The following is a 144179-nucleotide window of genomic DNA, read 5'->3' as shown; positions in this document are numbered from 1 at the left end:
TAGGCCTAGTGTACAGAACATCTTGCCTATTGATTCATTATTATTATTATTATTATTATTATTATTATTATTGACTCCGTTGAATACTGTCTTACAACATTTTTATGCAAGGTCGTGTTGTACTGGTAACCTTAAGCTGTGTGCTAACATCTGCTCTTTATATTGTGATTTATTTTATTTGGTTATTTAATGACGCTGTATCAACTATTAGATTATGCAGAATCGATGGTATTGATGATAGCGAGATGATATTTGGCGAGACGAGGCCAAGGATCCGCCATAGATTACCAGACATTCACCTTACGGTGGGGAAATACGAAAAACCCAACCATGAAATCAGCGGGAATCGAACCCGCGACCGAACGCGACTCCGGAACGACAGTCCATAGCCCACTGAGCTACGTTAGTAGATCTTTATATACTTTTATGGTCAGTTTAACAAGTTTAAAATATGATTCTCGGGAGGAATCTGGGATCCATTTTCTAAAATATGTTCCTATAAGTGCAGAAAGATTGTACAAGTGTTCTACTTCTAGAGCACATTGTTTTCACACGATGTAAGAGTGGGTGGTAATATGCCATTCAACTGTCAGCATCTGTATAATCGCTCTTTCACTTAAGCGGCATATTTCTATAATCTCAGATGATGGTATGACAAGACTCCCATTATTCTTTCGTTAAAAAATAAAAGAGATTTTACTTATTGCTGGTAGGCTACGTACCATAAATTGAGTCTTTAGATTTATTTGGCCTACACCATATTTTTCTTAATGATTTACCAACTAAGCTAGCAATGAATACAATCACATTTTGGCAATATTGTGTCATTGAGAATGATGTAAGAATGAGGGAATTGCTATCAATGTCTGCAGTAGAAGAGTCATATCGCCTCTGATTCTCAAAGCACTGAGGATTATTATTACAGTGCGTTAGGTGTTTGGAAAATACCATTGGGTATATAGATATTTTTAGCGGACATCCCTCTCTTTGCTATACAATTTAAATAAATTATTTACGTATTTTCTAACGTATATAAAATAACATAAGTAAAAATATTCCATGTATTCGGTCATAGGAAATAGAAACAAAACTAATAAGTCTATTTATGAGCAATATAAGGCGTTTATATTTAAAATAATTCTTAGTTACAATATTTAGATTTACTTCTGTTATTTTACATTATACGTTAGAAAATACGTAAATAAGTTTAGTTATATTACAGTGAAGGAGGACATCCAATAAGAAAACGCCTATATACTCAATGGTATTTTCTAAACTCGGAATGATTATAGAAAAATCATTCGTGCTCCCCAAACATGGCGTCGCGCGAACCTGCGCGAGAGGTTTCAAATTTGTACACGACACCAGCGCCAATTGTGTCTAGATATATAACTACAACGTCTTTGGTCAAATAGTATACTATAAGCTGGGGCAGAATGAACTCATGATTTTGATTTACGTAGCCTAATAACCATCCGATAGTTAGGGTGGATTGAAGCTAGGCATGGCATAACATTGGTCCAGGTATGCAATTTAAGGTTAGAGTATCAATTGCTTAGGTTTACATGGCAACGATTTCTGTTTTGTTACTGAAATCAACACATCTGAACATGCCCCGATGGTCAGCAGAACATCGGGCATTCATTATTGAAACATTTTTAAAAGCGAAGACTCAGTGATAACAACACAGCGATTATTCAGACGGCATTTCAACGTTCCAAGACATGGAAGAGTTCCGGATCGCAACACAATAACTGGATTGAGAAATTACGAACGACAGCTGCTGCAAGAGACGACAAACCTGCAGGAAGAGCTCCAACTGTGCGTACACCGGAGAACATCCCGCACCAAACTGTCACCTTCTGGCTATGAAGTGGTTTCATATGCAGTTCACGAGAATTCTGAGCTCTCCAGTATCGCATGTTGCGTTTATTTACACTACCAGACAATTCAAAGTGGGTTTCGTCTGACATTATTAAGTGGCGAATAATCCCTGTATCTTCGTTCAATAAATTAATAAATTCATTGCAAAATTTCATTCTTGAGATGAAGTCACGGTCCGACAACTTTTGAATTTTGTACGGATGGTAATTTAAGTCTATGTGCAATATCCGACGAAGACAATTCAGATTTGTTGATTTCAGTAACAAAGCATAAATCGTTGCCATGTAAACCTATACAATTAATACTCTAATCTTTAATGGATCATTTAATTCTGTAGTCACAGTTTCAATAATTTGCGTCAAAATAATGGAGTCTGGTGATGAAAATAAAACAAACGAATTTATAATTAACTTAATATATATAGATTTCGAGAAGGCATTCGATAAAGTAAATAGAAACAAATTATGGAATATTATGAAACAGAAGGATGTACCCCAACACTTGATAACTGCAATAAGAAGTTTATATGATAGAAACTGCAAACAAAAAGGCAACTATAAACAGAATAGTAAGACAAGGGTGTCCACTTTCACCGTTATATTGACGATGCTATATCCAATTGATAGACCAAATTAGATTCACATTTTGTAATTAGAAATAGACATCTAGATAATTTACGTTTTTTTCAGATGATCAAGTTCTCATATCTAGCTCAGAAGATGGATTATAAAAAGCTCTGTATATATTAAATAATACTGTTCATCAATATAACTTAACAATATCTATAAGCAAAACTAAAATATTAGCTTTCAACGGATCAAATACCATGAGCCAAAATCATCATGGAAGGAAAAACCGTTGAATAAGTCAATTGCTTTAATTATCTTGGTTGCAATATCTCTTATTTTAAAAATGAAGACATTTTAAATAAAATTAATAAATTTAACTATGTTTGTGATACTATAAAGAGATCTCTAAAAATACGAGACGAGAAACTAAATTAAAGTTTTATAAAGTGATGGCAGTTCTATACTATTATATGGCTGTGAATTTTGGACTTTAACTAAAAAAAGAACAAATGATTGGAACAGCTGAAATGAAATTTTTAAGGAATATTGCTGGATATAACCTACTAGATAAAAAAAGAATTGAAGATATTCGAAATGAATTGAATATCTTAAGTTAACAGACAAAATAAAACAATATAGAAACAACTGGAAAGAACATGTCGACAGAATGAATGATTCCCACATTCCAAAATTAGTTTTAAATTACAAACCGTCAGGTATAAGAAATATTGGCAGACCAAGAAAAAAATGGATACAGCTTTTTGACTAAAACCTATGAGACCGGAACGAGCCTTGATGGCTTAAACCGTGAAATGATTAATGATGATAATGATAATGATGATAATGATAATGATGATGAACTTTATCAACTCAAAAATTGAATGTCCAGCTCTAGATTTGAATCCTCGAACTTCGAATCCAATGGCAGACATGGTGAGAACTCGACCATCTTTAAACTGAGGCATTCCCTGGAATAAAAACTTTACTCGTTTTTCCGTTTCCAGCATATACTGAATCCTTAATACCATCATCTCCCTCATGACTAAATATTACGTTCCTACAACAAACATAGCGCTCGTCCTTTACAGAAATCTGAATGTCGTTATGCGGAGATGCTGTTATACCACATCTAAAATGTTTGATGCTCTCATCTCAAATTCAAGATTCTGGTTCCAAAGAAAGTCTCGATTACTGCAGAGTAATATTTCGCCTTAATTTAAGAACATCTAGGTTATGACAAATTACTACTATCAATCATTTAGTAGGATTTCAGGAAAAATGGGATATGAACTATACATTACAAAATCACTTTTTAAACTACAATCAATATACACCAAAACTTCACAGTGTCATTAACATAACTACAGGCTCAGTTCCATGTCTTCACGGCCATTTCAGTAATTCAGTCACGTATACCTTTCCTACCAATCTACATACTCAAGACACCATTTACCTTAAGGCTACATTTTTGGGATCTTTTTCTATCAACCTACACTAGATACATACACGCTGAAACAACTATGCCATGCCATGACTCCACTTATCATAAGAAAGCGCATCACATTGGCAACAGACAAATATAATAATAATAATAATAATAATAATAATGATTTATTTAACCTGGCAGAGTTAAGGGCATACGGCCTTCTCTAACACTCAACCAGGAGTAAAGACTGCGTTACAAAAACACTACAAATTTACAAATTACACTACAATTTTACACACAAAACTGAATAAGATAGTAATAATAATAAAAAATAAACAACAAATAAGAAGAAATCGGACATAATATATAACATACAGAAAGAAAGAAAAAAGCATAATAATATGTGAACAGCAGGTCAAAATAAATGAGGCATACAAAAAAAGACAATTATTCATAATAATAATAATAATAATAATAATAATAATAATAATAATAATAATAATAATAAATAAGAATAGTAATAATGATAATAATAATAATAATAATAATAATAATAATAGTAATAAAATAGTGCAGTACAAAGTATACAGTGAATACAATATTTCTAAGTACACACAATAAGGAAAATTAAGATTATATATTGCTCAACTTATCACATTAGAGATATAACATTATCGGAAAATATGAAAACAAAAATATAAAATAAGTTGAATATCATTAGAACATAAAAAAAATGTGAATACGTGGAAACATGCAATACAACACTTGTCATAATAGTAAGTTAGTTTGGCAACTCGTCATAAGATAATTTTCTAACTTGGATTTGAAAGAATTCAATGTTCGGCAGCCCTTGACTTCAGGCGGCAGAGAGTTCCAGTGACGAGCGGTAGCAACAGTGAAGGATGAGGAATACAGAGACGATGCGTGAAGTGGAATTTCTAGCGTGTTATCGCGTTGTGATCGAGTATTAATATTATGATAGCGAGAGAGAGTATGAAATCGAGCGAATAAATAATAGGGGGATGAAGAGTGCATAATTCGATATAAGAGAGAAAGTGAGTGCAGATTTCTCCTCTCATGTAACCTAAGCCATGATAACTTCTTGAAAGAAGGTGAGATATGATCATAGTATCGAACATTACAAATGAAGCGGACGCACGCGTTATGAACACGCTGTAGTTTCTGAGCGGAATCAATCCTGAGATCACTGAACAAAACGTCGCAATAATCGAAGTGAGGTAGAATGAGTGTCTGTACCAGCGTCTGTTTTAATTTAGATGGATAATGATACAATCTTTTTAGTGAATGGAGAATACAGAATGCCTTCTTACATGTATATTTAATATGCGTATACGTGCCAAAGAAGGAATTCGAGTGCATGATGGTGGCTTCCGTCTAAACCGTTGTGTAAACAGCGGTCGTCAGACTGATTCTGAAAATTTCGTATTCACTACTATGGTGACAAGGGTGAAGACCTCTCAGACAGTAATTACGAGAGGTATGCAACTCTTCATATCAACTTCTGGTTGTCCCGTTCGGTGCCTCTTCCCCACATTAGGACCAACTCGAAGAGAAGGCTACTCTCTAAAAACAAAGAAACCCTTGAAGTCAATTCTTTTTCATTAACCCATAGCTCTAAACCAAAATTCAAGACACTGGAAAGGGAAACTTTCGCCCAAATATTGAACTATAACACAAGAAAAAAATACAGTATTATTAGGGAACTTGGTTGCTGGATTAACGTTGAATAGCGTTCAATATTCGGTTTTGTATTAAAACAAATTTACCTTAGCATTAAAACTATTTGTATACTGACTTACGTATTAGAAATTAGTCTTCGTTTGGATACATTACTAGGCTGGGAATTATTTTTCTTCACGTTTTCTTTTCCTATACGTCTCATATGCTCTACGCAAATGTTTCCTGTAGACATATTTATCTATGCGAGACGTCACAAGTTTGCAGTTGTTCAGGTTATTGCGTCATGGTCTCAGCATAGCAGTTGCATAAACCAAAAAAAGTTCTGACTTCTCAGCCGTAAGAGATGGATCAAAACGATTTTCTTTTTTCCAAAAGGTCGCATTTATTAACGTATTTCACTTGTAATATCTCCAGATCCATTACTTTATGGTTTAGTCGTAGCTAGCACTTGAAAATCTGAAAAAATTAGAAGTATTACACGTTTTTGAGTTATTGTTTACACAATGTACAATTTTAATTTAGGAATAAAATGAACATTATTTTTGAACACCGTATATCAGTCTTAATTTCTTCATTTACATATGACATGTTCCTATAAAAACGTCCTAGGTATTAAATTAACATCCTAAGACGGAGCTGCGTCAGTGTTAAGCGAAAATCTGTCGGTTTTATCCTAGTGATCCTACGGTATTACTCGACCAAGGCGAGTGGAGCCGCGGGCGTAATATGAACTATCGCGATGCGGTATTACGAACGCAGGAGCAATAGCGCCACGACTCCGAGTTGCAGGACTCCACTGGCATTGGTCGAGTAATAATAACTAGGGACCGTATTCTGTCCCAGGGCGTAAGGAGATAAAGTTAGATGTTCATAGACTATATTGACGTGACGTCATGTCTGGTGCGCGGCACAGGTACTATCGGGGAACACTTGCATCTTGTTTGTGCTGCAGTTGACGTATTATTCATTATTCAGAACTAGACCTCGAAAACTGTTGAAAATGAATTCTAATGATAAAGATTGATACTACGGTGACGTTTACTACAATTTAAATTGTTTCTTCATTTATTTGACTTCTGGTACTGCCAGATTTAAGGCCATAAGGTCTTTTCTTCCACTCAGCAGTATAAAAATACATAGCAAATATAAATAACATCAATATAGAAAATAATAATAATAATAATAATAATAACAACAACAGTAAGAGCAAAATGTAGAGGTGTTTGTTACATGTAACTCTAACAGTCAAACAATTACAATTTAATTCTAAATAAGACAATTTGGATCGAAAGAATGATTAGCATAATGAATAGTTATTTATGCAACACGTGGATAATCTTGATGATTATGGCATGAGTGAATGTTTGTCGCACGAAAAGTAGTGAGTGCGACAATTTTTACGAGTGTCATAATAAGATTATCCATTGTAGGAAACAAATTATGAAATAATTCGGCATCCATAGCTGACAAAGTCTTCATATGTTCTTATCTATTAGATGTGCCTGGCTTTGACACTCAATAAAGAGAAATGGATGACCTTGCAGGTATTACAAACTTTAGTTATACCTTAGGTATCAAATTTTATGTTACACATGTTCCTTTATTTTGTTAATATAGTTTCTATGAATCACAGAACTGTTTTATATGATATTACAAAAGTGATACAAAATTGCTGAAGATTGAAAATAAATGATACGTTACCTTCCGTCCTGCATTTCATTTCTTGTTACATGGTGGTAAGCAAAATAGCCAGACGAGTTGCATGAATCCCCACCCAAGCGTTCCGGTATTACGACATAGCGAATACGTCATTGCTATTACTGGCACACTTGCCATAATATGTAAGCCGATTACGCACGATATTGGATCTAGTAACAACACGTTTATAAGGCCTCCCCAAAGGTCTTTTTCACTCCGGCCTCCCAACTAACACTCTATATGCATTTCTGGATTCGCCCATACGTGCTACATGCCCTGCCAATCTCAAACTTCTGGATTTAATGTTCCTAATTATGTCAGGTGAAAAATGCAATACGTGCAGTTCTGTGTTATGTAACTTCTCCGTTCTCCTGTAACTTCATCCCTCTTAGCCCCAAATATTTTCCTAAACACTTTATTCTCAAACACCCTTAACCTATGTTCCTCTCCCTTATTCCTTTGCTGTGGTCGTGCCAGTGAATCAGTCCCATTCCGAGGCTTATTTTAAGGTTTCGTAACAAGCTGTTTTTTACGGTGATGGGTTGTTAGCCCTTCGCCCAACCCCCAAGCTGGAGGACCACCCCTCATCGGCTGTCGACTGCTTATTCAATATATTCACAGCTACCCTCCATATCTGGAGGCCGTCTCCTCGATCCGCAACCTGAGGACGCGCCATGCCGTGGTGATAGGGACCCACAATACATGGGTGCATAACCTTAATAGTGTAAATATTATTTGATCAATGTAGATCTATATTCTTTATCATAGTGTAAACATTAGTGTAATTGTTAAAGTGGTCCCTATTTTTTTTATCCCCTCTTTACGAAACAAGGTCGCGTGAGCCGTCAGTCAAGTACAGTAGAGGAGGCAAGACCTGTCCTATCATGTGCCCTGGCTATATCATCAAAGAGTATGGAGGAGGAAGATAGGTTTTAGTCTGAGATGAACTTCCGTGTCGGTAGATTCGTATAATATTAACCATCATGAAATCAACTCTCTTTCCCATATCTTATTCTTTCCCCTATCCCACAGTTTACATGCCAGGAGCCTCGCCTCCTGACTTACACATCGCTTGCCAGAAGCACGTGCATCTTCTACTTAACTCCAGTAATACTTAATCTTGTAGCATCCAGGGACAAAGTACGGTCCCTAGTAATACGTTAATCCAACGTTAGAACTTGTATAAGGGATTATTAAATACAATCTCATACTCTTTTTCACAATGTAAATTGCAGTTAGTAAAAAAAAAAAAAAAAAAAAAAAATAGGTCTCAAGCTCTTACTACGTTATCTGTAGATAGAAATATGAAATACGTGAGCATTCACGTTATCATAAAAGCATATTAATTATTATTTGTTGCAAACAGCAAATGCGTTTCTTATCTGTTCACTAAAACCATTTACACACAACACTCATAATCTCCAATCTGAATCTTTATTTTCGAAAGGACCGAATATATTAAAGTCACACAGCTGTAAGTTTGGGATGCACTGCGAATGCTGCAAAACTTCTCAGAGACTCCGTAAGTCATTCGCGATATACTGATGCAACAAAGAAAGTAACATTTGCAGTTAGTTTTCTTGATACAGTACTTGTTTTTGTTGCTATATGAAGACAGTGTTTCACTTATTAATCTGGCAATCTGCAGCAATGAGAAATTGAATTGCGACTTGTTTCCGATGGACTTTTCATCAAACTTGCCACCTTCGAAAGCGATTTACATGAAATTTATCATACTACACGTCCAAGTGTATTAGAATGCATAATAAAAGTATCTACTGAAATACATAGGCCCAGTTAATATCGATATAAATGCAAGCTGAAACAAAAATTCATTTTTATTTTATCACATCTTACATATAAATTATCTTATTTTACAGTAATTTACACATTTCACGGTCACATACAAAATCTGCACAACAATTACATGAAAATTATGACTTCTGTAAAAATTCTATGGAGGTTTTCATTAACTTCCTTATGTAACTATACGTAACCCCTCCAATTTCAATTTTAAAAATATACTAAAAAAAGATAAACCCTCAGCGCAAAGCCCATTAAGAGCCGGCCTGCCGACTCCTGGCCTGACGTCCACATGCTTCCTCAGAGGTGAACGATCATCCAACCAGAACAGAGGTATATTGTGGTTAGCACGATAATCCTTCCAGCTATTGTAGTTGGTGATCGTAACCGGATTTCGTTACCTATCGTAGCTCCATAAATGCATTACGATGGGAGGTGGGTACCGGTCCCACACATTGTTCGAAATTTCATAAGAAAATATCTTCCCCGTAGGGACTCGAACCAGCGTGTATTCCGTAACGCGAATACTAGACATGATGCCTTAGGGCAGTGGTTGCCAAACACCACGAAAGTGTGACGTAATAGAAATGCAACCCGCACACCACTATCGCAGGGAGAGGGGCGGAGTGGTTATCTCCTCAGGTAATGCAGCGAATAACAGTGCAGAGACGAACTGTGACCAGAAAACAAAAACAATATAATATTCTTCTACTTATTAACTACACACATCTTTTCCCGTGTTAACTTTCATCCTCCTATTCATTATTTTTGTATTATTAATAAAATAAAATATATTTTCTTATTTACCATAAAAAGAACGTGTACTCTACATCAGCAGATATTTGAAATTAGAAAAACGTACCAGACTGGTCACGAAATTGTAAATTACGCTACATACTTAAAAGAAACGTCGAAGTATTTTACTCCGATTAAGACATAGAAGCCGATAATTTTTATTTTTCGTTTATTAATGAAATATTCAAGTTACAGGTAAGGGCTTGGTAGTCTTTATATCAAGAAGAATAATGACAACGTACATTGTTCTTTTATACATCATTTAAAATTTCACAACAAATTAACTATCTCATAGTCATATTTTTGCCATCTGCACAAAAGAAATACTTTTGCTCCTATGTTCCTTAAAATTAAGTTTTTACATATTATCTGTTTTCTGTTTTGGAAAAGACATCGAAACATAGTACCTTACACACTTGTAACATTACATGCGTACGTCCGCTGCTGATAAATGTCTTGTCTTATATCGAAGTGAAGACTGTAAACAGAGGGTGGGGGGTATGATGCCATGGTTACGCTTGAGTGGAGGCAGGGGCATGTGTCGCGACATAGCTTTTGGCAATCACTGCCTTAGGGCTTAGACCACGACGCCTAAGAGCGGACTTCAAAATATGCTATAAAACGAAAATCTTGATATATGTAACTACCAACATTATTTCATAACTTTATAGGAACATAAAACAAAAACTTTGGACTGTTTGCAGCTTTTTAATTTCTCCAGATAATGTCACGAAGCCTTTAAGAGCTTGTCTCTCGGAAACAAATGTATTCAAAACAAGATAATGCCGGTCCCGTTTTTAAACGCTTCTGTGTAATTCTGTACAAAAATGAAAAGGTTCAGTACTCGTATTTCACTGAAATTTGTTTACGAACTATATGCCCATTTTAATTTCAAAATTTCTTATGAATAACTGTATTTTATGAGGAGTTCGTAAAAACAGCACAGAAATGTCAATTTATTTTAAATTCCTTTCTGCAAATTTGTTTACAATACAATATTCTGTTTAATACTCTGGAGATTTGTCACTTAAACTTTAATTCAGATAGATCTATTGTTACTTTAGCTAGAATGGAAGCTATCAAGCGTGGAAATTATATCAGATGACAAACCATAAAAAAATATTATAAGGTATATCAAACAAAGGAAGTGGGAGTCGCCCCAAGATGGTAAAGAACAGTTTTCCGTAACCTAAGAACAAGTTATTGCGACTAAAAAGAACCGTTTTTCGTAACTTAGGCACAAGTTATTGCGACTAAAAGAACAGTTTTACGTAACCTAGGAACAAGTTATTGATACTAAAAAGAAGTTTTTCGTAACCTAGGAACAAGTTATTGAGACTAAAAAAACAGTTTCCGTAACCTACGAACAAGTTATTGAGACTAAAAAAACAGTTTCCGTAACCTACGAACAAGTTATTGCGACTAAAAAGAACAGTTTTCCGTAACCTAGAAACAAGTTATTGCGACTAAGTCCTATACTGTGCAAATATAATATAATTTTCATAGAATTTTTTGTTCACATGAAAAGTTGCATAGCTTAAACCCATCTGTATATTTTATGAACTTACTTCATAAGAGAAAAGAGAGAATATTATGAGAAGAAAAAAATATGGTGCTAGAGAACAAAATCAGCTTCCAAGAAAGGTTATAGGACAGAGGTAAGAAGCGGCGGACAAGAAGAAAATGACGGCATTTCGCTTATTTTAAATTTCTAAGGTGTAATTTTTTACAAAACATTTGTGACTAAAATTTGTGGGTCTAACCTGACGATATTTAATCTGTTTAGAGCCCCTTCACACGAGGCCATTTTTAGAAGCGCCGCCGCTTGTGAATAATTGATATAGGCCTAAAAGAGGGTTTTAGCCACAGACACAGAATAGTGGCGCTGCTGACGGTCTGAGTGGTTGGCTTCGCCTCTAGTGGAGGCCACTAAAAGTGGCGCTTCCCGTCGCGATACATGGAATTGAACTGTAGGTTTCAGACGGAGTCACAGCAACATCACTATTTTAGTAGCGCGTCTGTGGCGCTGCTAACAGAAGACTGTTGGGCCATCAATTCTTTGCACCACCAAAACAGTATACAGCCTATTGTGCCAAGGTGTCTTTTTTTTTTATTGGTAATTCCTACTAGAAGCTCTTGATAGTCTTAAACATGCGGGGGGGGGGGGGGAAGAAACTTTTTATAGTCCTGATGTAAATCATCAGATAAAGTATGAAATAGTTCTCGATTCTGTCTTCCCAAAATCAATGGACGGACCCAGACACTTCTTCAATTTTTACGTTTATTCTTTCTCCGTATGAGCAAAGTTGCCAGAAGTATGATTATTTCCCTTTATATCTATGTTCACTGGAGGACTGAAGAATTCTCTACAAAAATGTAGTGTATTAAGCAGTGCTTGAAACAGGCATTTGCAGCGCCACTAACGAACCACTAGTGGCGCTGCTAAGTGGCACTTAATTTTAATGATATGAGTTCCTTTCAAAAATAGTTTTCATAACTGTTTCACCTACTGACTTAAAATTTAAAAATTTGTCCACATAGCTATCGCTACAAGAATATTACATTTCTTGTTAATAGCTAATGCTAAAACATTCCAACATTCTTTCCATCACTTTCTCATAATCTCAGTATGTTAACAACAAACAGCATAAGCAACGGAAAGCGCTTCTGAATAGGAAGGTTGTCTTAAATGGACTTCGGTTATAGTGCTTTCCTCCAGGTAAAGCATCTCGAATTCAATTTTTTTCGAAGAAGTTATCAAACATAGTGTTTCCTTCGGTACGAAAATAAAGCTGGGTCGTGGGCTAGCCTCTTGGTTTAGTGGTTAGCAACACTGCCGCCTAACCAGAAGGTTTCCGGTGCAATTCCAAACTATGTCAAGAGTTTCCCTAGGTTAGGAATTATTCCTTGGTATGTATGGCCTGGGTGTTTGTATTGTCCTTAGGTTTAAGTTAGGTTTAGACAGATAAAAGTGTTAGGAGGGGACTGGTGCACCCTACCAAAAATCAGCTGTGAATGTCTCTTTAAGGATACGGCCAGACGAAATAGATTTCTGCGACAAATGTAGCTGGAATTATAGATCATGGGCGACCCTCTGCGCTTTTATCAATCATTTTCCATAACACATTAATTTTGTGGTATGCAAAAAGAACCTTACACTATTCGAGGGATTAAAGTGAAATCAAATAATTTCAAATGCTTCCTTCTTTCTAGTGAATATGATTCTGTCGGTTAATCAATGGTGATATTCTACGCTACCTAACAGTGTAAGTGACACAAAAATATTCCTTAAATGACACTACAATATTACAGCCCACAGACCTCTCACTGAATTCGTGTTATAAATTAACCTAATATAAATACTTAATATACCATGAATAAAAAGGATGAAATTACGAGTAAATTAATAAATTGCAACGCCCGCCGTCATATTTTAATTTACGATTTCTTTATATTTTATGTAATTAGATAAGATGCTAACAGATAATATAAGACCTAAGATATTAAACATGAAATGCCATTATCAAATGCTGACGAAACTACATAGAGAAAAAAATATGAGACAAACTGCGAAGAAACGTGAGAAACAACTTTTGCTATTAAATAAAGACAAGTTTCAACAATGCACGCAGTGAGAGTAAAGCTTGTTGCTTATTGTCTTGAATAGTAGATTAAATTGATTAATCTTAAAAGTATTTATTTCATTCGCTGACTTCACAGCATATGTTTAAGGTGCTACACCTTTACATTACTTATTGAATTCAATTACTTCCAGATTGGAGGAACAGCATTACCGACAAAATCAAATATACATCATTAATCAACATCAAACAACCCAACGTATAATACATTGGCATTTATAATAAAACCATATAAACTTGAAAAATATTCAAATAATTACGTGACACAAACCATGATACATACATTTCTGAATGGTGGAAATATATATATTATTGTGAAACAGAAATAAGAATATAATAAATGTAATTACTGTAATTTTGCAACTCTTCACATTCATAATACTTTTTATCTTAGTTTTATATTTTATTATTTTTATCACTTTTAAATCATGTCATTTTATTATCTCATATGTGAAGACTTGCATTTATATATATATATATATATATATATGTGTGTGTGTGTGTGTGTGTGTGTGTGTGTGTGTGTGTGTGTGTGTGTGTAAATCAATATTTTTTGTAATCTATACGTGTATTTTAAGTGACAATCAAGGTAGTCATATAAAATGTCAATGTGTATCACAGCAATATTGGTTTTTAATATGTCTCATTTTGCATGCCACTAAATATGTTTTGTATTTGTAGATATTATGTAGAGAGCACTGATATTGCTGAAATGTACTTCGTATCTGATGTTGATGGCGTAGACCAACGAAAACGTTCATACTTCTTTTAAATATGTAATGTAAAGGTGTAGCACCTTAAACATATGCTGTGAAGTCAGTGACTGAAATAAATACTTTTAAGATACAATATAGACTTCTCTGAAAATTAAAAATGAATTGCAAAATAAATTGATTAACCCTAAACGTAAGCATTTCAAAAGAAAAAAAAAAACAAATTTCAGTATTCATTAATTTATTTTCCAACTTTTAATACGACACGTAACAGTAAACGTAAACCTCTACATACTGTTGCTAGAATATACTTTCAAAGTAATCAATGTCAATAAAATTGAAAAATGTTATACGTCACTCCTCGATACAATTTATACGAAGGGAAAGAGTAAAAGGGATACTTCTCACTGCCAAAAACTTTCCCCTCTGCTCATACACTGTTTATCCCACTCAGGGATCACAATTCTGCCCCCTGTCAATTTTCTTAAAAATGAATACGTATGTATGCATGCAAGTGTGTATATTATTACTGCTGCTACTACTACTACTACTACTACTACTACTACTACTACTACTACAATACTATTCAATAAGTTCCACGTTGTAGCTGCGTGGTCTAAGGCGTCATGTCTTGGACTAGGGTTACGGAATGGGTGCTGCTTCGAATCCTTATAGAAAAAGAAATTTTATGAAATTTCGGCCAGTGTATGGGACCGGTGCTCATTCAGCACAGTGATAAATTTGCATCGCTACATTGAGTAGTGAAATCCGATTTACATTACAGGCCTACTGAAACTGAATGTATAGAATGTAACGGTAGCAAAAACAAATTAAAATTAAGCTTTGAATCTTATAATTTTGTAGCATTATAAAAGCACAAGGAGCTAAGAATTTGTAATCTATTTCTTACGTCCTTGACATAACCTAATGAAGAAGGAAAGGGAGAAATGAAAGGAAATAAAGAGAAATAAAAAAAATAAAGAAGACTGTGGGTACTCACCGCTGTCTGGGAAAATAAATAGTATACTCCTCCACATGACAAACAAACAATTCCTTAAATTGTTACATTTCTATATAATATGGTCACTATGGACAAGAACTTCCTACATAAAAAACATAGTTACTCTTTCTTGATATTAAATTAGAGATAAAACCTGTTTGGACCACGTGCCAAATCATAAATAGCGAAAGTCAGGTTTTTAAGTTTATTTACATATCTCAGAATCAACGTCTGGAGCTCGGTCAAGTGACACACAAGAATGTCCAATTAGTCGAAGACTGATGACATAATGTGTTTAGAATAGCCAAATAATGAAGTACACTTTCATCACAAACTTGATCCAGAGAAATAAAATTTAAGATATTGGCTGGTTGTTGAAATCATATTAGAATTCATTAAGCTGAAGGATCAGACGTCGTCGGGCAACCATCGAAACTATGGAAACGAGAAAGTTAAAAAACTCTTGCAAGAGAATGGATGTACAGTAGAACATACAATAGCCGTACACCTTTCGGGACTTAGTGTTACACCCCACATTGTAAGAAAAAAATAATAAATTATGTAATTGAGACGTTCTCTGGGAATAAGAACTTAGCTAGAAAATCTTGAATTTGTGATACAAAGCATCAAACATTTCTGAAAATTTCTGAGCACAACTCCTCTAATGCCAATGTTTTCCAATTTTGAAAGAAGAATATCATGATTAATTGTATCAAACGCTTTTTTAAATAAAGGAATATTCCTAAATATTTATTTCAAATAATCAAATTTTATTATAATAGTCCATGTAACAGCTAGAATAACATGGTTTGTCCCTTTAGATCAGCGGTCATCAGCACAGTGCACCCTTCGGGCTAGCGTCTTTTACCCGCGGATAAAACATTGCACTGGCGTGCACCGTGGCTGCAGCGGATATGCTCTCTCCCTCTTCCTGCTGCACGACGGGTCATATTACGAAGCACTGCTTACTTACCCTTTACCCATTTCAGCGAGTGTTGACGACCACCGCTTTAGATGTACGGAATCCAAATTGAAATTCGCTCGAAATGTTTTTTTCTAGATAGTTTACTAATCTTTTTTAACACATCTTTTTACTAGTTTAGCAAGAGAAATAGGTCTATAATTGTTTAAATTAGTTCGATCATCTGACTTATATAAGGGAAGACAATAGCAGTTTTCAGTTTTGTAGGAAAAACACCCTGTATGCAACACAAATTAATTATATATAAAAGTGGTTTTAATGCATAATTTTTAATTTTCTGTAAGACAGAACTGGCTATACCATCATTACCAGGAGAAACATTAGTTTTTAATTTATAAATTTTAGTACGAGTAGATTCTAAGTTACATGTAGGCCTAATTAGAGTATCTCAAAATTCGTACTAAATTCCAAGATATATTTCTAGTTTCCAGTAAGTATCAAGTGAAGGCTATTAAGAAATTAGGTTAACAAAAATTCCACGGAATATAGGTAGAGCCACTAGGTTCATTCACAGGAAATGTAGGAATGTTTTAAGTCAACAGACCTTGAAACATTCCTATCAGATTAGAGAGATAAGCACGTCAATACGGGAGCATGAGATAGGCCTACGTATGAAGTAGAGGTGTAAGGGTCATTCAAAACTGCACTACAAGTGAGTTTCATTACTACAACAGGCGCATCTGTACGAGCTTCGCTCAGGGATGAACAAGTTACATAAGACCTTCCACTACCTACAGAGCCAACCATAAAAGTTTTCGAAAGTACTAAGCCAACTATAAAAGTTTTCTCAACCTCCAGAGTCGAACAAAAGTTTTCCCAGAGTCCTGAGCCAACTGCAAAACCTTTCTCAAGCTTTACTGCCTTCTGTGCTAAGTTTTTCCGACCACCTTAACCAGCTATGAAAATGATCCCATTCTCCTGAACACGTTACTAGTTTTCTTAACATTTTAAGCAACATACAGAAGTTTTCCTAAGCTTCTCACTTGAAAGTCATATAAGAATAACTAAAGAATACGCTATATTTCTACATTTCACAATTTGAACTTCACCGTTAACATCGTCAATAAAGTTTAAGAATAAGATTTGTGTGTGAAAAGTTGTAATTAATTAATACAAACACAAATATATGAACAACTTTTGATATAATCGGTAAAACATCAATCACACGCACTGTAGGTCGTGGTCTAAGACATCATGCCTAGGACTCGCGTTACGGAACGCGCGCTGTTTCGAATCCTCATGGGGAAGGAATCTTCTCACGAAATTTCGGCCAGTATATGGGACCGGTGCCCACCCAGCATCCCGAAGAACTTGGAAAGCTCAGCTGAGGCATGTGAACGTGAGGTCAGCAGCCGACTGGTCGGCCTTCGCCCTTCATGGGCTGTTTTCATCACAGACGGATAAAAACAAGAATGCAGAACGAAAAGGAAATTTAAGAGCTGACTGTTAACATCAAAATCTACAATGAATAATATAAAAAAGAGAAAATTGAAACTGTTGCTAACTAGAAATAATAATAAGTAATAATTATTTATTTTATCTGGCAGACTTAAGTTCGTAAGGCCGTCTCTTCCACTCATCCAGCAAATGTATACTCATATATAGACTATGAACAAATTAAACAGAGTTACAAAAATTGGTCTCGATGAAAATTATATATACTCATACATGATTTATGAGTTTGAGGCGAGATAAAACCATAGCAAGGAAAAATCGTGAACATATATTATAGGCTAATAAAACATTCTTAGCGACGTTTCTTAACTAATATTCCTATAACTTTATTTCTTCCCTTGTATCACTTAGCAAAACGGTGATCATGGATTGATTACATTATCTGAAATTCATGTAGGCATACATTAGATGTTCCACGTTTTCTTGCAAAATATAAAATTCGTACCATGTTAACTTATAAATGACAATATTCGTTAAAGGCAAACAAAAAATTCAGCTGTCTTACGATCTGATTATTTTTCATGGCAATTTTTTGTTCATGTAATTTCTCTATAACAAACTACAAGCAAGTAACTACGAGTACATAACTTTTCAGAAATTAAAATACAATAGATACAAGCCTACATATACCTTAATCATTTCTAATATTAAGCCGTCTCATAAATATAACCATGCCTTTATGAGCTTTGTTAAGTAATGTTCTAATTGTTCCAATTAATTGTATAAATTTGTTTAATATGTTTTCTATATCGCTCAAAACGGTATAGAAAGTTATACATACAGTATATAACAGTCTTGTTCGTACAGCCCTTATTTTTGTGACAATGTACGTTTTAACTGTCAATTAAGATAAAAATGTTGTTTTCTTCTTCACGTATATAATTGTGTCCAGTTTATGCATAATATTCGCTATTAGATTTAATTATAAAGTATCTTTAAAACATTTGTTGTTATTTTAAAAAGAAATCTCCATTATTCGTTGTGTTCGATATGCAACTTTTCTGTTTGTACACTTACAAGTCTTGCCCTATTTCACTGTTTCAAAATACGCTAACCGGTTCGTGCTTGCTACTGCTGAGTGGTGGCTTCCCTTGTTTACATTTTTACCTTGCAAGCATGACAATAGTGTACGAGATGGCGAAGCGAAAGCAACTTTCAGAAGATCTGGAGAAAGATATTGTTCAATTTGTCCTTAAGCGCAAATCTTTAAGGGAAAAAAGTAAAATTGTTGTACATACACATTCAACAGTTCAGCATATTGTACACAAATTTAATTATGAAGGTTCTTGTAAGAATTTTAGGCGAAAATCAAAAGAAAGAATATTAAATGAAAGGGATGAAAGATACATTGTACAACAAATTCGTCGTTACCCTAGGTCAAGTGTTGAAAAACTGAGTTCACAAGTACAAGACACTATAGGAAAAGGAATATCTAATCAGACCATTCGTCGTGTACTGTAAAAACACGGATATCATGGCAGGGTTCCACGTAAGAAACCTTTTATTAGTGAGTCAAATAGAATAAAAAGACTTCTATTTGCAAACGAACACGTTTCTAAAGAGGAGGACTATTGGGATCGTGTAATATGGTCCGACGAGACGAAGATAAATCTTTGCGGTTCAAATGGTTGCAACAGAGTGTGGAGGAAGGCAAACTCTGTCTTCAGGAAAGAAAATACTATTCCTATTGTAAAAGACGGAGATGGTTCCATCATGATATTGGCCTGTATGTCTTCCTCTGGAGTCCGAAACGTACACTTCATTGATGGAATTATAGATAAAATGATGTACAAGAGTATTCTTGTGACAAATTTGAAAGAAAGTGCTAAAAAAATCGGCTTCCATGATGATTATATATTTCAACATGATAACGACCTTAAACACACCGCCGAAATCGTCAAGACCTGGCTCATTTGGAACGTTCTCCATCAACTCAAAATGCCACTTCAATCAGGGGATTTAAATTCTATCGAACATTTGTGACCAATTTTGAAAAGGAGGATACGAAATAGCAAGGTAACATCCATTCCGGAGCTCAAAAGAATAGTGGCAGAAGAATGGCAGAATATCACCCCAGAGGTTTGCAAGAAACTTGTCTCTTCAATGAAAAGAAGATGTGAGGAGATTATTAAAGCCAAAGGATATGTTAAAAGATATTAATTTTGTGTAATAGTTGGCAATTAAGACTTTGAAAAGTACAAAATGATTAGATGTACGAAGAGAAAAGTTGCATAAAATGTGCATATTTTTTTGATTTTGTATGTTTATTTATACTGATTTGAAAAATTAGATGAAGCTTATTTCATATCCTGAAAAGAAGATATTGTTTTTTCATATTTTAATTTAACCCATTAAAATAGATTATATTTTCGATAACAAAATTATATATTTTTAATAAGAATATTACTGTACGAACAAGATTGTTACATACTGTACATCCCAAAATAGTTGCAACTGGAAATTCGTTCTATAATGATACTATCTTTCGTTTTCTCTCTAAATGAGGATTTTCCTTCAAATTTAAATACTTTTTTTTTTTGTAGAGATATTTAGATTATAGTTCTTGCTATTTTATTTAATTGGAGTACTGCTTATAATAGAGCACTACGTTCATCTGCATCTAATTTGGTGGTAAATGGAGAATTTGCACAATTATGTCAAAGGAAATGACAGTGTCTTAGGAAAACTTCCCACAAACACACAAAGTCCACAGATTCCACTGTGACTCATTGGAATTTACATTCGGGTCTCCATGATGAAAATTTTACATTCTGACAATTTACCCAACATTTTACCACATGAGGATAAATATAATATATAAGCATTTGGATTATACGAAAACTCAAATGTGTTAACTTGGAATTAAATTACAAGGGAACCAAATGGCCAGCCACTAAAAGGGCTTGATATGGCATTTATATTAAGTCATAATTTCATCCGTTAAGAGCCAAGATATTAAATTAACCTTTCGTCAAAGAGATGTAATTTATTTCTTTCAGCCTTTAGGCTGAAGCAACTGTGTGTATTTAATGCAACCCTTCACCTTTAATGACTTAGTGGCTTGTTGGTATATTGGATGTTGGTAGTTAAAGCAAAATGAACCACGCTTTGATCTAAATTAGTACATCAAAGGAAACACGCTACATTGCAATGGATTGAAACTACAACCAAGTAAGACATGGGCATAGTACCGGTGTAAGGGAGTATCAAACAGATTTCAAATATAAAAAGATATACTGTTGTTTCAGTGAGAAGAATAAGGAAGTGTCCACTAACAAAAAAGTGACGAGTAATTGAAGTTACAAAATGTAACGAAGAGAATACTGAACTGTAAAAGTAAACTAAATAAAGCAAAAATTGTTGGCTTAGATCTTTCTGCATTATATGAGTACAATCAGCATCACCATAAAGATGTAATCAACAGCCCGTACTTAATTTGCAAATTGTTGATGCTGCAGAAACAGCAATAAATTTCACCTCTCACCGTGAATATTTCTTTCTTGCTCTGTTTAATCTTCCTTTTTATCGGACTTGCACACTACTGCGGGTAGGGGAGGGAGATTTATCTGATCGTACGCTAGATATCTATCTTACAAATGCTGGCCTCGCTGGTCGTGGAATTGGCATGATGCAAGCCACCGCATAAACATTAGGCCTACAGGACAATCACAAGACAACACGCATAACGCCCAGTTCCGTGGACATCGGGAATCGAGGCTCGGACCGTTTGGTGAGAAGCGCACGCGCTATCCATATAGCCACAACGGCGGACTACGAAAATTTTAAAGCGTGTTTAATTCTGATTTGTGTCATTTTTACTTAATTATTATGGCCTATACAATTTCACTACATTATGGTTCTAAACCACATTTATTTCTAACTGAAAAAATATAGATGTTTTAAATAAAATACATGAATCCTGAAGACGCCTTTATGATAAAAATTGTGTATCTGCAGCTTTTACAAATTCCTATCCTCATTTCAGAGAACATAGCTCAACTGAAGTGCATCATATAGAAAGTGTAGTACTTTACAAAAGGTATAAATAATAAAAAAAACAGACAAACCATCAAGAAAGATCAAAATCCCATAAATTAATTCAATGTCTATACTGTTTAAATTGCATAAAAATGGAAATGCTAAATCATACATGACATTAAAACAGGTATTTTAAATTTTTAACAAGTACATTTTTAACAATACGTAATTACTCACAAGGAAATTATAATTTATATCAACAGTTTCCATTGACTTGTCATGAAAGATGCATAAAACAAGCCCTTTAATTTTTCAACACAGTCTGAAATGTTAGTCTTTTATCACATATTGAAACGCAGGTACTCGCATAAATCCATACATTTAACAATTCACTATGTACTAAAAGAGGCATTTTCATTACGGTGGTATTATAAATCAATTAGCAATCCGATATAACAGACGAATTTTTTAACTTCAAACTCCCGTTAAATAAAGCAATCTCTATCAATGTAAAAATGAACAGCACAATGGCAATAAATTACATAATTAAATTCCGTAAAACACGCATCGAAATGGTTTTTTATTTTCCTCATAAATTTCAATAAATTTTATGATGGGACATAAACGTAATTTCTTCTTAATATTATTCCTCCCGTAAACTTCTGAAACTGAGTAAGAATCTTCAAAGTACCGCCCGTATTACTCGTACTTCCATTAGATATTTATGTATCAGTGAAACATGTTTTAGCTACCGTCGTAGCTCAGTCGGCTAACAAGCAAACATTCTGATGGGGGCAGATAAAAAAAAAATATTTTTTTTTCTTCCATCGTGTTAATAATGTCAAAAGAAGTACTTCTACAAATTTTGGCCTCTCGACCGCAATTACGAGGCCGTCCAGAAAGTGATTTTCCATGTGGTCGTTTACAGAAAAAATCATAATTGCATGGAATGATTCATTGGAACAGATAGCCTACAGCAATTCTTGAGCTATTTGTCAACATATTCCCCACTGGAATTGAAATATCTGTCATACCATGGGATGAATTTTTTTGGATCCTTGTGTCGTATAAGTCAGTCGCCTAGGATCGGAACCAGCATATGACAGCCGTTTGCACCTTTCTGTCGATCCCATCATATGACAAATGTCTCAATTCCCGTGGAAAATATATTGAAAAGTAGCTCAGTCTGTTCCAATAAATTTTTCCAATGAAATTGTGTTTTCTTTCTGTTATCGGGTCCTGGAAAACTTATTTTTTTACGGCCCTCGTAATTGCGGTCGAGTGGCCAAAATTTGTATAAGCACTTCTTTTGACATTAAAACATGGTGAAAAGAAAAAAATTTTACTTTTTTATCTGCCCCCATCAGATGTTTGCGTGTAAGGCGCTTGTCTGCCGAGCTGGAGTTGCGTTCGGGCGCGGGTTAGATTCCCGCTTGGGATGGTTACTTGATTGGGTTTTTTCTGAGGTTTTTCTCAACCGTACGGCAAATGTTAGGTAATCTATGGCGAATCCTCAGGCTCATCTCGCTATTACCAATCTCATCGACGATAAATAATCTCGTAGTTGACACAGCGTCCTTAAGTAACCAAGCAAAAAAAAATATTTTAAAAGACCGCTGTTATTTTTTCTTTCGATTTCAAAACAATTAAGCTGAGTTTTGCCACATTCAAATTTTTCCAGTAATTTTTTTTTAGATAAACCACTTTCACTTTCGTGAATCACTTCGACTCACTCATTTTACTAAAAATGTTATTATTCGTAACAACTTTACACAATGCCAGAAGAAATAAAACTGTTAAACAAAGGAGCAAATACCGTACAGATAATCTGTGGTCAGACGCTGAAGGCAATGGGCAGAGGTCACAACCCTTAACAACAATCTTTTTCTATCTAGAAATTCCCACATTCCTTTAAGCTGGATCTTAATGGGAGAATAACATTTCCGACACTAAATCTCAGACACCTAGTTTCCGTATTAAGACGGTCAGTAGACCAGTGTCGCTACATCAGCAAGAGAATTGCGCGAGAGCAATGTATGTGCAAGTTGTCCCCACGTCAAGACATGTCTTCGATAATGTCTCACACTACTCTATGAATTTCCGGAATGTTGGAAGTAAGTGTCGGACACTCGTATAGACCAAGTAGTAGAGATGGAAGTAGAGGATTTATGACAAGTTTATACTATTGTACTAAAATATATTTTGTTATTTTAGTTATCATTTATTTCATGTTTTTATTTATTTGCATATCTTAATTATTACAAACAGCTGTCAAAAATAGTTCTAATTGTAGCCAATAAAATCTGTCGATTTCTCCCTAATTAAAAATCCGAAAGGATTATTTTGAAGGTGTACATACCTATATGTTGTTGGTATCTAATGCAAAATGCTTACAACGTATATTGTCAACAGCTGGAAGAACATTGAGACATCTTCCATAAATGAATTCAGAAAAGGAAACGTGTACACTTACATCAAACCTAGACGTGCCGGTACTGACAGGGAGTTCCTCCAGCAGGATTCATGAAGTATGTTTTCAGCTCTTCTCGTACCTGACTTTAAGAGGTCGCAGTGTCTGTACAGGTAGCACGTAATGTTGTGCTAAAGGTACTACTAGTTCAATGAGATTAATTTTTCAGTTGTTATTCATCTAGTAAAGAAACTGAGTTAACTTTCAAATAAAATAACCATGTTTATTTACAGATGAATTTGGCTGTAGCGACAACGGTTGCTGCGACACCTCGGCAACAGCAACAGAAATACAGTTTTCATCTGTAGTAAAGACATATGACTCATTATTTTTATAACGACACATTTTGAATAAGAAACTCGTTTATAGCAACATTTAACACCTGTGTAAATATTTTTGTAAAGATTAATTTTTTTTTTTTGGTCCTACAAAATACATGTTATGATAACAATTGATATTACAGGAGAAAAATTCGCTCCGGCGCCGGGGATCGAACCGGGTCCTTGGTTCTATGTACCAAGCGCTCTAACCATTGAGCTACGCCGAAGTTCAATCTACAGCACCAGATCGAATCCCTCTCCTCCAGTGTTTTTCCCTTTGTGGCCTGACTCCAAGTTCGACAGTCATATTAAGTCAACTGCCATTATGCAACGAGCGCACTCGGTTGAGTGACTTGGTGGCCGGGATTCCACAGTAATATGCATAGTAATCTGTACATTAATATGCACTGTTGCTCGAAGAATCTAAGTAAAGATTAATTTTTTGGTCCTACAGAATAGGACGAATTTTTCTCCTCTAAAATCAATTGCCATAACAGATGTATTCTGTAGGACCAAAACAAATTAATCTTGACGTAGATTCTTCGAGCAACAGTGCATATTACTGTGAAATACCAGCCACCAAGTTACTGAACTGAATGCGCTCCTTGTATAACGACAGTTGACTTAATATAACTGTCAACATACATGTTGAACTTGGAGTCAGGTCACAAAGGGAAAAACACTGGAGGAGAGGGATTCGATCCGGTGCTGTAGATTGAACTTTGGCGTAGCTCAATGGTTAGAACGCTGGTACGTAGAACCAAGGACTCGATCCCCGGCACCGGAGCGAATTTTTCTCCTCTAATATCAACCAGTGTACATTCTTTAAAAATGCATGTTCTTCGTACATTAAGCAGAGACTGATGAGTGGAATTCGCAGGTCATGTCATTAGCGACAAATAATGTAGTACGGTGACAAAAGGATTTTACGGGTCAAGAACTTTTTTTAATACTTTAATATCGGACTCAAGGAATTAAGATTATGAATTACTTCATCTTCGTACTCCATTTGAAGCATAACTCTGAGTTAAGATAACCCTGTATGGGTCCAGATAAATCATTTCGTACTTCTCCAGAATATTCAACAGAGCATACACTCTCTCGTAGTGAACTTTCTGTAGAATATGCCATTAGGAAAGGTCAAGAGAAAATGTGAAAGATAAAGTTATCCCTAGTGACTAAATACAATGCTGCAGACATACAAAGAGCTCTGTGGAGTTGAGTAGTCAACTTTAAAGCTCTGGTCACTCCTTGCCTCCAGGGAAGGGACATCCATTACCAATTTTGCAGGAGAATGGAAAATGGAGTGAGTTGGAACCGTTCTTCTCCATATGGGAACTGAATGGAGTTGTCCAGTTCATATTCAGTCATTCTGAACAATTTGAGTAGACATATTTCACAAAAATAAGAGAGAAATACGTAACCTTTAGGAATAAACTTGCCAGTGCGGTAGAGTTGTTTATAACAACAAATTTTCATGTTCCCTCTATACAGAACTCATACAAAAGGCAAGTGTGATTACAAAATCAGTGTTATGATTAGTCACAAATATAAAACATTATTCTTACATTACGTTTTCCACGTTTCGTAAAAATGCAGTTTTCTATCATGTACTAATTACACTCCTGTTGCAGTATATTTTCTTGAATTGCCATTCAAATGGCATAATAAAAACATTTATAATCTTACTCAAATCATAAGATAACTTTTGGCTTCCATACTGAACATGTACTGTATTTTCTACAATCCCATAAAATAAAACATCTAGCTCCATTTATAAATTATACAGTTTAAGCAACTACATCAATTATTATTACTGTCAACAACATAACTGAAATGAGCAGCCATATCAATGTGGGATTCTTCAATCTTTTCAGCAGGTACTACAAGTCTTATCTTAGCAGGAGAGTGCGGAGTGTGAATATACGACTTGAGCGGACTCTGATGAGACTTGGGACTTCACACATTGACTTCATAGATGTTAAATCCTATAAGAAGGTATGAATATATATCACAGGGATTGTATCTGAATGGTAGAGGCAGGGAGCACCTTTCGGTTCTTATTGCTAACAGTATCAGAGGTAACCATGTTAAAAAGCAGAGTTTGTGTTACTTAAAGCTAGGGATTTCTTTTTAGGTTAAACCTCCCACCAGTATGTGTTTAAAACAAGTTTAATTAAATAATGAATATTCCGATGTTTCTAGTGACGAATATTCTAAACACAGTAACATTACTATTTTTCATCAAAATACAGGGAGGCGCAAGGAAACGGGAAATTTTGAATTAACGTAAATGGCGCGAATAAACACAGCACAAACATTATTTATTGATGGAAGTGCATGTACATAATACGCCACTTATGTTGTAATTATTACACAATGTCACTTGTCATCTTGTTATGCTTCTTTGCACCGAGACTGCACGATCTTAACATAAAAAACATGTGGTTTCAGCAGGACGGAGCCACGTCACATACTGTTTGACAATCGATGGAAGCCGTTCGCCAATTGTTTAGAAAGCGCGTCATGTCACGTAATGGTGACATTCCATGGCCTGCGAGATCTCCTGATCTCAGTGTTTGCGATTTCTTCCTGTGAGGATATCTTAAAAGCAAAGTGTACCACACGTCTTGCAACCATCGCTGAACTAAAACAGAGGATTGAAGACGAAATCACTGGCATTCCTCAGACATGATACATCGAGCATTCCAAAGTTTCCACACCACGCTATCAGAATGTGTACGTCGAAATGGAGCACATCTTTCCGATGTTGATACGCGATCATGCCTCCGATATGATAATGGAAACTTCTGTCGCTATGGAATTTTGTTCCTCTTCAGAAGATATCTGAATTTGCCACCCACATCCTACTTTTAGCGAATCTTTTAAAGAAGCTGTCTTCTTGAGTTTTCAAAAAATTAAGTAATCTTCAAGAAGTAACGTGACAAGTGACATTGCGTAATAATGGCAACATAAATGGCATATTATGTACATGCACTTTCATCAATAAATAATGTTTGTACAGTGTTTATCCGTGCCATTTAAGTTAATTCAAAATTTTTCGTTTCCCTGCGCCACCATGCACTAGGGGATTAAAACAAAACATTGATGTATACGCTGTTGAATTGTATATCCTGTACATTGAATAGTAGTCTGTCTAGCTCAACTGATGAATTGAAGAATGTGATCCCAAAACGCGTTCAGTCCATATTTATGAAAGGACTGGGCTAGTTTTTGTATCCACCATTCTACGAACTGAGCGAGTTTTGAAGTGACATGCGCAGTACTTAGAGAAGGTTTTCCGTTGTTTTGGAAGAAAATATGTTTAAAATATAATGATAGAGGGCTCAAATAATCATATGTATGCATAAATAATTAAAATGATCAAACGGATTGAGCGAGTTATGGGATCACACTCTTCAATTGCTTGTAAATCGAATTAATCTACTTGATATGAATCGTACAATTTTGTATAGCTCAACTAAAATATGCTTGTAAATTGAATTAATCTTTTAATTTTGTACAGCTTGGTGATGAATTGTATGTTGTAAATTGAATAGTAATCTGTTTAGCTCAACTGATGAATTGGTTATGCTTGTGAATCGACATAATTTGCATGATACGAGTATGTAGCTATTATCAATTTTTGTATATCTGAACTGACTTAATTGTTTATACTTTTAAATTTAATTAATTTACTTGCTAAGTATTACATTTTATACCTCAAAATTGTTTAGGCTTATAAATCGAATCATCTGCTTGCTATGTACTGTATATTTTTTTCAGAGCCACCAACGTAGGTCAGTCGGCGGGCTTGCTAGCCTGCTGATCCGGAGCTGAGCTCGGGCTTAGGTTGAATCCCCGTTTGGGCTGAAAGGTTTTGTGTTGCGTAGTATGGACAGACTGATAAAACAGGCCGAAGGGAAGTCAATGTTAGAGCATTAACATACAGAGTGTAATCGATATAAACTGGAAAAAAAAAAAAAAAAAAAAAAAACTGGTCATAGAGCATAAATAATTGAAAGAAAAGTCTCACAATGTTTTTCTATAACTGTTAAGGTCCCCCCCCCCAAAAAAATGTGTTCGTTTACTAAGACGTAATAACAGAAAATCATCTTTGCTTATATTCCAGAATATTTCATGTAACATGCATTTTGGATATAAACATAAATTATATCAATTAGATATATGCTCTGAACTAAAGTTGTTATTATTAAAGTGATAAAAACTAAAATTATAGAATAGCCACCTCAATCCCTGAAAGACGTGTCCTATGAAATTTACATAAATGAACATACTCGTACAACAGATAACATGAATAGGTATCAATATCTAACTGCAGCCAGAAAATAACTATCCACGGTCACACTGCCATCCAATACCCGGTATCTGGGAGTGTGAATGCATAAATATTCAGGACACTCTATCTCTGAAAATTCGTAACTATAATAAGCTCGTCCTCAACGCTGAGAGATTTTCTGTAATGCTGACATCTATTCTGTACAATATTCGTAATTTGCTTCAATCGCATGCAACTCTCGAGTAACAAACCGGCAGGAATAATGATAGAAGATTCAATCTAATATAAAGTACAGACTTCCAAACGAATTATAAATTACAAATCAACAAGTATGTAAACACCAGCGAAACCAAAAACGTTATGTTTTCATTTAAAAGCTAACAATCTGTTGGAGCTAAGTCGTAATTTATTATTATTATTATTATTATTATTATTATTATTATTATTATCATTATCATTATTATTATTATACGGGAGGAGTGACAGTAGGAAGAAGAAGAATAAAGTGTATAAGATTTGTTGTTGCTATGGCGTTGTTAGCAGAAGAGGAGATGATATTAAGGGATATACTGCTGGAGCTAAATGACAGCTGTGAGCAGTATGAAATGAAGATAAATGTCAACAAGACGAAGACCATGGTCATAGGAAGAAAAATAAAGAAAGTAAACTTGAGAATTCTAAATGAGGCAGTAGAGCAAGTGGACAGCTTCAAATACATGGGGTGTACTATAAGCAGTAACATGAGATGCTGCCAAGAAGTCAAAAGGAGAACAGCAATAGCAAAGGAAGCTTTTAATAGAAAAAGGAGCATCTTCAGCGGACTTCCGGAGAAAGAACTAAGAGAGAGATTAGTGAAATGCTTTGTGTGGAGTGTAGCATTGTATGGGGCAGAAACATGGACATTACGACGACATGAAGAGAAACGACTAGAAGCATTTGCAATGTGGATATGGAGAAGGATGGAGCGTGTGAAGTGGACAGACAGAATAAGAAACGTAGGTAGCTATGCTGAAAAGAGTGGATGAAGAAAGAATGATGCTGAAACTGATCAGAAAGGGGAAAAGGAATTGGCTGGGTCACTGGTTGAGAATAAATTGTCTTCTGAAGGATGTACTGGAAGGAATGCTGAACGGAGCAAGAGTTCGGCGCAGAAAATAGAAAAGACTGGATAATGCTGGGTTTGCAGTGAAAGACCTGCCCTTGGGCAGAACACTATGAATGAATTATTATTATTATTATTATTATCCTTACTACTACTACTACTACTACTACTACTACTACTACTACTACTTCTTCTTCTTCTTCTTACAAAATTAGGTTTAGCCTACACTTCACAACACATACAATATCAGAGTAGATACCATGCTATCTGTAGGCCTTAAGTCTGGGGTCGACCAAGGGCAGTTATCTTTACCTTTCAAATTCCTACTTCTTTGCCTTTTAATACCACTGATGCTGAATTATCATTGGGGCCCGGATGTAAGGCATTTACAATACTTAAAAGAGGCAAGCAAAAAGGGCAATAAATTGGAAAGATGAAAAAGGCACTATACATTTTAAAAGGCACAATAGGTAGCCAAATAAAAGGCATTTAAAACATGAAAAAGGCACTGTACGTTTAAAAAATGGATAGAACATGTTATATTCATGCAACACTTGTTCTTGGTAGCACATTACCACAAGTAGCATGTTTAGATTTCTTGTAATGTTAAACTCTGCCTTCTACAGGACAGAACAATTATTTTAACACGGAAAAAAAAAATGATTCTACACCAAATGACATAACTGGAGCATGTTTGGAGCAAGCTAGTGTAGATGGATTTGTAATACAACTGTAGTACGCCTAACACCTTTCATTACTTGGAAGTATTGAGAGCAATTACATGTTGAAACTTTTGATTAATTTCACTCTCCTTTTCACCAAGAACAGCTTCAAGAGCTATGAAAGACAAGCTATTGAGAAAGTTGTCGGTACAGTACACAGCAGCAGAAATACCAAATAAATAAACTCTTAATTTATTTTTAAAATGCAATTATTCTTAAATTAGGCAGCAAGAGCTTGAGTAGGCAAAATAAGAATTGGCCCTATTACTGCTAAATATGCTAAAACGTATTTAAATCCATGTAACTTCGACATATGTCAACCCAGTAATAAAAAGCATTTAGTCAAACATCCCAGCTCTGTTCATCATCTGCTTCCAGAGTCTATACCGTAGTGCATCCATTTACTTACGGCTTTTAAGGAACCCGGAGGTTCATTGCCGCCCTCACATAAGCCCATCTCAAACGCCTGCATTTAATGTTCCTAATTATGTCAGGTGAAGAATACAATACGTGCAGTTCTGCGTTGTGTAATTTTCTCCGTTCTCCTATAACTTCAACCCTCTTAACCCTAAATATTTTCCTAAGCATCTTATTCTCAAACATCCTTAACCTCTATTCCTCTCCCAAATTGAGAGTCCATGTTTCACAACCATAGCCTACAGAACAACCGGTAATATAACTGTTTTATAAATTATAATTTTCAGCATTTTCGAGAGCAGAGTGGATGATAAAAGCTTCTCAACCGAATAATAACACACATTTCCCAAATTTATTCTGGGTTTAATTTCTTTCCGAGTATCATTTATGTTTGTTATTGTTGCTCCAAGATATTTGAATTTTTCCACCTCTTCGAAGGATAAATTTTCAATGTTTATATTTCCATTTCGTGCAATATTCTGATCACGAGACATAATCATATACTTTGTCTTTTCGGGATTTACTTGCAAACGTATCTCTTTACTTGTTTCAAGTAAAATTCCCATTACTGTACAAAAATTTGATCAACAGCGTACAGTAATTGAGAGAGCAAGGAAAGATATTTAATGTTGTAACCCAAACTGGCTTTGTTACAACAAATATGTTTTCTGTTTACATTTAACTTCTATTTCACTACGTATACACGTACAACCAAGACTGTGTAACCCAATATAGACACAGCTCTACATGTAAGAATGTAAGAAATGTTTATTGTTTTGAACATGCCTGTGTCACAGCTGTCAATCATCTGCATCTTATCTTAGATTACGCTAGGTTACAGCTTAACTGAGTATTTTTAACGTTATTTATTATGAAGGGAAAACTTTTGCAGTGTGTAAAATTAAGTAGGACGGCTTACATTATATCAGATTAGATTAGGTTAGACTTAGGTCAGTGTTTTAGCTTGTATTTATTACTGTAAGTTTCACTGTCTGAATATGTACTCATTTATTACAAAACTTGATTTTCTTGTCACTTGTCTTCTGGAAATTACCATTAAAGGGTTAAAACGTGAATCTTTCACTGCAAACCCATCATTCTCCAATCTTCTCTATTTTTCGCCTGCCCTTCAGTCTCCGCATACAATCCATGTATCTTACTTAATGTTGTCTATCATCTGATATATATTTTCTGCTCTGAACTTTTCTACCGTTTACCGTATTCTCCATATAATTCTCACGATTTACAGATCTTTCCTCCTTTCTTTCCACTTTCCATTTTCTTTTGGACTTTGTATAACATTAATAGCCTTTTAGGAATAATACAATATTACCATACTTTTCACATATTGCAGTCATTTAATTACATTATTCTTATTTCAGATTTAACATTTCAGGCACGTTCCTATTCTGTTTTCACAGCGTAATTTTGATCGTCTCTATTTTTGTTAGTAGTTCACGTACCTTTTTCCTACAGCCTTGTAGTGGAACACCAGTTTCGATAGGTTCTTACTTTTATCTGCTTTATTCAGTACTTCGATAATAGTTTATTTTTTAATTAATTTCACTTCTCATTCTTTCACAGTGTTCTGCCCAAAGGCAGACCTCTCACTGCAAACCCATCATTCTCAATCTTCCTAATTTCCGCCTTCCTTTTAGACTCCGCATATGATCCATGTATCTTAATGTTGTCTATCATCTGATATCTCTTTTCTGCCCCGAACTTTTCTTCCGTTCATTCCAATACATCTTTCAGTAGGTGGTTTTTTCTTAGTCAGTGACCCAGCCAATTCATTTTTCTCTTCTTAATCATTTTCAGCATTATTCGTTCTTCACCCACTCTTCCCAACAGCTTTATTTCTTATTCTGTCTGTCCATTTCACACACTCCATTCTTCTCCATATCCACATTTCAAATGCTTCTAGTCGTTTCTCTTCACTTCGTCGTAATGTCCATACAATTCCACACTCCATACAATGCACTTCACTAGTCTCTTCCTTAGTTCTTTTTCCAGAGGTCTACAGAAGATGCTCCTTTTTCTATTAAAAGCTTCCTTTGCCATTGCTATCTTCCCGACAGCAGCTCATGTTACTACTTATTGTGCATCCCAAGTATTTCAAGCTATCCACTTGTTCTACTGCCTCATTTCGAATTCGCATTACTTTCCATACATATTCATTTATTTGTCAGACTCTTCGCTAACACTCATCGTTATCCTAACAAATTAATATTTAATTTATGTACTTGATATTGATACATTTAGGCTAATTTTAGTCAGAAGGTATTTGTTATTAAATTCTAATGTAAATTTTAACTTCAGATTGCATCAATTTTTAAAAGTTCCTATTCGTAAGTCCCTCCCTTCCTCCCTCCACTTTTTCTTACGGTCATCCAGCTTCTGCATCCATATCGAAACGTGGAAATTATCACTTCCTAGTAAAATTTTAACACTGTGTCCTATCTTGTTTCAAAAGCGATCCTATGACAGTGCTGTAGTTGCTGTTAAAAAGAGCCGTGGAATGTAACTTAAATTTTTACTTTTACATCACGGATATAACCTACTGTTGTCACGCCAGGAGAAGACGCCTGAAGTACTTAGACGGGGCGGAGGGGAAACAGTCGCGCATGCGCACCGCACTGTTCACTGCAATATTCCTGTTTCACAAACATCTACTGCACGTGTCTATGAGTCTTTGCGACTTTGTGAAAATAATAGTGGGGTTTTTATTGTAGTGTTTTATTAGTTTCAACAAGACAATTGTTTTCAGTATACCGCAAATCTTTGTATTGCTTTAGTTATCCTTTGCTTTTCGTGTTAATAGTGTTGATAATAATATAGTTAATAGAATTTATGTTATTGTATACTGTTATTTAGGTTTATAGCAGTTTTTTGTTTATTGTAAATATGTCGACAAAGAGGAAACAAGGATTGGCAATCTATAGCGAAGAAAGGAATATTATTAGAAGTGCAAAATAATTCTGTGATGAAGAAAAAGAACAACAGGGCCTTTGCATTCCTCTTACGAAACCTACAACAAAGGTAGAAAAAGTACTCTAATCTATCCACAAGAACAATACAGCGTGTAAGGAATGAAATGAAAGACTGCACAGAAGAAAGTGCGTTGTCGACACCTGAGGGAGATAAAAAAAACGGAAACGTCCAGACTACCGAAACGCAAATGTAGAGGACTTCGACGGGAGATTGACAAAAAAAAAAAGGTATAACTGAGAATTTTTATTTGAAAAAGAAAGAGGGCCACCGGCGTAGCTCAGGAGGTAGCGCGTTTGCCTGCTGATCTGCAGTTGCGCTCGGGAGTGAGTCCGATTCCCGCTTGCGCTGACTACCTGGTTGGGTTTTTTCCGAGGTTTTTCCAAGCGGAAGGCGAATGTCAGGTAATCTATGGCGAATCCTTGGTTTCATTTCGCCAAATACCATCTCGCCATCATCAATTCAATCGACACTGAAGTAGATAGTAGTTATTACAGTGTCGTTAAATAACAAGTAAAAAAATAATACCAAGCTACAACAAACTTCTACCCTTTTACAAGAGAAAATTGATTTGAAATGAAAGACAATATTAAGACGAATACTGAAGAAAGAGGATTTCAGGGGTGGAAGAAGTGAGCAAAAAAAAAAAAAAAAAAAAGAGGAAAACACTGTAAATTAGAATACGTGAAGATATCTACAACAAATAAGAAAGCTTAGGAAAGTGGAAAAACCGATTTTGTATCTGGACGAGATGCGGATAGATAAGCCTACCAATTTAACGTTTCCCAAGTGCTGGCACGATAAAAATGTTACGGGAGTTTTGACTACCATAAATGTGTCCAGAACACTCATTGTTGTCCATGAGGATGGGAGCGGTGGGGCTAATGGCTTTGTTGAGAGATTCGAATTAATATACACGGCTGGAACATAAACAGACTATTATCATGGACAGATCATAATCCAGCAATTTTGAAAAATGTGATAATGATAGTCATAGCGACAACACCGAAGATGCGGAATCTTTTATGCCTGACTCCGTTCCCTTGTAGCCAAGTAAGTGGACTGAAGTTTTCAGGTCAGAGTGTAGCGTAAAGTTCCCCCGTCCCGCCTATCTACTCCCCGCGCCAACTCGTAGCGCGAAGACAGTACTGTATGTTCTTCAGAGAACAAATGTCACCTTTATCTCTAGTTTCTAGACATTATACTATGACTGGTCAGTAATGTGGTGTGACAATTTGGTATTAACAGAATTACACACCTAAAATATTAGCTGGGGCAGAAAATATTTTCTAAAAATATATAAGTCTAAATGTACATTAAGTTTCATTAATAAACATGTTTTTTTCTTTTCTCTAATATCGGGTAACTTGACTGTCTGTCATTCTCTCATTCTCCCATATGAAGCCAGTTGTGTAGACCAATTTACCGACAAGTCATTGCCCAGGGTGCGCCATAGGTGGCTGGTCTACGCTACACCCGCGATGAGATGAAATGATGGAGATTTGTTGGAATTCCACAGGGGGAACCGGAGCTCCAAAAGGCAGTGAGGGAAGTGAGACGGTATGGAATACCACCACTGGTTTCTTGGCCAGAAAACATACCGTTAGTGAAAAATGACATACCGTCACTGAAAAAATGTGATCGTAAAAATTTGTTTATACATTTCTTCACAGCAAAGAATGTTATCTGTCTGCTTCGTAAATCTAAACCACAGCATTCTGGAACTGTATTCAACGTGTATTTAGACACGTTTATTTGATAAGCTCAACCCCTGGAATGGTTACAACCGTAGCATTTCAAGTAGGCCTATAGAAGACTGTGGTCTGTAGCATGTGGTGGCCATTGTTGCCAATTTAGTGACTCATTTTTTGTTGCACTTTTTATTAATCTATACTAATAAATCTGTAACCGAAATTTTTCTGGTAATTTTCGCTTTTCCAAAAATGATTGGTGTTAACACGTATAATTAATCATCCTGAAACCGAAAATAGCTTTTTTGAAATTTTTGTTTGTATGTTTGTCTGAATATTTGTTACCTTTTCACGCGATAATGGCTGAATATATTTATATAAAAATTGGAATATAAATTGAGTTCGTTGTAACTTAGATTTTAGGCTATATGTCATTCAAAATACTTTATTTAAAAGGGGGATTATAAAGGGGCCTTAATTAAATAAATCGAAATATCTAGCTTATTATTGGTTTTTGTGAAAAATATTACATAACAAAAGTTTCTTTAAAAACGATTTCCGTTAAGTTTTATTCTATGCAAAATTTTGATAGGACTGGTATTACTATAATGTACCGAAGTACATAATGATATTTCCGTGCAGGAATTCTGCATTACCTTATGACGAGATATATCTGTTTTAAAATAACAATGATCATGGCCAAGTCAGATTAATATACGAGTAATAAAGATAAAACAAATGACTCTGGATTTATTTAAGGCGGCCTTGGAGTCCTTGGACAACAATCAGATTAATATACGGATGATATGATAGGCCTACATGTTTATAATACAGTTCACTAAATCTATATATATATATATATATATATATATATATATATATATATATAATCTGAACTGGTAATGGAAATTACGGGAAAACGGCTGAACGGATTTTAATGAGTGACCCCTCATTTTCATGCCTGGTATCCAAAGTTTTTCGGAAAAATAGTAGTTTTCAGTGAAATGTCAATTTTCCTACATAATTTTCCTATTTTCAAAAATCCATCTGTTGTCAGTTTTGAAAACTAATATTATAGAATCACGGCCGACTTGATTGAATTTCAGAACAAAACACACACTACAAAAGACAATAGGCTATTACACGAAGGTCATGACCTGCAGGATTGCCGACATATTTAGAGCTCAATTCAATTTGTTATTGAAAACTGATTCTACAGTGTATAATTTTCTGAGTACAGCTGTGTATTGGATATTCAAATCTACGAAACTTGAGGTAGTTTGATGACATTATTACCATTAGAAATTAAATATTATTATAGTTAATATCATGATGTGTCTATTCTTCATTAATTGTACATAATATTGATACTATATTGATGACATGAAAGTGAAACGTTTTGAGGTTATGTAAGTAAATGTAGAGAATATCTTAATTTAGATCTTCATTTCTATAATTTACTGAGTGACTGCTATATATAACTACAAAACTTAAGTAAGATAATAATATTGTTATTAAAAATCAAATATTTTTATACTTATTAAACCAGTGCGGTTGGGTCTTTTTCATATACTTAATGGCGGTGTAGCTCAGGATAGGGACCAATGGCGGGCTTATGTGAGGGCGGCAATGAACCTCCGGGTTCCTTAAAAGCCAGTAAGTAAGTAAGTAAGTAAGTAAGTAATGGCGGTGTAGTGTAGATATTGATATGTGTCATTGCCTTCAGTATTGGCTCGAGAGAGCGCAAAAATTACAGTTCCTAAGAAAAGATGAAAAGGTATTACTTAATGATACAATAAGAGGCCTAAAAAAAATTTGTAGTCTCCAGATCATTTCAGCAAGATCTCTTAGTAAGATAAAATGATTTTACGCTCTACATTTCAAGTTCTACATGCAGCAGCTATACGAAAATGCTATTGTTCGAAAGCTTAGCAAACCTGACTTTTTTTAACTTTTGCCTACAATCCACAATGACCTGAAATAGCTACTGCTATCGTCCTGACATTGATACTTGCGTTTTCGCGTTGAAACTCAAAAACTGAAGTTGGATAGGTTCAAGAAAAAGTATTTGGCCTAAAAAATCCATTCAGAGGGAGTATGTTTCATTATTATGGAAGCAAATAATTATCAAAAAGACAAGTATTCTTCATTGAAAATAAATCTGAAAAAATTGTATTTGAACGTCTAACGAACTTAGTTTGCAGCAGCATTTGCTGCACAAGCCACTAGTATTATTATATTATAAAGAGAGAGTATTTGTGTGTTTGTATGAGGCAATCTCAGGAAACTATTTAATAGATCTGAATAATTCTTTCATCACTGGAAAGTGTAGTTCCTTTAGATGGACGTAGGCTTTATGTCATGAGTGAATCGAGAACTGGGCGCAAATGCATATAAAGTAGGACTAAACAGAACCTTACGTACAGAAAACTTTATATACTGTCGAAACTAATAATTAGCTATATGTAACTGCAGTTAAATTTAATGCTATTTGGTGGTACCGTACTGAAATTTGATGTGTGATTTGTCTTGCGTTTTTTTTATGAAAGAATGAAAGCCAGAGATGGAATAATTATTTTACAAATATATACGCGGCACATATTAAGTATTAATTATTCAGTAAGATAACAGTACATATTGCTTAATTACGTATTTAGGTAAGCTACGGTAATGTATACTTAATAGGTAATAGTTGTATGTAGTGCACAATACTCCATAATGAATAATTAACAAACCAACATCTTTAACATGACTTGTGGTTTGTAGGCCATCTCAAATCCCAAACTCCACCCCTCTGAGCGCGAGATCTTATATACTCGGTCAGTTATGGCCGAATGTTACAATAAAAACAATTAACAACATAGATATTTCAGTCATAACGTCATACAATACCAGATGAAACTATTAAGTAATTACATAATTGAAATACGAAATATTATTTGGTCTAGGGAGCATCCGTTTTCGTTGTAAGAATAATTCGTTTAAGATGTTTGTAAATTAGTCTTGCATACGTTGCAGTGCTGGAAAAGTTTTTCTTCCTGAGATTCAAGAGCCCTCACAACGAATTAAAATCTTAGGTAAGTACTTATAGTAGTACATCCGTTATCAACACACGTTTTAAATAATAAATGGTATCGTTTGGAGACAAAACCTTCTTCCAGCTGAGAGTAACGACCTTCAGTTCTTACAAATATATTCTATTTCAGACGCTGTTAGGTCTAACATAATACTGTACCAAGTTTAAAAGTAGAATTAATCGAACAACTCCAGAACCTACTGAATGGTAATAACAGTTACATTCATAGTTCTAAATACAACTTTGAAAGTAATTCAGGAGCAAACGATTTATAATTGATAATAAATCAATTATTAACTAACAATAACAAATCTGTATTTGGAAATATAACAGATTTAAGTCAATGATATTTATATATAACAAATGCAGCGAAGCGCGCGGGTACGGCTAGTAATTAAATAAGGCACTTTGAAGTTTTAACATTATTTTAAATGATAAGTCTCAAAGGACATTGTAAAATGATCTAGTAAATAACTGAAGTAACTTGAAATTATTTTATTAAGAAATGTAATGTATTGCGTAAGCTTCAAAGATCCGCGTTACTGACTGCACGAAACAATTTATTGTATACGTCATTTATGTCTATGTTGAAAGGGAAGGGGTATGCCTTTTTTTAAAATCGAGGTAGGCCAGAGGAAAATCTTGGGGTAGCATACCGCCTCTGGTTTTTTTCCCACTTTCCTCACTGCCAAAAGAAAACCCTGTATTACCTGGACTACGGGCTTGTCCAACACCTGAGTCACAGGATTATAAGACAACGCCCCAACCGCTAGGCTACTGTGGCGCTTACAAACAAAAATATAAACAGTGTTAAATTAATTATATATTGCAAAACCAAATAGTTTAATTAAAGCAAAAAATAATGGGTTTTCCATTGAGAATTGGCCCTGCTACGTTCGGATATGGGTCATTTATTGTTGAGTGTGTGGTCAGATCCCAGTAAGAACATTAACCATTCAAGATTAAGAATAATATTCAGAAGAATAATCTAAACTTCTATATTCACAAAATATTATTTGCGCGCGCTTATGAGTAAGTTTTCTTATATATGACATAATATTATTTTAATTGGTAACTTACTTATCGTGTATAGTGTGGGCGGGAAATAACTGGGCATTATTAAATGGCTGTAGAATTTTTAATATCGATGGAATCATAATGAAAATAGTGTGTACATATAGGCCATTAAATAGAATTTAAACTTTCGCGCGTCGGAAGTACAGACAGTAGCCGTGGGAGGAAGTAAGCGCAACAATAGCAAAGATGGCCGATCGCCTGTCGTTCGCGAGGAGCGCAGATTGCTGCACGCTATGAAGTGTGGAATTCCGTTGTTCTTGTACAGAGATAAGTGGCGTACGGTGAAGGGAAGGAATGCTACAATTCGTCCAGACAATAAAGAATTGTCATAGGAAGCTAATGACTATAGGTTCGGTTAAGGATGCAGGAAGAACCTGTAGTCCATCCATGTCTCGGTCTGAGGAGAATGTGGCGACTGTGCGGGAAATGTTCAATCGTAGCCCGGCTAAATCAACACGTCAGGCAGCTCGCGAGCGGACTCACAAGGTACGTGGTACGTCAGGTGTTGCAGAAAGAATTGAATTACCGCCCATGGAAACCCCATTACGTGCAGCAGCTGACACCAGAACACTGCGATCGCAAAATGGAGTATGGGGAGTTGATGTTGGTTGGCACGGGGATCGGCCTCAAGTGTTTCAAAACATCCTCTGGAGTGACAAGGCCGTATTTCATGTGGGAGGTTTCGTCAAGATAGTTAGTGGCGTTTAATAAGGGCGCAGCAGTTACTCTGGCTATTTACGCTTTTATCTAAAATTCTTCGAAAAACAAAAACACACACAATACAATACGAAAACTGCTATCACGAAACTAAAACACGTTGTCACAGAAAAAACGAGGTACACAAATGCAATATCCACAAGGTGATTCGTAAAAAAATCATAAAAATGAACAATTCTCAGACCCTAGGTAGTATTTAAAAAGAAACAATAAAATAATCAAACAAACACCACCAGAGATAAATTATATGACGCATTTCAAAACAATAAAATGTTATAAAATATTCGGATGTAAAAGGTCCGAAATGCCAAGTAGGCCTATGTTAAAAAAACAAATATAAAACAACAAATGTAGCCTCCGGATGTAAAGAGACCTGAGGATAAGGTTTCGTCAATTATTGGGCAGCACAAGATCCCATATGACGGTGAAGATGCACTTTCGTCCAAAAGTGACCGTTTGGTGTGGAATGACGACCACCAATGTCCCACATCTCCTGCATGACACCATAAACGCGTAACGCTACCATGAGATGCTTGAAGATTACGTGTGGCCCACGGTATCTGGATGGGGAAATATCAATAACATTATCTTCATGCAGGACGGTGCACCAACTTTGCAAATGCCGTGTACTTGGTTGGATGAGAAGTTACCGGAACTTCGGGGCGACGTGGGCTCACAAATGGCCTAAAGAAGTCCTGACCTCACACCGTGAGACTTTTTGGGGCTGGGCAAAAGATGAGATGCACCGGACGAAAACTCGCACACTGGAAGAATTGGAAGCACGGATTCGGGGCGTTATCACCAATGTTCAACTCAACTTCCTTCAGAAGACCCTGGCTTTCATTCCCGGCCGCTTAAGGAATTTGGTCGACGCCACAGGTGTCTACGTTCAATTTTGAGATACGCATCCGTATTCCCATTTAATAATGTACACATCAAATTAATTTAAATAAATTAGAGTCGTAATGTAAATTTTATACGAATTTTTTAATACCTAGTTACTTCCCGCCAACTCTGTAGACGACATATCATCCACATTATGTCTCCATAATAAAGCTAAGTATTTATTTGGGATTTTTTTTCTTCATATCAAACATATAAGTTTTCTTACGAAAAGTCTAAGACATGTCCCAAATCGTCTAATTTTAATAAAGGCTGTTCGTATACAATTACTGATTATGATGAAAAACTAAAAATACTACTTAACAAGCAATCTGAAACAATTCAAAAGTAGTGACTGGCAATTTGGATAAAAGAAAGTCTTTGGATTGTTATTAATAGCCATCCAAAGTCTAAAATAGACATTAAACTTGACCTTGGACCTGGAAGAAAAACAAAATCTTATTTCCTCATTATTACAAGACTGTAATATTACGTAAGAATATGTTCCGTTTTCATCACAACTAAAGAATAAATTAATCATTTCAACGTGAAAGCAAAATCGCTCAAATGGCATGCTCTCAAATATATTTTCTTAAGGGTTTTCGTGGTCTAAAAGAGAGCAAAAAAAGTACCGGTATTAGTCTAGTGAATTTGTGTCACACGCGAAGTGAATTTTAACTTCAGAAATTAGAGCGGATATTCGAAGAAGAAGAAGAAGAAGAAGAAGAGAATAGAAAATCGGTGAAAATAAAAGAAGAAAATTAGAATTCGAAGGAGAAAGAAAGACTGAGAAAAAGAATAAAATGAAAAAATGCAAAATAACAAGAACAGTATATGAAAATTTCATGAATGTTTGCTTAAAGCGAAATATTTCAATTCATTAACTACTATAACTAGCATCAGCAACATAACACAAAAATAGTCTGGACGCATTATAAGTACAGTATCATTTTAAAAATATCTTGTACGCAATAATATTTGGAATTTGATTTGGGATTCCAAGTTTTTCGACATTCAGGACATACGAGGTGTAATCATTAAATTCCGAGACCTATCCCATAAATAAAAATAAAATTACTTAATTTAAATTTGGCTACCATCCCCTTCAAAGTAGTACCCTTGGGCAGCTATACACTGATCCCAAAGTGCCTGCCATTTCTGGAATGCCTCCTGTAAGTCGCGTTGGATTTCCTCCACCGTGCCAAAACGGCGACCCTTTAGCTTAAATTTCATCTTCGGAAACAAAAAAAAAAAAGTCGCAGGGGGCTAAATCTGGTGAATACGGGGATGAACGACGACTATCTTGTTACGGGTGCAAAACTTGTGTGTTGCGAAAGCTCTGTGACCTGGAGCATTGTCGTCATGGAGCATCCATTTGTTCTCTGTCCAGAGTTGTGGTCGTTCATGTTTCAAATGGATATGAGGATCATTATGCACAATTTGTCGAATTTTTTCGACATTTTTGGCATGCACGTGTGTGGTCAACCTGGCCTCTCGTCGTCCTCCAGCGATGTTCTGTCATTTCTGAAAAGCGAATGCTATTCTAAACACCTTGCCCGACTCATTGCTTCATTCCCGTGGGCTTGCTTCAACATTCCATGGGTTTCGGTTGCCGATTTCTCGAAGAATTTGACGTTGGCTCTCTACTCCAGTTTCGAGTCCATCTTGATTTCCCAAATACGCGGATGCACGTGCTAACAAACTCTTGTGTAACACAGGTATCAATGAAGATAGCGCTTTGAAACTTTGTGTCGCGTCTCTTCAAGGTCGTCTAGTCCTAATGTCACTGCTGCGCGAGCGTGTCAATCACATGATCCCTTCGCCCACAGGAGACAGTCTCGGTATTTAATGATCACACCTCGTAAAAGTGGAATGCTTATATTCATATTTTATGTTTCATTTAGTTGCTACAAAATAGTTATTTACAGGACCCCCCCTAACACGAGCTTGCTCAAACAGGTGTGAGCTACGTCCTTAATATGTATTTATTTTATAATGTATGTAGCGGTAAATACTAATAATAATTGCATACCTAAAAGGATATTATTGGTAGATAGAAAGAGAAAATACAGTTAACCATGACTTCTACAATTATTCATTTCTGAAAGTTAACCATGACTTCTACCATTATTCATTCCTAAATGTAAGAGATTACAAGTGTCATTTAATGAGTTTCGTGTTCTTTCTTATTACCATATGAATTAAACGGCCTGCAATTGAATGACAACTGCACATTATGCCAATCGAAGTTAAAACTGTTTATGATGTACTTCAACTTATACGGTCTAGATTTTATTATCAGAAGTGGTAACACAGCTCTCACCGTCAACAAACTAGCAAGACAAACATGTACAATCGGGTGATAACCAAACTTGTCTTTGTAACTTAGAATAAGAAACAAAATAGACAAATAATATTCTATAAAAATGACAATTAGAATCTTCGTAATTTTCAATATAAAATTATTTACCCATACATATAAGAATAACAAACAAAATACATAATCATATGTATTTAGTCTTGTTACAATTAATAATAATGTACATTTTCAGTTTATCAAAAGAGATCTCTTCTATATTTCGAAAAAAAAATGTATGTTTCTTCTACATTACAAGGCGTAACTGGAGAAAATCTGAAATATGATACAGTATCTCTTACTGTATCAGCAAGTGAATCTTACAGAGCATTTCGTATATGGCACATCACATTAAACACATAATTCTTTTCAAAAATACTTTTAATTTCTGCTTCAATGACTATTGGAACTTCTGCGGATATTTGAACAGTAATTATTCCTTTACATCATCTAGTCATTTTTATGATTCTGGAATGCAGCAGAGTGATTGCAATTGTTAGAAGGGATGTTAAAACATACCAACATTAAACATAGGTCGAGAAAGAATACAATTATGTCTAATTGAGACAGATTTTGAAGTGAAATGTGTCTCTCTGTATTTTCCATTCAAAGAAAGATATTCCATTCCATTCCATTCCATTCCACAAACACACACACATACAGGGTGATTCACGAGGATTTGCCGTCCCTTACGGAGCTTATTTCCTAAGATATTCTGAGCAAAAAAAGTCATATAAACGTTTGTCCTAATCTCAATATTTTCAGAATTACACTAATTTGAAGTTGCAAATCAAGCTTTCAGGTATAACTCCCTGTAAAGTTGATTCGAATAATACAAGTCACTTACGTTAACAGAAAACCACAATTTAAGTCACACAGAGTTAGTGTGCACTCAATGTTGGTTGCTGGACGGTTGTCAGCCCACTTTGAGGTCTGTGGATATAGAGGGAAAAATTGGTTCGATCCCCGGCCCCGGAACAATTTTTCCCTCGAAATTATTCTAATTTGAAGTTATTCTTGAGTTTCAAGTATAAAAAGAATATTACACATAAAGAATGAACTATTCAGAAGTATCACTTCTTTAATTAGCTAGTATTCTGAAGCTAAAAATGTGTTGTGAATCCCATAGTTGCTTGGAATTTTTTATTTTTATTTTTAACTACAAAATTACAATTTCTTACGCATTTTCACAACAACTGTTACAAATCACGCCACTCTAGTAAATTCTTTAAAAATGTACATTAGGATGCATAATTAAACTGTAAAGAATCAAGTTCCTAAAGTCGTATGATTTGTAACAATTTTTGTGATAAGTCCATAAGAATGTATTTTTATTTAAAAATTGAAAAATGTACAGAGCAATTAGCAACACATTTTTAACTTCAGAACATTAGCCAATTAAAGAAATGATACTTCTGAATAGCTCAATCTCTATTTGTAATATTTTTTTACCCGTAAAACTAAAGAAAAAGGTATTTTGCTAACAACTTCAAATTAATGTAACTTTGAAAATATTGTGATTAGGACAAATATTTATACGACTTTTTTCCTCAGAATGCCTTCCTAATTAAGCTCTGTAAGTGACGGTAAATCCTCGTGAATCACTCTGTATATATACCTATTTACAGCAATTTCGTAGCAGTGTCCCCGAACTAATCTTCGTTTTGTAGATTGCATTTCCACATTACATAATTTCCCAGTTTTTTTTTTTTTTTCATATAGCCTATATGATTATCAGTAAACCTTTAAGTATTGCATTCAACTTCGTGTGACTGGACAATTTAAGTTCTCCTATGTTAAAAACTACTAAATTACACAACTCTACTGCGAACACTAGCACGTAATGAAACTGCTTCTCTACTGTGCATATTGCTATATAATGTAGTTACGAAAGTCATCCATCCACACTTACGGACATACTTTTGAGTTATTTGTGTGAAGAGAGTATACAGAAGACAGCTAATGTAATAGACCGGCGCGATGTATATGCGTGGCTGCAGGCAGCCTGAAAACTATGTTTTGGTACGAAATTCAGTCCTATTTATTACACTATCAAACAGTATGATACTACTAACTAACGTATGTATGGTTATTCTATCGAACAAAATATTAACTTGGGTGTTTATGTATTCATAACAGGTTACATAACCTTAAGTCCAATGTTCATCACAACTTCTTATGTAAATAATAAAAAAAAAAACAAGTCAAAAGTTAAAATAATTAAATTTACTAGAAGGAAAAATAAAAGTCCTTTTTCAAGAAGTGGAACGATAAAGGAAATTATGGTTAATTTATTTAATTAGTCTAAAGAAGAGAAAACACGATCGGTATTTTAAACTCCCAGACAAAAGAAAACAAAAAATGAGAGCTTTTTTGTAACGAAAATATGAAGTCCACTAGCGCTTGAAGCGGGTTTCATAATACGAAATCCCTACTACAGATGAAAAGTTTCCAATACTAAGATGCAGGATTTTTTGTAACGAAAATATGAAGTCCACTAACGTTTCGAGCGGGTTTCACAATACGAAATCCCTGCTGAGATGAAAAGTTTCCACTACTAAGATGGAGGGTTTTTTGTAACGAAAATATAAAGTCCACTAATGTTTCAAGCGGGTTTCACAATATGAAATCTCTGCTACAGATGAAAAGTTTCCAATATTAATATGCACGATTTTTGTAACGAAAATATGAAGTCCACTAACGCTTCAAGCGGGGTTCACAATACGAAGTCACTGTTACAGATGAAAAGTTTCCAATACTAAGATGTAGGATTTTTGTAACGAAAATATGAAGTCCACTAACGTTTCAAGCGGTTTTCACAATACGAAATCCCTGCTGAGATGAAAAGTTTCCACTACTAAAATGGAGGATTTTTTGTAACGAAAATATAAAGTCCACTAACGTTTCAAGCGGGTTTCACAATACGAAATCCCTGCTGAGATGAAAAGTTTCTACTACTAAGATGGAGGATTTTTTGTAACGAAAATATAAAGTCCACTAACGTTTCAAGCGGGTTTCACAATATGAAATCTCTGCTACAGATGAAAAGTTTCCAATACTAAGATGCAGGATTTTTTGTAACGAAAATATAAAGTCCACTAACGTTTCAAGCGGGGTTCACAATAAGAAATCTCTGCTACAGATGAAAAGTTTCCAATACTAAGATGCAGGATTTTTTGTAACGAAAATATAAAGTCTACTAACGTTTCAAGCGGGTTTCACAATATGAAATCTCTGCTACAGATGAAAGGTTTCCAATATTAAGATGCACGATTTTTTGTAACGAAAATATGAAGTCCACTAACGTTTCAAGCGGGTTTCACAATACGAAATCCCTGCTACAGATGAAAAGTTTCCAATACTAAGATGCAGGATTTGCTCATGAATGATCTCGAAATTTGTCAAAATAGTGGTAGGTGTTTGGGAAAGAGCTCACTTTTTTTTTTCTAGGAATCTACATTAGTGTAATTCACACTTATCCCAAATTTTATTGCTGGAGCAATAACTGAATGACAGCTATAACGAAAACAATGAACCAGTGGTGATGGTGGTGGTAATGGAGACAATGATATGATGATAATGATGATGACGAGGGCAGTAATAATACGACACCAAGAAAAAATCATTGCACTTTCAATGCTAATAGGAGTTCAATGAAAAATGCCTACAAATGTAGTTTAAAAAACAAAGAATCAAGTCATAATTCTACATTAACGTACAAGAAATGTAAGTTACTAGAGAAACAGCCCAAATGATATAGGCTTCCTTATTTTTCTAATAGCATTAATAACTTCTGTACTACGTAAATGAGACCAATATGATTGCAATGGACTCATATACAGTAAAACCTGTGAAGTTGACCACCTCTGTAACACGATCAGTCTTAACTGACCACAATTTTATGAAATCGGCAAATTTCTAATTGTTTATATGAGTAACACATTGGCAAAAGTCGTTATATCCACTTGAAATCTTTTTTTTGGTTAGAGCGAAAAAAAACTTATATCATTTTTGTCATTCAAGGTATCAAAATAATTAAAAAAAAAAAAACGACATTTTTTTTTTTTTTTTTTTTTTTTTAAGTTATCAAAACCTATGTAATATGGAATGAGAAATACAATTTATATTTAATACAATAAAATACACTTCAATGGTTTTGCGGCTGGACAAACAATTTGGCTGATTTTGGAAATGAAGTGTCTGCAATTTTCTGTACAGTTACAACTGAGGATCGTTTTTGCAAAACTTGCTAAAAAAAAAAAAAAAACTAAATTTTACAGGAGAGACAAAAAACTGAATGAAGACAAATAGGTTATAGGTGCAATCATCACACTCTGACACGCTATAATGAAGAGTAGGTTATTTTACGACGCTTTATCAACAGCTTCGGTTATTTAGCGTCTGAATGAGATGAAGGTGATAATGCCGGTGAAATGAGTCCGGGGTCCAACACCGAAAGTTACCCAGCATTTGCTCATATAGGATTGAGGGAAAACCCCGGAAAAAACCTCAACCAGGTAACTTGTCCCGACCGGGAATCGAACCCGGGCCACCTGATTTCGCGGCTAGACGTGCTAGCCGTTACTCCACAGGCGTGGACTATAATGAAGAGAAATAATTCAATTTTAATAACTTTAACATCGTGTGGAGGCCTGCTTTATGTTAACGAATCCACCAAAATCTCAATTTTGCAAATTTTGCAGTTAAGTTAGCAAGTTTTGCAAAAACGGTCCTCAATTGCATTTAAATCTTTGATTAGGCTAATGAATTATAGGGTATATAAAATTATAGTTTGAACAATTTTATTCCCTTATTAATAGGATCTATACACAAAATTGCATACTACTGTATATTACAAAACACTTTCAGTTATTTACCGAAAAATATACAATTTCTTCTTATCTATTAATTAGTCAGGTGTTTCTAGTTTAATTAAATGGAAAAAAGTTCAAAGAATATTGTAGGGGGAGTCTCAACTATATTACTTAAACCCTCTATCATCACTTTAATATCCTCATCCACCATTATTCTGATTCTGAAAGTAAAACTGATAAATTAGGGAAGTATATAATATTCAGAAAAGCAACAGTTAATCTTTGAAAAAGCAGATACAATAAATTAATAAACTCGAACTTGATACAAAACTACTATATTAATAATATACAGCTGTTTTCCAGTGTTGTTAACATATTATTATTTTCTCCTACTCCCGTATTTATAAATTCCACATGATTTTATTACAAATTAAATTAAATTTCCCTGATGGTTATACAAAAAGGATGTAGCTAGCTACTTTTACAACTTGAAGTTTGAGGTTGCCACTTTGTCATAAGAATTTATCTGTTTTTGCAATTGTAAATCTGATGGATATAACTTCAATTGCAATTGACCACAGTAGGGATTTAACTTCTCTTGCAACTTGATCCACTTTTCTTCCTCGATTTCATGTGGTTTCTAAGAGTTGTTTCATATGAAGGGTTTGCGGGAAAAACGATGAATGTCACATTTCTGTTAAAGATTAGATAATTATCTAATTGAGTCCATAATTGCAAAATGTATTGCCGTTTCTATAGAAAATAAAGGAAAGGATTACTGTATTCATGGTGGTAATTCTTCTTTTCACCCGTTTTCGTAAGAACAACACTAAATTTCGTAGTGATCCATTGAATTAGATAATGCCATCAACCATAACAGAATTGTGACATTCATCGTTTTTCCCGCAAACCCTTCATATGTTTAAAATGTTCAATTCGTAACCAAGGAGGAAAGGAATCCAGGAGTACCAAAATCTCATTATTTTTAATACACACACACATAAGCGTTCTGCCCAAGGGCAGGTCTTTCACCGCAAACCCAGCATTCTCCACCTTTCCTATTTTATGCCTTCCCACATATATAGTCCACACCTGTGGTCAGAGCGTCTGGCCGCGAAACCAGGTGGCCCGGGTTCGAATCCCGGTCGGGGCAAATTACCTGGTTGAGGTTTTTCCGGGGTTTTCCCTCAACTCAATACGAGCAAATGCTGGGCAACTATCGGTGCTGAACCCCGGACTCATTTCACTGGCATTATCACCTTCATATCATTCAGACGCTAAATAATCTGAAATGTTGATACAGCGTCGTAAAATCTATACTAATAACAAATCTGTAGCCGAAATTTTTCTGGTAATTTTCGATTTTCCAAAAATAATTGGTCCTAACATATATAATTAACCACCCTGAAACCGAAAATCGCTTTTTTCAAATTTTTGTTTGTATGTCTGTCTGTCTGTCTGTCTGTATGTATGTTTGTTACCTTTTCACGCGATAATGGCTGAGCCGATTTCGATGAAAATTGGAATATAAATTAAATTCGTTGTAACTTAGATTTTAAACTATATGGCATTCAAAATACATTATTTAAAAGGGGGGTTATAAGGGGGTCTGAATTAAATAAATCGAAATATCTCGCTTATTATTGATTTTTGTGAAAAATGTTACATAACAAAAATTTCTTTAAAAATCATTTCCGATAAGTTTTATTCTTTGAAAAATTTTGATAGGACTGATATTTAATGAGATAAATGAGTTTCAAAATTAAAATAACTGCCATCTAAGGCGTGTAATGAAATAAATGAATTCGTCTATAAGGGGCCTTGGTCATCAACAATCGAAAGCTATGAATCATAGCCTACAGAGAATGTTTCTGTGTTTGTATGAAGTAATATCGGAAGCTAAATTAACCGATTTGTCTAATTAATTATTATTTTACCATTGGAAAGTGTAGTTTCTCTATATGGACATAATGCTATAATGTTATTACAGTAACTTCGGAGTGAATTGAGGACAGGTAAGATTAAAATAGCTTCTTATGCACAAACAACTTGATAGGCTATTCTGTGTATTCGTTTCCTATATTTCTTAAAATAATGTTTATCTCAGAGAATTAACGAACCACAAGAGCGTATTGATTTAGTATGCAGTAATAATATGTTAGCTTAGCATTCCATTATTTTATAATCCAAATTTTAACTATGCTCAATTGAATCGTGTTAAAATACATAAAACACATATGCATTAAATGCAATGCAAAAAAATTGGGTAATGAGCCAAGCAGATTATGTTGCGCTGTTGTAAAATAAAATTTGTTCCTCCTGAGATTCAAGAGCCCCCATAACAAATTAAAAACTTGCTTATCAGTGTACATCCGCTATCAACACATTTTTATATAATATAATATAATATAATATAATTTAAGTTATTTGAAGGGTTCAGAACCATAGTGGCCCAAGCGCCATTTACTGAATACGTAGAAAACAAAGGTTAAAATTAAGTTATTATCATAATTCAATGGAAACATATAGCAAGTAAAATAAAGTATACACATTAAATCTAAATGATATGTCAGTCTTCATTAAAGTATGGATGCATGTAATAAAAATTAAGAAACATGTTAAAGGAATTGTCATTGCACCAAATGAGTGCTCTCTGGACCAAATTGATTGCATTTTAATTACTTAAATACAATTTAAATTAAGTAACATATTAAACGATTTATCCTTCTATCAAACAGGAATCTTTCCTGGATCAAATGTCCTATTTTAATTATGTAATTACTTTATATTTATTTCTAACGGGTGCAGCGGAGCGCACGGGTACGGCTAGTAACCCAATAAATATATATACATAGCCTATATAATTTACTATGTAAGTTGACTACCTGATTAACCTGAATCTTGGTCACAGTTTGGTAGACTTAATATTTTATGCAATTTCCATCTATGTGTAACTTGATGATTATAACATTTACTGTTGAAGATTCTGTGCACAGGAATTTCTCATAATAATATCAAGGTCAACTTCAAAGCATCTTTAAAACTTTCATCCACCCTTTCCTTGTGTAAAAGAACATTAAATATAATTTTGACGGTCTTTACACGACGAATTTATAATTCATGAAGAAGTGCCCTCAACCTATGAAGAAAGGGTGGAAGAAATTTTCAATGCAAAAGAGAAAGAAGAATGTAGTGCTGACAATGAAATCCTGCAACAGGAAAAGAAATAAAGAGGATCCGGTTTCAACATAAAGCGAAGTTCTAAATGTGTCGACCAATTTATTAAATAATGCAATGCCAATAATTCGAGTGCTGTAAAAGGCCTGTTTCATACAGACAATGAAATAAGGATGCTTAAAACTTCGAGGACCGTGAAACAAACACATATTAAGGTGTTTTTTCTTTTTGTAATACGTACTGTAGGCCTACTGTAGTGTAATTTCACAAATCTTAAAATGGAAATTTTGAATATCTAAGTTCTATTCATCAGGTAGACCTGCATAAATTTTCACAGGTCATTGTAAAACTCTGCAACAGGACCAACTTTATAGAATTATGAAAATAGTTCTTTTGGCAAATCTGCACATGTGTCTAATGTGAAATACAATTCCTAAGATTACCGTACCTACAGTAATTATACAATTTTTTTCCAAGTATTTAAAAGCTATATATTCTGAAACCTAAAGGCAAAGTAAGCCTTATTCCACAGTCTAGTTTATACAGTCACGAAGTTCAATACATAGTAAATATGCATCCATAGATAGTTGCTAACCACTAGGATCGCTACTATCGCCTCATTACAGACAATATGAAATAACACCTGCACAGTCTATTGTTCCTAGTACCCTCATAAACTCAAGCTTCGTGACTGTATATAGGTCTAATAGACTGTGCTTATTCTCTAGTTTCTTGAAAATAATGTTCTCCTTGGTGTGAGTGCAATATAATAATAATAATAATAATAATAATAATAATAATAATAATAATAATAATAATAATAATAATAATAATAATAATAACTAATACCCTACAGCTCACTGCCTTAACTCTGCCACAAAAAATAAAGCATTATTATTATTATTATTATTATTATTACTATTATTATTACTATTACTATTATTATTATTATGATTATGATTATTATTATTATTATTTATGACTTATACGAAGTTAGTTCAAATACTGCACTTTATGAACGTAAAATCTACCGTATGGTGAAGTTAGATATCGAAATGGCTAATTTCGAAACAAGCAATAAATGTAATCTCTGCCAACTTTATTTTAATAGTCTGTTATTTCATACAGTAATTCGGCTAAAGGCCTACAATAAAAAAACTTGATTATATGAAATTGCTATGATAAAAATAAAGCGAGAAATTTCCAGACACTTTATTCCTCAGTACACATGATAAGCACTCTATCGCCCCTTCCCTCACTCCCTTTCCGCAGTGTAGTTATGTTTCAGAAAAGCATTACACAATAAATGTCACTCTACAAAGAAAACATGTCGATGCAGGCCTACTAGGTGTGTTCAATTTTATTAGGCCTACTATGTATTTTTGAATTTAGATTGAACATAGTCCGTTATTGACAGAATCAAGTAATAATTTGTTCCAAACCATCTGTAATAAAAATCATGAAATAATTTCAGGAAACAAGTTAGGGACTTACTCTGAAACTCTTGACATACAATGTTGAGCTTTGGTATAAACATGGCCTAATATTGGATTACGCAATAATGAATGTTTTGTCTCACCTTGACATATGACATAGTTTGTTCGCATGACCTCTGGAAGCTAATGCTATCACTCAGTTTTGCATAATGCCTTAACGTAAGATGTGTGGGCGTAACCAGACATTAAGATCCAACTAATCCCTATCTCGTGACATCGAATATAAAACAGATGACCACAGCATAAATTCGAGCTTATGAAACTTCGATCAGTCGTTCATAATGTTATTCCTGTTGTATAGCCATAAATTTCACTTCAGTAAATCAAGCTTGTGTACGTATGCCTATTACAATTTTATAAAATATAATTTCAGAAGTTTTTTCAAACAACAAAAATTGTGATTTTACTCGTAGTAGATTTTTTATGGGCACTGAAATGACGAAATGTAATTCATACTTCCAGACACACAAAATCAACACTAATGTATGTTGCATAATTAGCCTATATTGGGAAGGAAAAAAGGTACTTCTATAAATTAAAGAATAGGCCTATATGAAATTATTGAAGCTAAAAAGAGTTAAATAGGTTAATCCATGAACGCAGCACAAGAGCTCGTTATGATGGTTACATCTTTACTTCAAAATATTGTCCTACAACTCAATGTCCAGAAATCGGCGTTAATTAATATTCATAAAGGAAAGCTACTTGACTCGTATATAAAGGCCATTGGACCAGAAGACACAATAAAATATTTAGGAATAACTTTCAATGATGAACTGCAGTTTAATTCCGAAGAATTGATAGTTTCCCTTCGTCGGAATCTTGAACTTTTACATAATTTTTTTTAATTATAGTTTATTTTTACTGTATAGGTTATTTCATTAATTTGTAAAAGTAGATTTTTATTGTACCTTGTGTATCAGGGTTTATTAAATTGTATTATAGATTTTTAGTTTCCCGATTTTGAAGGATCTAATTAATTATTTTAGTTATTGTTTTATGATTATTAATAATAATTAATTAGTAGTGAAATGTTATTCGGCTTCAATGGTTTCTGGTGAGCTCAAATTCCATTTTTTTCATGACACCTATGTTGCGGCCTGATCAAAAACTTAATATTGTTAATATATCTGGCCCAAGCTCATATATCCCCTGCAATGGCGCCCTTACATAAATTATCTTGAAGTTTTTTGGAAGATGTTGATAAGATCCTTCGAAGCTCTGTTAAAGAAATGCTTTTCCTCCCGGCTGATATTCCAAATAGCATGATGTACGCTAGTAAAAAGTTAAAAGGGCTTCAGTTAATACGCGCTTCTTGGGAAGCTTTTCTTCAACATTGTAACATTTATCATTAATCAGAGGAGATAATACGCATGTTAACATGATGAGACAGATGTCGAACTCAAATCGTCGTGTGATTCCCTCTGCCTTTCTTTCCCCGAAGACTTTACTAAAGCTATAATTCGAAATTTTCGAAAAGAATTGCGAGGTCGTGAATATGAATCATGGAAGACCCTTTCAGGACGGGGAAAAGGTGTTGAGATGTATAGCGAAGTAACAGCCGCCAACAGTTGGACTGCAAACAAGAAAGGACTTTCGACTAGTGAATGGATATCTAGCCTGAAAATGACAGTAAATTTAGCAGCTGTTCGTTCCGTTCCCGGCAGATCCCTCGACGGTACCCGGTGCAGACATGGCTGCCCGGAGATTGAAACTTTAGCTCACGTCTTGGGATTCTGTGAACAGGGATTGCTCCTGAGGAACTCTAGACATCACCTTATAAGATCCAAAATTGCTGCCGCATTAAGAAATAAGGGCTGGATAGTAGAAGAAGAAATCTCCTGTCTAGCTGAAAATGGGTCAACGAGACGAGTAGATATTTTAGCGTACAATGCTGACAAGCATTCAAGCTGAAATATGCCTTAATTCATGTTGAGGTATTCGGCTTGCTCATAGGTGCTCGAGGGACTACACCAGCTTTTTTCGAAGAATTTCGACGGCAGTTTGCTCTGCCAACATCTCTGAGGGATGACATTGTGATAATTGTGTTAAAAAAATCCTGCCAAATCTTAATTAATCACATGGTGCCACATTAATAGCAATTGTAATATTTCACGCCCTTTTCCCTTCTTTAAAATTTAATATCTATGTTTACATATGTATATTAATTTTTTTTGAGGATATACTGAGTCCGTAAGGGCTACCCTCAATGGGGGACAGTTCAATATTATTATTATTAGTAGTAGTAGTAGTAGTAGTAGTAGTAGTAGTAGTAGTAGTAGTAGTAGTAGTAGGCCTAACTTATATAACAAAATAATAAGAGCATAAACATGTAGGTCGACATGCATTTAGTTCAAGCTATTATAAAAATGAAGAAATTAGTGTGAATTGAGACAGTAGTTAGCTATATACAAAGAAAATGATATAGGCTAGGCTGTTTATTCATTGCGTTTTCACTTTTATAACTGATAAAATATTTTACATATTGCAATATGTAAATTCAATGAAGTGCTTTACTAATCAGTGAAACTATAAACTGATAAGTTATTTTTCATATAACAGGCCTACTAGAAACTTCCAATCAATGCTAATTTTAAAAATTTATAACTTATACAGACTAGTAGCTACTTTTTTCTGATTTCATGACAGTTATTTACCTCAAACTTCGTGAATTAAAAGCAGTAAAAGCAGTCAAATCGAATGATTGTAACTGGTAGTAAAGAGTTTACAACAGCCTATTAAAAACGGGCAGATAAGCTATATTTTTGAGAACATCACGTTTGTTTAATAATTCTAATATGAGTAGCTAGTTCAACTGTTGTAAAATTACATAAATGTAGGTAAACAGGACTACTAAACGTAGGCCTACATCATTAAGTTCTGGTCATACTATTGGTGGAAAAAATTAGCATATAACTTAGGCCTAGGTAACTTTGTAATTTTCTAAAAATTAATAAAGAAATAAAAGAAACCATGTATACGAATACAATTTTGATATTAAAACAAACGATAGGCCTACTACTGTAGTCTCAACTTTGCTTTACGGTAAGTCACAAGTGGGTTATGAAACGGAAATAATAATAATAATAATAATAATAATAATAATAATAATAATAATAATAATAATAATAATAATAATAATAATAATAATAATTCAACCAGATCTACAATATAAATAATAAGTATAATAATAATAATAATAATAATAATAATAATAATAATAATAATAATAATATGAAATACTATTATTGAAACTTATCTAAGTTATCAGTTAATCTGAAGACATTAGAAATTACAGTACATTAAATTACATTTATGTAAAGATAATTACTTAGGTCTATCATTTATATAGTAAAAATACAAAAGGAGCTAATATGTACATTACAAAAGAGATTAAAATTAACTTTCTGATAAGTACAGCGAAACAAACAGAAGTAGCATCAATGAAGGTATTTTAATTGAATAAAACAATAACAAAATAGGCTACTGCAAGAATAACTAAAACTTCACCTCGAGAAGGAATGCTGGCAAAATTTTGGAAATAAAACCAACACAGTATGGATGAAAGACACGTAGAAATAAGTGTTATCCGTCGAAAAGACTATATTATTTTTCAGGTGCAACAGGCAAAAAGTCTATTCCGAATTATATATTATATTTTTGTAACCTATAGGCCTAGCTATTAATAGTTTTAGCACAGACTTCTCAACATCCCAAGGACTACTTTCAGACTTACAGTAGCCCTAAATAATAATAATAATAATAATAATAATAATAATAATAATAATAATAATAATAATAATAGGCTAATAATAATACTAATAATAATTTATTATTATTATTATTATTATTGTTATTATTACTTTACTTACTACATAAATACAAGAAGACATTTCGGGAAGCAAATGTTAAAAGAAACTCAAGTCAGATTACACTACATTGCAGCAAAGCAAATGCTAAAATTTGGCAGTGAAACATGGGTCATAAAGCAGAGAGAGAAATCTAGAATACAGGCAGCTCAAATGAAATTTCTAATATCAATTTTAGAATTTACAAGATTAGACCACCAGAGGAATGAAGATATTAGAGCAAAATTAAAAGTTAAAAATATAATAACGGAAATAGTAGAATGCAGAGAGAAATGGAAATAACATGTTGAAAGAATGCAGAATTCCGTTATCCAAAGGCAGCTCTTTCGTACAGACCATTAGAACGAAGAGATCAGGGAAGACTACAAACAAGGTGATTAGAACAGTGAACGGAAACAGATAAAAGTGCCTAAACCAGATGATAATAATAATAATAATAATAATAATAATAATAATAATAATAATAATAATAATAATAATAATAATCACCATCAGCACGCCAGTTACTTGTACAGGCTTGAATGTACGGTAATTAAAATTCCCTAGGACAACTTACATGTATGATAATAATAATAATAATAATAATAATAATAATAATAATAATAACAATAATAATAATATTTCCTTTCTACGGTAGGAGTACGCAATAAAGCCTATATTTAAACTCATTTTGTGTACCACTCATGCATACGATCTGAGAAAATTTCCTACATTTAGGCCTAGTCTATAATGGCCACGTGCTACGCTAAATTATTATTTGTGTTCAATAGACAAACAGATAATTATACGGCTATTTTCGTGACATTACTTGAAATGTAGAGCATATAAAAGAAATGTTCAGGATTTCACAAGCTTTTAAACAATAAATGCTCTAAATTAGGCTATGTACTTAGCAGGTAGTCTTTAGACATTATAATAACAGTTTATCATAATGTTTTTGAAAATAAATGCTCAAAATTATGTATCTAGTCGGCGATATATGTAATGAAGGGGGAAAGGAACTGGCCACCCTACCCCATTATCTCCTGACTTAGTTGCATCACAACTGGTGACTTCTTGTTATCACTTGTGAGGTTCAGATCTGTCTTCGGAGAGTTGACTGAACAACAACAATAATAGTCTATCACAATGGTTTTGAAAATAAGTTCTCTAAATTATGTACTTCACAGATAGTTTTTAGATAATATGTAACAGTTTATCACAATGTTTTTGAAAATAAATGCTCTAAATTTGTACTTCACAGATAGTTTTTAGATATGTACAGTCTATCACAATGTTTTTCAAAATTAATGCTCTAAATTATGTACCTAAGTTAGTAGGTAGTTTTTAGACGTTATAACTTAGTAAACCTATCACATTATTTTTTTAAATTAAGCATCTATTAAAATACATCAACAGGATTATGATCCCTTTGCCTTACATCCAAAATTTCATATTTTCATTGAATGACATTTCAGTAATTCCAGAGACAGTAATGGTCCTGAGAATTGATAAAATGATCACGACCAATAGCCTACAGCATTAAGAAGGCTAGCTACTAAAAAAAAAAAAGTCAACATTCGGCACCTGAGGCCAAGAAAAAACCTCCAGGATATCTGAATGAGAATTATCAATAAGAAATCATCAAATTCTAGAATTATGTTCTTATCCGAGTAGCTCTACGCCAACTTTGAGACAGAGTAATGTGTTAAATTCTTCTAGCTCATTTGTGTAACAGTAGCTTAGCCAAGCAAAATGTCTTAGATCATATCGAGAAATATAGGCCCACTAATTTATTTTACGATCAAGCTGTATAAGATTACCACTTTAAAAAGTGATAATTAAAAATGTCCTAATAGACTATTAAACACAAATCCATACATTGATTTTGTATGCTTGCATAGGCCTATAAATTAAAGTATACATGCTGTAAAGGTGTACATTTTTATAAACAATTATGAATTCTATTCATATGGAACGTAAAAGCGATTCCTAGGTCAAATGCTCTTATGTCAACTTCAGGCCCTAATTATTTATGGGCTATTCAAAGCCAAACATAGGTCCTGGTATAAATTTAAAAGTCAGTTATATTATGACAGCAAAATTAAAAAGTTATACTTTCACAGTGTCAGTCTGTCTAGGTGTTCAATTTTAATCCTGTATCCGAAGATACTTCATGGATGCAGGCCTAACTGGTTTTATCTCAAAAGGTGCAGGTTCAAATCAAACCCTGAAGTGAAATTATCCTTGTACATAGGCCTAATCTGTTTCAACTTAAGCACACTCACATTCATGCGACAACAAATGACAGTTGGACAATTAAAAATTACCAAGCATAACAAAACTAACCTACAAAGTAGCTACTAATAAAATATCATTACACTGACCATTAGATGACTTGAGATCTCGATGGATGAGTGAAATTGGAGCTCCATTGTGCAGATAGTTCATACCCCTGGCGATCTGAATGGCCCAATCAACTAAGACATCGGGTCGAATCTTTCGTCCAGCTAAAACACGGTTGAGGGAGCCTCCGCGAGCATACTCCATCACCAGGCACAGGTTGGGCATCTGGAGGCACACGCCCTCCAGAGACACAATATTCTCATGCTTAAGTAACCAGAAGAGCTTGGCCTCTTGACGCACATTTTCCAGAGTCACACTTATGTCTTCATCAGGGTCCTGACGAGCGGCCTTCACAGCCACCTCCTGATTATTCCAGAACCCACGATACACTTTCCCAAAACCCCCCACCCCAATCACTTCTTCCAGGGCAAGTTCTGAAAAATCTATTTCAACTGGATTAACATTTCCTATCACGCTTGACACATGGTCGATGACATCTTCAGTCACAAAATTGGCTGGAAAAATTCCAACCTTATCACCGATCTTACCAGTCCACCAACCCTCGTCCCCTGAAATTTTGGAATCTTTAGATAGGACCTCGACGATTTCCCCTCTTCGTAAGCTGAGTTCATCCTCCCCCTGCGCCTCATAATCGTAGAGGGCGGTCGAGAGAGGACCGCTACTTCCCTTTTTGCTGTCATTCTTTGTGTTGAATGGGCCCGACTTATGTTTGACAGGACTGCTACTGTTGCTCGTCTGCTGAGCGGTGCTGATGGTATTCGTGGTACGGCTGCTGCTGACTTCGTCTCGGCCATTGCTGTTCCCGTAAGCCGACTTGCTGAGTTCCATGGACGTCAATAATGGAGGCATTCGTTGCTTCTGGGATGGATTCGGGATCCTCCCACTGAAATCCAACACTCTGGCGACGTTATTTCTCCGATAGTCGGAAATGTAGCTTCATGAATAGCCAGGTGTTTGCTATTATGACACTTGTCCTTCTCTGGGCGCACCGAAACAATCAAACTAGAAGTTGGTCCACTTCTCATGGCCTATATTCGTTCAAAGTTAATAACCACAAAGAAAACATATGTTAAAATTGCACATTACACTTAATTGCACTTATTCCGTAATACCTAATACTTTATTTTCCAGTATCCTTCCTTGAATTTGAAACACAGAACAGAGCTCATATTAACTTCACATTCCCTTCCACCATGTTTACGATATTTGGTTATAAATATTGACCGGCAGAGTGCAGCATAATATTGAAAAAGATATTAGCGCTATCTGTAGGCACACTCGTATTCACGATTCCAAATAGTTAACAAAGATATCCGCTAGAGGCAGCACAAAACAGTCGAATGTACGAACAAATACAATAGCTACCGGCTGCGATCATTGCGACATCTGTGAGAGCATCTAGGGAAACAAGTGACACACAAAAACTTATCTTAATTTTAATATCAAAATCTTTCTTAATTAGGAGAGTTTGGCAAAGGCAAAAAATGTTAAACAGTAACATTTAAATATCTCACAATAAAATTGTTTACGTAAATTGAAATTTACAGAAAAACAAAGCACAACAAAGAGAATTGGGAATACCATAAAATAATAAATATGGTACCTACTTTTTTTACTGTTATTTCCCTGTCACATTTTCAACTCTACTGGTATCGTTATTTTACTCTCCTTTCTCACAATCAATTTTATTATGCGTAGAAGAAGAAATGACTGAAGATCATCTACCAACCTGTGAAGTACTACCCGATGGAGAAATATTGGAGAGCAAGAACGCTCTTCGTTGCCAAAGCCCGGCATTAGATAACAACAACAACAACATTTTATTATGCGTTACATCACAGAAATAAAACTTAACGCCTTACTGCATAGGACAGTTTTGCACACACGGGTTTAATATTCAAATAACTTAAGTAATTCTCTCTTTCTCAAATGATGTCACATATGGTCAAATTCAATTATTGACAGTGCGCCATATCTGTCCCAGTGTGCAGTTTGAAATATTATATGCTTATATTATAAGTTAGTCTAAGCTGTTTTAAAAAAGGAGTTCGCTATTCATGTATAACAGTCTTCAATGCACTGCCTAATTATCTCAAGGATAAATATTAGGTCCCCTACTTTTTCTAGTGTTTATAAATGATCTTGCCCCCCCTATAAAAGATGTAGGTCATCCCATATTATTTGCAGATGACACAAGTATAGTAATTACAGCCAATAACTCCAACACATTCCAATCTTCAACAGAGGAAATTCTCTTCAAAATATGTGACTGGTTCTCAGTCAATAAATTAGTATTAAATTGTAACAAAACTAACATAATTCAATTTAAATCCTGTCCAAATTCAACGTCGCAAATTTCTAGTGCAATAATTAACAATAGATCCCTATTAGAAACAACAACAGCCAAATTTCTTGGCTTAAAAATCGATAATGTGTTAAATTGGAAAAATCATATTAAAGAAATTACCCCCAAACTAAATTCAGCTTGTTTTGCTATTAGATCTATGCAAAAGATAGTAAATATCAATACCTTAAAAACAATATACTTTGCATACTTCCACTCGGTAATGAGTTTTGGAATAATATTCTGGGGAAATTCCACAGATAGTAACAATATATTTCTATTACAAAAAAGAGTAATTAGAATAATAGTAGGTGCCAAATCTAGGGAATCGTGTAGGACTATTTTCAAAAAACTACAAATAATGCCCATGGCTTGTCAGTATATCTTTTCATTAATAGTCTTCCTCGTATGTAATCGTGACAACTTTGTAACTAATTCAACAGTTCATAGCATAAATACACGTCAAAAAAATGACTTTCATACTCCATCGGCAAGTCTATCGTGCTATCAAAAAGGAGTGCGTTATATGGCAGTAAAAATTTTTAATAGCCTCCCTATTGATATAAAAAATGAAACTCAAAACATAAAATTATTTAGGGCCAAATTAAAGAAGTACCTAATTTCTCACGCCTTCTATTCTGTAGGTGAATTCATGACATTCAATAACACTTCATGAAATTGATACTAAAACTATGTGTTATACTAGTAGACTATATTGTAAATCTTGTCTGTATATATTTCATCTAGACTGTGACTATAAATTAAGATTTTATAATAGTATTAAGTTTTTTGACTTGTTCCATATTCTAGCTGTAAGCATGTATGAATGCCATGGAATGTTAATAAATACAATACAATACAATACAATCTTAAAGATTTGAAGAACCACGGGAAAAGGTTCAGAAAAGAATTAACCAAATTTCTACATACTCGTACCTTCTACACAATTGATGAATTGTTTATGCTTGTGAATTGAATTATTCTACTTAAATGACATGTACAATTTTATATAGCTCAACTAAAATATGTTTTTATATTGACTTAATCTGTTTACTATGCATTGTATATTTTTGTTTAGCATTGAATGGTAATCTGTATTTAATGGTAGTCTGTATAGTTCAATTGATGAATTGTATATGCTGTAAATTGTATAGTAGTTTGTATAGCTCAACTGATGAATTGTTTATGATTATAAATTGAATTAATCTACTTGATATTAATTGCACAAATTTGTATAGCTTAATGAAAGTATGCTACTATGTATTGTATATATTTCTATAGTTTTGGCCGATGAATTGTATATGCTTTAAATTGAATAGTAATCTATATAGCTCTATTTATAAATTGTTTGTGTTTGTAATTTGAAGTAGTTTGCATGATATGTGTTATCAATTTCTGTATATCACAATTGGTTGAATTGCTTATGCCTTAAATTTAATTAACTTACTTGTTTTGTATTATACATATAGCTCAACTGATGAATGATCGTTTGCGTTTGTAAATTTAATAATCTGATTGGCTATGTATTGTATACTTTTAGTAGAGCCATCGATGTAGCTCAGTCGGCAGACTCGCTGGGCTGCTGATCCGGAGCTGTGTTCGGGCTTGGATTGGATCCCCCTTTGGTCTTCGGTTTTCCACAGCCATGGGACTGAAGCCGGATGGTCTATGGCGAGTCTATGGCGAGTCCTTGGCATCAACCCCTTTGATTTGATTACCTGGTTGGGGTTTTCCGAGGTTTTCCCCAATCAAAAGGCAAATGCCGGGTAATATTTTGGCGAATCCTCGGACCTCACCTCATCTCACTACATCTCGCCAAAATGTAAAAAATTGCACAAAATTGTAAAAATTGTAGAAAATTACTAAATTGTACAACTATAAAAATTTGTAAAAATTGTAATTGTAATATTGTAAAATTTTGACTTGTTCCACATCTTAAAGCTTCATTGCTCATGTAAGATTTATGCGGAAAGGGGTTAAGTCTAAAGCCTGCTTTACATGTAAAATAAAATTTCATAACTTTACATTTTTGACACAGAAAATAAGCAGTAGTATCATACTGGTACTTAGAATATTTTTTTCTACATTACAAGTGAATAAATTAAAAGAGAAAGTATAGTGTATTTGTGCTGGTAACATTAATTCCAATAAAATTATGAACATGCAACAACAAAATCTGAAAGTGGTGTTTACAGCAAACTTAACAAATGTTTAGAGAGAGAAAAGACAAAGGCTCCTTATGTCAGATTGTTCAATATATATAAGGGTGTCGTAGATACATAACCTTTTGACAATGAATTTGTAATATTGAAAGTGTAGGAGTGTTTCCTATTGAGAATTTTATGAATTTGTTAATTTCGAAAATTCTAGGATAAGAAGTAAAACTATTTGTTGGCCCTTATGCGTCTGTTAACAGGATTATCAAGATATGTCAACAAAATCTTATTTTTTTAACACAAGTGTTATATTGAAAAAAATAATTTTCGTTTAATTCGGCCATAAAGATTGGCATAATTTTATTAATTCAGAGCCTATATCAAAATGTAATTTTGTGAATTGAAAGGCAGTCTGTTCCTATGGTACAAGTTCGAACATCAATATCTGTTTTAAAACACAAGTTCGAAGAGATACCAGTAAAGGCTCATTCACAATGAAAATTAAACATAACGTAAAATTAACATAAGCACATAAACATATGCCACAAACTTAAGTAGCCAAGGCCCATTCACAATGAAAATTAAACATAACGTAAACATAACACGTGTGTGGAAACAAACATACCGAATCAACAAAACTACAGAATTTATTACATAAAAATGGAGAATTGCACAATGACTGACGAGGGTAGCTATTCAATTTATGTTTCTAATAACTACAATGGCATCAGTATATGGCTTTCAATACTTGAAATCAAAGAAACGGAGATGTAAAATAATCAACTTTTCGTCATATGATTCCATGTTATGCGCCTAGCTATCATCACGGCCAATAGATCAAAATATTGCCTGTAGGCAAAGCCCATGAGATGTTAAACAAAAAGTGAAAACACGCTTTCCGCTTGTGTACTGTTTCCAAATCGCATAAACATAAGCATGAAAGTTTGGAGTTTGGAAACTTTCATGTTAACGTCTTATGATTAAGATTAAGTTTATGCTTATGTAATTCATTGTGATTGCTTTCATTAAATAACATGGACACAAGGTTTTATGCTTACGTTATGTTTATGTTTAATTTTCATTGTGAATGGGCCTTAACTCTTTCATTCAATTTAAACACAATAGAAGAAAATCTGAATATTGATGGCTCTCAAAGATCTTCCAAACTTGGGTTGTCCACCAATAAACTTGAGTTTCTTGCAGAATGAATAAACATTCTTTACTAAATAAACATATTTTTAGCTATCATTGTCAATAGTTAACAGTTCTCATTACTGATATTGATTAATTTAATGAAATTAGAACTTCTACACTGAAAGCACATTACCTTATTGAAATAAATTCATCTGAGGAATGTAGTTTCTTCAGCAACATTTTCTCAGTGCAATATTTTAGGATATTCTCCCATGTTAAAGGAATATTTCTTTTTGTTCGCAACTATAATCTCATTTTATTTACTTGCAGTTGTGTTTTGTCACTTTTCCGCAAGTTATATGTACTTTTGGGGAGGCCAAGGCGTAAATGGGAGGATAATATTAAAATAGATTTGAGGGAAGTGGGATATGATGGTAGGGACAGGATTAATCTTGTTCAGAATAGGGACCGATGGCGGGCTTATGTGAGGACGGCAATGAACCTCCGAGTTCCTTAAAGGCCATTTGCAAGTAAGTAATTTAATAGTTCATCAGTAATAAATTATCTTAAATTTTTTTTAGCACATTTTTGGTTAACACACACAAATAAGCACCTAGAAAGACATTCACTGTCAATTCTCTATGAATTTAGCTGCATTATAGTTCACTTGTTTAAATATTTAAGACTAGTAGCAAAGAGATCTTATGCAATGGAGTCCCTCGTGACAAGGGACTCTATTTTGCAAGGTCTTTGAGAGCCATCTCTATTCAGATTTTCCTCTATTGTGTTTAAATTGAAAGAAAGAGTCATGGGTACAGGTATCTTTTCGAACTTGTGTTTTAAAACAGATATTGCTGTTCGAACTTGCAGCATAGGAACAGACTGCTCGTCAGCACAAAACAGAGAGATAATCACAAGGAGCAGCTACATAAGGTCTACCAGCGAATAGGGATTATAAAGAATGGCCACTGAGCGAATTTTCTTGTTTTGTTTCTCTGTGCGCTGGCGTTTAGTTCCACTTTCAAGTGCTAGAGGTTAGTGTCATCAAGCATATGCTAAGATAATAATTGAATATAAGAGTTGAGACACAGGATCCAAACATAGCCCACCTTACTGCATAATCCAGTAACGTTTTGCTTCATATAAATTCAAGTTAACAGCTTTTCCTTATTTCTCAGAGACAAACTAGTTGTAATAATTTTTTTATGAATTCATTAATATGTCACATCAACGGACGTGTATATGTCACCAAACATCGTAAGATGAATATTAAATTTTTTCATGTTTTATATATAATAAATTACGTTATAAAATAACATAAAATAACAAAATACATTATAAAATTATGTATCAAATTCGTTTAATATTTGTATACAATATAATATAGGTAATGCGGTTTTACTTCTCATAGGAGTTTTGTTTTTCCATTTTCAGCGCTATCAAATCATTACATATTTTAATTGTTGATGGGGTTAACATCTCAACTCTCGTTATAAAGGAACTCTAGACATTACAGTTAATGGCGGATTTATTATTTCATTGGTCCAATTTATTTTATTTGAGTACATAATGTACCATAATGTACTATGTGTTATATTTTCGCTGTGTCGACTGCTAACTGGTGTGATGTCAGTGCCAACTCCTGGGAGAAAGCATAATCTCACGCTCAAACTGGTTTCAAGGTCATTGAAATTAGTCCTGTTACATCAAAGGTACCGACGCCAGGGGTGGCATGTTATAGTGAACAAAGAAATAAAGGTTCTCGGTTTCAGCACTCATTCTAGCACGTTTTGTGCTCTTCATGGAGGTATCTGAGCCCACGAGTCGTTCCACATCAGTACTGTGAGGCTTGGTTAGCCACAAGGTTACGAGCAAAAAGAGTCACTAGATTTTTGTAATTCGCTGAGGAGATCTTTTAATCTCTAAAATATGTGTCTCTGAGAATATTATTATGTTAAATAATGACTTACCGCGAAATTATACAATATATGTATATGTTATAAAAATAACATAATTAATATGCCCTGAACGCCACTAGTGTGGAGTAACAGTTAGCATGCCTGACCATGAAACGATCGGATTCGGGTTCAAATCGTGGTTGGGACAAGTTACCTGATAGAGGTTTTTTCCGAGATTTTCTGACGCTATATAACCATAGTAGTTGATAAAGCGTTGTAAAATAAACATTTAAAAATGTGTTCTGAATTTTTTTGGATATGTATAATTTCTCAAGTCACATTAAAAAAGGGGGGGGGGATGAAGTAAGCGAGCGTACAGCGGTCAAGAGGTAAAAATTTTCCCAATATAAATTAAATCATATAGGTCTACGTATACCTATATATGATCCTTTGGTACGACCGATACAGAGAGAAAGTTTGGCTCACAATAACACCACAATTGGTTCACACTGGAAACAAGGGAATTCCTTATTTATCGTCAACTGTCTCTGAAATTGAAGTGAAAGCACATATAGACATAAAATTACGTGAAATTTATGTCAACACAGCTTCAAATCAATTTACAGATCTTATAATTATCTTATATCTGTCTCTGTATTACATCACATTTGTGGTGGGGAGGAATGGAGACGGCAGAAAGGTTGTAATGCTTTTCAATACACTGACGCACACAAATAAGATAAGCCACTTGTAATTTAATGATCACTGCGACTGCGGGGATCAAGAATAAATATTGATAATGATTATACGAAGGAGATTAGGGATACTAGAAAGAAATTAATACTGATACTAAAAGAGGCGAGGAAAAAAGGTTTGAGAGCGGTAATGATAAAAGATAAATTGAGGATAAATGGGAACATATTTGATATGGAATTCTTCAAGCGGCACAGCGTAGAAGATATAATGAAAGAAAATAATGAACATGGTCGAAATAAAAATATGACATATAGAAACAGATCTGCATCACCTCAACGAACATGGAGGAGTAGAAGTATATCAAATGGCAGAAAATCTATAAGTTTGGAAAGGAGCGAGCAAGCAGGGGATTCTACACGCAGGAGTGAGCTGGCGGAAAACAACGGTAGAAGATTATCTGGGCCATCCAAAGATGGGGATATTAGAGCCTTCTTTAGTAAGGCGGACATCGAGAACAACACTACTCATGAGGGAAGATATATTAACGAAGGGGGAAGACATCACGTGGAAACAGCTGACAAGCCAAGAGAACACGAAGGAGCCAGTGCTGAGGGGCAAATGGAGGGGAGCAGCATGATTGGAGATATGAGGCGATCAAGAGGACAGGTGGAGTCTACTATGGGGAGATCCAGAAGTGTGTCGGCAGCTGAGGAGAGTGCTAGTAATGGGGATGTCTTAAGAGGTAAATTTGCAAATAGAGAAATTCTTAGAGCTAAAACAGATCAATCAAAAACCAAGGCTATGCTAAATACAGATCATAATTATCAATTAAGGGGAAGGCATCAATATCAATTAAACTTCCCACCAATCAGAAAGAATAATATCTAGCTAGATGTGGGTAGTCATACGTTGAGAATATTGTTCAACAATGTAGAAGGCTTAAGAAATAAAATTGAAGGAAAAGAATTGGTTAATATATTAGGTAATAATGACTTGATATTACTAGTGGAAACGTGGCTTCCCAATAAATTTGTATTAAATATAAATGGTTACTGTTGCTGGTTGGTGGAAGGTTGTAGAAACCATAAATTTGGAAGGGAGCAAGGAGGAATAGCAGTAATTATTAAGGAGGAATGGAAAAATATTGTTACTATAAAAAAATCAAAGATAAAGAATGTCGTATGGTTACAGATTGATTTGTGTAAGAACGATCTAAAAATTATGATAGGAGTGGTTTATAACCCTCCACATAATTCAAAATATCATAATAATGAGATTTTCGTTAAGTTAAGTCAGGAAATGGAATCGTTTGCGGGAAATGTAGGAAACATTAAGTATATAATTTTTGGGGATTTTAACGCGCGCATAGGAGAATTAAACAGTAATTATCATAATCCACTAGAAAATATACTTGATAACATTAATATAGAAAGAAGAAGTATGGATAAACATATAAATAATGAAGGTAGGAAATTAATGAAAATAATTTATATATCCTTAATGGAAATTTCGGCTGCGGTAGATCTGATAACTTCACATATATTTCTAAAAATGGAAGCAGTGTAATTGACTTAGGTCTATGTTCATATGATATACTAGAATTAATAGAAAGCTTTAAGTTAGATATGACTAGCTATAGTCACCATCTTAGTCTTATTATCAATATGCAATTTGAAATTTTAAATGAAGTAAATATTAGCAAAATGAAAAATAATCTCTTGGAGAAGATAAATATAAATAATACTAAAAAACGACAGTATATATGGGAAAATTATAAGGAAAAAAAAATTTTATTAGGTTAAATAGCAAAATATGTGAAATATTAAGTGTGGGTTTTGAGTTTTTTTGTGATAAAAATAAGATAAAAAATGCCATGGAGTTATTATATAAAATTGTAAAAAACGCGGGCATCGACATGATTCGAGACGAAACAAAGTATGTGCATGCAAAAATTAAAACATGGTTTGATGACGAATGTAAGGAGGAAAGAACTAATTTATTTAAAAAATTTAATCGTTGGAAAAAGACACAAAGAGAAGAGGAGAAACAGGACTATATAGACAAAAGAAAAAATTATAAAGACTTGATAATTAACAAAAAACAAAGTTTCCTTATGAATGAATCCAAAAAATTAAATAATTGGATAAATAACAATAACATAAATGAAGTTTGGAAATATCTAAAAAGCACTAAATTAAATGCTAGCTCAAACAAAAAAATTGATAAGATTAAATGGAGGGAATATTTCTATAATATATATAATAAAGGGGATATAAATAGAGAATTAAGCTTTATAGGACCAATGAATAAATATAACAATGACTTAGATTGTGATTTTAAAATTAAAGAACTACAAGTAGTAATAAAAAAAGCAAAGAACAATGGGGCGGGTAGCGATGAAATACCAACAATTTTCTGGAAGAAAATGATGACAAAAAACAAATATCAACAAATGATATTAAAACTATTTAATAAAATAAAAAATTCTAACTATTATCCAGCAAATTGGGCTTGTGCAAAAATAATTACAATTTATAAAGGAACAGGCGATAGGAATAACCCTGGAAACTATCGAGGTATCTCTATATTATCCAGCCTTAGTAAACTATATATAAGCCTGATTGCACAGAGACTTGCAAATTGGCTGGTTAAACATAATATTATTAACAACTTACAATTCGGATATAAAAAAGGAACATCGACTGTAGATAGCTTAATATTAGTTAATGAATTAATAAACAAATACACTAAATACAAGAGAGGGAAATTATATTGCTGCCTTGTTGACATATCAAAGGCTTTTGATTTTATAAATAGAAATAAACTGTTTTTTAAATTGGCGAAGATCGGTCTGAGTAGTAGTTTCATTAAAAATATAAAGGCGATGTATGAAAATGCTTGCATTATAATAAATGAGGTAACGGGGGCAGACAGCGAATGTGAAATTCCCATGACTAATAGAATAAATCAAGGATCAGCACTCAGCGGTTTACTGTATATATGTTACGTAAATGATTTAGCTGACGGCATAGAGAATAACTGTGGGCACTGGCCTACTCTTGGGAATGTGCAAGCACCTGCATTGCAATTTGTTGACGATACACTTCTATTGTCAACAACGGAAACAGGTATGAGGAAATTATTAAACACTATGGAAAATTATTGCTTAAACTGGGACCTGAAGTTAAACAAAGATAAAACAAAACTGTTAATATGTAAACAGGGGTGTAAACGATCAATGTCTGAAAATATACTTATCAATGAATTTAACTTAAAAACGACGACGAACTTAAGATACCTCGGAATAAATATAAACTACAAAGGAGAATGGTCTTATCACATAAATAATATATATAATGTTGGTAGGGAAACTGTAAAGATTATAGACTGTACTATGTATAAATTGCCCAACATCAAGGTTAATATGCTTAATAGAATTTATTTCACTACGGTTGAAGCTAGATTATTATATGGATGTGAGATATGGGGATTAGAAGATAAAGCTATAATGAAATTAAATAGAATAAGAGCAACTTATTGTAAAAAAGTATAAAATATTAGTTCAAATTCTTCAAATAATGCTGCTAGAATAGAAATGGGAATGGATAGTATCATGAGCACAATATTAGTCAGAAGCACAAAATACTTAATTAAAAGACTCCAAAGTGAGCAAAATAAGTTGATGAAACAATATTTACTAAATCAAATTGATAATACGACAAATAAAGCAATAATGAATATTAAAAATTACATCTTTAAAATTGGGCTAGGGTGGTTATGGAATAGTTTAGCTACAAGAAATATGTCAGCAAGCCTAAATCTAATTAAATCAAGATGTAAAAATATAACTAGGCAAAATGATTTCAGTAGTAACAATGAAATGCGATCCCTAATATTTTTTTAATGAATATAAAAAAATATGGGGAAGGAGTACATATATAGAAAATGTGAATATGAAGGAAAGATTTGGACTAGCTTGGTTTAGACTGGGGATTTGGAAATTAAGAAATAATAGAGGCAATATACCTCAAGGCACATGCCCATTGTGTGGAAGGAGAGAAGATGACATTCACATTGTTCTTGAGTGTCAAAATACTGAAGATATACGTAAGAAATTTATAAAAGAAAAATTCCTTCAAATAAATAAAGAAATAGCTATAAAAAAGCTCATGAACATTAATAACATAAAATTGCAAAAGCAATTAGGTTTATATCTTTTTTTGGTTAAAAAAATTAGAATGGATAGAATAAAGGAAATAGATGTGAACGAAAGTAATTAAGAAATATATAAATAAATAGTGAAACAATTGTAGTGTATGTGTATGTGTATGTGTATATATGGTTCTTTCTTTTTCTTGTTATAGATGTAAAATTATGCATGGAAGAAAGTAACAAGTGTAGATGTATGGAGAAATACGAGGAAAGTCAACATCCCTTAATAATAAACAAATACACGGAAAATAAAATACTGGAGAAGATTGCAAAATTAAAAAATAGAAGGAAGGAAGCATTAAGGGAAAGTACAGTTACTGAGCTGACTAATAAATTCAAGTTTGGAAGGTACGCTTTGTCTAGACTCACAGATAATAACATATTTGACTTAGTTAGAAATTATTTGGCTATCTTTTTTATTTCTAAATTTAATAGTTTTGAAGGTACGTCAAAAGAATATTATGAAATAAAATTAAGGAATGAAGGCTTACCTACGAGAGAGAGCTTGTATGAACTGTATAAATACTTTTGTAAGGAAAGAGGTATGGAAGAAACTAGAATTAGAGATGATTTAGATACGCTAGCTGCACATTGCAGAGTGAAGAGGGAAGTACATCTTAGGAAGGTAAACCAATACTGATGGTACCAATATTCTAGAATGAGTTGAGTCTTGCACAATAACTGAAAGCTAGTGCAAGACAAAACAAATATGTTAATAGGTAAAACGTAGAAATTGTATTTAAATAATAATATATCTTTGTGTAAAATTGTTGTATGTAATGTGTCTGTGATCTATTATATATAATAAACCAATAATGATCACTGACAGGCAGAGATAAAATGTAAGATCTGTAGAACATTGAGTCATCGCTTAGTGGCCGTATAGGTACCAAGGGGCATGTTTTTTCCTGAACTTCAAGACAGTGCTAACTCATTTGAAGTTTGTGTGACTGTAGCCTTTATAAAGAGAAGGCCCTATGGCCTTAACTCTGCCAGTATAAATAAAGAATTAGTATTATTATTATTTTATATATATATATTGAACGTAAGGCACATGATGAAATGTTTTCGGTGCCTGATCTACAACTGACTTAAATTGAGTTGACCCTGGCAGGCATTTGGCTAAGAAGCTTATTAATTGATGTACTGTAAGTGACGCTATGCAAAGATTCATCTTTATGGACGAGAAAAGCTTAGTAAAGGCAATTCATTTTGGTTGTCTATAGTTGAGTTCTGAGATTTCTGAAAAATCTGACTACAAGTTTAATTAAAATAATTAGAAGCAAAAGGAAAACCTGAGCAACGCCGGGAGCTTTCAGCTAGTAGAACACAAAAATTACATTATTCTGTTTTGTTATAAAATAAAATTAATTACCGTACTCAATGACAACGTTTTATAGCTAAAAGAAAAAATAATGGTATTTCATCAACATCCTCCAGAATTCAAGAATGGACACTATTTTCGTTTAAATTAATGAATTTTCCAAATATAAGCTTCGAAAATTGAAATGCAAGGCTAATTATCAACATTAGTTTTAAAAGTAATTACTAGGGAAATAGATATTTATTCCAATTATCTACTGTCGACTTAACTTATTTGTATTGTATTATTATTTTAAAAAGTTTTGAATCCTACAGAAGTTTCTACTCTATATTTCAATCAATACGTTAATTACCACATGATATGATACAAAAAACGGTGAAATTTCAACTGTCTACTTTCACTTGTTCCAGAGAAAATTGGGATACATGCAAAGAAATGTAATTTTTTAAAAATCAAATACACAAATGAACATGTAAGAAGAACTATGTTTTCTTAACTTCACAATCGCAACATTAAGGTTCATCTCCTATTATGAAAACGCAGCCAAGACAGTATAGAATGAAGTTACAGATATAAAATTAATAAAAGATGAAGAAGAAGTTCTCTAAGCCAAAGGGTTTTGAAATTAATGTTCTGGAAAAAAGTAAAGATTTTTTATTTCTATAGTGACAAAGAGAGAAGGAATGCGATACATAACTGCATCATAAAATGTACGTAATATCAATTTCTTGAGGGAACTTAAAATTATGTTTTAAATGTAAAATATGAAAACGACAATATTTAAATTCCCTTCAAGCTGGTTGAATAAATTTAAAATCAGGCCGAAAGTTCTCAACTATCCTTTTTCTTATCTACAGCTTCTACTCACTGGCGCTAGTTCCATTTTTTCATTCTCTATGGAATTCGCGATCGTCGCCCAACGCATAACAAAGCCGTCTTCAACAATGCAAATAACATATTGGGCCGCCATTATGAGTTTTGATTTCATTTCAAGTAAGAAAAGATAGCGCTTTATGAAGAGTACGTGAATTCAGAAGCTCGGTTCGATTCCCAAGGGACAACTTGGATAAACCTCTTCCCACTGAGGTAAGATTTCTAAGTTACATTACGATTCCTGCTTGAAAACTGCAACAATAAGTAGGGAATAAAAACATTTACGTTTTGTAGCGTCAAAAGCGATTATATAAATGTGTATATTGGAGGCTGATAATTAAGCCTCGATTAGATAGACACATTTAAAAACACTATCTAACGCGCGACGCAATTTAAACATTAATGAGGACAATGAGAATTTATGGTTTTAATACATTACATTGATTTATGGCCATCCTTCCTTACCAATAAATAGAAACAAAATAAATCGTGGAATGCAGCGCTTCTGAAAGTGTGGAATTCTGTGGATCGTAAATTGTATTTAAATAGTATTTTAAATTTGGAGACTAGTTCTACTGCTAAATGTATATAAAGTCACGAAAAAATGAATCAATAAAAACATGAAATATCACCAATAATAATAATTATTATATAATCGTAATATTACAAAACAAATATTAAAAATTTTTATCTTTCATTATTGTTTATACTACTAAAGTTCTAAAAAGAAATATAATATTAATCAATTTCATATCTGGATTTTCAGCGTATTTATCCATGAAAATAAATTACCGAAATAGGTTAATGGAGAAGCAGAAATCAGGCTACAGTTTTCTGTCTTAAAACCAGATAATTATACAAAACAAATTGTAGCCTTTAAAAAGAAACATATTCATTCCACTGAGCAGAATAATTAAGTACTGGATTTTATATAATTGAGTGTGTTAATTATTAAATACTCTATCTTGATCTATTTCATTATTATTAATACTACTAAAGATCTAAAAATAAATATAATATTGGGTAATCAGTTTCATGTCTGGAGTCTCCGCGTATTTATTCATGAAAAGAAATTACCGGAATAGACTAAATGCAGAAGCAGAAATGAAGCTACAGCACTCCGCCCTAAAACCAGATAATTATACAAAAATTTGTAGCCTTTAAAAAGGAACATAGTCATCCCATCGAACAGAATAATTACATATTGGATTTTATATAATTACGTGTATTAATTATTAAACACTAAACAATATATTAACATTGTATTGTAAGGATTATTTTGTTTTGTTTTTCTTTTAACGTTCCTATAGAAGTTCATGGTAGGTTTACTGATTTAGCAAATATGCACTTTAAAATAAATTGCAAATGCAAGTTTTTGACAATGTACGGTATATGATGTTTATTAACATAGTTTCAATTCTACATTTACACCCACTTCAATAAATAATAGTAATAATAATAATAATTCTTGCTCCCGAACCCAGCGGGCCGGGGTTCGATTCCCTGCTTGGTGATCTTTTTCGGGGTTTTTCCATAACTCCTATGGGTGAATATTAGGTAACTATATCAGGCGTATGGAACCCCACTCATTCTCGCCACTTTCTTCCCCCCACCACTCATCATCCTTTTCTTATCATTCTAGTTGTCTTCTTGGTTTTCAGATCGCTCCTGAGACGGCCCTCCGAAGCTCCTGATGCTCTCGGCCGGCCTCCGTGGTTATCCCAAAGCATGTAGTTGGTGACCTAGCAGCGGAACCCACTCCCCTTCCGACGGGAGGGGCGGCCTACACTTCAGACCGTTTGAGGGGCGAATGTAGGAGCTGTTGAGATGGATTGATACGCGGACTTAGAGGGATAGTGGGACTGGTCGTTAGGGTGTTGAGGGTTAGGTCGGTTCGGCGTGGGTGCTGTCGTTGGGCTACAACTCATCACAGGGGTTTACAATAGACCTCAGGTCGCGGTGCATAGGGATGTTCCCCTCCCGGTCTCATAGAGAGAGAGAGAGAGAGAGAGAGAGAGAGAGAAACACTAATGAAACTTCGAAATCCTCCCATACCACACATGGTTCTGTTATCTCATTTGCGTTGTGTTAATTCATATTCGAATGAATGTGAGAAATGTATTAATATTTCAAGGGATAGCGCATTTTAGAAAGGAACTAAGCCAAAATTTGCTACATTTTAGGAGAGCAAAGAAAGTTATTTTCATGAATATGCTAAATACGAGTGTACCAGTCCCGTACTATAATATCAACTTGATGTTAGAGATACAGGGGAAAGTTTGACTGACTAAGTTCCTTTCTTTGCAAATCAATACTCCATGGAAGTATTAATCATTTCATGACAAAAAATGCAAATTTTGACTTAGTTCCTTTTTAAAACATGCGATTCAAATATACTGTACATGTGGTACATATAAATTATAGGTTAAGGTACACATATTTTATTGCCTAATTATGTATTTGGGTTAGCCGCAGTAATGTGTACTTAAAATCAATTTGTTCTTCATAAAATACTACTTTTTACTAAATTTCAATATAATAATAATACTTACTCAACTTACTTACTTACTGGCTTTTAAGGAACCCGGAGGTTCATTGCCGCCCTCGCATAAGCCCGCCATTGGTCCCTATCCTTTGCAAGATTAATCCAGTCTCTATCATCATATCCACCCCTCAAATCCATTTTAATATTATCCTCCCATCTACGTCTCGGACTCCCCAAAGGTCTTTTTCCCTCCGGCCTCCCAACTAACACTCTCTATGCATTTCTGGATTCGCCCATATGTGCTACATGCCCTGCCCATCTCAAACGTCTGGATTTAATGTTCCTAATTATGTCTGGTGAAGAATACAATGCGTGCAGTTCTGTGTTGTGTAATTTTCTCCATTCCCCTGTAACTTCATCCCTCTTAGCCCCAAATATTTTCCTAAGAACCTTATTCTCAAACACCCTTAACCTATGTTCCTCTCTCAAAGTGAAAGTCCAAGTTTCACAACCATAAAGAAGAACCGGTAATATAACTGTTTTATAAATTCTAAATTTCAGATTTTTTGACAGCAGACTGGATGATAAAAGCTTCTCAACCGAATAATAACAGGCATTTCCCTGTGTTTAATTTCCTCCCAAGTATCATTTATATTCATTATTGTTGCTCCAAGATATTTGAATTTTTCCACCTCTTCAAAGGATAAATTTCCAATTTTTATATTTCCATTTCGTATAATATTCTAGTCACGAAACATAATCATATACTTTGTCTTTTCGTGATTTACTTCCAAACCTATCTCTTTACTTGTTTCAAGTAAAATTCCCGCATTTTCCCTAATCGTTTGTGTATTTTCTCCTAACATATTCACGTCATTCGCATAAACACATTATTATTATTATTATTATTATTATTATTATTATTATTATTATTATTATTATTATTACAACAATATTAGTAATATTTAATTACAAATTGCTTTTAGAGAATCCAGAGGTTCCTTGCTTCCCTTACGTCAGCTCGCATCGCACAGTGTGCATTTTCTTAATCTTGATGGACACAATAATTTTTCTTCTATTCAATAGGTTTTCATGAAATTTTATGCAGAACATTATGGTAGCGTATTTGTTTCAGTATAAACTCTGATTACGATTGTGTAAAGGGAACTACCTCTTTATAGAGGGTGAATTTAGGCAAAATTAATAACTTCCTTCCTATCTAACGTATTTTCATGAAACTTAACTTTAGATTTGATCTGAGTACAAGCTCTGATTACATTTGTGTAAGGGAAACTACCCCTTTATAGGAGGTGGATTTAAACAAAATTTATAGCTTCTTTCCTACCTAATGTATTTTCATGAAACTTTATGCAAAGCTTGAAGGTAGCATATTCGATTTGTGTACAAACTCTGATTACGTTTAAATAACAAAAACTACCTTCTTATAGAAGTGCATTTAGACAAAATTAGTAGGCCTAACTATCAATAGAATTCAATTTACTGAACATTTTTTGACATAAAATATATTTCTTACCATTAAACATTTACTTTCAATAAAAAATGTTGAATTCATAGTATATGTTGTGAACTGTTGAAGTGCATCCATTTATGTTAAATACACACAATAATGTTTGCAGAATCACACAGAATCGCTAGATGAGTTCATTTATTCTTGTTGTGTTAGGGCTTTGGGTGGTATTAAAAAAAATTCTTGCCACTTTATGGTCAATAGTAGTCCCTCATCCAGGTGTCATTCTATCAACCAGAAGACCCATTTCATTTTGGAATTCTTCTCTAATTATTTTCTTCCTGTATTCACAAATATACGCACCCAAGCAAACAATATTTCACACAGGTAATGATGTCGGAATATAAATATATAATTGTTTTGACACACACAGCAGCTCGTTTTATATAAGTCAATTGAAGTCAGAGTTTTTGGAAAAAAAATATGTAAATATATTTCATACGAAGTAAAAGCAGCATTAGGGGTTCTAATTTATTAATTTCATTAAATTAGACATTATATTGAAACACATACCTGAATTTACAAATTTCATGTGAAAGCAAAAAAAAAAAAAAAAAACACACACATTTCACTGGCACTTAATATCCTTTCAACAAAGCCCTCTCTACAGCAACAGAGGAGTGTGGAATCAACACTCTGCAAATAGTAATGTTTACGCTAGCCTAAAACAAATAAATATCCGGTAGATATATCGGGCAGTGTTTTTAGAAGATGCCTTATACAGTTACGGACATAATATATTCAAAAAAATATATAGTGAAATCAGCAAGTCGAAAAATGAATTTTGTCCAGCCAGATTAAGAAAAAAGCATACTGTGCATCGGTCCCTATCCTAAGCAAGATTAATCCAGTCCTTACCATCATATCCCACCTCCCTCAAATCCATTTTAATATTATCCTCCCATCTACGTCTCGGCTTTGGCAAAGGTCTTTTTCCCCTCAGGTCTTCCATCTAATACCCTATATGCATTTCTGGATTCAACGATAGGCCTACATGCTACATGCATACCCTGCCTATCTTACGTCTGGATTTAATGTTCCATTATGTTAGGTGAAGAATGTAATGCATGCAGTTCTGCGTTGTGTAACTTCCTCCATTCTCCTGAACTTCATCCCCCTTAGCCCCAAATATTTTACTGAGCACTTTACTCTAGAACAGACTTAATCCTCTGTTCCTTTCTCAATGTGAGAGGACGATTTTCACAAACATATTGAACAACCGATAATAAAGCTGTTTTATAAAATCTAACTTTCAGTTTTTTTAAAGCAGACTTGACGACAAAAGATTCTCAATCAAATAATATCAGGCATTTCCGTTATTTATTTCGCGTTTGATTTCTTCTCGAGTGTCATTTATATGTGTTATTGTTGCTCGAAGATATTTGAAGTTGTCCACCTTCTCAAAGAATCGATTTATAATTGTTATATTTACATTTCGTGTTACGCTCTGGTCGTGAGACATAATCATAATTATACTTTGTCTTTTCGGGATTTACTGCCAAACCTATCTCATTACTTGCTTCAAGTAAAATTCCCGAGTTTTCCCTAACAATTCGTGGATTTTATCCTAACCTATTCATGTCGTTCGCATAAACAAGTAGCGGATGTAGACCTAATCCGTTCAGTTCCGAGCCCTCTGTTTTCCTAGACTTTCCTAGAGCTAAGTTAAAAAGAGAAGGTGATTGTGCGTGTCTTTGTTTTAGCCCGCAGTGATTTGAAAAAGCCTCAGGCAGAAATTGACCTATATGGACCTGCCGTGCGTTTCACTGAGACACATTTTACTTACTTACAACTGGATTTTAAGGAACCCGCAGGTTCATTACCGACCTCACATAAGCCCGCCATCGGTACCTATCCTGTGCAAGATTAATCCAGTCTCTATCATCATATCCCACCTCCCTCAAATCCATTTTAATATTATCCTCCCATCTACGTCTCGGCGTCCCCAAAGGTCTTTTTCCCTCCGGGCTAACAACCAACACTCTATATGCATTTCTGGATTCGCCCATACGTGCTACTTGCCCTGCCCATCTCAAACATCTCTGGATTTAATGTTCCATACCAGGTGAAGAATGCAATGCGTGCAGTTCTGCGTTGTGTAACTTTCTCCATTCTCTTGTAACTTAATCACACTTAGCCCCAAATATTTTCCTAGGCACCTTATTCTCAAACACTCTTAACCTCTGTCCAAGTTTTTTCAACCAAGAATATACGGCAAATTATTTATACTTATATTTCAAAATTTCAAATCGTCAAACTGAAATATCGGTACTCTCTCTCCCATTTTTAAGTAAATTCAGATGAAAATGAAGTTCACTGAAACAGGAAAAATTAGCCATTTCTGTAGGTATTTAAGCTCATTGCTTAAAAGAATAGATAAAAAGATTTAAGCTGCTTGTACACGACCAATTTTTTCTTCCAATTCAATACTTTACAAGAAAACTTAGACTATTGTATTTGAAAGACTATTTCACATTGCTAAAAATTTGACAAATTTTAACACATGTGCTTCAAGTTCAAAAAGAAGAAGGGTAATATCTTCTTCAACCTATTTCACAGATTTTGTTGTTTGTTTGAGGCGTCAGGAGTAGTAAATTTTAAGTCTGTGTAGTGATGACTATAATTCCTTCCTAAACAAAATAGCTGGACAACCATGAAATTCAATTTGAAAATACTACCAAATTGTTTACTTGAGAAGACACTGTAACACTGTTATTCACCGGTACTTTGTTTAGGAAAAAATTGTTCCATCTCTACTTATTACATTAACGGCGAAACTAATAGAGTGTTAAAAAGTGGAATACTGTAATTACTATAGTTAAAAAGACAATGCAGTGTCACCAAAAATCATGACGATCGATCCCCAATTTGGCCAACGGAAGGGCCCTCCTTTACACTTCTTGTATTCCCTTTCCTTTTGTCCTCTTTCACTTAAACTTGGACAACAATAGAAGTGTATAAAGACCTGGAACAAGAAGCCGCTAAAATCGTGTTGCAGATTAATGCAAGTAAAACCAAACGGATAACACAAATAAGAAACAAACAGAATATATACAACCCTCCCAATCTGACCATAAACATGTTTGAAGAAACTGAGAAGTTTAAATATCTTGAAAGAATAATGACAAGTAACAATAACAAATTAATTGAAGTAAAGAATCAAATCACTGTAGCCAATAATGCCTATTTTGCATTAAACGGAATATTGAAATCTAACTGTGTGCACAAGGAAACAAAACTTAAAATATACAAAACAATTATTACAAGCATTCTCTGTTATACAAGCGAAACTTGGACGTTATCTAAGGAGACCGAAGATAAACTAGGTATATTTGAGCGCAAAATACTGTACTCAGAAAATTTTTTTGGACCAGTGCATTAAAATATGCAATGGAGAATCCGTTATAATAACAAGTACATAAATTATATGGAAGGTTCGATATTGTTGCTTTCATCAAATTAAGAAGGCTTGAATGGGCTGGATATGTCTATCGGATGGAAGGAAACAGAATACCAAAGAAGATCTTAGAAGGGAAAATACATGGTAAAAGACCAATTGGAAGACCCAAAAATAGGTGAATAGATGCGGTAACGGTCGATTCTCAGAACTATCTCGGATCAAGATTAGCCCAGGACAGGGACAATTGAAGGAAGAAAATTAAGGAGGCTAAGGCCCGACTTTGGGCTGTGATGCCATAGCAGCAGCAGTAGCAGTAGTAGTAGTAGTAGTAGTAGTAGTAGTAGTAGTAGACTTAGGCTGGTATTCATAGTCGACACTTTCGATTAAAGTGTCCTTTGGAAGACGCAAAGTATCACTTTTTCGTTGCACAGTCGACACTTTGGTGCAAAGGAACACTTTGAGTCGAAAGTGTCACTTCGTAGAAAAATGGCGGACGTCTTGGAGGTTGTCGAATTATTTATTAGAACATGCGGAAGAAGTGGCACAATTAGTGGACAATGTACGAAAGCGCTACATTTGGGATAGGCCTAAATACAATCCCGTGGTATTTTATAGAGATATAGAATAAAAAAAACGGTTCCGTTTTGATAAAGAAACCGTTATTGAGATTGCTCATCTTTACGAGGACCGGTTGACAAAAACAAATAACAGAGGTTTTGCCAGTGTCTCCAATAATAGGTACAGTTATTGACTTCATTAAAATTCTATGCTACAGATATGTACCATACATTAATATCTATAATATTATAGTTCAGGTATTTATGTAGTAACATTTATAACTTCAATTCGATGAAGTGATATGTAGGTAGATATGCCTATATAACCTATTTTTTATTACTGAAACGAATTTTTTAACTTAAATAATATTAAACTAACTTCAATCTAATGTAGGCATAGCTATCTTAATTAGCATTGAGAGACCTCACGTGCCTGCGTTATAACAGATTCCATAATTATATTGGGTTTAAAATGATTTTGAGTTTCTTTGACTACCTGTATTTTGAGATAAGATTTATCTTGATGTTCATATTTATTTATTTATTTCATCAATCTGTGTTCACGTCATGGCGGATTAGATGTATTCCAGTTCTTAATCCGCCATCCCGCTCAATACAAATATAACAAAAACTAATACATATTGAACCTATAAGTATCCTCTGTTTACAATAATAATAATAATAATAATAATAATAATAATAATAATAATAATAATAATAATAATAATACACAACTAATAATAAGTATAGCTCTTGTATTTACAACTCCTACCTTAGCTTTTCCATTTCTTATGCTCAATCTCTTAAGAATTATTCTGTTAACTTCATTGACTACTCTTCGTAGTTTCTTATCGTGTGACTACTCAACATTTATAATTCCATCTCCGTTAGAGCTTTGACTTTCTCTTCCCATCTAATTTTAACTCTAAAAAGAAATTTTCCTAATTTATGTAGATTGCTGGCGTTTAGGTGACCATTCATTTTTTTATAAGCTACTATAGCGTTTATTTGTATAAATTTTTTGTCTACCCAACTATGTCTCAAATCATTCGTTGCCTGACACTTTAGCGCAATATGCATTGCGTCTTCAGCTAGTCCACACAAAGGATATTTATCCTTCCCTACGTTCCCTCTCTTATTCTTGAGTCTCCAGATACCTAATCTCCACCATGCCATTCCTGTTCTCTCTTCCCTTGAATTTAATCTAACATATTCTTCCTGTTCCCAAAACTGCTTAACCTCCCTATAGTATTTTAGTGAACCTAGGTCTTTAATATTACTAAAAATATCTTGTCTCGAAATTTCGTTTGCCCTCTCTTTTACTATTCTTCCAACAGTTTTCGTGTTTATAGACCCTAGTTCTCTCCATAGCCAATTTAGACCTAATCTGTTTATTTCTCGTTCCAGCTCCTTCAGCCAATTCGATTTCCATTATTAGCGCCTTTCATACAAAAGATACATGTTTTCATAACTGCCGAATCATTCTTACACAGAATATTACCTAAATATTTGATTTTTCTTTCTAGAATAATTCCCAGACTCGAATCGGTTCCCATCTCTAGTAACGCTGCCACGTTAGAAGCATTCTCCGGTATTCCTAGAAATTTTTTTACACATTTTGGCTCTTACTTTATCGATGTTTCTGCTGGATAACCTACTGTACTACCCCAGATCTCAATATTATATAATATTTTTTATTCTACTAGTGCATTATAGATGTTGACCAAATTCTTCACCCCAATATTCGGCCATTTATTTAGGCATCTGTCTACTGCTTGGAGTGCATTTTTACCTTTATTCCGTGCCAATTCATTTTGCAACTTCCAATTTCCTCTACTGTCTATTATCACTCCTAGGTACTTGAATCTGGAAACACAATCAATTGGAATTTTATTCACGTAACATTTCTCTTTCTTACTATGCACATTGCCCTTTTTGCAAATTAGGACTTTTGATTTCTTTTAGTTTATTTTCAAATCCCAAGTTTTACAGAAACTATTAATTTCGTTAATCGCTTTTTGAAGCCCGTTGATCGAAAATGCTCCAATAGCGCAGTCATCTGCAAAAAGTAATCCCGGAATAGGTATGTTATCTAACACTGGGCAATGAGAATTCACATTTGCTACATTATCTAAAATATCATTAATAAATATGTTAAATAAATAAGAGCTCAGGTTACAACCTTGTCTCACTCCTCTCGTTTGCTCGATCAATTTGGACAGATTTCCATCTGCTAGCCTAATCCTAAAACCCACATCTCTATACACTGATTTTATATTTTCTAAAAATAAGTAACTGATACCAATTTTTTCCATTTTGTACCACAATTTCTATGTGTTAATTGAATCAAAATACTTTTCTAAATTAATAAAGCACCAGTACATACAGCCTCTTTTAGAATTTAGATATTTATCAATTATGGTTTTAATGATTAAAATGTTATCGCTTGTTCTTCTCTTTTCCCTGAATCCGCTCTGAAAGTCAGAGATGATATCATACTTTTCCATCCAAGATCTTAACCTTTTTGTTAGCAGACCTATATAAATTTTTCCTAAGCACGATAAGAGTGATATGCCCCTATAGTTATTCGTATCTTTCTCGTCCCCTTTCCCTTTGTAAATTGGCACAAGTATTGCTGAAGCCCACGAGTCCGGGATCCTGAGCTTTTTTCTCATTCCGTTAAACATTTTCACTAATATTTTTAACCAACTCTCCTTCCTACTCAATTCTTTCCAGCACTGAATGGAAATTCCATCTACTCCCGCAGATTTCTTGTTTTTTAATTTAAATATAAAGTCTCTAAGTTCCTATAATTTAAAATCCTCATCGAGTATTTCATTATATCTCTCATTTATGCCCGCACCACAGGTATATGGACTCTCAGCACCCATACATTTTCTCATTAATTTATTCAAATGTCTCAGCCAATCATCTTCCCCAATTTCATTTATCTTTTTCTCCCACTTCGCAACCCGTTTAATTTCCTTTCATGCTGCTGATATGTTATTATTGCTAATTAATACATTCAGCTTGTTAAGCTCATTCTTTGCGAAAGTTTTCTTTTTTACTAAGAGTAGGTCTTTGTATTCTTTTTTCAAATTTAGAAAAGCTTTTTTATCATCTCTACTGTTACTCCCTCTCCACTTCCTATATGCCTTCTTATATCGCTTTTTGCTTTCTATACATTCCAAATCGTACCAACTCCCATTTTCTATCTTCCTTTGCCCATTTAAGCTGTGCATCATACTTCTACTAGCTCTTTCGATACTGTGGTAGAGTAGTTTGACTGCTTTATCAAGGTTATTAGCAATTGCTTTCTGTATTCCCATTTGTTGTAATACGCTCATTTTGTCCTCTAACAAATTATTAAAGTTAACTTTTTCCTCTTCTCTCCACACGATTCTTTTGTTCCCTTTCATTCCCCGTCCATATTTGATCTCTTTGCCCCCTTCTCTTGAGTCTCTAATAGGTGCTTCTACTTTTAGTTCGATACTTAAAGCCATATGATTGCATAACGATCGGTCTTCGATTGATGTTCATATAAACATTATTGTTTTGATAATAGGCCTATATATTTTCATGCTAGTAAGCAATACATCTGATATGACTGCTTCTGCTGAGATACTGTCTCTAGTTCATGTACAGTCATAACCACACCACGAAAAGAGATCTCATACCATTAGGCCTATTTTGTTTTGCATTGTAGAAAAATTTGGCTGGCGTAAAGTGACACTTTGTAAAGTGCACTTCTTCAATCGTCTATGAATACCACTAATATGAAAAAGCCACTATCATCAAAAGTGTCACTTTGCAAAGTGGTAATATAAAGTGTCGACTATGAATACCAGCCTTAAACTTGATCTCATTGGTTTCCCCTGATTCCCCTTCTACTCTTCTTCGCATTCACTATGTTGTCCTTCATTCTGTTTTCCTTCTTGTCTTCCTCTTTCTCTAATCTTCCTCTTTTCTCCTCGGCTTCACCTCGTTTTCATTATAATTCCCTTGTTCACTTTTTTAATTCCCTTGTTCTCCTTGCATTTCATATTTTACTACAGCCTATATTATACCTTTGTTCCCATTATATTTATCTTGTTCTCCAAGCAAGTCTACATCTGTGGAGTAGCGTTTAGCGCGTCTAGCCGCGAAACCAGGTTCGATTCCTAGTTGGGGCAAGTTACCTGGTTGAGGTTTTTTCTGGGGTTTTCCCTCAACCCAATATGAGCAAATGCTGGTAACTTTCGGTGCTGGACCCCTGGCTCATTTCACCGGCATGATCACTTTCATCTCATTCAGACCCTAAATAACCTGAGATGTTGATAAAGCGTCGTAAAATAACTTACTAAAGTAAAATAAAATTCTCCATGCATCTGCCATGTTTCCCTTGTCTTGCCTTAATTCTTCTTGCATTGCCCTTGCTATCTTTTAATTCCCATTGTTAATATTGTATTCCTCTTGTAATCCTATTATTATAACTGTTCTCTTTGCTTTCGTCTTATTCGCCTTGTATTCCCCCCTGTTCTCCCTCTGATGTCCTTCGTTCTCCTTTTATTAATCTCATTCTCCTTGCATCTACACCCCACCTCTAGCTACTAGCAACAGGCATCTACGAGTATAGTGAACACCGATCAAAATACCCCTCATTTCTCGTGAAAAATAACAATTGAATAGACTACAGTGCACTATAGTGGACTTTATGTTGTCAGCAAACAGCTGGATACATTAAGAAGATTGATTGATTCTCCTTGCATCCTCTTGTTGTCATTGCATGTCCTTTTCCTCATTGTATTCTTTTTCCCCATGTCTTCAACTTTCCTCCCCGTCTTCACTTCGTTCTGCTTGTATTATCCTTCTTCTCTTTGTTTTACTTCTTTTCTATTTATTCTCCTTGCATTCCCCTTGACCTTAGGCTATATTCGCCTTGTCCGCCTTGTATTTCTGTTGTTCTAGTATTTTTCTTGCTCTCTTTGTTTTCTCCTTTCTTTCCTTGTACTTCTTTTGTTCTTCTTGCATTCCCTCTCTTCTCCTTGATTTCCTCATTCTCCACGTATTCCATTTTTCTCATATTTCCCTTCTTCCAGTCCCCCTTTCCTCTTTCAAAGACCTATGTCGTCCTTGAATTCCCCTTGTTGTCTTTGTATACCCCGTTATCTCCATGTATTCCCCTTTCTCTGTTTGTATTCATCTTGTTCTCCTTGTTTTCCCAAAAGTTCCCTTTGTTGTCAACTTGTTACCCTTCTACTCCACTTAATCTGCTTGTATTCTCTCCGTTCGACTTGTATTCTGTTATATTTGTATTCCGCTTGTTTTCCTTGCATTCTCTATGTCATGTTGGTTACTAATTGTTTTAAGGTATATGTACACCTTTACATACAAAAAATTGAGAATGGTACCAGAAAGAGAATGAAGTGAACAAATCCCTTGAAATTATGTCTAAACTGTTTATAAAAATTATTTTGTTTATAATTTTGACATACAACTTGAAACATGATTGAGCCACATTTTTTTCACTGTTTTATAGCTAAAACTATTATTTAGTGCCTGAAATAGAGCTATTTTTTATTTTCATTTACATTAATTAAATATTACCATATATGTAACTTATACTAATATTTTATGTTGCATATATCATGTAAAAATCTAACTACATTAATGTTATTTTACTCATTGTCAGGCACTAGGGGACATTTCAAGCTTCAAAATGACACCAATATCTTCTTGGTATCACCATATTTCACTGAGATATCATGTTTAAAATAATTAAATATTCTAAAATTACTATTTACAGGAAATGAACCACAAACTTTCAGAGCCTAGAAGACTGCATCATCATATGTCATCCCTTAAGCAGCTTCACGTCGGTCCTGTTTCAGCTTCTTTCTGCCTCTCAAATACCTCCTCCTTGTTTTAACTTCAGGTGTTGAATGTTCTTTGGCATTTTTGTCCTTATTTTGCATTGATGCAACAAATCCTGCGATGGTGCTTGTCCCAGGATTTATTCTCATCCTCCTCAGAAGTTTAATTTCTACTTTTGGACTCTTATTAAAATGACGCACAACATCACAAATTTACAGTTTTATGACTAACAGTAAAAGATTATAAATTACTTCATTATGTAAAAACGTGTTTTCAATCTAATGATCATGCCTTGATATCTATGCATCTAATTTGGGATTAGAAAGAAGTTTATTTTACAAGCAATGCTGGACGAGGGGATTGACTGCTACGAGGATCACTCCAAAAGTAATCCACAATATTTATTTAAAAATTACATTTTTAGCCTACAGCTTTGCTATTTTCATAGAATGTAGATACATCCTTCAGAAACAATACGTCACTTTTCCACATAATCCCCGCACCTTTCAACTGCCTTACGCCACCTTGGAATGAGGGCCTGTATACCTGCTCGATAAAAGTCTGAACCAACACGTCTGAGCTACTCTCTGGCGCCACTCACGGGAACGACTTAAATTAAATTTGAATACAAGGGGGAAGGATGTATCTATGACCTCCATAAATTGCAAAGGTTTAGCAAAAAAATAAATTAAAAAAAAATGTGCATTACTTTTGGAGTGATCTTCGTAGAAGTGACCGTGGCTGATGACGCAGAATTTTGGAAAATGGGACTTATCTGAAAAACCATAAGGCATAAATCGAAAATTCTTATATCAAATTAAAGGGGAGAAAATTCTCTATTAAAATAGTTATATTATGAAAATTCTAATTTTTCATCATTTTTTGCGTTTTGTGGGTGTAACTTACATAGCCTATTTCTTAAATGCACTATAATACATCACTTCTTGTAAAAGACTTATACACTGTGCCTACAGTTCTTTTTATACAAAACAACACTAGAATACACTAAATTACACTTTTAAATTTAAAATATCCACGGTTGTTTACAACCATTATGTGGTGATATTTCCTGTGTAATGTCATGTGACGAATATACCAATATGTCAGCCATTTGTAGTACTTCCCATCCTTGGACATCACAGACGCTTTAAATTCTTCGCCATCACAAGCTTTTGTATATAACTTCACCTATATATTTGATCTCTTTTTTTTTACTTGGTCATTTAACGACACTGTATCAACGATTATGTTATTTAGTGTCAATGAGATTGGTGATAGCGAAATGGTATTTGGGGAGATGAGGCCGAGGATTCGTCATAGATTGCTTGACATTCGCCTTACATTTGGAGAAAACGTCGGAAGAAACCCAACCAAGTAATTAGTTCAATTTAAATTCTTGAAAATACTATCATCAATTTTTCAAAATGTATAAATACTTATATCAATAGAACAACTAATAGATGTAAAAAGGCCTATCTTTTAGAATTGTTAAATGATACCTAGGGTAAGTTAATTAATGTTATTAAATAAAACGATTTTAAATTATTATCAGAAATTTAGTACCACTTACCTAATGTGCAAATAATAACACCAATTTATTTATACATACGCCTAATATGATGGCTACCTACTTACCATAAAATGTACTGTATAAGCTTGTTTTTATATGAAATAAATTAATATGAACCAATGTTTGTAAGTTTTTAATTCAAGGAATTAAAAATATATATATTTTATACAAATTTAGGCATAAATTAAATGTTTTATGCTAATTTTAGGCCCACTATAAGTTTACAACAATTGTTGTTGTTTAGTCAACTGTGCAAAGACAGGTGTGAACCTCACAAGTGATACCAAGAAGCACCACTTATGACGCAACTAGGCCAGAAAATAATTGGGTAGCGTGGCCAGTTCCTTTCCCTCTTACAACAGTTATGGAACACATATTTTCAAGAGTGTTTAACCTACTGTATATGTACACTGAAAAAAATAAACGCACAGATGCGTGTGCGCACACACATACAATTCTAAATCAACAATAAGTATTTGAAATTCCACTACTAATTATGTTTATGTGTAAAGACTTGCAATAACAATAAAAAACTGTAACTAGATTTGAGGATAAACTTTAGTGACATACGAACATAACTTTTTGTTCGTGTGTCACAGTTCTTGTGTTGCGTGTGTCACGTGTTTTTCTTGTAGAATTTGTACATAAATCAAAATGTTGTCCATATAAGAAGTTGATTATTATGTGATATGTCTCACTTTTACATTTATGAATATTAAAAAATGAAATGGTTTTGAAGAAATGTAAACAAACGTCCATTTGAGCGTGACATACGAAATCTCAACCTTTCTGTGTAATAATTGTAATCAAGCACGAAATAATCGTTGTTTTACGATTTCTATGCATTATAATTATTAATAAAGGTCAGCACTTTATTATTAATTGAATTTAATGTAAAGAAGTAAGATTTATTTGTCTTAAATGTGCATTCAAATATATGTGATTTCTAATAGATAATTTTGCGCTCTTAAACCACAGACTTCTTTGTGCTTTTTTCCCTACCTACGCGTTGTTACACAATCAATGTTGTCAGATTCAAAACATTCGGATCATAAGAAAAAAAATGACATATAACAAGCAGAGATTCGTGAGATTTTTCTTTTTCGTGAAAATGTCGCATTTCCATGGAAAGACCCATTACTTAGACCAGTCAATAATAAATTATTCAGCCAGAGTCAATGTCCCTATGTTTTATAGAGTATCCGGTTATTATATAAACTGAATTCGTTTTTAAGCACCGTAATAGGCCAACATTCATGTAATATTGCCGGAATATCAAGATAATAATTACAACAATATAACTTGTATTTTCTTCGTCCGATGTGGCATGTAAATTGTGATCTGAATGGTTAATTTAATAGCAAAAGAGAAAACCGGAAATTTACTTTCGTGCTGTTTGATTATTTGTTCGTCTAATTTGTAAATATATTTAAGCTATCACCTACTGCAGTATTACAGTATCTAAAATGTGTTTTGAAATTCATCGGCTTGACTAAACAGTTCATATTCACGACACCTAACCTAAAAATTTGTTTTGTTTAACCACATGAAATTATTGGTACAAGCTCCGAAAACTGAATACCACTTTGAAATGTATTTGTTTTGTTTTAGTAGGTTATTTTACGACGCTTATCAACATCTTAGGTTATTTAGCGTATGAATGAGATGAAGATGATAATGCCGGTGAAATGAGTCCGGGGTCCAGCACCGAAAGTACCCAGCATTTGATCATATTGGATTGAGAGAAAACCTCGGAAAAACCACAACCAGGTAACTTGTCACGACCGGGAATCAAACCCGGGCCATCTAGTTTCGCGGCCAAACGCGCTAGCCGTTACTCCACAAGTGTGGATCTTTGAAATGTATGCTTAAGAACACTTACTCCTAATAATTTTGCTATTCTGGGTATAATTACTGTCTCCATTCGCATAATTCCTTCTTCAACTCATTACACATGTGAACTATTGATTCCTGAAGCATACTCTGAATGGCACACATTTTCTTCTTTGGAGGAGTCACTACACATAAAATAACTACAGGGACATCATTTTATTTTTACTAACATTTTCAATATTAACCTGACTACACCTTTGGATTAACGATTGAGAACCGGAAACAGCGTTTGCTACCCATTCCACGACCGAAATTTGACGAAGTGTAACATACAATACAAATAACTTTACTAGGTATAGGAGGGAAGAAAAAAGCGGTGCATCCATTTACGTATCTAGGAAATGTTAGATCTTGAGTTTGATTATTTTCGCCTGGTTTTTATTTAATCAAAATACAGTACAGTATTAAGAGTAAATGTTTTTACTCACTAACTGAACTATCCAATCGGACGTATTTATTATGCAATGTATGCTATACTGACTACAGCACATTAGCATACAATATTTATAGTGCATTTAAATTTAAAAATAATCAAAATGTGGATATTTAAACAAATTATTGAAAATGGTGGTCGTTCATTTCGATACAGGCTTCAAATCTTTTGTGCATATTATCAAAAACGTTTTCAAGCACATCTTCTGAAACTGAATACATGGTTTCTTGAATGTAATTATTTAATTCTTCTATTGTTGTAGGATGTTTAGCAAACACAACTGTTTCACAGTAACCCCAAAGAAATAATGCAAAATCAGGCGACATGCGGGAGCCATAATCGTACGCCTGTTGAAATAATTCTGTACCTACTCTATAACAGTGTACGTTACGTACTGTCAGTTCAATCTTCACTTCTGCCTGATCCGCAGATAAATTTACTCAGATATGCTGTCTTCTGTCCGTCCATGCGGTTATGTAAGAGGGTCTTAGAAAGGGTGGAAATCACGTGACAGTTACTTAACGAGGCCCTTTTATTTAAATTATTTTAAATAGTTGTATAATATTACGTAGAAGTCCAATTCCTAACAGCAAATGTTTTCAGAAAAGAGCTAAGACAACCCAGCCATATCCTTTACAGAGGAGCCAGCAGAAACGGGTGGGGGGGGGGGGGGAGAACCGGGATGCGACGTAACTAAACGGACGCACAGTACCTGTGCGAAAATATGATTCAATAGTGAATGAATGCTCTTTCTTCACTGAAAAATGTGATCATATTTCTGAAACATACTATACTCATTCACTTTGTACTGCTTACTATGACCGTAAGACGACTTTGCGGCTTTGGTTGTGTGTGGAAGTTCGCTACTAGAAGGAGTGGGAGTGAAGTACATCCAAAAACTCAGGTACAATAAAAATTGAAGTAAAAATAAAATGATGTCCCTGTATTATATATTAATGTTAATACTAATATTAATAGATTATTAATAACTTCAAATTTCACTAACTTCCAGTAACCGACTACGAAATCTAGTAGTGTTTCATTTTCAAGGAGGCCACTACAGACAACGCTTCCCACAGATACGAACATAATACCAACATAACAGTTACAAAAACACTAACAGTTGTAGTATTTGTCAGTACCGAAATTCGAAACGAAGTTGGCAAAAGAAAATTCAACCTTCAAACTAGAAAATCACCATAATTCACTAGCATATGTAGTAATGGGGGAAAATGGTAAGGTATCACCTTAGGGTATTAAGTAAGCTGACCCGGACTATAGAAATTTTAGATGAAAATCTCTGACCCCGCCGGGAATCAAACCCGGACCGGCTAGTCTGGAGGCAGACACGCTTCCACAGAGCTAACACGGCGGACATTTATGACAATGCTAAAACGGTAAAAAAAATAAATTTATATGACCAATAACAACAGTGTTTAGAAATGCTGGAAATGTGTTTAATGTAACTTAGGTTTGTAAAAAGAGATCAGGATAAAATATGACACGTCAAAGAAACCCGAGCCCTATTAATAAGGAAGGGGCGGATGAACTATTCAGAAGTATAATTTCTTTAATTGACTATTGTTCTGAAAATGTGTTGTTAATTGCTTTGTACAGATTTTGTTTTTCAATTTTTAACTAAAAATTACACAATTCTTTCGCACTTAAGAAAAAAATGGTTACAAATTATACAACTTTAGGAACTTGATTCTTTACAGTTTAATAATTATGCATCCTAATATACAGTCTTCAAGAATTTACAAGAGCGGTGTGATGTGTAACAATTGTTGTGATAAATGCTTAAGAAAATGTAATTTTGTATTTAAAAATCAGAAAAATTCTGTACGAAGCAAATATGGAATTGACAACACATTTTTAGCTTCAGAATGTTGTTGTTGTTGTCTAGTGCCTTGTATCTGGCAATGAAGCCATGAGCAGTCGTGCTTTCCAATACTTTTGAACTGTAGTTTCTTCTGATCTTAATGCTTCACAGGTCTTCAAGTGATCTTCATTCATTTCTGCTGGATCGTTACACAGGACACATATTGGTGAAGCTGAGATAGCCTACCTATTCTGTAGAGATGACTTGCTAGACAGTCATGATTTGTCAATAGTCTGAAGACTGCAACTGCTGTTTTCCTTGGTCTCTGGGGGATTATATCTGGGTTGGAAAGTAGTGTAATCCATTTTTTGTCTTTAGCATTTGATTTAGCTTCAGAATGTAGGACTATAGTATTAAGTTGGACTTGGAAGAACACAGTCGCAAAATCAAAGTTCAACTCCAATTACGAAAACGCAGCCAACATAAGCTCAGTAGGTATAGAATGAAGTTTCAGAATTAATAAAAGAAGAGAAAGAATATCGCTAAGCCAAAGAATTCTCAAATTAATATTCTCGAAAAAAGTAAAGATTTGTGATTTTATACTGACTATTACACTCTTACTACGTCATACTACTTTTGACCAATAAAACGGCACGAAAGGACGTATTTCAACCAATCATGGCTGCTTATCGCACAATTTTATCGCGTCCCTAGCATTTGTTTAATTTCATCGCGTCCCTAGCATTTGTTTCTTTGTTTGCCAACATTTGAAACTGCGCTGGTCTGGACGTCAAAAAAAAAAAAAAAAAAAAAAAATATATATATATATATATATATATATATCATACAGCAGAGTCCGTATAGGTCAGTTTCTATCTGATCCTTTTCCAATTCACTGCGGGCTAAAGCAGGGAGATGCACTATCACCTTTACTTTTTAACTTCGCTCTAGAATATGCCATTAGGAAAGTTCAGGATAACAGGCAGGGTTTGGAATTGAACGGGTTACATCAGCTTCTTGTCTATGCAGATGACGTGAATATGTTAGGAGAAAATACACAAACGATTAGGGAAAACACGGAAATTTTACTTGAAGCAAGTAAAGCGATCGGTTTGGAAGTAAATCCCGAAAAGATAAAGTATATGATTATGTCTCGTGACCAGAATATTGTACGAAATGGAAATATAAAAATTGGAGATTTATCCTTCGAAGAGGTGGAAAAATTCCAATATCTTGGAGCAACAGTAACAAATATAAATGACACTCGGGAGGAAATTAAACGCAGAATAAATATGGGAAATTCGTGTTATTATTCGGTTGAGAAGCTCTTATCATCCAGTCTGCTGTCCAAAAATCTGAAAGTTAGAATTTATAAAACAGTTATATTACCGGTTGTTCTGTATGGTTGTGAAACTTGGACTCTCACTCTGAGAGAGGAACATAGGTTAAGGGTGTTTGAGAATAAGGTGCTTAGGAAAATATTTGGGGCTAAGCGGGATGAAGTTACAGGAGAATGGAGAAAGTTACACAACACAGAACTGCACGCATTGTATTCTTCACCTGACATAATTAGGAACTTAAAATCCAGACGTTTGAGATGGGCAGGGCATGTAGCACGTATGGGCGAATCCAGAAATGCATATAGAGTGTTAGTTGGGAGACCGGAGGGAAAAAGACCTTTAGGGAGGCCGAGACGTAGATGGGAGGATAATATTAAAATGGATTTGAGGGCGGTGGGGTATGATGATAGAGACTGGATTAATCTTGCACAGGATAGGGACCAATGGCGGGCTTATGTGAGGGCGGCAATGAACCTTCGGGTTCCTTAAAAGCCATTTGTAAGTAAGTATATCCAGTCGATGCACAGCAGTTTCAAATATGACTCGCATTGGCATTCAGGAACAAGAATTAATAAAAATCACTGATCATACCTATGCTTCTTCTGAAATCCGATTTACAAATAAATTAAGAGCACCATTCGGAAATCCTGAATAAGTTGAATACACCATGTAGGCCTAAATCAACGAGTTCCACTTCTATTACGCACACGTCCAATATAACATCAATTGAACCACCAACCACATTCAAATTTGAAAATTGTACATTCAATAATTATTCCTTTGAAAATTATTCATTCGGAAATTCTGAATAAGTTGACTACATCATGTAGGCCTAAATCAACGAGTTCCACTTCTATTACGCACACGTCCAATATAACATCAATTGAACCACCAACCACATTCAAATTTGAAAATTGTACATTCAATAATTATTCCTTTTAAAATTATTCATGTTTATTTTTTATGTCATCGTCGTTAATTAAAACTTTTCTAACACTTGTGTATATTAGTTAGGTTATGTTATAGCTTCTGCTATATGATATTATGGATAGTCACGTATCAGAGATTGTTTAATATTAAGATTTATTGAAAATCATCTGTCAAGTGACGTTGGTTACTGGGATTCGGATAATTGAAGTGGAATGTTGCATTTTAATAAAAATGAAACTGAATCAACAAAGCCTTCTTGACTAGTAACATTGCCATCGTGTATAATAGATCGAGAACTTCTCGACGAGAAGGCATTGCTCACTACTGCCATCTAGCATGCATCTAGCGTAATATTTGTAATGTTGAGATGGTACAATATACATTTGAAGACAGTTGTATTTTCGTAAGTCAATTAATATTTTATTGTATTGGAGTACTTCGTTACTTCTAATCTTTATATACTTTCTTCTAATCGTGTAATAGTCAATTAAATCCCACTCGAGTTTTGATTTTCTCTAGATAAATCTGCTCGTGTTCCACTCTCAGATTTATCGATAAAATCAAAACGTCTAGTGAGATTACTGTTGATAAAAATGAAGTAACATTAATACAATACGTAATTGCATCATAAAATACAGCTACGTCGTTGTATCAATTACTTTAGAAAACTTTAAAATGCGTTTTAAATATAGAATATGAAAACGAAAATATTTAAATTTCCTTGCTGCCTGTTGACTGTTCGTACATTTAAAATCAGAAGGTTCCCAACCCAAGTACCGTGCAAGTACCATCAATCCAATTTTCTTATCTACAGCTTCTACTTACTGGCGCTAGTTCCATTTTTTCATTCTCTATGGAATTCGCGATCGTCGCCCAAAGCGTAACAAAGCCGTCTTCAACAATGCAAATAACATATTGGGCCGCCATTATGAGTTTTGATTTCATTTCAAGCAAGAAAAGATAGCGCTTTATGAAGAGTACGTGAATTCAGGAGCTCGGTTCGATTCCCATGGGACAACTAGGATAAACCTCTTCCCACTGAGGTAAGATTTCTAAGTTACATTACGATTCCTGCTTGAAAACTGCAACAATAAGTAGGGAATAAAAACATTTACGTTTTGTAGCGTCAAAAGCGATTATATAAATGTGTATATTGGAGGCTGATAATTAAGCCTCGATTAGACAGACACATTTAAAAACACTATCTAACGCGCTACCCAATTTAAACATTAATGATGACAATGAGAATTCGTGGTTTTAATACATTACATTGATTTATGGCCATCCTTCCTTACCAATAAATAGAAACAAAATAAATCGTGGAATGCAGCGCTTCTGAAAGTGTGGAATTCTGTGAATCGTAAATTGTATTTAAATAGTATTTTAAATTTGAAGAATAGTTCTACTGCTAAATGTATACAAAGTCACGAAAAAACGAATCAATAAAAACATGAAATGTCACCAATAATAATTATTATTATATAATCGTAATATTACAAAATAAATATTAAGCATTTTTATCTTTCATTATTGTTAACACTACTGAAGTTCTAAAAAGAAATATAATATTAATCAGTTTCATATCTGGATTTTCAGCGTATTTATCCATGAAAATAAATTACCGAAATAGGTTAAATGCAGAACCAGAAATTAGGCTACAGTTTTCTGCCCTAAAACCTGGTAATTAGCTATACAAAAAATTGTAGATTTAAAAAAATGACATATTCCACTGAGCAGAATAATTAAGTACTGGATTATATGTAATTACGTGTGTAAATTATTAAATACTATTAAATATATTAACATTTGTATTGTAAGGATTATTTTGTTTTGTTTTTTTAATGATCTTATAAAAGTTCACAGTAGACTGCTGATTAGGCTGTAGCGAATATGCACTTTAAAATAAATTGAAAATGCAAGATTTTGACAATGCACGGTTACCTCATTTGCGTTGCGTTAATTCATGATCACATGAAAGTGAAAAATGTATTAATATTACAAAGAATAGCACTTTTTAGACAGGGATTAAGTCAAAATTTGCTACATTTTAGGAGAGCAAAGAAACACAGAGAGTAATTGTTTACGCTACCCTAAAACAAATAAATATCTGGTAGATATATCGCTCACTGTTTTTATAAAATGCCTTGAACATACAGTCACGGACATATATTCATAAAAATATATAGTGAAATCAGCAAGTGGAGAAATGAATTTTGTCCAGTCAGATTAAGAAAACTGTGCACTGTGCATCAGTCCCTATCCTAAGCAAGATTAATCCAGTCCCTACCATCATATCCCACCTCCCTCAAATCCATTTTAATAGGCTATTATTCTCCCGTCTACATCTCGGCGTTCCCAAAGATCTTTTTCCCCTCAGGTCTTCTATCTAGCACTCTACATGCATTTTTGGATTCACCGATAGGTCTACGTGCTACATGCCCTGCCTATCTTAAACGTCTGGATTTAATGTTCCAATTATGTTAGGTGAAGAATGCAATGCGTGCAGTTCTGCGTTGTGTAACTTCCTCCATTCTCCCCCACCCCTCAGCCTCAAGGTGCTTACCTTATTCTAGAACATAAATAACCTCTTTTCCTTTCTCAACGTGAGAGGCCAATTTTCAGAACCATAATTATTGAACAACCTGTAATATAGCTGTTTTATAAAATTAACTTTCAGTTATTGTTGCTCGAAGATATTTGAAATTGTCCAACTTCTCAAAGGATAAATTTATAATTGACATACGTATTTCCATTTCGTTTTCAATATTAAACTTGGCTCTAATTGATTGGACGGTGTGACTGTTGGTGTTCCAAATAAGTACTTTAGTACGATTCTTGGCATCTCTCAGTGCAGTCCCTACCCGGAGATCCGATTGAGGGACTATTTTACCTCCGGAGAATTTTACACTGAGGGACTCCATGAATCATAAGCAGTGAAAAACAACAACTGAATAGACTACAGTGGACTATAGTGGACTTTATGTTGTCAGCAAACAGCTGGATACATTAAGAAGATTGATTATATTTCCATTTCGTGCTATGTTCTGATTACGAGACATAATCATATGCTCTGTCTTTTCGGGATTTACTTCCAAACATATCTCATTACTTCATTCAAGTAAAATTCCCTTGTTTTCACTAACAGTTCGTGAATTTTATCCCAACATATTTATGTCATTCGCAACAACAAGAAGCAGATGTAATCCGTTCAATTCCGAACCCTCTGTGTTTTCCTGGACTTTCTTAACGGCATATTATAGAGCTAAGTTAAAAAGAGAAGGTGATAGTGCATCTCTTTGTTTTAGCCGAAGCAGCTTGAAAAATCCTCAGGCAGAAATTGGTCTATACGGACCCTGCTGTGCGCTTCACTGAGACATATTTTAATTAACGAAATATTTTCTTGGGAATACCAAATTCAATAAGAATATTATATAAAACTTCCGTCTTAAACGAGTCATATGCCTTTTTGAACTATAAGAATAAGTTAACTGATGCATTGTGCCCTTGTACTCCAATTTTTCTCCAATATCTGTCGAATACAAAAAATCTGATCGATGGTCTATTTATTAGACCTAAAACTACATTGATGATCCCCAATAATTTCATCTACATAAGGCGCTAATCTTCTCAAAATATTTTTTTAAATTACCGGTATGGTTTATTTAACGATACTTGCAACTACCAGGTTACATTAGTGTCGCAAGTGTGCCTGAATTTTGTCCCGCAGGATAACAGAGAGGGTTTGGAATTGAACGGGTTACATCAGCTGCTTGTCTATGCGGATGACGTGAATATGTTAGGAGAAAATTTATAAACGATTAGGGAAAACACGGGAATTTTACTGGATGCAAGTAAAGAGATAGGTTTGGAAGTAAATTCCGAAAAGACAAAGTATATGATTATATCTCGTGACGGGAATATTGTACGAAATGGAAATATAAAAATTGGAAATTTATCTTTTGAAGAGGTGGAGAAGTAAAAATATCTTGGAGCAACAATAATGAATATAAATGATACTCGGGAGGAAATTAAACAGAGAATAAATATGGGAAATGCCTGTTATTATTCGGTTGAGAAGCTTTTATCATCCAGTCTGCTGTCAAAAAATCTGAAATTTAGAATTTATAAAACAGTTATATTACCGGTTGTTCTTTATGGTTGTGACACTTGGACTCTCACTTTGAGAAAGGAACATAGGTTAAGGGTGTTTGAGAATAAGGTGCTTAGGAAAATATCTGGGGCTAAGAGGGATGATGTTACAGGAGAATGGAGAAAGTTACACAACACAGAACTGCATGCATTGTATTCTTCACCAGACATAATTAGGAACATTAAATCTAGGCGTTTGAGATGGGCAGGGCATGTAGCACGTATGGGAGAATTCAGAAATGCATATCGAGTGTTAGTTGGGAGACCGGAGGGAAAAAGACGTTTGAGGAGGCCGAGACGTAGATGGGAAGATAATATTAAAATGGATTTGAGGTAGGTGGGATATGATTATAAAGAATGGATTAATCTTGCTCAGGATAGGGACCAATGGCGGGCTTATGTGAGGGCGGCAATGAACCTCCGGGTTCCTTAAAAGCCAGTAAGTAAGGAGTTCTTCTACATGCGAGTAAATCTACTGACGTGAGCCTGTCGCATTTAAACACACTTAGATGCCATCGACCTGGGCCGGGATCGAACCCGCAACCTCGAGCACAGAGCAGCGCTATACCGACTACGCTACCCAGGCTGACTTCTGAAAAGAATATTGGACAAAATTTTGTATGACGTCAATAAAAGTGATATTCCTCGAAAGTTACTACCGTTAGACTTTCCCCCGAAAAAAAAAAAAAGGTATAATATTATGAACTCCATTTGTTCCGGTACAATTTCCCTTTCCCAAATAGCAAGCACAAGCTCATTTCATTTTTATTAGGCTAATTTTGCGCACTGAAATTTCATCAGTTCCTGGAGATTGTACTTTTTCATCTTTCCTATCGCTATTTCGACTTCAGAAAGTGTGGGCTAGTGTATAAATGCCTCAGAAGTTTGGATTTGAATATCGAACTGATCGTTTCTGTTTGTCCTACTACATTTAGTAGTTGCCCAAAGTAGTTTTTCTATTTATTCAGGATGGAATGAGAGTTTGTAAGCAAGTCACCATTCTCATTCTTGATCACGTTTAAACATGTTTGATAGCCTTTTTAAAATTATTTTATGCCCTTACATAAATCTCTAATGTTTTTATTCCTAGTATTTGTTTCTACCTTATTCAGTATTTCCATCACGTAATCACTCTTTTGGTTCCTAAGGTTACAAATTGCTTCAGTCTTTCATTGAAATTATTATCTGTACCCTTATCATAATATAATAATAATAATAATAATAATAATAATAATAATAATAATAATAATAATAATAATAATAACAATAATAACACAAAAAGAAATAGAAATAGACTACAAGAACTCAAAGTTTGTACAATACGTTAAGAGTGATTCGCAGTGGAAAATATTTGAGAAACGCTGGTATAATGTATCACAAAATTTTTACAGTTATTATTAAATGTAGACCTAATTCAAATTCAAGCAGCCTAACTGTTACGAAAATCTTCATCTATCTCTAATTCAACGGGAATATATTGTACGAATAAACAACTGACTTCGAAATGTTTGTAATTTTTCATCTACGTTACGAACTTACAATACCAAAGGTCTTACGGGGGCCACGAAGTGATCACAGATCCTTCCAATAACGGCTAAATTGACATGTACTTGTCTTTCTTCTTTGGTGTTCCTATTGTCGAAGCGGTCTCAACGTTGACAGAAATTGAAATATATAAATCCCATTAGGTCTGATCACTTGTTTAGGTCATATAATCCCGTAGCTCATCATCGATTCATTTTGAAAAAAGTGCATACATTTTATCTTTCCATGTTCGAATGTGGAAAGCTGCACTGCCTTCGAGAGCGTGGAAAGAAAAAATATGTGCACATATAATCAATCAATCGGATTGTAATCAAACTCACATCCACAGCACACGAGTCCCTTTCCCTGCTCCATCTATGCCGGTTATCACTAGCTTTGTTAAATTAAATTCCAAGGGTTCCGCAAATTTTACGCGGCTTTATAAGTCTTTGAGAACTTTCGAAACAATTCCAGGAATCTACATGTAATTCATTGATTCGATCATCGAAGGTTCTTGCATTATTGTAGGCATACACAGACATCTCCTATACCTGCGACAGAGAGACTTTTCAAAGAAAGTGAACTCAGAATGTTTCATGCAGCCCATTGAGTGGGACCCTGCAACTGACCCAGCCGAACATCTGCTACATCAGAATACCAGACAAAGGAATGGGATACCCAACGGAATTAACGATGGTGTATTAAACGTTTCGCCAATAAGGTAAGATCTTGCGGCTTTCATCTTCTTTTTTAGGTCACATAATTGAATTAGCATGAACTATTACTTCAGCAGTATTCCTAGTCCGCACTGCAGTAGTAAGAAACTGAGGGTTTAAGATCATTTACCTCTAGAAATATAAGGCTTTTGTTTTGAGGATATTCATGTTAAATTATTGTATTTTCATAGTCTTGAACGGGCAATTCTCCTTAATTATTGAAATTAGTTTGTACCGATTTTTTTATAGCTTGCGTGGTCAAATGTGTGAAATTTGTAGATTTTAACGACGATAAAACAGTATGTAGGTTTTTTTTGTCTTTTTGGGTTTAGGCAACACAGCAGTTCCAAACCGCGTACAAAAGTATCAACCACAGATCTACGAATATAGCTATAATTACAGATACGGAAAAAAAAAAATTCACTTCAGCTTGTTCCTGTTTAGCATCTAGGTATTGCGCAAACTGAAAATTAATTAATGATATTTGTGAATTTAAAAATTCTGTTGTTCTAATAACCTTATTATTAATGTAGACACAACTTCATGTTTATTTCTTAGTAATAATATTAATTTTTAAATATCTAGTATTTCATTGACATAACTTTAATCTTATGTCATCCTCGAAGACCACCCTAACTTTCTTGGTGTCATGTTCGATAAGGATCTTAGTTGGTCTTTTCAAACTGATGATCTTTATAATGCTTTGGACTAAATAAGGGGGGCAAAGGCTAATTGGGATTTCCTGGTCTCTGATCAGGTCAAAAACCCTGATGGAACTGATATTTATCCCTTGCGATGAATTTCGGTGAAGTCCGGAGGGCCTAATTAGTCAAATCCACTCTCCTCACCTCCACGCTGGGGCCCCCTGGGATCTTTTAAGATGCGAAAGAGAGAGTGGTATGCGGATAGCAATGGGAAGCTACCGCATTTATATATCCCATTAGTAATTTGGAATATATCATGATGAGTTCGTCCCTGGTAAAAAACTCCGGACGTAAATTATCCCCCCAATCGGATGTCCGGGTGGGGGATACCGGGGAAGGACATGTCATGAGGCAAATCAGTGAAGAGAAGAAAAGAAGATTGAAGAGAGCAACGCGGGATGAGAAGACTTCAGGTAAGTTGGAAAACTTGAAGGAAGCAATGAGAAGAAACAGAGTGGATGTGATGGGAATATCAGAAGGGACGTAGGAAAATAGTGGAGAGTTGATGAGTGATAATAGGGCTGGAAGTTGATGAAATATCATATTTTTTCTGAGATATCATAGACAATGCAGGATACAATATAAACTCGTTTCATTTCAACACGAACCAATATTGTCTACGTCAACTTTTATTTTGCATTTATTTGTATTTTTTGTCTTTTATTGTTTGCTGGTCATTTTTTTTAGGAAATGCTCTACTGCTTGTTGTATCATTGCCCTTTTCTTCTTTTGAACGAAATTTTTTTACAGTGTAATCGCAATCTACATTCCAGAACCTACTGCAGATTGTGCCATGCAGGAATTTGTCTTAAGGTTGCATCAACCTTAACTCCTGGTCATGTGTGTAACATGCTTGCTCCCATTCAACGCAACAATACAAATATTGCAGCCGCAGTATTAGCAGTCAGCATATTGTATCTTACAAGTGAAGACAGTATTGATAGAGAAAGTGCTGCTTCTATAGCACTTTCTCAAGGCTTGCTGTCTGATCCTCAAATTAAGCTATGTTTGTCATATGTCAAGGGTAACTTTTCAATTTTGGCAACAACAAAACATGGTTAAAGAAAAGAGATGATAGCATTCATTCAGCTGTCAAAAATATTAAAGGTTTCGAAGAACATTTGCAATACTGAATAGAAAAAATTGGACAAGAAGGTAGAGAGAAAACGAAAAAAGAATTGCAAAACAACACTGGGACCAGTCAATGTCTAAAGCCGAGAAATTTCTGCAAGGTGAAAACACTGACTGCAGTGTTTTAATGAAGATTTTTCACTAGCGGACCTTGGTCACTTCAAGTATTTGCCCATGACGTCAGTTGAAAATAGAGACGAGCTTTTCAATATGCAGGAATGTCTTTCAAGACAACCTGCGAACTTTCAAACCTGAGATCTTACGAATCATTATCACAATTTTCTTAAATTTTGATGTCATATTTTCACAGATTTAAGGCCATTTTATAAGTTATTATCCTGTGATTCTTAGGTCATCAACTTCCGAGCCCTAATTATACATAATTGTAAAAATTATACAATCCACCACAATACATTAACTTGTAAGTCAATTAAATAAACATTTATACAGATCTCGCAACTAACTGTTTGTGGATTTTAAAATGTTCAATAATGATATAGTAATGCGAACAAAGTAAAATGTTTGAGGAAAGCAAACTTCAAAGTGTGTAATTTAGTTATTTTGTCCAATATTATATTGAGTTTGCACTGCTTAACAGATTCGGCGCAGACCAGAGAGATGACTACGAACAACAACATCCCAGATATAGACGAGACAGGTATATGTCAAAATACACTCTATTATTGCGATAAAATATAGAAATTAAATGTTACATCATTTTTTATACATTTGGAGTTGAAAGGGTAATATGATATTCAAAGAAAGCCAGTAAACGCAATGACACATGCTTAACGATCAGGATCATTTTGCTTTTTGCAGAAATAAGATCTGTCAGTTACCAGGATGATGACGCTACGACGTCGTCATCATCACCAGCAGTCACTGCAGCAAGAAAAGAACAGAGAAAGAGAACCTCCGGCAGATGGAAGCAATTGTTTAGGAGGATTTGTAGGCGAATTTGTAGGCGAATTTGTTGCTGCTGTCGTTGCTGTTTAAAGGGTAATGAGTAGTAAATTTCAAGTGCAATGTAGTGATGACTAGAGCTGGAACAATTCCTTCCTAAACAAGATAGCAGGACAACCATCACATTCAATTTGAAAATACGCCATGGTGCTTAATCCATCTTAATAAAACTGCACTGCACGTTAGAAACGTAACTTCACTCGCTAGCTTCCAAATTGTTCTCTTAAGAAAGACACTATAATACTGTTATTGAACGGTACCTTGTTTACGAAAAAATTGTTCCATTTCTACTTATTAAATTAGAGGCGAAAATAGAGTTAAAAAGTGACATACTATAACTGTAGTCCAATGTAAACTGCAATGTCACCAAAAAAATATAGAGTGTAAGGGGTATAAGTGCCGTCCTTTTCACAGTCGTCGGGGACGGTCTACAGGATCAAAAAATGTTCATACAACCTAGGGTCAAAACTTGATAGTTTTCTCAGAGAAAAATATTTCTTTTCTTATTTTATTTGCGTTATACTGCTTATACCGTTAGTAAGAGTACGAAAACAATTACATCAGTAGATATATCTAACATAGAGTTAATATTAGTTTAAATAATTTGTTTTTTTTTCTATTACGTTTTCGTGAAATTAAATAAAAGTACATCCTTAAATTTTTCAATATTTTGGCGTGAGAGACGTGGGAATGTTCAGCAGGCAATACTCTGAACAAACGTAAGTACGAGTCAGTTGAGTTCAAGCTCTTGTCCATAGTTCTACTGCCGAATGGATGGCAGTCAGTACAGGATATTCGATAAACAACTTATAATGTCATTTACAGGTTAGGAATATCATATGGTATTAATTTATGGAGAAAGTCGTCGTAATTCAAATGAGGCTGTACGTCAATGTTTTCCTCAAAGAAGGTTACCTAATCGGCGAACTTTTGTAGCAGTTTCTCAACGATTATTAGAGACTAGAAGTCTCTTACCTGTTTCGTAAATCACACAACCAGAAATTTGTTTAAAAATGATATTGCTTTACGGAAGCGGGAGAGATTAAAATGTTGCATTGGAAAACAGTTCGTGTGATTTTGTGCAGGAAACCATTGTTAATTTTTCAGACGTACAATTAAGAAATGGAGCAATATTGTTACATAAAATGTAAATTTACCATATTGTTCTATAATAAGATTGAAAGTTTGTATTTGCTGCTCGTTTTATGTAAACAACAGTATTGTCCTAGTCCGCTCCTGGAATATATCAGAGCATCTTTTTGTGCCTGTATGTCTGTACCCGCCTGAGCTGTACTGTGTTCTTCTAAACGCTCTTCTACCCGCTTGAGTTGTACTGTATACTTCTAAACCTCAACACCCCGTCCAGAATGTTGCAAAACGTCTAATATTGTAAACTTTAATAATTAGTTAAATATTACAATTAGAAAAAAAATTTTAAGGACATTTTTTTTTCCTTATGACATGAATAATCATCAGTTAAAATAATGGCACTTATACCCCTTATATCCTGTACAACGATCGATCCCCAATTAAGCGAATGGAAGGGCTCTCCCTTATGCTTCTTGTATTCTTCTTGTTCTCCTTGTCCTTCCATTGTCCTTTTACATTAACCTTGATCTCATTGGATTCCTTAGTTCCCATTGTATTCCTCCTATTCACTATGGCTGTGCTTCCTTTAATGCCTATTATTCTCCTTATATTCCTCTCGTTCTCATTGTATTCCCTATGTAACGCTTGTTTACGCCTTGTTATTGTTGTATTCCCCTTCACTGTTCTCCTTGACTTTTTCTTATTCTCCTTGTATTTCCTTTTCTACTAGTATTCTTCTTGTCTTATTCTTTCTCACGTCTTCACTTTTTCTCCTCGGCTTACCTCGTTTCCTTTTCAATCCCCTTGTTCTCCTTGCATATCCTCTACTCTACTTACAATAACATTTTTCCTCATCACATTCGCCTTATTCTCCACGTATGTCTTGATTTCCTCGTCTTCAGCTACTTCTGCTTGTATTCACTGTGCTGTCGTCTTATTCTAATTGAGGACCGTTTTTGCAAAACTTGCTAACTGTAAAAACTAAATTTTATAGGAAACACAAAAAAACTGAAATAATTGCAAGTTTTGCTATAGCTCTCACATAGCAGAAAGAAAGTTTTGAAAAAACGATCACACTTTAACACACTACTGTGAAGGAAATAATAAGATTTTCCTGAGAAGCTTTTAGCATTATGTAGAGGCTAGTCTCATGTAAACTAATCCATCAAAATCTCAATTTTGAAAATTTTTCAGTTAGCAAGTTTTGTAAACACGGTCCTCAATTGTTAATATTGTATTCCTCTTGTAGCCTTTATAATTCAACTGTTCCCTTTGTATTCCTCTTATTGCCCTTGCTCTCCCTCTATGCCCCTCGCTCTCGTTCTATTAATCTTATTCTCCTTGCGTCTCATGTTCTCACTGCATGAACTTTTTCTCTTCGTATTCTTTTCTTTCATGTCTTCAATTTTCCTCTCCGTTTTCGCCTCGTTCTGCTTGTATTACCCTTGCTCTCCTTGCTTCCCTTCTTTTCCATTATTTTGTTCTCCTTGCATTCCCCTTGTCCTTATATTCGCCTTGTGCTCTTTGCAGCATTTCGGTTGTTGTTCTACTGTTTTTCTTATTCTCCTTTTTCTCCTTCTTTTCCTTGCACTTCTCTTGTTTTCTTGCATTCTCTTTGTTCTCCTTGCATTCCCCTTATTCCCCACATATTGCGTTTTTCTCCTCTATTTCCCTTCTTCCATTCCTCTTTTTCTCTTTGATTGTCCTATGTCTTTCTTGAATTCCCCATGTTCTCTTTGTATACCCGTTTTCTTCATGTATGCCATTGTTCTATATTTATTCACGTTGTTCTCCTTAGTCCACAAGTTTTCTTTGTTTTCAACTTATTCTCGTTGTACTCCTGGATTTTGAAATGTTAAATTAGGACATGTAAAGTGAAATGTTTGAGCAAAGCAAACTTCAAATTGTGCAATTTAGTTATGTTGTTCAATATTATATTGAGTTTGCACTGCTTAACAGGTTCCGTGGAGACCGAGACCGACAGTGTGAGTGACACCCCGACTCTAGAGAGGGACAAGAGCATCTTAGATGCAGATAATTCAGGTAATATTCCGAATAATGGTGAAGAATTACTCTCTGTTCGCAGAATATAGTAAGTCAACTACTGGTATATTCACTGTAAACATTCAGTTACGGCTAACAGTAGTACCTTCAGAGCAAAATTTTAATATTTTTATTTCAAATTTGGAATTCATTAAAGCGGAATAAGGTACAGATACTTTCTCCCACATTTTCTAAGTAAATTCAAATGAAAATTAAGTACATGGAAAGAAGCAAAAATGAGCAATTTCTCGATTTAAATTAATGATTTCAAACAATAAAAACTAAGGTTTAAGCCTCTTATGCACGATAAATTTTTTCTTCCAATTCAATTTTACAAGAAAACTTGTTATAGATTGACCAATATTGAAAAATACATATTTTTTTTTCAAAACTATTCCAAATTGCTAAAGATTTGACAAGATTTTAAAACATGTGCTTCTAGTTTATTGTAACCTATGTAAAGCCTAGCTATCAAATATTACGAGCGTATGGACTATTTATTCTGTTCATTGGCTCCCAGTCATTGTGGTAACGATGATTTCAACCCAGAATAATATTTCTTTTCAGCTCAACCCGGACCATCAGGGATACAGCGAGAGGAGTACATCGAAATTGTAGAGTCGACAGGTACAGTCCCGCTGTCCGTCTCATAAACCTCATTTCAGCTACTGTTAGCCTTTTCTCATCAGTTTTCTGATTGTCTATGCTTCACTGCCGTAAATCATAACTAGTCGAGCTAGTGTTTTATAGACTTTTAGCCTCGTATGTTTTTGAACTTGGGAGGGTTTGAAGACGGTGTTGATTACTCCAGTTGTTTTTTTTATAAATTTAGATATTTTGCTTGCTATGCCTTCATCAGTACTATAAGATAAATTTATAGCCTAAATAGTTAAATGAATTGACAGGTTCAATTAGTTTATTATTTATCATGATTTTACTTGGAATTGGCTCTTGTCCTAAAAATTCTATAATTTTTGTTTTCTCTGTGAGATTTCCATATTGAAATCTGAAGCGATTATTTCTTGATTAGAAACGGATTTTTGTAGATCATCTGTTTTAGCGATGAGAACTTGATCGTCGGCAAACAGTAATGTACCTATCGAGAAGCGTGTTTCGATTAATTTGAATTCCGGCATGATGACTTTGCCTCCAAATGTAAAAAAGTATGGTTTATATTTATGTGATAATTAGACGAGGGGAAAGACCTCACCCCTTTCTATCACCTTGGCTTATTGAAGTCCAGCTAGTAGTTCCGCCTTCAGTTGTTATGGCAATTTCATTTTGTTCATATAAATTCTAAATGGAAAAAATGATTGGATTTGGTGGGGCCTACATTATCATGGCATAAAATCTCTAAAAGTTTATTTCTGTTAACTTTATGGAATGCTTTTACGTAATCAATAAATGCTAAGTGTGTTTCGATATTAAACTCTCTATGCTTTCCTATTAAACTATTCATAGTAAAACAGCTATCACAACATCATCTTCCTTCCCGGAATCCATTTTGTTCTTCAGTGATTTTGTCTTCATAAAGATGTGACAATTTATTTTTGATTATGGTTGCATAGATTTTATAACCTGAATTGGGAAGGCTTATGCCTCTGTAACTTCCACATTGTTTTTTTTATTTCCCTTCTAATAAATGGATATCATAATAACCTTTTGCCAGCTTTCTCGAAGTTTTCTTCCTGCTCAAATATTGTTTAAGAAGAATAAAAATCTATAAGTAAATTCTTCTCCACCGCATTTAAAAAGCTCTATATTTAAACCAACTTCAGCTGGATCTTATACGTTTTTTGAGCGTTTACGTGTATATACTTCAATGAGTTCGTCATAAGTAAAAACATCTGTTGTGTTTTTTTAGTTGGTTATTTAACGACGCTGTATAAACTACTAGGTTATTTAGCGCCGATAGGATTGATGATAGCGAGATGGTATTTGGCGAGATGAGGCCGAGGATTCACCATAGATTACCTGGCATTCACCTTACGGTTGGGGAAAACCTCGGAAAGAATCCAACCAGGTAATCAGCCCAAGCGGGGATCGAACCCGTGTCCGAGCGCAACTTCAGACCGGCAGGCAAGCGCCTTAACCGACTGAGCCACACCGGTGGCTTGTTGTGTTGTTGTTGAAGTTCGTTAATGTAAGAGGAATATTTCTCTGGAACCATATATTTTTTAAGTGATTAAGTAGAGATTCATTTGGGATATGATTTATACCAACAATACCAGCAAATGGATTCGAGATGGAAAGGACGATGATGACAGAAGGTGTCAGCAATATCTCCAGGGACCACATATTCAAACCGAAATACATATACTGAGTATGGCTGCTGCAGCAGCAGCCAATAGGGACCGTCATTTTGAGTGGCATCCTAACGACTGTACAGAGGGATAACAGCATCTTAGATGCAGACTATTCAGGTAATATTCCGAATAATATTGAAGAGTTACTCTCTGTTCACAGTGACTAGGCCTATAGTAAGTCAACTGCATTTAGATTGGCAACAGGCCGTGATTGTTTAGCCAAACACCTGCATAGAATTGGAATATATCAGTCCCCTAACTGCCCATTGTGCAACTCAAACCAAGAAATGGATTCGGAACACCTCAAAATCTGTGCTTCAGTGGCTGACCATGATAATATCTTTGAAAAATATTGGAGTGCAAGAAGTCAAATGACTTTATTGTCAAACGCCTGGCATTAGAAAACAACAAACAACATAGTAAGTCAACTACAGTATATCCACTACAGTCCTGCAAAACAGGTTGTAAAAGAAGAAACTTACATAGTGCTACTGAACGCCTGGCATTATAGGCAGTACATCTGCTTGTGTACTTCCTCAGTATTCGAGTTGATTCGATCTCTCTGTGGGTGGAGGTGTCTGGCGTATAAAATGAAGATCACAGTGTACCATCCAGATATTATAACTATGGATCATCAAAAGGAACAAACAGCATGCAGCGTGAAACTACAGACGTTGTAAAGCGTGAATTGCAGAAAAAAAACTTTCCCTATCCACAAATTACCAAGTTGTAATTTTTGCTTACACAAGAAAACTGAATTATAATATTACAATAATGACACACTTAAAAACAGTAAACCCAATCAATAGTAAAACTAAAACAAAACAAAAAATATATCTTCTGAAACATACTACAACCAATGCTTTTAGTGTGTTTACTATTACAAGAGTCTAGCAACTAATTTTCCAGCAATCGAACTCTCAGTGAGTTGTCAATCATCTGGCCACTGTAGAAAAGTCGAACCACAGCTATGACAAATACTATCTATGGCCCACTTTGACATGCTTGACCTAGGGAGACAGACCTGAGTTCGTTGACTTCTTATATCTGTATTACAAGAAGAAAAAGCAGTGTGCAACTAGCGGCGATGTTGCCAGACTGCTGAAACTTCAACTCAATTTTATAATAACCGTGCATTTAACCACAAAACATAATATAGGTTTTTCTATTCATTTAAGTGAACCTTATCGCCTCGTACAATCTGCAAGGTTATTTCATTTCTACCCTGTATATGAATAGCTACTGTTTTTGGAGGAATGCATTTAGAGTTATAATGAAATGTATATAGTTATTTAATTTTACGTTTTGTGATTAGTTGTAATTTTATTTTGGATTTATTTACTTATTATATCTCACATTATACATTATGCTTATTTCATTTTTTACATACTAAATTGGTGGAAAGATCACTAAACAAGTCTAGTCTCTCCAGCAAAACTTGTGAAACGAATATTGGCCATTCCATGAATAAGTGTTTCCACCGAGCGTAACTTTAGACTAGTAAAACAGATTTATTAATAAATAAACACAAGAAGTCAACTCTGACCATGTAGTCTATGATAATAGGCCCTAATAATAATTATGAACATCAAATAGTTAATATTAGCACGTGTGTACATAAAAAAGTTCTTCGAATGACGCTTGTTTTCTGTGAAGTAGATCTTTTATATACAGAATGATTTGTTTCTAACACTTGCTATTCTTTTGTTATTCGCAGTTTAGAAATGTTTAAATTATAATTATTTTGTACAGAACAACAACCATTTGGAGCCAAAGTAATCGTATTGTTAAAAATAACATTACTGTTTATCTTTTTAAATTGATTTCTTAATAAATAATATTGCAACTGCTTAGATTATTAAAAAGCATGCAACTATTGTTTTAGAAGTAGGCCTACACATTTTTTAAAATTTAAAGTACAAACGTCATAATGGACTTATGTACTTATTTCCTATTTTGTTTTGTAATGAATTGTAATTATATTTTTGAATATGTTTACATTATGATATTTTACATTATACATTACGTCTATTTCCTTCGATGTCACTGTGTCCACTGTTCATTTATTTGTTATTAGTCAAATTACTGCAAGTTCGAAATACAAAAATAAGTGTATTAAACTGTCAAATTATTTGTATTCCTATTTGAAGCAAGCATATTTTTGTAATTAAACAAAATAAATATCCTTCAATATTATTACTCTGTTTGTATACTGAGAAAATGTTAAAGAGTTATTGTATGATGATATGTACCTGGTGTTATTTGGAGATCGTATTTTCTTCCTCTTTATCATTTCTTTCTGTGTGAGATTTGTGTTCTAAAGAATTCGCGATCTTACATGAACTTATGTAATATCGATTATTGGGTTATACAAATAGAACAAGATTCAGTCAATATATCACGAGAAAGAGTTACGACGTAATCAAATGATGAAGTTATGACGTATACTGTTTAACACAGGTATAGAAAAACGTCAGCTACATAGCGTTTATTGGTAAGAAAAATATACATGGCTTGTGCACGTCTTGTTCTGTGTAAAACTATAATATTGTTTAACATATCTATATGCAACTTTTATTAGTAAAACTCTAAGGATGCTATGCATAGACATTTCTCTAGCCTGCGCTACGAGTATGCTAAACTAGCCCCGGTTATCAACTGATTACTTGTACAGGATTCATATCATATCATGTCGCTAACACTGGTTTATGAATACGAAAAACGTTAGTTCGCTGATCATCCACCGGAAGCCCGCGCTAAAAATGTCTATGAATATGGTCCTAAAAGTTTAAAATATAAACGATACTTATAAAGTTACTGCAAGTTCAGAATAATAAAGAAACTATATGTGTTACAGTGTCGAATCAACTGTAAGAGTACTTGCAAACACTTTTTTTTTTCAATAAGACAACGTAAATTTCCTTCAATTGTTACTCTGGTTGTATACTCGAAAAACGTCAGTTTCATGTAAGTGCGCCTGGTGTTCTGTCTACTCTGCAATACATCAATCATAACTGCTCGACAACCGAGTATCCGGTCCAATGTTCATTTAGGCCGGTTGTAAGCGCTGTTTTTCAGGTCTCTAATATCCATCGTAAACATTCAGTTAGGGCTAACAGTAGTACCTTCAGAGTAAAATTTTAACATTTTTATTTCAAATTTGGAATTCATTAAAGCGGAATAAGGTACAGATACTTTCTCCCACATTTTCTAAGTAAATTCAAATGAAAATTAAGTACATGAAAAGAAGGAAAAATGAGCAATTTCTCGATTTAAATTCATGATTTCAAACAATAAAAAATAAGATTTAAGCCGCTTGTGCACGATAAAATGTTTCTTCCAATTCAATTTTACAAGAAAACTTGTTATAGATTGACCAATATTGAAAAATACATATTTTTTTCAAAACTATTCTAAATTGCTAAAGATTTGATAAGATTTTAAAACATGTGCTTCAAGTTCATTGTAACCTATGTAAAGCCCAGTTACCAAATATTACGATCGTATGGACTATTTATTCTGTTCATTAGCTACCAATCAATGTGATAACGATGATTTCAATCCAGAATAATATTTCTTTTCAGCTCAACCCGGACCATCAGGGATACAGCAAGAGGAGTACTCCGAGACTGAAGAGTGGATAGGTAAAGTTCCGCTGTCCGTCTCATAAAACTCATTTCAGCTACTGTTAGCCCTTTCTCATCAGCTTTTCTGATTGTCTATGCTTCACTGCCGTAAATCATAACTAGTCGAGCTAGTGTTTTATAGACTTTTAGCCTCGTACAGTAGCATGCAAATTAATCCGAACAACGTAATTACTTATGCAAAAACACTCAAACGGATAAAAAAAAGGATCTAAGACATACCTCAGTAATCTATGTGGCCTCCCTTGTTCCTAATAACAGCTCTGAGACGATTTGGCATGGATTCCATTAATTTCCCACAAATATTCTTCATTTCTTCATCGCGAAACCATACACCAATGAGGGCAGAAATCATCTTCTCCTTTGTAGAACAATCCATTTTTTGCATTCTTCTTTTGCAAATTGACCACAAATTCTCAATGGGGTTGATGTCGGGTGAGTTGCCTGGCCAGGGGAGTACCTGAATATTCTTCTTATTGAAGAATTCTGTAATTTTTCGAGACGTATGGCATAGTGCCAGGTCTTGTTGGAACACACCTCTGCCATCCGGAAATGATTTTTGCAGCTGGGGTACGATTCTGGTTTCCAATAAGTGAATATATTTGTCAGAATTCATCATTCTCTTGATAGGTATTAATGCTCCAGGCCCTTCATGTGTAAAACAACCCCAAAACATTACTTTAGGGGGGTACGTATTTGGGTGCTTGTTGGAGATGAGCTGCTGTTACTTTTTCGGATCCTTTCCGTATGTAAGAAATACGGTCGCCGTGGACCTCGAAATGAGACTCATCGGAAAAAAGTACATTCTTCCAGTCATTCACTGTCCAGTGTTGATGTAATTTTGCCCACATTAAGCGTTTTTTGCACATAACAGGGGTTAGCAGTTTCTTCTTAATAGGCTTACGAGCCCTTCGTCCAGCTTCCAAAAGCCTACGTCACACTGTTGTGACTTGAATGTTCGCCCCAGTGGTAGCCATTAACTTGCGGGTTAAGTCGACAGCAGTTAGTCTAGGATTTAATTTACTTTTCCTGACAATTAAACGATCATCTGCAGGTGAAGTCTTCCTTTTCCGGCCACAGTTTCCTTTTTTCTGGGGTGTGATGGATCCAGTCTCCCTGTATCGTTTTATGATCGAATTAACAGTAGCCAAGCCGATGTGACATTCTGCAGCAATTTGCCTCTGTGTCATAGAAGAATGCTCTGCTAATGTTATAATTTTAGACCATTTTCGTGGAGTTGTATCCATTTGTGAAGACGACAGAATGTACACAGGATTGCAGTATTAAGTCTTCAACACAACTGAAATGCTTATAAGTACAAAACGACAGGCAAAATGCCACATATTATAAAAAAAATAATGACAGACCTTCAACAATGGAATTACACGTACTACAGATGTCAATTAAAGCGGTATGAGCAGCTGTGAGGCCAACAATGACAGAAAATGTAAAAATATGTCGTGTTCGGATTAATTTGCACGCTACTGTATGTTTTTGAACTTGGGAGGGTTTGAAGACGGTGTTGATTACTCCAGTTGTTTTTATAAATTTAGATATTTTGCTTGCTATGTCTTCATCAGTACTATAAGATAAATTATAGCTGCAGATGGGACATCTAATAGTTTGTCATATTTATATGATAAATAGGAGAGGGGAAAGACCTCACCCCTTTGTTCAGTGGTCGTCAGCACTCGTTGAAATGGGTAAAGGGTAAGTGGAGCCATCCCGTGTGCCCCGTTGTGCAGCAGGAAGAGGTAGAGAGCATACCTGCTAGAAGCTACGGGTGCACCATAGTGCAGTGTGTTCTCTGCGGTAAGAAACGCTAGCCCCAGGGTGCTATGTGCTGATGACCGCTACCTTAGTTTATTGAAGTCGAGCTAGTAGTTCCGCCTTCAGTTCTTACGGCAATTTCATTTTGTTCACATAAATTTTAAATGGAAAAAATGATTGGATTTGGTACATTGTCATGGCATAAAATCTCTAAAAGTTTATTTCTGTTAACTTTATGTAATGCTTTTACGAAATCAATAAATGCCCAGTGTGTTTCGATATTAAACTCTCTATGCTTTCCTATAAAGCTCTTCATAGTAAAATAGCTATCACAACATGATCTTCCTTTCCGGAATCCATTTTGTTAAGTGATTTTGTCTTCATAAAGATGTGATAATTTATTTTTGATTGTGGTTTTATAGATTTTATAACCTGAATTGAGAGGCTTATGCCTCTGTTACCTCCACAGTGTTTTTTGTTTCCCTTCTTATAGATGGATAATATAATGGCCTTTTGCCAACATTCTGGGAGTTTTCATCCTGCCTAAATATTGTTTAAGAAGTATAAAAATCTATAAGTAAATTCTTCTCCAGCTCATATAAAAAGTTCTATACTTAAACCAACTTCAGCTGGAGTTTATAGGTTTTTTTTTTTTTGAGCGTTCATGTACTTCAATGAGTTCATCATAAGTAAAAACATCTGTTGTGTTGTTGTTGAAGTTCGTTAATGTAAGAGGAATATTTTTCTGGAACCATATATTTTTAAAGTGATTAAGTAGAGATTCATTTGGGACAGATCTTATACCAGCAATATCAGCGACTGGGTCCGAGGCAGGAAGGATGATGATGATGGAAGGTGTCAACAATATCCCGAGCAGCGACCACGAGTTCGACCCGTTCGAAGAATACATCTTATACAACAGGGAGCTGCAGCGGGGGGCGATGGAGACTCAACGCATAGCCGACAAATACGGCGGAACATTTGGATGGGAAGGTACAGTAATTGTTTACATCCTGAAGTAGTGGTGCTTTCAGCTATGCACAGGAGATTTGAATTGGACAGAGTTTCGCAATAAGAGACCAAGCACCAAAAACCTGTTTCGAGATATTGGCCATTGAAATAAATGTTTTTTTTTTTAAATCAAATATTTTATGCAAGGAGTATTATAACATTCATACTATTACAAAAAATAGCACAAATAACACCAAAAAAGGCTAACCGATTTTTAATAAGAGACTAATAGTTGAATTAATATTTCAAAGCCAAATAAATAAATAAATGAATTTTATGCAATAAACTACTTTTTGGTTATAAATAGCAGCAAAATTCAGATATCGCATTCTTGATTTTTTTCGAGTTATATTAGCCTGCCATCAACAGATTATTGCAAATATCCCATGTTTTTCAAATTGTCGGTTGGTCTATTATTGCGTAACTCCGTCCTGTTATTATTACTGGTACAAGTATGCCTCGGTAATTAGAAAATATGAGATTAGAAAGGTTTGGAAACCTAAAAGAGATGGAAAGGGAAAGGCTGCCAAAGAGAATATTATATTTAAAAGTGAAAGGAAGACGACCAATGCGAGGACCACGGGAAATATGGATAGATCCAATTCAGAAGAACTTACAAGAACGGAGATATAAGTGAAATGAAATAAACAGGAAAAAAGCTTGGGAAGGCAGAGAAGAATGGAGGCATATTTGGAATCGACCTTCTGAAAGAAGGACACGATGATGACTGGAAGCGACAGGGCATTTATCCAGTGGTGTCATTCAGCCAGTTCTCACCAGTCGTCAGATTCACTTGTTGAATTTGTCGCAGTTCGCAGAACTTGTTCTTAAATGTTTGAAGTTAAACATATCAGGTTCTTGATAGAAAGAAAAAAAAAACATTGATTTAACATTTTTAGCACGAAATTCTCTAGCTTTTTAACAAGACAGTGACAGTAAACATAATCATATCATATTGTTAAATCGTTTCTTATCAAAGTGTGCAGGCAGTCAAAACATAAATGCAATATTGACGGCCCATTTTGAGTTGTTTTAAGCTTATGTTGTTGTGAAAAATCGAAGGATTGTTCAACTCAAGGGCGTACGCAAGGGGGAGGGTCAAAGGGTTTGAACCCCCTCTGAACTTTTTGATAAAGAAAATGATATGCTTTGGTCGGCGGAAAAAGGCACATAAGTAAAAAACGGTGATTTTTAGTTTTTTATGTTACATTAAAGCGGAGACTGGGAAGCATCTAGTACATTCAAATTCAAATTTCAAATTTCAAATTTATTTACAATTTACATTTTAAATGAAAACATATGAATAGATACCCGAAATGAGCATATGCTCGTGCTCGGGTACAGTCCAGTAGTCTACATAAATAATTTGGCTGTAATATTTTCGTTATAATTTTAATAATATCGTTGTGGGAAAAATCACCTACTAAAAATATGGAAGAAATACTGGAATGGAAAAGGCACTTAAGTCAACTTACATTGTTTTGTCCACATATATCTGCACAGTTGGATTGTACCTAAGCACATAAGTCATAGTGGTATTTTTTATTTCCATTTATATTTTTTTATTTTATTGGGTTATTTTACGACGCTGTATCAACATCTAGGTTATTTAGCGTCTGAATGATGTGAAGGTGATAATGCCGGTGAAATAAGTCCGGGGTCCAGCACCGAAAGTTACCCATCATTTGCTCGTATTGGGTTGAGGGAAACCCCCGGAAAAAAACCTCAAGCAGGTAACTTGCCCCGACCGGGATTCGAACCCGGGCCACCTGGTTTCGCGGCCAGACGCGCTGACCGTTACTCCACAGGTGTGGATTTTCATTTATATCTCACAGTGAACCATTGTTGATAATGAACAGCTGTAGTTTTAGCAACAATTCGCTATGTTTAATTACTAACAACATGCTTTTCTTCTCAACTAAAATAACATTTCATTCTTTGTAATGATCTTGTAATAAATAGTAATGTGGTCGAATGGAAACATGTCATAAAAAAGCAGAGCGAAGAAAAAGTTGAGAAATGAAAATAGAAATTCTGGAAAGTCCTACACAACATAGAAGGGAAGACTTATAGCTGAAAGATCAATGAGAAACCTCCCATAAAGATTCTGAACAGAGTTCCATATCTGGACTGTACACCTTTTATTAAGGTAACAGGGTTGATGAATCGGTATTAAATCATAAACATAGGTAGTACAATAAGTCTACGGCTGCGGTGCGTCCAGATTAATGACGAGACTAATTGTGAGGGGGGAGAAACTCCCAGATTGCAGGTCAAAATGCAACGAGAAACTATCAGAAAATCAAGGACGGTCCATATGCGACGATTACTGGCTGCTTGGTAGCTACGAAAGAAGATCAGCTTTCATTGCAATTCATATTTCAATTGAAGCTAAGGCAACAGGAAGAGTTAGAGCGACCTGTCCCAACAAACAAAAGTACAGAATGATAACCTATAATAAACTACTTGCCAGGTAATGGTAATCCGTCTGCAAGGGTTGTTTCTTCAAAACAATAGATGAGAGCGATCATTTTATTAAAACTGTGAGGCTGAAGAAAAGAGCGTCACTCAGTTCACTTCAATTCAATTTATAAAGCCATTAGACATACAGTGATAGGCTTCGTCACAAATACAGAAGGGGAAAAACATACATTTGAAAACACACATATAATTGAAGTAGTAAAGTTTAATTAGAACAATGAAAGCGCAAAATATTTTGAAACCCTAAGAATTAATGAAAACATTTCACTCTTAAGGTATTGTTTGTAACTAAATGTAAATAACTTTATTTATTAAAAACAATTTCATATGAGTTTGTGTTAAAAAAAATAGCTCATCTGCAGAGTACAAAAGATCAATTATAAAATCTAGTTTTGAAACTATTGGTTGGTAACTTATAATATTGACTGAGAAGGTTATTATACAATTTCATCCCCATGACAGAAAAATTTGTACTAGTCTTATGTAATCTGCAGTATTTATTTGTTCACTATTTCTAATTTCATGATCACGTATGCAGACGTATAGTTTCTGTGGTAAAATGCCAAGCCTTCCAGGAACAAATGGCCTGAAAGCAAGCTTGAAGAAGTAAGAAACCACATAAAATCTTTTCCTGAGTATGAGAGTCGCTATATCCGTCAACAAAATAGTAACCTTCGCTTACATTGTGACTTGAATTTAGAGAAGATGCGTAGGCCTTTACAGACAACAGAACATCGCGCTTGTATTAACATTTATTGTATCCATTCTGTCACATGATTGGTTCCAGTTAGTAAGATCAAGTAGCTGTCGTTACGGAGTTGTGGAAATGGGACAGCACAATTTGCTGGACTTTTCAGATTTACTGAAAGGGCCCTTTGTTAAGAGGAAACGAGGTAGACGGATAGTATCTTCAAAAGGCATAGTGTGAAATGGCTGCGCTACTCATCTGAGCATTTTGGTGAAATTATGTACAAAAATAGCTTGGAAGAAAGAGCTCCTTTCTGTACACTACGCATCAGGAGGCGAGGAAGTGAGGAGAGGAAGTTTACAGTAAAGCCAATCACAGAAAAACCAGTTCCAATAAACACGGAGAAGAAAAATGATTTCATTTCCTTATTTTCACTTATTCCAGCATTTGGTCATCAATTTTATCAGCATATGCTGGTAAGCAATAGTGTTCAGTGTCCATAATAGTGATCCACACTTAATTGAACATGACTGAAAAAAAGTTAGCAGAGTTCTTATTGTGAGGTACAAAACTGGAGAGTATGATGTCAGGAAGTACTAGGTATGAATGTGTGTTAATTAATTAATATAATTGATTTTAAAGTTAAATGTTAATATTTAAAAAAGTGGGAACAAAAGTACCACAGTAGCATCCTACTATAATTCACTCTGCACAGTGGGAATTTTTTGAAAGTAATAATTTTCTGTCATAAACACAACTTACAATTTTCGTACTTGGTCCATTCTGGCATTAGGCCCTCCAACAGCATTCTTATAAGGTGATAATAACTTCAAACTAAAATGTTCATTTAGATAATATATTAGTTGCACCAAATGACGTAAATCAGAGTTTTCTGTTGTCCCTAATCACTTAAGTCAAGTATTTTTTCTAATTTTTGAAATAATAAAATTTCTTGTATGTTAAATTAAAAAGAGTCCTATTTTAACTAACATACATGAATTTCGTTATTATTCTTGTATTCAGTTAAGAGTAAATTAAAATAGTCTCTCGTGAAAAACTCATTTTTTTGACTTGTGTGCATTTTTCCGCCGACCAAAGATATTTAGATTTCAGTACTTTTTTATCCGAAATCTTTCCCCATCTATAATTTTTTACTGTCAGAGTAACAAAATCTAACATCGACATAAGACACAGTCTTCCTACCCCTCCTTCAATATAAACTCTCTCTTAGGTGTTGTGGCACATTCGAATTATAACAATGCTCTCTTTTTTATATATAGAGAGAGAGAGAGACCTACCGCCTCTTACCAACCTTGTAATAAAATGAAGCTGACACAATATGAAATTAAAAAGGTTGCTTTAACAGTTATGTAGTGCAGATGTTAATTATTGTGCAATTTCGATTTTAAATTCAATGTAACCAGTTCGTTGGAGTTATGGCTTAATTGTGAAACGTTTATTTAACTTTCTGTGCATTTGACAGGTCATATTTTTAATGTAAACTTCACATTATAGTTCTGGATTCTTTGATATGTAATCGCGAAGCTCAATTTTACAAAATTTTTAAAGCAAAAAGTCGCATATTGATTCTCGCGAGGGTAGTGAAAATTTTACATTTTGAAATGTGTCTTTTCAGCCGCAGCGTAACGATGTTGGTGCTAACGTTCTTCCTGCAACTAGTTTTACATCCCTCTGTGCAAAATGAATTACAAAAAATTTAAGTTACCGATAATGTAAATTGTAAACAATTTTAATAATGACTCGCCCATTTCAAAAAGTGCTGCGTATGCTACAGGTTGAACTTAATCCAAATTCAAATCATGTTTTATATAATCTGTAAGTTTCAAATTAGTGTGTCTTAAAAGGATTCTCACAGCAACATGAACCTTTGAATTTCAGTTTTCTCAAAACTTTAAATTTTTAGTTGTTTCCCTTTTGAACTGTCCTGTAGATATTATGCTTGCAGGCTTAAAACCCATCTGCAATTACTTTGGTGTCGTCTACCAATACCTTTTCCTTTTGAGTGCTAATATCGCATACACTACAATGAACCATAGCTTATTATTAAAAAATACAATTTAAAGAATAAATAGACTTTAAACTACAGAATACACTATTAAGAACATTACTGAGATACTTCGTTTTCCTCTTTTAATATGGTATTCCTGGCTCAATTTTTTATTCCACTCGAATGAAATATACTGTATTATTTTTTTCATTAAAAGTATTGACAATTCAGAATGGTTTATGGGCACTGGGTCGGTAGTAGCCAGTATCATTTAAACTGTGCTTATGTTTGATTCTAAATCCCAGACATAAATTAGTGTAGTGTACTGAAATGTGAGTGTGTCCCATCAAGTCTTTTAAAAACTTGTTTTTTAAGAACTGACGCATGCGAGATGCAGAGCCTGTTTCGTAAAAATCCACACTACGCGAGAGTGGTTTGTAAAGCTAAGAGGTGCGCGGTGTGCGCACTTTCACAAATGCCCAAGGACAGATTCGTCACTGCAAATCCAGCATTCTCCAATCTTCCCTATTTTCTGCATTTTTCTGAGACTCTGCATATGATCCATAGTGTATATCTTACTTTGATGAGCATAATATGTGGCTCCGATAAGCTCTTTTACAATAATTGAGTAGGTATGTCCATCAAATTGTTTATCAGAATCACAATGCTATAAGTAGCAAAATATTACAACATTTATAGTGTTAGAAAGAACCTAACATTACACTTTACCTCCTCCACAAAACAGATGACGTATGTTTAGATAACGGATAACAAACTGTAAACATAGAGCAACTGTCAGCAAATAATTTCGTCGTAGTGCACAATCGGCACAGGGCTCCTCTTAAAATCCACATCACGCAAGTTTTTATAATAGTTTAAGCAACTACTATCAAACCATTCATATTTAAAATAATTCTTTCTTATACAATATTGAATTCATTAGGCTATGTCTTATCCAAATATATTATTTTCAGTTTTAACGACCTGACTGACATTGTGTGCTACCTTCTGCAGGAAAAAAACACACACACAGATATTATACTTCGGATATAGTGAACCTCTGCGGACTTGCATATTTTGTTAACTTTTTTAAGTAGGTTATTTCACGACGCTTTATCAACTTTTTAGCTTATTATCGTCTGAATGAGATGAAGGTGATAATGCCGGTGAAATGAGTCCGGGGTCCAACACCGAAAGCTACCCACCATATTTCGTTCACTATTTCTGACGTTCACTATATCCGAAGTATCTCTCTCCTAACCTTAAATGACAGAAACGAAGAAAATAAAATATTTAATTTTTGTGGAGTGGATTACACTGTATACTGTATCAGTTGATTTACTTAAACTATACTGTCGACCCATGTCTGTTTGCGAAAGACCACGTTCAATGTCACTTATAATATTCGCCTTATCTTCCAAAGAAAACACTTTACGCTTTGACAATTTTATACAGTACATTCACATTGGAACACGAGACAGACGATCAGTTAGAAGTGACAAACGCTGTTATGGTGTGACTGTGTACTCAGCCTTGAAATTTCTCGGGTCACTTAATGGAAACTGGGACAGGTTTGATGGAGTTTGAAAGCCATCGAAATCTTACCTTCATTTCTGTCGTCGATTTGCAAAAGGGGACATGTCCAAAATTACAAAATGTTGGGAAATCGCAAAAAAAAAAAAAAATAAATAAATAACAGACTTAACAAATTAAAATGTTCATGGATCCTGAATGTATGTACCCATAGTGATCTAATTAGGAAAAAATATGTGAACATTTTAATTTATTAACTTAGTTATAGTTTTTGCGATTTTCCAACACTGTTATTTTGGACATGTTCCCATTTGCAAATCGACGACAGATTTATGCTCTGGACATAGGCCTAATGTCCGTCTCCTTTTAATAAAAGAAGTCAATTTCATTTTCCGTTGTTTCGATGCTATCCGTCATAATGAAAATGTTTCTGAGAACAAAAGGCAACCCTTTGACGATGGAGGATTAGAAATAACAGTAGAGTAGAATGCCTGAGAACAGAATGTCAACCCTTCGACACTGGAATGAGGTAAGATCGTCACGCGTTGCCTGGATTTACAGTACAGCTCATTGTCTAGGAATCACTAATCCTACCTTTGTCCTTTGACTAAAGGAGTAAGAAACTTAGAATGTTGTTCTCAACACATTCTTTCAATTTTATACAAAAATGTCTGACTTCAAATAAGAATTTGTCAGGATACAAGGTTCACTATAACCGAAGCGAGGGTTCACTATAAACGGAAAGATTAATGTACGTACTTTTTATGTGTGCGAGTCGACCAACGATTTAGGTTCACTATAACCGAATGTTCACTATAACCGAGTTCACTATATCCAGAGTTGACTGTATATATATGAGTATTTGATTCATATTATTTTATTTTATCTTTCAGCAACATTCATTTTAAATGTCTTTGTTCATATACAATCTAGTTTTAAATATTTTAATATGTAATCATCATGCATCTTAGCCATAATGTTTCCACACGAAGTATTCATATTCTTGTATTGTTACGTGTTTTGAAATGGCAGCTTATGCCGAAAACGTTTAACACTGTTGTAATATTTTGCTAATTATAGTATTGTGATTTTGACAAGCAATTTGACGGACATACCTATTAAATTACTATATCTTAATGTTAACTATCATCTGATATATTTCCCTGCACCGAACTTTCCTATCGTTCACCATTCCTTCCAGTACATCCTTCAGTAAGCAGTTTCTTCTCAGCCAGTGACCCAGCCAATTTTTTTCCCCCCTTCCTGATGAATTTCATTATTCTTCCTTTACCCACTTTTACCAAAACAGCTTCATTTCCCATTGTCTGCCCTTTTCATACGCTCCCTTCTTCTCCGTGTCCACATTTCAAATGCTTCTAGTCGTTTCTCTTCACTTCATCGTAATGCTCATATATGTGGCATAAGTGTTCGCAGATACATCTTCGGATATTATAGTATTTCTTTTAGCTCGTTATGTGTAGCACAGGGCAACAACATACAAGAGCCACTTTGTCCCATTTCTGGTTAGGCCAATTTGGGATAAATCAATAATTCAAACAATATATCGGTGTGGGCAGATATTCGAAGCTAGTAAGTTGTTCTGTGAACTTTTCATAAACAGCATGATATACAAAATGGGACCATAAACACAACAACGAAGTAATGGAAGAACTCGATCTGGAACCAGTACTCCAATACATACAGAAATCTCAGAACAACTGGATGAACCATTTGCGATTTATGAGATCGCACAGAATCCCAAAAGCTATGCTTCACTATCAACTCCATGGGAAAATTTCTGGGATGTCCCAAAAAGAGTTAGAGAGAAAATTTATCTTTATTATGACATTGTAATAGGCTATATGGTCTAATACTAGTATGAATACTGATGAGGAAGTCACCTTGGTAGAGGTGTTTGGGAATTCTTCTTGTTGTGCAATACCACAATGGAACAAAAGCATAATGTGGTTGTTTTGGTTTTTCCACATCCACACTGCATATGCACGGAATTTCCCGCCATCAAATACAGTTAAGACAAGAATGTTATGTTCTGATAAACAATTCAAAATATTACTGTTTTTACAAAAAATGCTAATTTCGGGCTTTATGCCACAAAATACTGAAAATATGGTACACTGCATGTTCAACAGTGTACAATATACAGGAACACCTAAGATATGCAAAAATATATACAATTAATTTTGAATATTCATTACAGTCATTCCAAACATACATAAAATGGTATAGCATGACTTGCAAAACGACAGTAAAAAGAATCAGTTGCATACGAATTCTCGCCCTATTAATACCCGCTCACTGAAAGCCTGTGAATGCAATGACACGTTTAACAATCAAGTTTATTTTGTTTCTTGCAGAGTACATCCCATACATAAAAGAAAGAGAAGAACAAGAATTAATAGAAAGGCAAATGGAATACACAGGCTTACCATTTCCCGTGCCAGAATTATCATGGTTAAATCTGATGCGAGAACCTACTCCAGATTCCACATCGGCTTCCATGCCATCTACAATGCCAGATTCCATGTCCGTTTCCTCACTAGATCTCATGCCGGTTACCATGCTAGGCCCCATGACCTCTCCCATTCAAAATTCTATGCTGGATCCCATGCAAGCTTCCATCCCAGATGTAATGCCAGAACCCATGACAGCTTCCATACCAGAGTCCATGCCGGCGGCCGTGCAAGCTTCCATCATCGACCCCATGCCAGCCCCCAATCCAGAAGCTATGCCTGATCCCAAGCCAAAACCTAAGACAGCTCCCTCTTCAGACCCCATGCCCGATCCCATGCCAGAAACCTTGCCAGCTCCTATACCATCTCAGATGACACAACCCATGTCAACTTCCATGTCAGAAAATATGCCAGTTACCATGTCGTATCTAGTGCAAGATCCTATGCCAGCACCCATGATAGATCACGTGTCAGGTCCCATGCCTGACTCCATACCGTCTTCCGTGCCTGATCCCATCACAGATCCCTTGCCTGATCACATCCGAGCTCCAATGCGAGCTCCTATTCTAGATTACAGGCTACCACCCATGTCGTCCCTCATCCCAGAACAGATATCATATCCCATGCTAGAGCCCATCCCATATCTCATGCCTGAACCCATACCGTTTCCCGTGCCTAATCCCATCATAGTTCGCATGACAGATCCCTTGCCAGATCAAATCCCAGCTCCAATGCAAGCTCCTATACTAGATTACAGGCTACTTCCCATATCAGCCCTCATGCTAGATCTCATTCTAGAATCCGTGCCACATCCCATGCCTGATCCCATACCGTCTTCCGTGCTCGATCCCATCATAGATCCCGTTGAAGATCCCAAGACAGACCCCTTGCCAGATCACATCCCACATCCCATGCCAGATATCACACAGTCTTCCATGCCTGATCCCATCATAGATCCCGTTCCTGATCCCATCATAGATCCTGCGGCAGATCCCATGACTGACCCCTTGCCAGATCACATCCCACATCCCATGCCTAATCCCACACAGTGTTCCATGTCTGATCCCATGCCTGATACCATCATAGATCCCGTGCCTGATCCCACGATAGATCCTGTGGCAGATCCAATGACAGGCCCCTTGCCAGATCACATCCCAACACCCATGCCTGATCCCACACCACCATCCGTGCCTGATCCCATCATAAAACCCGTGCCTGATTCCACATCATCTTCCGTGCTCGATCCAATCATAGATTCCGTGGCAGATCCCATGACAGACCCATTGCCAGATCACATCCTACATCCCATGCCTGATCCCACACAGTCTTCCGTGTCTGATCCCATGCCTAATCCCAACATAGATCCCGTTCCTGATCCCATCATAGATCCCGTGGCAGATCCCATGACAGACCCCTTGCCAGATCACATCCCACATCCCATGCCTGATCCCACACAGTCTTCCATGGCTGATCCCATCATAGATCCCGTTCCCGATCCCATCATAGATACCGTGGCAGATCCCATCCCACATCCCATGCCTGATCCCACACAGTCTTCCGTGTCTGATCCCATGCCTGATACCATCATAGATCCCATGCCTGATCCCACGATAGATATTGTGGCAGATCCAATGACAGACCCCTTGCCAGATCACATCCCAACACCCATGCCTGATCCCCCACCACCCATGCCTGATCCCACATCATCATCCGTACCTGATTCCACACCGTCTTTCGTGCTCGATCCAATCATAGATCCCGTGGCAGATCCCATGACAGAACCATTGCCAGATCACATCCCACATCCCATGCCTGATCCCACACAGTCTTCCGTGTCTGATCCCATGCCAGATCCCAGCATAGATCCCGTTCCTGATCCCACCATAGATCCCGTGGCAGATCCCATGACAGACCCTTTGCCAGATCACATCCCACATCCCGTTCCTGATCCCACACAGTCTTCCGTGTCTGATCCCATCAGAGATCCCGTGCCTGATCCCATGATAGATCCCGTGGCAGATTCCATGACAGGCCCCTTGCCAGATCACATCCCACCACCCATGCCTGATCCCACACCACCATCCGTGGCTGATCCCATCATAAACCACGTGCCTGATACCATGATAGATTCCGTGGAAGTTACCACGTCAGACCCCTTATCAGAACACATGCCAGATGACATCTCAGCACCAATGCCAGCTCCCATACCCGATCACAGGTTACCCCCCATGTCAGACCTCATGCCAGCATCATTCGTCGAAGAAGAACAAGAAGAAGAAGAAGATGACAGAAGAACTAAGCATGGCTGCTGGTCCCGCTTTAGACATCTATTTTGTGGCCTTTGTCGCCTTTTTAGGCGTAAGAAGAAGAAAAGAAAAGATAAGATATAAGAGATAAGATATAAGAGATAAGATATAAGAGATAAGATATAAGATATGAGTTAAGATATAAGATATAAGGGATAAGAGATAAGATATAAGAGATAAGACATAAAATATTAGAGATAAGATATAAAATATAAGAGATAAGACATAAGATATAAGAGACAAGATATAAGATATAAGAGATAAGATATAAGAGAGAAGATATAAGATATAAGAAATAAGATATAAGAGATAGGATATAAGATATAAGAGATAAGATATAAGAGATAAGTGATAAGATATAAGATATAAGACATAAGAGATAAGATATAACAGATAAGATATAAGAGATAAGAGAAGAGATATAAGAGATAACATATAATTTATAAGAGATAGGATATAAGATATAAAAGATAGGATATAAGATATAAGAGATAAGATATAAGAGATAAGATATAAGATATAAGAGATAATATATAAGAGATAGGATATAAGATATAAGAGATAGGATATAAGATATAAAAGATAGGATATAAGATATAAGAGATAGGGTATAAGAAATGAGAGATAGGATATAAGATATAAGAGATAAGATATATGAGATAATATATAAGATATAAGAGATAAGATATAAGAGATAAGATATGAGATAAGAAATAAGATATAAGATATAAGATATAAGAGATATGATATAAGAGATAAGGTGTAAGACATGAGAGATAAGATATAAGAGATAAGACATAAGAGATAGAATATAAAATATAAGAGATAAGATATAAGATATAACAGATAAGATATAAAAGATAAGCTATAAGAGATAAGATATAATATATAAGAGATAGAATATAAGATATAAGAGATAAGATATAAGAGATAAGATATCAGAAATAAGATATAAGAGATAAGATATAAGAGATAAGATATAAGATATAAGAGATAAGACATAAGATATAAGAGATAAAATATAAGATATAAGATGTAAGAGATAAGCTATAAAAGATAAGATATAAGATATAAGATAGAAGAGATAAGATATAAGATACAAGATATGAGATAAGATATAAGAGATAAGATATAATATATAAGAGATAGGATATAAGATATAAGAGATAAGATACAAGAGATAAGATATAAGATATAAGAGATAAGATGTAAGGTATAAGAGATAGGATATAAGATATAAAGGATAAGATATAAGATATAAGAGATAAGACATAAGAGATAAGATATGAGATATAAGAGATAAGATATAAGATATAAGAGACAAGACATAAGATTTAAGAGATAAGATATAAAAGATTGGATATAAGATATAAGAGATAGGATATAAGATATAAGAGATAGGATATAACAGATAGGATATAAGATATGAGATAGGATATGATATAAGAGACAGGATATAAGATATAAAAGATAAGAAATAAGATATAAGATATAAGAGCTAAGATATAAGAGATAAGATATACGATATGAGATAGAAGTGATAAGATATAAGAGACAAGATATAAGAGATAAGATATAAGATATAAGAGATAAGATATAAGAGATAAGATATAAGAGATAAGATATAATATATAAGAGATAGGATATAATATATAAGAGATAAGATATAAGATATAAGAGAGAGGATATAAGATATAAAAGATAGCATGTAAGATATTAGAGATAGGATATAAGATATAAGAGATAGGATATAAGATATAAGAGATAGAATATAAGAAATAAGAGGTAGGATATAATATATATGAGATAAGGTTTAAGATATAAGAGATAATGTATAATATATGACAGATAAGATATAAGATATAAAAGATAAGATATAAGAGATAGGATATAAGATATGAGAGAGGATATAAGATATAAGAGATAGGATATAAGATATAAAAGATAGGATATAAGATATAAGAGATAGGGTATAAGAAATAAGAGATAGAATATAAGATATAAGAGATAAGATATAAGATATAAGAGATAATATATAAGATATAAGAGATAAGATATAAGATATAAGAGATAAAATATGAGCTAAGAGATAAGATATAAGAGATAAGACGTAAGATATAAGAGATAAAATATAAGATATAAGATACAAGAGATAAGATATAAGAGATAAGATATAAAAGATAAGATAAAAGAGATAAGATATAAGATATAAGAGACAGGATATAAGATATGAGATAGGATATAAGATATAAGAGATTGGATATAAGATATAAGATATAAGAGATAAGATATAAGATATGAGATATAAGAGATGAGATATAAGAGATAATATATAAGATATAAGAGATAAGATATAAGTTATAAGAGATAGGATATAAGATGTAAGAGATAGGATATAAGAGATAAGAGATAAGATATAAGAGTAAGATATAAGATATAAAGAGATAAGATATAAGATACAAGAGATATTATATAAGAGATAAGATATCAGAAATAAGATATAAGAGATAAGATATAAGATATAAGAGATAAGATATAAGAGATAAGAGATAAGATATAAGATATAAGAGATAAGATATAAGAGGTAAGATATAAGATATAAGAGATAAGACATAAGATATAAGAGATAAAATATAAGATATAAGATATAAGAGATAAGATATAAAAGATAAGATATAAGATAGAAGAGATAAGATATAAGATAGAAGATATGAGATAAGATATAAGGTATAAGAGATAAGATATAATATATAAGAGATAGGATATTAGATATAAGGGATAAGATACAAGAGATAAGATATAAGAGATAAGATATAAGATATAAGAGATAAGATGTGAGAGATAAGATGTAAGGTATAGGAGATAAGATATAAGATATAAAAGATAAGATATAAGATATAAGAGATAAGACATAAGAGATAAGATATGAGATATAAGGGATAAGATATAAGATATGAGAGATAAGATATAAGATTTAAGAGATAAGATATAAAAGATTGGATATAAGATATAAGAGATAGGATATAAGATATAAGAGATAGGATATAAGGGATAGGATATAAGATATAAGAGATAGGATATAAGATATAAGATATAAGAGATAGGATATAAGATATAAGAGATAAGAAATAAGATATAAGAGATAAGATATAAGATATGAGAGATAAGATATAAGAGATAAGATATAAGATATAAGATATAAGAGATAAAATATAAGAGATAAGATATAAGATATCAGATATAAGAGATAAGATATAAGAGAGAGGATATAAGATATAAAAGATAGGATGTAAGATATTAGAGCTAGGATATAAGATATATGAGATAGGATATAAGAAATAAGAGGTAGGATATAATATATAAGAGATAATGTATAATATATGAGAGATAAGATATAAGATATAAGAGATAAGATATAAGAGATAGGATATAAGATATGAGAGAGGATATAAGATATAAGAGATAGGATATAAGATATAAGAGATAGGGTATAATAATAATAATAATAATAATAATAATAATAATAATAATAATAATAATAATAATAATATTTATTAATACTATACACTTGAGCTACATTAGGCATTGCAGCCCTAAAGAGCAGAAGCTCGTGCTCGGGCGCAGTTCAGATCAGTTATACAAAATATAACACAAAATTACGAGAGTTCATTGAGCACAATCACATTAATAAATGGTAAAATACATACAGCATGTAATAACAGGGTCTATATACAAATAGAATATACAGAAGCACATGAATATTAGAGTAACAATTTTAACTCAATTAGCTTAAACAATTAAATAATTAATCTGATTTGTTTCTTAAATCTATGTGTGTTAAGTGTACTTAGCTCAGGGTAAGCTCTAATTAATGTATTATATATTTTGGGTCCAAAATTTCTGCTGTATTTTAATCCAGCAATTGTGTGGCATTTGGGAGTATTTAGAAAGAAACTGTAGTTTTGTCTAGTCTGGTATTCATGAGGATCATATTTAAATTTATTGTGGTTTTTATGGAAGTAAATCTGCAATTTTTGTTCCTAAATTTTTTCTAGATTTGATACGCCAAATTCATGAAAAATTAATTTTGTTGGGTAATCAAAAGGTTTATATAGACAAATTTTGATCATTCTTTTTTGGAGCAGATTTAAAGGAGGGAGAGTCGATTTTGCCATTCCTCCCCAACCTAAAATACCATACTGAATTATTGATTGAAACAGAGCTAAGTACACAGTACGCAGAACATAAACAGGTAAATAAGAACGTAGAATGGAAAATTTGTGGATTGTTTTACGCAATCTGTTACACAGAAAGGAGATATGCTTGTCCCATTTTAAATGTTGGTCAATAATAATGCCTAAATATTTAACTTGTGAGGATATACTCAAAGCGTTACATGAGCAAGTAGGTAGGTTACAATCATGTATAGTTATACTTATATTATTATTTATTTCTAGTTGCTCAAGGCCATGTGATGTTAATGAAAATGTTATTAATTTTGTTTTAGAAACGTTCAAAGAAAGTAAGTGAGCATCCAGCCATTCTTTAATATTATTAATACTACTGTTAGAATTTTGATAAGTTTCATTCCAACTCGAACCGCTAAATATAATCACAGTATCATCAGCATAAGAATATAGAGTACAAGAATATTTCTCAATGTCAATTTTAAGTAAATCGTTGATATATATTAAAAACAAAACAGAACCTAAAATCGTCCCCTGAGGTACACCTATGTCAATGTTACGTGATTTACTAAGGTGATCATTTATTTTAGTTGCTTGAGTTCTGTTACTTAAGTAAGATTTAAATAATTTTAAAGCAATTCCATTAATTCCTAATCTATCCATTTTATTCAAAAGTATACTGTGTTTGACCGTATCGAAAGCTTTTTGTAAGTCTAGAAAAATTCCTAGACATTTATTTCCTACATCTAATTCTTGAATTATTTTTGAGGTAACTGCCATAATAGCAACATCAGTGCAAAAATTTTTTCTGAAACCAAATTGATTATTATTTAGTAGTTTATTTTTTTCTAAAAATGTTATTAACTGTGTTTTTATACATTTTTCAAATACCTTAGAGAGACTGGGTAATAGTGAAATGGGTCTGTAATTATTAAGATCACTTTTGTCACCAGACTTGTGAATAATATATAAGAGATAGAATATAAGATATAAGAGATAAGATATAAGATATAAGAGATAATATATAAGATATAGGAGATAAGATATAAGATATAAAAGATAAAATATGAGATAAGATATAATAGATAAGAGATAAGATATAAGAGATAAGATATAAGAAATAAGATATAAGAGATAAGACGTAAGATATTAGAGATAAAATACAAGATATAAGATACAAGAGATAAGATATAAGAGATAAGATATAAAAGATAAGAGATAAGATATAAGAGATAAGAATTAAAGATAAGAGATAAGATATAAGATATAAGAGACAGGATATAAGATATAAGAGATAGGATATAAGATATAAGAGATAGGATATAAGATATAAGAGATAAGATACAAGATATAAGAGATAAGATATAAGAGATAAGATATAAGAGATAAGATATAAGAGATAAGATATAAGATATAAGAGATAAGAGATAAGATATAAGATATAAGAGATAAGATATAAGAGATAGGATATAAGATATAAGAGATAGGATATAAGATATAAGAGATAGGATATAAGAGATGGGATATAAGATATGAGAGAGAGGATGTAAGATATAAGAGATATGATATAAGATATAAGGGATAAGATATAAGAGATAAGATATAAGATATAAGAGATAAGATATAAGATCTAAGATATAAGATAAGATATAAGATATGGGATATAAGTGATAAGATATAAGAGATAAGATATAAGATATAAGAGATAAGATATAAGAGATATGATATAAGATATAAGAAATAAGGTGTAAGACATGAGAGATAAGGTGTAAGACATGAGAGATAAGAGACAATATATCAGAGATAAGATATAAGATATAAGAGATAAGATATAAGACATAAGATATAAGAGATAGGATATAAGATATAAAAGATAGGATATAAGATATAAGAGTTAGGATATAAGATGTATGATATAGGGTATAAGAGATAGGATATAAGATATAAGATAGGATATAAGATATAAGAGATAGGATATAAGATATAAGAGATAGGATATAAGAAATAAGAGGTAGGATATAATATATAAGCGATAAGGTATAAGATTTAAGATATAATATACAATATATGAGAGATATGATATAAGATATGACAGATAAGATATAAGAGATAAGAGATAAGATACAAGAGATAAGATATAAGAGATAAGATGTAAGATATAAGACATAACATATAAGAGATAAGATATAAGAAATAAGACATAAGAGATAAGATATAAGATATGAGATATAAAATATAAGAGATAAGATATAAGATTTAAGAGATAAGATATAAGAGATTAGATATAAGATATAAGAGATAGGATATAAGATATAAGAGATAGGATATAAGATATAAGAGATAGGATATAAGATATAAGAGATAGGATATAAGATATAAGATATAAGAGATAAGAAATAAGATATAAGATATAAGAGATAAGATATAAGATAAGATATAAGATATGAGATATTAGTGATAAAATATAAGAGACAAGATATAAGAGGTAAGATATAAAATATAAGAGATAAGATATAAGAGATAAGATATAGGATATGAGAGATAAGATATAAGAGATAAGGTATAAGATATAAGAGATAAAATATAAGAGATAAGATATAAGATATAACAGATAAGATATAAGATATAAGAGAGAGGATATAAGATATAAAAGATAGGATATAAGATATAAGAGATAGGATATAAGATATAAGAGATAGGATATAAGATATAAGATATAAGAGATAAGAAATAACATATAAGATATAAGAGATAAGATATAAGATAAGATATAAGATATGAGATATTAGTGATAAGATATAAGAGACAAGATATAAGAGGTAAGATATAAAATATAAGAGATAAGATATAAGAGATAAGATATAGGATATGAGAGATAAGATATAAGAGATAAGGTATAAGATATAAGAGATAAAATATAAGAGATAAGATATAAGATATAACAGATAAGATATAAGATATAAGAGAGAGAATATAAGATATAAAAGATAGGATATAAGATATTAGAGATAGGATATAAGATATAAGAAATAGGATATAAGATATAAGAGATAGGATATAAGAAATAAGAGGTAGGATATAAAATATAAGAGATAAGGTATAAGATATAAGAGATAATATGTAATATATGAGAGATAAGATATAAGATATAAGAGATAGGATATAAGATATGAGAGAGGATATAAGATATCAGAGATAGGATATAAGATATAAGAGATAAGATATAATATATAATATATAAGATATAAGAGATAAGATATAAGATATAAGAGAGAAAATATGAGATAAGATATAAGAGATAAGATATAAGAGATAAGATATAAAAGATAAGATATAAGAGATAAGACGTAAGATATAAGAGATAAAATATAAGATATAACATATAAGAGATAAGATATAAGATATAAGAGGGAGGATATAAGATATAAGAGATAGGATATAAAATATAAGATATAAGATATAAGAGATAAGATATAAGAGATAAGATATAAGATATAAGAGATAAGATATAAGAGATAAGATATAATATATAAGATATAAGAAATAAGATATAAGAGATAGGATATAAGATATAAGAGATAGGATATAAGATATAAGAGATAGGATATAAGAGATAGGATATAAGATATGAGAGAGAGGATATAAGATATAAGAGATAGGATATAAGACACAAGGGATAAGATATAAGAGATAAGATATAAGATATAAGAAATAAGATATAAGATAAGATATAAGATATGGGATATAAGTGATAAGGTATAAGAGATAAGATATAATATATAAGAGATAAGATATAAGAGTTATGATATAAGATAGAAGAGATAAGGTGTAAGACATGAGAGATAATGTGTAAGACATGAGAGATAAGAGATAAGACATAAGACATAAGAGATAAGATATAAGATATAAGAGATAAGATATAAGAGATAAGATATGAGATATAAGGGATAGGATATAAGATATAAGAGTTAGGATATAAGATGTAAGATATAGGATATAAGAGATAGGATATAAGATATAAGAGATGGGATATAAGATATAAGAGATAGGATATAAGATATAAGAGGTAGGATATAATATATAAGAGGTAAGGTATAAGATATAAGAGATAATATATAATATATGTGAGATATGATATAAGTTATGAGAGATAAGATATAAGAGATAAGATATAAGAGATAAGATAAAGAGATAAGATATAAGAGATAAGATGTGAGATATGAGATATGATATAAGAGATAAGATATAAGAGATAAGATATAAGAGATAATATATAAGATATGAGATATAAGAGATAAGATATAAGAAATAAGAGATAAGATATAAGAGATAAGAGATAAGATATAAGGCATAAGAGATAAGATATAAGAGATAAGACATATGATATAAGAGATAAGATATAAGATATAAGATATAAGATATAAGAGATAAGATATAAGATATAAGAGATAAGATATAAGAGATAAGATATAATATATAAGAGATAGGATATAAGAGATAAAATATAAGAGATAAGATATAAGAGGTAAGATTTCAGAAATAAGATATGAGATATAATAGATAAGATATAAGAGATAAGAGACAAGATATAAGAGATAAGATATAAGATTTAAGAGATAATATATAAGAGATACGATATAAGATGTAAGATATAGGATATAAGAGATAGCATATAAGATATAAGAGATGGGATATAAGATATAAGAGATGGAATATAAGATATAAGAGATAGGATATAAGATGTAAGAGATAGGATATAAGATATAAGAGATAAATATGAGATATAAGATATAAGAGATAAGATATAAGATAAGATATAAGATGTAAGTGATAAGATATAATAATTTAATAATTTAATAATAATTTATTTATTTAATCTGGCAGAGCTAAGGCCAGTAGGCCTTCTCTTCCGCCCAGCCAGACTCTAATTCTAATTAAATACATTTGCTTACATAGTTATTACATTAATATCTAGATCATAAAACAACATGAAAGTAAATGATGAAAATTGGATAACTAATGTTAGTGTGACAATAATAAACACTGGTAAGAAATAGTTATAATAATAATGATAATAATAATAATAACAATAATAATAATAACAATAATGGTAATTATAATAGTAATAATAATAATAATAATAATAATAATAATAATAATAATAATGAGATAATTTATATATTTATCTGTGATATATATAACCATTAAACACTGAGAAACCTGAAACAGCTATTATTGTTGACAATAATTGTTAGAAAAATATCTCGTTAACCTATTCTTAAATTGATTTGATGTCTGACAGTCCCTGACATTACTCGGTAGGGAATTCCAAAGTCGAGGAACAGCCACAGTGAAAGAAGATGAATATGAGGATGTTCGGTGGGAGGGAATGGATAATATTGAGGAGTGTTGTGATCGTGTGTCTAGGTTATGATGGGTGGATAAATTTTGAAAACGAGACGCAAGATAGACAGGAGTGGAGAAATGTAATATGTGAAAGAGAAGGGAAAGACAGTGGATTTTCCTACGATCTTCTAGACGGAGCCAGGACAACATTTCGAGGGATGGTGTTACGTGATCAGCCCGGCGAATATTGCAGACGAAACGGACGCACATATTATGAACACGTTGTAGTCTCTGCGCCGAAGTAACGCTTAGGTCAGTAAGCAGAATATCACAGTAATCGAAGTGGGGCATCACGAGTGTTTGCACTAACATTTTTTTCATGGAAAGGGGTAGAAAATTCTTCAATCGTCTAAACGAGTGGATTAATGAAAATACCTTTTTGCAGGTTTCTGCAACTTGAATGTTCCAATTTAAACTTTTATCCATATAAATACCTAGATTCTTTACTGATTCACTGAACGGAATTTCGGTGCCGTGTATTTTAATCGGGGACAAATTTGGTATGGTAATAGTGCTTAACAAACGTGAATGGCCCACAATGATTGACTGTGATTTTTCTGGATTTAGTTTAAGTCGGAATTTCCGTATCCATGTGCAGATTGAGTTCAGGTCGTCATTAATTTTAGTTATTGCATCGTTTATTTCGTCAGTGTGGAATTTTATGTATATTTGAAGGTCGTCTGCATAGATATGGTGTCGGCAGTACTTTAGAGATTCTGATATGTCGTTGATATAAATTGTAAATAGTAAAGGGCCAAGAACTGATCCCTGTGGGATCCCTGACCTTACGGCCTGCCAAGGGGAAGAACGATTTCCAGCTATCACACTTTGTTGGCGGCCATTAAGGTAAGAGTCAAACCACAGGACAACGTGCTCTTCTAGGTGTAGTCTTCTGAGTTTACATATTAATAAGTCAATGTCTACAGAATCGAAGGCTTTGCTGAAGTCAAGTAAAGTCATTATTGTCAATTTACGTTCGTCCCGGGCCTCGCGTAGGTCTTCCGTGATTTTAAGTAATGCTGTACTTGTGTTATGTCCGGCTCTGAAACTTGATTGATAAGAGTCGAGAAGTTTGTATTTGTTTAAGTATTCTGTCAGTTGCTTGTGTACAATGCGCTCCAATGCTTTAGATAGGGCAGGTAGGATGCTGATAGGTCTGTAGTCGTTATAAGATGTCGGTGTTTTGGTCTTGGGAATTGGGTGGACAAAAGCGAGTTTCCACTGCTGTGGGTAAGTCGAAGTCATAATTGAGGCATTGAAAATGTGGGTCACAGTCGGTAGTATTACGTCTATGATTTTGTTTAATAACGAAATATTGACGTGGTCTGGTCCTTCTGCTTTAGTTGTGATTCGTTTCAGGGCTTTCTTTACGTCAGATTGCGTAATATACCAAAAGTGAAAATTTTCCCTTGAGGGGTTGGTCCGTAGGTTTAAGAGTTCATCGATTGTCTGTTGTTTGTCAATGGGGCTAAGGGTAAGGGATAAGATATAATATATAAGAGATAAGATATAAGAGATAAGATATAAGATATAGGAGATAAGATACAAGATATAAGATATAAGGGATAAGATATAAGAGACAAGACATAAGAGGTAAGATATAATACAAGATATAAGATATGAGATATAAGAGATAAGATATAATATATAACAGATAAGATATAAGATTTAAAGAGATAAGAGATAAGATATAAGATAAGATATATATGTGATAAGATATAAGAGATAAGATATAAGATATGAGAGGTAAGATATGAGAGATAAGATATAAGAGATAGGATATAAGATATGAGAGAGGATATAAGATATAAGAGATAGGATATAAGATATAAGAAATAGGGTATAAGAAATAACAGATAGAATATAAGATATAAGAGATAAGATGTAAGATATAATATATAAGAAATAAGAGATAAGATATAAGATATAAGAGAGAAAATATGAGATAAGATATAAGAGATAAGATATAAGAGATAAGACATAAAAGATAAGATATAAGAGATAAGACGTAAGATATAAGAGATAAAATATAAGATATAAGATATAAGATATAAGAGGGAGGATATAAGATATAAGAAATAGGATATAAAATATAAGATATAAGAGATAAGATATAAGATATAAGAGATAAGATATAAGATATAAGAGATAAGATATAAGAGATAAGATATAATATATAAGATATAAGAAATAAGATATAAGAGATAGGATATAAGATATAAGATATAGGATATAAGATATAAGAGATAGGATATAAGATATGAGAGAGAGGATATAAGATATAAGAGATAGGATATAAGACATAAGGGATAAGATATAAGAGATAAGATATAAGAAATAGGATATAAGATAAGATATAAGATATGGGATATAAGTGATAAGGTAAAAGAGATAAGATATAAGAGATAAGATATAAGAGATAATATATAAGATATGAGATATAAGAGATAAGATATAAGAAATAAGAGATAAGATATAAGAGATAAGATATAAGAGATAAGAGATAAGATATAAGGCATAAGAGATAAGATATAAGAGATAAGACATATAATATAAGAGATAAGATATAAGATATAAGAGATAAGATATAAGATATAAGAGATAAGATATAATATATAAGAGATAGGATATAAGAGATAAAATATAAGAGATAAGATATAAGAGGTAAGATTTCAGAAATAAGATATGAGATATAAGAGATAAGATATAAGAGATAAGAGATAAGATATAAGAGATAAGATATAAGAGATAAGATATAAGATTTAAGAGATAATATATAAGAGATAGGATATAAGAGATAGGATATAAGTTATTAGAGATGGGATATAAGATATAAGAGATGGAATATAAGATATAAGAGATAGGATATAAGATGTAAGAGATAGGATATAAGATATAAGAGATAAATATGAGATATAAGATATAAGATATAAGAGTTAAGATATAAGATAAGATAAGATAAGATAAGATATAAGATATAAGATGTAAGTGATAAGATATAGGGGATAAGATATAATATATAAGAGATAAGATATAAGAGATAAGATATAAGATATAGGAGATAAGATACAAGATATAAGATATAAGGGATAAGATATAAGGGATAAGATATAGGAGACAAGATATAAGAGATAAGATATAATACAAGATATAAGATATGAGATATAAGAGATAAGATATAATATATAACAGATAAGATATAAGATTTAAAGAGATAAGAGATAAGATATAAGATAAGATATAAGATATGAGATATATGTGATAAGATATAAGAGATAAGATATAAGATATAAGAGGTGAGATATAAGAGTTAAGATATAAGATAATACATAAGATAAGAGATATAAGAGATAAGAGATATAAGAGATAAGAGATGAGAGATAAGATATAAGAGATAAGATATAAGAGATAAGATATAAGATATGAGTGAAGATATAAGATATAAGAGATAAGATATAAGATATAAGAGATAAGATATAAGATATAAGATATAAGAGATTGGATATAAGGTATAAGAGATAGGATATAAGATATAAGAGATAGGATATAAGATATAAGAGATAGGTTACAAGATATACGAGATAGGATATAAGATATAGGAGATAGGGTATAAGATATAAGATATAAGATATAAGAAATAAGATAAAAGATAAGAGATATAAGTGATAAGATATAAGATATAAGAGATAAGATATAAGAGATAAAATATAAGGGATAAGATGTAAGAGATAAGATATAAGAGATAATATATAAGAGATAAGATGTAAGATATGAGATACAAGAGATAAAATATAAGTAATAAGAGATAGGATATAAGATATAAGAGATAGGATATAAGCGATAAGAGATAAGATATAAGAGGTAAGATATAAGATATAAAGAGATAAGAGATAAGATATAAGATACAAGAGATATTATATAAGAGATAAGATATAAGTTATAAGAAATAAGATATAAGAGATAAGATATAAGATGCAAGAGATAGGATATAAGATATAAGAGATAAGATATAAGATATAATAGATAAGTTAGAAGATATAAGAGATAAGTTATAAGATATAAGAGATAAGATATAAGATATAAGAAATAAGATATAAGAGATGAGATATGAGATATAAGGGATAAGATATAAGAGATAAGGTATAAGATATAAGAGATAAGATATAAGACGTAAGAGGTAAGATATAAGATATAAGAGATAAGATATAAGAGATAAGATATAAGATAAGATATTAGATATGAGATATAAAAGATAAGATATAAGATAATAGATATAAGACATAAGAGATAAAAGATATAAGAGATGAGAGATAAAAGATAAGATCAGATCAGATCAGATAGAATCCCATGCCTGTTCCCACACAGTCTTCCATGTCTTATACCATGCCTGATCCCATCATAGATCCCGTTCCTGATCCCATCATAGATCCCGTGGCTTATCCATGACAGACCCCTTGCCAGATCTGATCAGATCAGATCAATATGTACTGAATATGTTAATTTACTCCAAAAGTGTTTGATCTTTTTATCTGATCTAGTAATGGCTATGTAATGTTCTTTCAAGAGTGATGCTTCATATATTATTTTTAGGCAGTACTGAATATGTGATTTCTTTTGAAAAAAAAAACTTTTTTTCAAATCAGTTCATTCTTAACAAGTTCTCATAATATGAATTTATTCTAAAATTTGTTTCGCATTTATAAGAGTTTGACTAATAATTTGTTTTCAAGAATGTTCGCTTCACACCAGACTATTTGTTAGCAAATAATGAATATGAGAAGTTTTGAAAAAAAAAAAAAAAAGATACTTGTTTTCTGATCAGTTAATTTTTAAACAAGTACTGAATATGCGAATTTATTTCAAAATGTCTTTCTTTTATATAAGTTCACCTAGTAATGGATATGTATTTTGTTCTCAAGAGTATTTACTTCATATCAGATTATTAATTAGCAAATATTGAATATGTAAATTGTTTAAAAAATAGTTTTCACATCAATGAATGTGTAATCAAGTACTGGCTATATGTGGACTTACTTCAAAAAAATTTTTTTGTCTCTATTTTTTTTTTCAATAGTAATGGCTATGCAATTCTTTTTCAAGAGTGTTTGCTTGATATCAGATTTGTCACCAAATGTTGAACATGAGAACTGTGTTCCAGCACCTGTAGTTTTCATTCAGATCAGTTATTTTTTAAACAAATATAAAATGGTGAATTTATTTGAAATAATTTTAATGTTCCCATCTTGTTCATTACAATGACTATGTAATCTATTATCAAGAGTGCCTGCTTGCACACTAGATTATTTTCTAACACGTGCATCCATATCAAACGTATTTGCTTTTATATCAGTTTATTTTGTTAACAAGTACTTAAGTTGTAATGAATTTAAAGTAGTTGCTTTTATAATTATTATCTGAAGTATTGAGTAATGACTAGGTATGTAAATTGTTTTCTAAGATTGGTTGCTTTTTATAACAGTTTAATTATGTGAAAAAGTTTTTCTATTGTCTGCAACATTCAACAATTTCTTTGCTACAAAAAAGTAGAAATTTTAGATACAAAAATAGACTTTTCAGAATATTCATTTTTGAAAATTTGCATCATTTCAGTTATTAAAGAAAGTTAGAACATCTAACACTGGAAAGTCGTTCGAATTTTTATGTTTGTAATACAAAATTACGATTCTTCTGCTGTAACAGAAAACTCACAAGACTTTATTAAAGGTGTAACAAAACCGAAGTAGGACTAGACTGCAATGATATGCAACAAAAATGTGACTTAACGTAGAGGACAAGTGAGTTCTGGATGGAAGATGGTCGTAAAACAAGAAGAGAAGCAGTCCCTTAGTCACATTGGCAAATAGCGAGAACTGCGTGGAAAGAGATCTCCATCGCCTCAATATAACAGACTGTGAAAATAACTCCCGATATTATTATGATGAGAACCATCTTGTACTGTACGACGATATGAATCAGTAACAAGAACAATAGTGAAAATGGACAATAGAATGTAATAGGAAATGCCAGAGAACATAAAGCTTACTTTAAAAAGAAACGAAAATATGTTTGAAATGTAGCAAAACTGATTACAGTAGCAAAAATGTACACCTCTATGGCAGCCGGAACAAATCTATAA

The 144179-nt window shown here is 33.7% G+C and overlaps 1 protein-coding gene across 1 annotated transcript; it reads right to left on the bottom strand.

The window, feature by feature from the left end:
- Nucleotides 1–59432: 59432 nt before the first annotated feature.
- On the bottom strand, nt 59433–60667 carry LOC138703355 (mitogen-activated protein kinase kinase kinase 9-like). The gene has a single exon (XM_069831158.1). It carries the CDS (start codon nt 60312–60314, stop codon nt 59448–59450), a length of 867 nt encoding a protein of 288 aa, XP_069687259.1. The 5' UTR covers nt 60315–60667; the 3' UTR covers nt 59433–59447.
- Between the last annotated feature and the right edge of the window lie 83512 nt (nt 60668–144179).

The sequence above is a fragment of the Periplaneta americana genome, chromosome 7 (assembly GCF_040183065.1).
Source record: "Periplaneta americana isolate PAMFEO1 chromosome 7, P.americana_PAMFEO1_priV1, whole genome shotgun sequence".
In the NCBI taxonomy this organism is placed as follows: Eukaryota; Metazoa; Arthropoda; class Insecta; order Blattodea; family Blattidae; genus Periplaneta; species Periplaneta americana.
The sequence above is the reverse complement of the archived record's forward strand: the minus strand, read 5'-3'. Positions and strand labels throughout refer to the sequence as shown.

Excerpts from the sequence above, each read along its gene's own strand:
- LOC138703355 (XM_069831158.1), bottom strand. The coding sequence starts at position 60,314 with ATGCCTCCATTATTGACGTCCATGGAACTCAGCAAGTCGGCTTACGGG.